This window comes from Homarus americanus, unplaced genomic scaffold (assembly GCF_018991925.1).
Source record: "Homarus americanus isolate GMGI-L3 unplaced genomic scaffold, GMGI_Hamer_2.0 scaffold48354, whole genome shotgun sequence".
Lineage (NCBI taxonomy): Eukaryota > Metazoa > Arthropoda > Malacostraca > Decapoda > Nephropidae > Homarus > Homarus americanus.
Genome location: NW_024723833.1, coordinates 1704018 through 1848196, shown reverse-complemented (window position 1 = coordinate 1848196; position 144179 = coordinate 1704018). Strand labels below are relative to the sequence as shown.

The window sequence follows — 144179 nt, the reverse complement described above, 5'->3', positions numbered from 1 at the left end:
GGGGGTGAGTGTATATAACTGTGGGGGTTGAGTGTATATAACCATGGAAGGTTGGAGTGTATATAACTGTGGGGGTTGAGTATATAACTGTGAAGGTTGAGTGTATATATAACCATGGAAGGTTGAGTGTATATATAACTGTGGGGTTGAGTATATATAACCGTGAAGGTTGAGTGTCTATATAACCATGGAAGGTTGAGTGTATATATGTGTGGGGTTGAGGTATATATAACTGTGGGGGTTGAGGTGTATATATAACTGTGGGGGTTGAGTATATATAACTGTGAAGGTTGAGTGTATATATAACCATGGAAGGTTGAGTGTATATATAACTGTGGGGTTGAGTGTATATATAACCATGGAAGGTTGAGTGTATATATAACTGTGGGGGTTATATATATAACCGTGAAGGAGTGTATATATAACCATGGAAGGTTGAGTGTATATATAACCGTGGGGGTTGAGTGTGTATATAACCGTGAAGGTTGAGTGTGTATAATCGTGAAGGTTGAGTATATATAACCGTGGAAGGTTGAGTGTATATATAACCATGGAAGGTTGAGTGTGTATATAACCGTGAAGGTTGAGTGTATATATAACCGTGGAAGGTTGAGGTATATATAACCATGGAAGGTTGAGGTGTGTATATAACCATGGAAGGTCGAGTGTGTATATAAACGTGAAGGTTGAGTATATATAACCGGGGGGTTGAGTGTGTATATAACCGTGAAGGTTGAGTGTGTATATAACCATGGAAGGTTGAGTGTGTATATAAACGTGAAGGTTGAGTGTATATATAACCGTGGGGTTGAGTGTGTATATAACCGTGAAGGTTGAGTGTGTATATAAACGTGGGTGATGAGTGTGTATAACCATGGAAGGTTGAGGTATATAACCGTGGAAGTTGAGTGTATATAACCGTGGGGTTGAGTGTATATATAACCGTGGGGGTTGGTGTATATAACTGTGGGGGTTGAGTGTGTATATAACCATGGAAGGTTGAGTGTGTATATAACCATGGAAGGTTGAGTGTGTATATAACCGTGAAGGTTGAGTGTATAACCGTGAAGGTTGAGTGTGTATAACCATGGAAGGTTGAGTGTATATATAACCGTGGGGGTTGGAGTGTGTATATAACCGTGAAGGTTGAGGTATATAACCGTGGAAGGTTGAGTGTGTATATATAAATCGTGAAGGTTGAGTGTGTATATAACCGTGGGGGTTGAGTGTGTATATAACCGTGAGGTTGAGTGTATATATAACCATGGAAGGTTGAGTGTATATATAACCATGGAAGGTTGAGTGTGTATATAACTCGTGAAGGTTGAGTGTATATAACCATGGAAGGTTGAGTGTGTATATAACCGTGGAAGGTTGAGTGTGTATATAACCGTGAAGGTTGAGTGTGTATATAACCATGGAAGGTTGAGTGTGTATATAACCATGGAAGGTTGAGTGTGTATATAACCATGGAAGGTTGAGTGTATATAACCGTGAAGGTTGAGTGTGTATATAACCGTGGAAGGTTGAGGTATATAACCGTGGAAGGTTGAGTGTGTATATAACCGTGGGTGATGAGTGTGTATATAACCGTGAAGGTTGAGTGTGTATATAACCGTGAAGGTTGAGTGTGTATATAACCGTGGGGTTGAGTGTGTATATAACCGTGAAGGTTGAGTGTATATAACCGTGGGTGATGAGGTGTATATATGATGATATATAACCGTGGGTGATGAGTGTATATAAACGTGAAGGTTGAGTATATAAACCTGTTGAGTGTATATAACCGTGAAGGTTGAGTGTATATATAACCGTGGGGGTTGAGTGTATATATAACTGTGGAAGGTTGAGGTGTATATAACCATGGAAGGTTGAGTGTATATAACCATGAAGGTTGAGTGTATATAACCGTGAAGGTTGAGTGTGTATATAACCGTGGGTGATGAGTGTATATAACCGTGGGGTTTATGTGTATATAACCGTGGGGGTTGAGTGTGTATAACCGTGGGGGTTGAGTGTATATAACCATGGAAGGAGGTATATATAACCGTGGGGGTTGAGTGTATATAACCGTGGGTGATGAGTGTATATAACCGTGGGTGATGAGTGTGTATATAACGTGAAGGTTGAGGTATATATAACCGTGGGGTTTGAGGTGTATATAACCGTGGGTGGAGTGAACGTGGGGGGTTGAGTGTATAAACCATGGAAGGTTGAGGTATATATAACCGTGGGGGTTGAGTGTATAACCGTGGGGGTTGAGTGTATATAACCATGAAGGTTGAGTGTATATAACCGTGGGGAGTTGAGTGTATATAACCATGGAAGGTTGAGTGTGTATATAAACGTGGGGGGTTGAGTGTGTATAACCGTGGGGGTTGAGTGTGTATATAACATGAAGGTTGAGTGTATATAAATCGTGAGGTTGAGTGTGTATATAACCGTGGGGTTGAGTGTATACAACCGTGGGGGTTGAGTGTGTATATAACCGTGGGGTTGGGTGTATATAACTGTGAGGGGGAGTGTGTATATAACTGTGGGGTTGAGTGTGTATATAACTGTGGGGTTGAGTGTATATAACTGTGGGGTATGTATAAACTGGGGGGTTGAGGTATATAACAGTGGAGGAGTGTGTATAACTGGGGTTGAGTGTTTATAACTGTGAAGGAGGTATATAACTGTGGGGGTTGAGTGTTTATAACTCTGGGGTTTGAGTGTGTATATAACTGTGGGGGCTTGAGTGTATATAACTGTGGGGTTGGAGTGTTTAAACTGTGGGGCTTGAGTGTTTATAACTGTGGGGACTTGAGTGTATATAACTGGGGGTTGAGTGTTATAACAGGTTGAGTGTTTAACTGTGGGGGCTTGAGTGTTTATAACTGTGGGGACTTGAGGTATATAACTGTGTGAGTGTATATAACTGTGAGTGTATATAACAGTGGGGGGTTGAGTGTTTATAACTGTGGGGGTTGAATGTATATAACTGTGGGGTTTATGTATATAACTGGTGAGTGTTTATAACTGTGGGGGGTTGAGTGTTTATGACTGTGGGGGGTTGGGAGTGTATAACTGTGGGGGTTGAGTGTATATAACTGTGGGGGAGGGTATATAACTGTGGGGGTTGAGTGTTTATAACTGTGGGGGGTTGAGTGTATATAACTGTGGGGAGTTAGTGTATATATAACTGTGGGGGTTGAGTGTATATAACTGTGGGGGGTTGAGGTTTACTGTGGGGGTTGAGTGTATATAACTGTGGGGGGTTGAGTGTATATATAACTGTGGGGGTTGATGTATATAACTGTGGGGGTTGAGTGTATATATAACTGGGGTTGGTGTGTATATAACTGTGGGGTTGGTGTTTATAACTGTGGGGGTTGAGTGTATATATAACTGTGGGGGTTGAGTGTATATAACTGTGGGGGTTGAGTGTATATAACTGTGGGGGGTTGAGTGTTTATAACTTGGGGGTTGAGTGTATATAACTGTGGGGGCTTGAGTGTATATAACTGTGGGGGCTTGAGTGTATATAACTGTGGGGGCTTGAGTGTATTAACTGTGGGGCTTGAGTGTATATGTAGGGGCTTGAGTGTATATACTCTTTAGGGACTTGAGTGTATATAAATGTATGGAGAGGAGTGTATATAACTGTAGGGCTTGAGTGTATATATAACATGGGAGGCTTGAGTGTATATATACTTATATCTCAATTTAATATATATATACTGTATATATATATATATATATATAATGTGTGTGTGTGTGTGTGTGTGTGTGTGTGTGTGTGATCAAATCACTGTAGGTGCGCGTGATCCAGGTATATGCTGATAACCACATGGAAAAAAACACAAGTTCCCAAGCGCTTTCGTGTAATTTCACATCTTCAGGGGTGAGTACTGTACAGACAATCGGTACTCACGCCTGAAGATGTAATCCTGGCTAAATGTTTTCTTCTTCATATATATATATATATATATATATATATATATATATATATATATATCCACTGATTCAATAACAAAATTACTCATTCATATCCTAAAATTAAAAATAAAATACAGATTATTAAGTAGTTGGTAGAGACACACGCACATACAGTACATACCTACTCAAACTAGTTGGTAAATATTGAGATATAACACAAGCTGTCTTTATCATCAAGGGATTTGTACCCTCTATTATTATTATACTGATTTGAACCTATATTCTTTTTCTTAAAGAATTAAAGAATAATCTACAAGCTCGGATTATACATTGATATAAATATAATCCGGATCACCTGAAGATTAGCTCCCCCGCTTCACCTTCCTGGAGGGGGTAATAATCATTTTAGGTATAACAACACAAGAGGATGATTTATATCTTGATAGAATCGTTTCTGGTGGGTGTATACTTTCTCATCATCCCGTTACTGTATGTGTTTACTATACTTTTGATCACTCATTTACACTATGTACTGTATTTTCTGATAATTCAACTATGCGTATTATACTTTCGTATCATCAGTTTGTACTATACTGTTCCTGCTTATCATCCAATTACGCTAGTGCCACACACACACACACACACACACACATACCTTCACAATGTACTGCCGTGCTTCCTTCAGGTCCACAGCCAATGACTCGACAAGTCTTGGCATCTGAGCCTATTTACTAAAAATATCTCCCAACCAGACTCGTGGCCCAATCAATCTCCCACAAACCTTTGAAGCAAATATAACGGTATTGGCTTTTTGGTTTAAGTATAAATTTTGTCATACACTTACCGACACGAATTTTCTTATTGAATGAGTTTTATTGATTACACTGAAATGTGAGAGAGAGTTATTAATGTTTTGTAAAACGAACAAGGTCACAAGATATTATAGGATCCAACGAGTCGTTGTCTCCATCTCGTCCGGTAATGCAGTAACTATCTTGTGAGTCATAAATGTTGTAAAGAAGGGGGACGGGATTTTCTTGAGACTTAACAGAGACAATTGAGCTCGGCCGAGTTGGTTAACAAACTAACTTTTATTTGCATATATTAATTTAAGTACTGATGTGATAGCGTAGTGTTATACACGGTGTTACGTAAATACCTTTCATAAATCAGAGGATTTATTCCTGAGATATAAATAAAGGTAAATGACTAAATGACCAAATTGTCAAGTCTCAATAGTCTCAGTTACAGCACATGACAGGTTTGGTAGGAATGTGATGAAACCTACGGGTGTAATAAACAGCCACTGTTGCTAGTGGCGTTTATTAACAGTAATAATGCCATATGATTTGTACTGGCATTAACAGTTAGAACAAATGTTCAAAGTTCTACCCCTCTTGGTCAATGTAAGTTCAGCCCGTCGCACGAGTGTCGTACACATACATTCAAAGCCCCCAAGAGTGCTGCGAATATTTGCCACACTTTCCTGCACACGGCACCACAATTTCTCACGGTTTGAGACTTCTGTAACATGCACCTTGCTTTATATGTGACCCCACAGGTAGAAATCAAGGGGATTTAAGTCAGGTAACCGAGGTAGCCATGAAAACTGTTATGTGCTGTAACTCCGAAACTATTGAGAATTGGCAATTTGGTCATTTAGTCATTTACCTTTTTTATGTCTCAGAAATACCCCCCTTGATTTATGAAAGGTATTTACGGACCACCATGTTATAGTTGGCAACTTTACACACTACAGTATTTATGGAGACGCCACTTTTAATATTTGATGTTAAGGCAAGACGATTTTGTTCAGTAGAGAGGGAACCCCGTACACAAGTGGTTAGGGCTTTAATAAATGTTTAGGTGCATAATATTTAAAAAAATATATATATATTTTCGTCACCAACGTAGAGCTGGATCAGACTCGTAAGTTGAAGGCCTCCCCAGATACTTCAACCATCCCGTCTTAGCTACTCAAGACGCGTCTCCATCCCTCTTGATTTCGTGTGTCCTTCTGGAAACTTTTTTCTTCTTATAAGATCTGAGCCACTATACACAGCCGATACAATATTACAAAGTAGAAGATAATAGGTATTACTGTGTATTTAGAGGATAATATAGTGCGGTGACTAATGAGTCACCGCTACACACTGTCAGTAAAATGATTACTGTAAGTGTAAAGGAATTCAATCCAACGGGCTTCATGAAATGTGGAAAAATGGGCTAAACAAACCGACTGGCTTCAATTAAATCATGTTCTAAGGATATATTTCCTATACCTTCAGTAAGAATCACTATCACAAGCATGGGACCACAAGCAATTGACCGACTACAACAAACTCTACATCACCTCTAACCTGGCATTTAGCCATAAAAAATGATAGAGGTCAGAGACAAACTGGAAGAGCTACGCAGTGACCCACAATATGAGACTGTTCAACAAAGGCTCAGCAGAGGCCAAGTGGCCAGGGTACTGGAAGACTGGGAGTCAAAGTAATGCTCCAGCCCAGAGAGAACAAAATCTTAAGCGAAACATGAGTTTGGTTCTACTAACCCCCAATGCTCACAGCCTTCAAAAATGTATCTATTAGGTAAATAAGGTGAATTTCCAAACTTAAGTTTATTTTAAATCTATTATTACACTTTACGTTACACACACGAAACATGCTTAACGAGGCACATGAAGGCTCTTATTGTTTTACTTCATTTTGTTCGTCTTACCATTTTAGGAAGGCTCAAGCTGACTCATTCCTGACCAAGCATAATAAACCTCGTGCGTCACTCAGCCTCGTAAGGCAACCATTTAGTAACCCGATAATTCTTCATCTTATTTATATTTTTATGTCGTGTTATATATAAAATACTGCTTGATTTATTTATTCTTACTTTACAAACAAAAAGCACAGACTTGTACAGTGGGCTTAATTGTTCTTTAATACTGTATATGTAACGTAAATTGATTGGGAATTATGTAAAACCTATTATATATACAGTAGATAAAGCCTTACACCAAACACAATACAATTTATGTTTACAGCCACAAGTTTAATGTTTTACTTTTACTCTTTTTTAATTTTATCCTCTTCTTGGGCGCTCGGTCACGTCTCTGTTACGCACTGTTGGCAAAGTGCTGGGCATGCAGTGGCTCCTGAAAAAATCGGAACCTGCTCCAGTGTTGGTCAAGTCTGACCTTGAATGATCTCACACTCGGTGCCGTCACAACACTCTCTGGCAGATTGTTCCACGAGATTACAATTTTCACTCCCAAAAAGTTTGCCCTGACAATTCTTTGAACTTGTGACTTCTGTCAACCTTAAGCGGGCATCCGCCAGCTCCAGATATGGACACTCGACAAAATAATGTTCTCTGAGGTGTTTATAAGCTTTTATTAAGTCACCTTTTTTTTGACTGCCTATAGTATAAGCTAGGTAGTTGCAGGCGTTCTAATTTCTGTGGGTAACTGAGGTGCCGTAGTGCAGGCACCAGCCTGGTGGCCCTCCTTTGGACATTTTCAATCAATGACAGCCTCAGCATATCTCGTAGACCAGACGGGAAAGCACCTCACTCTTCCTTATAAGATCCACTAGCTTAGTCGCCTAATTCTCACAATGGTCCGAAAACTTCAGTTAGATGTCAACATACACACCCAGGTCCTTTTCATATTTGGACCTATGGTTTCGATCATGCATACTCAAGGAAAGCAAAGCAGATCAGAGCGTGCCTGAGCAATATTCTCAGGTAATGGCGCTTTCTCAGGCATAAAAAGCCTGAATATTACGACCCGAGCTCAGGTTCTCAACTGGCTCAGCCATGTTAATATTGTTATTATTATCCACTCTGTATCTGTATTTTTCTGGCTAAATAAACTTTTACAATTCAATTCTGTTACATATATACTGTATATTGCATAAAAGTGAGCTCGGGTCGTATTATACAGGCTTTTTATGCCTGAGCAAGCGCCATTACCTGAGAAAATTGCTCAGGCACGCTCTAATCTGCTTTGCTTTCCTTGAATTATGCATGATCGAAACCATATATATATATATATACAGTATATATACTCGAATTCATACACTGTCAGTCTCTGCCTGGGTGGGTGGGACGTTTCAGACACATTCCTCGTGCTGCCAATGGTTGAACTTGTCTCCATTATTTCCCCCTTGTTTATTACTCACTGTTAGTCCTTGAGTCATTATCAGGAAATTCCTCAATTCTCCCGATTCCTCTCCCAGTTTTTCTCAGATAAATCCTCACAACTTGCTCTATTTTATTTACCATCCGGGGTCCAACTACCAGCCAGTGGCTCACCAGGTTGTTGTTCCACTACTATTAATGCCTCGATTCACTGTCACACTGAACAGAGGCAGGTATTACTTGCCTTACCCTCCAGCACTTACAGTATATCGTGTATAAACTCCACCACTGAGTGATAGAAAACTTCCTACCAAAACCAAGAACAATTTTCTCATTTGTGGACGAGGGGCACAATTATGATGTGGTATATCTCGACTTTAGCAAAGCCTTTGACAGAGTCCCCCACGAAAGACTAATTAGAAAGGTAGAAGCACATGGCATCAAAGGTAATATCCTTAAATGGATTAGGGCGTGGTTACAGGACAGGAAACAGCGAGTGAGCATTAACGGCACTAAGTCCCATTGGAGCAACGTCACTAATGGAGTTCCCCAAGGCTCAATACTTGGACCATTATTATTTATTATATACATAAACGACTTAGATATCGGCATACACAGCAACATAAGTAAATTTGCTGATGACACTAAAATAGGACGTGTTATTAAATCTGACGAGGACTCCGCAAAACTACAGGAAGATCTAAACAAATTTTTCGAATGGTCTGAAAAATGGCAGATGAAATTCAACGTGGACAAATGTAAAGTAGTCAGTATAGGAGATGTAAACAGGGAAACCAGATACCAGATGAACAACGATGCCATAGAGAAATCCGACTGTGAGAGAGATTTAGGAGTAATGATAAGTAGGAACCTTAAGCCAAGTAAACAATGTGTTTTTGCTCGTAACAAGGCTAATAAAGTACTTTGGTTCATACAAAGGAGTGTTAGTTACAAGACTAGCCAGGTCATCCTAAAACTGTATCTTGAGCTTGTGAGACCACACCTGGATTACGCAGTTCAGTTCTGGTCACCTTATGACAGAATGGATATAGAATCCTTGGAAAGAATTCAGAGGAGAATGACAAGACTAATCCCGGGCATTAGGAACCTTGAATATAGAGACAGGTTAAAGCATCTTAATTTGCACTCACTCGAGAGACGTAGAGCGAGGGGCGACGTGATAGAGGTGTATAAATGGAAGTCAGGGCTATCCAACCAGGAGTAAACTCGTAACAATGGTTTTAAATTAGACAAATTTAGATTTAGGCGTGAAATAGGTAAACACTAGTTTGGAAACAGAGTGGTGGATGAATGGAACAAGTTACCAAATATCATCATTAACTCGAATACGCTGAATAGCTTCAAACATAGGTTGGATGCTTATATAAGCAATAGGGGTTGGGTGTAAACGGGACTGCCCAGTATGGGCCAATAGGCCCTGCTACAGTTTCCTCCATTCTTATGTTCTTATGTAGATCATAAGATGATAAGTTTATGAACAAATTTGGATCACTCAATATGGTACAGTAACTCTCATCAAACCGAGCATTTAATTTGGCATTTGACTTTCTTTTTTGGGCTTTGTCACTGTGAAAGACCTACTTTCATTTTTTAAAGATAAATTACAACTGTTAGATTTACCTATTGAACATGATACTTTTCTCAAACTGATAGAGTTATGCGTAACTGACAATGTGCTTAGACCAAATGGGAAGTTTTACAAGCAAATATTTGGCATGGGTAATTGTCTTTTTGCTCCTCTAGCCTGTATTTATATGGAGTTTTTTTAGGCTAAACTACTACCCAATATAGGGGACTTTATTCCTCCATGGTATAGATATGTAGATGATGTTCTTCGTCTGTGGCTTGATGCCGGGCCAGACGACACGTAGCGAGAGGGCCAATCACAGAGGAGGAGGCCAGGCACACCCGGCACTCTGGTCCTAGCGTTGCTACGTGTGCGTCAGCACTGGAGAGTAGGTCTACCAGCATCGCTGGCTCTTGTGGTAGAAGCGGTACCGCTCTTGCCTCGCAAGCAAGATGTCACGGGTTCGATTCCCGGGCAAACAGAAGTTGTTTGGACACTCTTCCTAGCCCCCTTGGTCCCTGTTCGCCTAGCAGTAAAGTAGGTACCTGTTGTAAATCGAAAGGTTGCGAATTCGTATTCAGGGAAAGATGTTGGAGCTTCTAAACTTGAACTAACACAATCCAGAGGAGTGGTGACCCGAGGATCACAAACCCAACACGGACAAAACGAAATACGTGCGCTATGCGCTAACCAAATAATCCTCAGTCGTGTAAAGCCACGGCACTATCTCTCCTACTACAATTCCCTTCCTAACCTCCTGCTCCTTCCTCTGTCATCTTCCCCGCTCTGACTTTCGCTACCAACAACTTTTTGGAGCTTCTAAACTTGAACTGTACGCTGATTGGCTGGTAGGCGCGCGGGAGCTCAGTCGTCACTTGTAGGGGATGGGGTCCACTACAATACTCCCCTTCCCCTCCGGGCGCGGCGGGAGGCTGGAAGTTGACAGGGTTGTGTCCCACAAGTGACACATAACGGGCAGGTGTACGTACCACTCGACCACCACGGGTGACGACTCCATCTAGTGACACAAAACCTGTGGGAGAATTAGGGGGAGGAGGATTTTGGATTAGAGGAAGTTGTACAGGCAATGGTTGTTGTGGTCCTGTCACAGCAGGGGCAACGTCACTGGCTGGGCAGACTGGGTCTTGGGCAAGGGCCATGGCAGCAACAGGGTCCACGACAACAGCAGGGTGCAGGACAGGAGCAGTGGGTACCTGAGGGTGGAAAGGTGGTGCCCAGAAATGTTGTGGGCAGGGTCTGGCTGGGTTGACTGGGTCAGGAGCCGGGGCCACGTCAGGAGGGGGATCCATGACAGCAACAGGGGTCGATGACGGCAGCAGGGTCCACGTCAGGAGGAGGGTCCACGACAGGAGGAGGTCTAATGACAGGAGTGTAAAATTTTAGGTGAAACAAAGTCGGTGGAAATGTCGTAAGGTAGTCTGTTGTCAGAGGAGGGTCCATGATACAACAGGGTTCACGAGCTGGCAGTAGGGTTCACGGATGGGGCAGCAGGGTTCATATCAGGGAGGAGGGTTCACGTCAGGGAGGAGGGTCCACGACAGGGAGGGAGGGCTCTGTATTTACAGAGCAGCAGGTACCTGAGGGTGGGAAATAGGGTGTGCCCAGAAATGTCGTGGGCGGGGTCTGGCTGGGTCAGGAGGAGGGTCCATGACATCAACAGGGTCCACGACGGCAGCAGGGTCCACATCAGGAGGAGGGTCCACGTCAGGAGGAGGGTCCACGTCAGGAGGAGGGTCTACGACAGGAGGAGGGTCTACGACAGGAGCAGCAGGTACCTGAGGGTGGAAATAGGGTGCCCAAAAATGTCGTGGGCGGGGTATTGCTGCAGGTGGTAACTGCGGGTAGACTGGTGCAGGTGTAGTTCGTGCAGGTGGTAATTGCTGGTAGACTGGTGCAGGTGTAGTTCGTGTAGGTTGCTTCTGGGCTGGGGACCCAACGGGTAAGGTGGCCGGTTTGACTCGGTCTATGCTGACGGTGTCGTGTCTGCCATTCCGGATAATCGTCAGGAACTTCGCTGAACGGGTAACCACCTGGAAGGGTCCATCGTAGGGGCGTTGTAATGGGTTGCCGTGAGCATCATGCCTGACGAAAACATACTCGGCAGTGAGTAGTGCAGGAGGGATGTGTTCAGGGGGCCGAGGAGGCTGGCGTGGAGCAGTAGCTCTGAATGCAGAAACTGCTTGACGCAGTTTTTGGAGTAAGTCGTGACGAACGGCAGGAGTGGGTTGGCGGAGGTCAGGAGGGAGTGAGAAATCTCCGGGTAGGCGAAGGGGCTCGCCTAGCGTGATATCTGCTGCGCTACAGTCCATGTCCTCCTTGTGTGATGCACGGATGCCGAGGAGCACTAAGGGCAAAGCGTCCGTCCAGCTGTAAGGGTCGTGCTGTGCCTTGAGTGCGTTCTTGAGCTGCCGGTGAAACCGCGCTACCATGCCGTTGGATTGAGGGTGGTATGCGGTAGTGCGTTGTCTAGAAGTACCGAGGAACTGTAGGAGGTCCTGCCAGAGTTGTGACTCAAACTGGGCTCCTCGGTCAGTGATGACGGTTGCAGGTGGGGCCGAAACGGGAAACCCAACCGGACATGAAGGCGCGGACGGCAGACTCTGCTGTAGCAATGGGCATGGGAATAGCTTCTGTCCACCTGGTGAAACGGTCGATGCAGGTGAAGATGTAGGTGCTACCGTAGGATGATGGAAGCGGTCCCACGATGTCGAGGTGTACTACTTGAAAACGTCCATTGGGTATAGGGAAGGTTTCTAAGGGGGCCCGTATGTGACGATGTATTTTGGAGGACTGGCAGGCCAAGCACTGGGCAGCCCATTTCTTAGTATCAGACTTGATGCCGGGCCAGACGACACGTTGAGTGAGGAGGCCCGCACACCCGGGTGGCTCAAACCATGGATGCGGTCGAAAACAGCGCGGCGGTGGACGTGAGGCACGTACGGTCTAGGCTGCCCACAGGATACGTCGCACCACAATTTTATGTTCGTGCCAGGAACAGGGAGTTTATGGAGTGTGAGGCCTGAGGGGAATATCTTGTATGCTGCCAGGTTTTCATTGTTCTCTTGAGCCGCGGCGAGCTGCCCATAATCAATGGGTGGAGATGAGGGAAGAATGTTGGATATACAACGAGAGAGGGCGTCGGCGATCTCGTTGTGGCTGCCTTTAATGTGTTGGACGTCGCTGGAGAACTCCGAGGTGTAAGCCAAGTGGCGCAGGACACGAGGTGTATGCGACTGGGAAGCTGAAGCGAAGGCGTGGACGAGGGGCCTGTGATCAGTGAAGATGGTGAACTGACGGGCCTCGAGGAAGTGCTGGAAATGTTTGACAGCCAGGTATATGGCCACGAGTTCTCGATCAAAGGCGCTGTACTTGAGGTGTGGTGGTTGAAGCCGTTATGAGAAGAAAGCAACGGGCGTGAGAATTCCATTGATCTCCTGCTGTAAGACGGCGCCCACTGCAGTAGAAGAAGCGTCTGTTGTGAGAGTGGTCCGGGCGTTAGGTGCGGGGTAGGCCAGGAGGATGAGTCGTGTGATGTGCTGTTTGATAGTGGTGAATGCCGTAACAGCCTCTTGAGTCCACACGAGAGGCTTGTGAGACTTCTTTGGGAGTCCCTTGAGAAGGTCGTAGAGGGGGACTAGGACGGTGGCAGCTTTGTCAATGAAGCGGTGGTAGTAGTTGACTAAACCCAGGAATTATCGGAGTTTCTTCGCTGTTTCAGGTTTGGGGAACTCCCTAATCGCAGTTATCTTCTGTGGTAGGGGTTGTATGCCACTGGGCGAGACTCTGTGACCGAGGAAATCGATGGCGGAGGCTCCAAAGACGCACTTAGCAGGATGAACTTCCATGTTGTTGTTCTGTAGGCGTTGGAGAAGGAGTTGTAGGTAGTGGTGGTGCTCAGCAGGCGTCGCAGATGCGACGAGGATGTCGTCAATGTAGACGGTGACAAAATCGAGGTCGCGAAGCATGTGGTCCATGTACCTCTGGAAAGTCTGTGCTGCATTGCGTAGGCCAAAACTCATGAAAGTATACTCGAAGAGTCCGAACGGAGTTGTGATGGCTGTCTTCTGGGTATCTGCAGGTGCTACTGGGATCCGGTGGAAGGCACGCTCCAAGTCGATCTTCGAGAAGATAGTCTTGCCATGAAGTTTGTGGTGGAAGTCCTGGACATGCGGAATAGGGTACCTGTCAGGTTTGGTGACGAGGTTCAGGGCTCTGTAGTCGCCACACACCCTCCACTCGCCGGATGTTTGCTTAGGAACCATGTGAAGAGGCGATGCCCAGGGACTCTTTGAAGGACGAATGATGCCGTCTTGCAGTAGTTTATTGAATTCTGCTTTGGTGGGGGTAGAGAGACTCGGAGTGTGAAAAGCTCCTTGAATTCGTCGAGCAGGGAGGAGAACTCGTTGGAAGGCGCGAGACAGGTGATAGTGTCGGTGTGTTTGGCACGAGAACCCTGGATCTTGCGTGCTGTAGGCTCATGGATGAGGCATAGATGGCTTGGGTCGACGCCGAGCTTGTGGAAGGTGAGGAAGTCGAAGCCAAGGTTGGGTTGAGACACGTCTGTGATCACGAATAACCAACGCAGAGTCTTGGGCAGACCGAGGTCTAAGGCGAGGGTGCGTACGCCGTAGGAGGCGATGGGGGTACCGTTGGCAGCGAACAGGTCATAAGAAGGTTGCTTTGACGTGTCTTGTAGTGAGGGAGGGATAATGCTGACCGATGAACCTGTGTCGACGAGGAATTTCGTGCCGGAGGTGCGGTCGGTGATGTGCAGTAGTGAGACGTTTAAAGGAACGGGGGCTGAGGCGTCTACCAATCCCCGTTGTTGCCGTTTCCCAGGTAGGTGCAGTGGGGCTCACAGTGGCATTGGCTCCGAAACGTCTGTGATACCAACATAGGGTAGATCCGTTGTACTGGGTGAACAGTTGCAGGGGGGACTTCGGGACGAATACACTTTTTAGGGTGCAGGTCCTTAGGCCAGAACTAAAAAAACAAAAGAAAAATAGGAGAGTAGGCAAATGAGCTCAAACCACGTTTGGAATATCGCACAATAGTTGCTCTCCAGCTGTGATGTGGGTCACTCACACCGCCAGTGGGGAGAACAGACTAATGCGTTATAAACCTTACGGTCGTGAGATGTGGAGTAGCAGGTAGGGCGGTTGGCCCGGGCTGGCAGCAGGCAGCGATCCTCACAGCTCCGGTAGTAAGCAGCAGCAGAAGGAGTGGTGTTCACAGCTCCGGTAGTGAGGCAGCAGCAGCAGAGGGAGTGTGGTGTTCACAGCTCCGAGGGTCACCAATTGTAGCGTACTGTAATGTGGCCAGTAGTCAATTCTCTTAAGAATTTCTATTTTCTCTTTGTATGGCCACACAAACGTACGTACATGTAGATATCTCACACTCAGGAATGAGGTAGAATAGAAACTCACAATGCATTTTCTGTATATATATATATATATATATATATATATATATATATATATATATATATATATATATATATATATATATATATATATATATATATATATATATATATATATATATATATTGTTGTACAGAACAGTGCTAAGGAGTAGCTTGCTCAGAGTTCCTGTAGGGTGAGGAGCTCTCTGAGGAAGCTGGGTGGTGAGGTGCTGGAGAGAGATCTTGCTGGTCCTGTAGGTCACAGTAGAATGGTCTCCCTGATGATGATGATAATGGGGATAAAATGGCAATGGCTTGCCATGGGAAGGGAGAGAAGAGGTAAGGTAGAAGGAAAGTTATGAAACGAGAAGTAAAGTAGTAGAGAATAAGAGCAGGTGGGCTATCCACCTAGCAGAGACGATTTGATTGGCTGTGGTGAAGGCCGCACTAAGAGGTCGCCCGAGCTCTAGGGAACAGGGGGGGAGGAGGCTAAGCTAGCTAGCAAGGGGTTGTTAGTTATTGTGTAAGTTGGAGAGGTCTACTAGGTCCTTGTGTAACTAGTAGAAAACTCTCATCTTTTATCTTATTGGCGTCAAGAAGTTATTTATGCTGTGGTATATAATTGTGTAAGTTGGAGAGGTCTACTAGGTCCTTGTGTAACTAGTAGAAAACTCTCATCATTTATCTTATTGGCGTCAAGAAGTTATTTATGCTGTGGTATATAATTGTGTTAGTTGGAGAGGTCTACTAGGTCCTTGTGTAACTAGTAGAAAACTCTCATCATTTATCTTATTGGCGTCAAGAAGTTATTTATGCTGTGGTATATAATTGTGTTAAGTTGGAGAGAAGTCTGCTTGGTCCTTGTGTAACTATGCTGTAGAGTTGGAGAACTCCTAACTAGTAGAAAACTCTCATCTTTTATCTTATTGGCGTCAAGAAGTTATTTATGCTGTGGTATATAATTGTGTTAGTTGGAGAGGTCTACTAGGTCCTTGTGTAACTAGTAGAAAACTCTCATCTTTTATCTTATTGGCGTCAAGAAGTTATTTATGCTGTGGTATATAATTGTGTAAGTTGGAGAGGTCTACTAGGTCCTTGTGTAACTAGTAGAAAACTCTCATCTTTTATCTTATTGGCGTCAAGAAGTTATTTATGCTGTGGTATATAATTGTGTAAGTTGGAGAGGTCTACTAGGTCCTTGTGTAACTAGTAGAAAACTCTCATCTTTTATCTTATTGGCGTCAAGAAGTTATTTATGCTGTGGTATATAATTGTGTAAGTTGGAGAGGTCTACTAGGTCCTTGTGTAACTAGTAGAAAACTCTCATCTTTTATCTTATTGGCGTCAAGAAGTTATTTATGCTGTGGTATATAATTGTGTAGGTTGGAGAGGTCTACTAGGTCCTTGTGTAACTAGTAGAAAACTCTCATCTTTTATCTTATTGGCGTCAAGAAGTTATTTATGCTGTGGAGTATAATTGTGTAGGTTGGAGAGGTCTACTAGGTCCTTGTGTAACTAGTAGAATACTCTCATCTTTTGTTTACTGTTTAGTGTACAATAGTTCTGGCTCTTGAGGGTTATGGAGAAGGCTTTTTGGCCACCAGTTGTGTGATCTTGTGGTGTCTTCTGTTTTTAGTCGATGGGGTATATTTCGTCTTCCATGACTTCTAGTTTGTACCATACTGCCTGTGCTTGGCTGTATGTTCTTATGTTCAGTGGTAAAATATTGTATTTTTCGTGAAACTCTTTAATTTTGGTTGTGTATAGGGGACGTTGTTTGGAGGCTCTGCGGATGGCTTTGTTCTGTGTTGCCTGGAGTTTTAATTGGTGGGTAAGGCTGATCGTGTTTAATGGTATTGGCGGGTATTCAAGATGGGGGCGGACAAGTTCTTTAAATAGGTGTAGTTGTATTTTCTCTTCAATTTTGCCGAATCTTCTAAATTTGGTAAGCTGTATTTGGGCTAGTTTATTACGCTCTGTTATGTGTTTCTTTATTCCGGTTCTTGTTATTGTTAGCCCCAGTATTTTTCGTTCGTTTGAGTATTGTATTTCTTCGTTGTTTACTGTGATTGGTGTTGGGTTTATCCTTCAAATGTGTATGATTTTGAGTTTCTGTGTATTATTTTTATTTTCCATTTCTTCTCGTAGTTATTTATTTGTATTATAGCGAGCTGTTTTTAATGCCATCATCTGTTTGGCCTTGCCTGGATGACGGATGATCTGGGTGACATCATCAGCATATGCGATGTATTCACCGTGAATTGGTGGCGACATGTCTGAAGTGTAAATTGTGTAAAGAGTTGGGGATAAATTACTTCCTTGGGCCTTTGTGATTGCCTATTATAATGTGTGCCTCTCTATTGTCTAAGAAATTACACAGTAGAGAAGTGAAGTTGTTAGGGAGTTCTTGATTGGTTATTTTATATTTAAGTCCCAAGTGCCAGACCTTATCGAACGCTTTTGCCACGTCCCTCAATACTATATTGCACTGTTCTCTATTATGCATTGCGTTTGCAATACTTTCGTATATAAGGGCTATGGCTGTGTTTGTTCCTCTGTGTTTCCTAAATCCGTGTTGTCTAGGGTTGTATTTGTATTCCAGTTCCAGGTGTGTTCTTAATCGGTGGTTAATTATTTTTTCCAAAAATTTTCCCGGTGTTTCTAAGAGAGAGATTGGTCTGTAGTTTTCTACTGCTGTGGGGGCTTTTCCCGGTTTTGGTATCAGTCTGATAATTGCTGTCTTGAATTTCTTTGGGTAGTAGACTGAAGCTAAGGATGCATTGAATATATTTCTCACTAGAAGTACCATGTTGCTTGGTAATTGCTGTAAAATGAGTTTATTTATTTTACTGACTCCAGGAGCCTTGTTCTTAAAGCTATTGATTGTTCTTACTATTTCGTCCACCGTGATTGGTTTGCTTAGTGGGGACATGTCATCCAGTGTACTCAGGTCGATCGTGGGGCTCGGTTGCCAAATATGGGTTATTTGCGATATATGGTTGGATACTTCCCTCTCTGTGGTCATGCAAAAGTTTAAGTTTTCTTCGTTGGTGGTTTGAAAAATCTTACTCCAGAAAGATCTAAATTCCGGTTCTTGTTCGGTTGGTTCTGTTAATTTGACTTGATTACTATTTATTATATAGTTTGACTCGTTGCTGGAGGTTCCCATTAAGTGCTTTATTTTCTGCCAGAACTGGTTCGGTTTATGGTAGTTCCCTTCCGTTTCTGAAATCAGCTTCTGCCAGTTCCTGTTGTATGTTTCTTTTGAGATGTTTTTTAGCTGTTCGTGTATTATGTTGTATATGTTTCTGCGTTCCGGTGTCCATCCTTGTTGTGTGATTAGTTTAATTAGGTTGCTAAATTGTGTCTGTATGATTCTTGATTGGTGTGAGTATTGAGGGTGTGGTAATGTTCGGTAAGTGGTCTTGGGTATGTTGTGTTCCATGGCCTGGCTGACGTGCTCGTACCATATGTCCAGTGATTGGTCTATTAGAGAAGTATGCCCGTTGTGTAATTGTATGGGTTGCGGGTTGTTTAATTCTTGTTTGAAGTTTTCCCAGTTAGCCCGGTTATAGTTGAATCTTAGCCTGGCCGGGATCTGTATTGGGGCTGTGGAGAGTGTGGCTATGATAGGGAGATGATCACTAGTGGATATTGGGCCGGGTTCTAGTAGTATGTCTAGGTGGTGGTGTTGATATGTTAACACGAGATCTGGGTATCCTGTGTGGCCTGCTCTGATGTAAGTGGGGAATTCCGGTCCGAGATGTACTATATTGCCGTGGCTCACTAGTGTGTTCAGGACCCGGCCTACTGTGTTGTTGGTATGGTGTCCTAGTATGCGGTGTCTAGCGTTGAGATCACCCAGAAAGTATGCAGGTATGTTCCTCCTCATCAATCTGAGCATGTCTGCTATTGGAAAGATTGGTCGTCTTGGAGGGAGGTAGCAGGTGCCGATTATGATTGGACCCGTTGTGCTGTTAATTTCTATTGCCAGAAAGTTTTCTTGGAATGTATCATGGATTTTATGTTTTATGCTTCTTTTAATTGCTATGGCAATTCCATCTTGTAAAGGATTTTGGCTGTTTTTTTGGTATACTGTGTAATTGAATATCTTGATATTATTTGAATTACCCCTGCCGTGAGAATTTAGTATGATGACGTCTGGGTCTAGGGCACGATATATGTTGTATAATTCGTGAGCTCGTGTATGTGTCCAGGCCAGGACATTATGTTGTATTATTTTCAGTGATCTGGTTTGCGTAATCGTGGGTCGCGGGAACTTGGTGCGTGTTGTTTGGTTGCTCGGGTCTCTCCGGGGGAGAGTCTGTCTCTCCTCCTTCAGTCCTGTTCTTATTTTCTTAAATTTTGATAAGTCTACGTTCTCGATTTTGTTGTATTTGCTGCTTATTTTTCCTCCTCGTATTAGTGTTTCTATGAGTCCCTCTTCTACTCTGTTGTCTTCGTGTGTGTATTTGGTTTTTCCTTCTTTAATATCTTTGAACAGTCTCTCAATTGTTACTGTTGGCTGGGAGTTTACTGAGTAGAACCTGATTCCTATGCTGTCTCCGACGTCGGCTGGCCATTGACCAGTAGGGTTCTCTCGACGTGGTCTTGCTGGTGTTGACTTCGCTTGTTGGTCGGTTGTGTTCTCTAGGGTCTCGTGTTGTGTTTAGTTGGGAGTGGGTTGTATCCATTGCAGTCTCTGCTTCAATGCATTTTTCTTGTTGTGTTATTTTATCTTCCCTTTCTTTGCTGGTGATTCCTAGACTGTGTTCAGTTATTATTTTGAAAATGTCTGCTGATGGGGCATTGTCTGGGAAGTTTACCTGTGGTAAGTTGTTCGCTGCAAACATTTCTCTGATGGCTTTTCCGAATGTTCCCGGGTTAGCCACGTTGTTTATGTGGGCATGTATCAGTGTGGCTAGTATGGTGAAGGGTAGACCTTCACTTAGCTTCAAGTGTTTACTGCGTTGGTTTTGTCTTTGGTTTTTTCTAACACTTTAGAAGTAGTGTCTTGCAACTTTGTTATTGCAGCATAGGTTTTGGTTGGGTCAGTTTCTATGTCTGTTCAATTTTTCCTTTTCCTTCATGTCTTTGATGATATCCTTCCTTACTGGGCATCGTGCTGCCAAAGTGCGGTGAGGTCCTTTGCAGTTCAGACATTTTGGTTTTTCTTTGTCGTTACACTCCCTGAATGTGTGCCCTTCAGCTCCACATTCCGAGCAGTACTTTTTGTCTTTATTAGGGCACTTGGCTGATACATGGTTATATTGATAACATATCCAGCAAGGTGTTATAGGATAGAAATTTTCTTGCTCGATTTGATCTTTTGAAAGGTGGTAGTAGGAGATGCAAATTCCGTTTTCTAGTGCCTTCTGGGCCATGGCGATTTCTTTGAATCTTACTTTCATCATCGTTGGAGCCCTGGGGAGTAGTACCACCTCTTCGACTTTTGCCCATGTGTTTTTCTGTTCTAATTCTTGTGCGATGTCAGTTGGTGAATTGTTGGTAATGGTCTTATCCAATCTCTTGATAACAATTGACTTCTTAGCTCTAAGCTGTGGTGGGATGGCTATTTCGAAGTTATCTCTTTTTAGTGTGTCTATCGATTCAGTTGATAACATGAGATCGACGTCCTTTTCTTCTATGCAGAGCACTATGAAAGAGTCCTTTGCTTCTATTAGAGCGGCGAATTTAATTCCTAGGCGTGCGCTTAGAATTGTGCCTAACTCCTCTTTTCTTTTTTCGGATACTTCTCCCCGAAGGCAGCGTACCCGAATCCTGGTCATTGCTGCGTCGTTCTCGTTATCATCCGTCCAGAGAGGTGTGTTTGTACGTATGTAAGTGTATGTGTGCGTTTGTATGTGTGGTGTGTGAGTGTCTCCCGATGGCCACGTATGGCGAACCTACTGCCCTAGTATTAAAGCTGCTCGCTTATGTGAGGCGCGAGCCTAGTGTACCTAATTGGAGGGAGGGGAGGATTAGGGATAGCGAGCACTTCCCTGGGTGGACCCGCACGATCACGGTTACCCAGGAAGGCCCGGCGGTGTTACAAGCTCCGGCCCCCTTTCCTTTTCACAAACTCCTGGGAGGGAGGTGAAAACATACAGGGGGGACCTGAGGACGAATACACCTCTGAGGGTGCAGGTCCCCAGGCCAGAGCGAAAAGAGAAAGAGCTGAGTAGGAGAAAAAGACCCCAAACCACGTCAGGACCCGCAGCCGACAGCAGCCCTCCAGCAGGAGTGTGAGTCTCTCACACTACCCGTGGGGAGTACTGCTGCCTCTGGCAGTCCAGAGCGCTCGTGGGGGATATCTGGTTTCGAAGTGCCCTAGTAGGGGCGATCAGGCTTGGTTTGGTGGTCTTATGCCGTAACAGGCGTGTCGCAATCGACAGGCTTCCAATGGTGGTCGGTTACCGATTTTCAAGAAGGGGGATAGATCACTATCCTCTAACTACCGCCCAATCAGTCTAACATCAATAGTAGGCAAATTACTGGAAGCAATCATTTCAAACTCTATTCGAAATCACCTGGAGAAGGACCGATTGATCAATGATTCCCAGCATGGCTTCACAAGTGGACGTTCTTGTCTAACTAATCTATTAACATTCTTTTCATCGGTTTTCGAATCGGTGGACGAGGGGCACAATTATGATGTGGTATATCTCGACTTTAGCAAAGCCTTCGACAGAGTCCCCCACGAAAGACTAATTAGAAAGGTAGAAGCTCATGGCATCAAAGGTAACATCCTTAAATGGATTAGGGCGTGGTTACAGGACAGGAAACAGCCAATGAGCATTAACGGCACTAAGTCCCATTGGAGCAACGTCACAAGTGGAGTTCCCCAAGGCTCAGTACTTGGACCATTATTATTTATTATATACATAAACGACATAGATATCGGCATAGACAGCAACATAAGTAAATTTGCTGATGACACTAAAATAGGACGTGTTATTAAATCTGACGAGGACTCAGCAAAACTACAGGTAAGATCTAAACAAATTTTTCGAATGGTCTGAAAAATGGCAGATGAAATTCAACGTCGACAAATGTAAAGTAGTCAGTATAGGAGATGTAAACAGGGAAACCAGATACCAGATGAACAACGATGCCATAGAGAAATCCGACTGCGAGAGAGATTTAGGAGTAATGATAAGTAGGAACCTTAAGCCAAGTAAACAATGTGTTTTTGCTCGTAACAAGGCTAATAAAGTACTTGGGTTCATACAAAGGAGTGTTAGTTACAAGACTAGCGAGGTCATCCTAAAACTGTATCTTGCTCTTGTGAGACCACACCTGGATTACGCAGTTCAGTTCTGGTCACCGTATTACAGAATGGATATAGAATCCTTGGAAAGAATTCAGAGGAGAATGACAAGACTAATCCCGGGCATTAGGAACCTTGAGTATAGAGACAGGTTAAAGCATCTTAATTTGCACTCCCTCGAGAGACGTAGAGCGAGGGGCGACCTGTAGAGGTGTATAAGTGGAAGGCAGGGCTAAACAAAGGGGACATTACAAAGGTACTCAAACTATCCAACCAGGAGCGAACTCGTAACAATGGTTTTAAATTGGACAAATTTAGATTTAGGCGTGAAATAGGTAAACACTGGTTTGGAAACAGAGTAGTGGATGAATGGAACAAGTTACCAAATATCATCATTAACTCGAATACGCTGAATAGCTTCAAACATAGGTTGGATGCTTATATGAGCAATAGGGGTTGGGTGTAAACGGGACTGCCCAGTATGGGCCAATAGGCCCGCTGCAGTTTCCTCCATTCTTATGTTCTTATGTAGATCATAAGATGATAAGTTTATGAACAAATTTGGATCACTCAATATGGTACAGTAACTCGCGTCAAACCGAGCATTTAATTTGGCATTTAACTTTCTTTTTTGGGCTTTGTCACTGTGAAAGACCTACTTTCATTTTTTAAAGATAAATTACAACTGTTAGATTTACCTATTGAACATGATACTTTTGAGTTATGCGTAACTGACAATGTGTTTAGACCAAATGGGAAGTTTTACAAGCAAATATTTGGCATGGGTAATTGTCTTTCTGCTCCTCTAGCCTGTATTTATATGGAGGTTTTTGAGGCTAAACTACTACCCAATATAGGGGACTTTATTCCTCCATGGTATAGATATGTAAATGATGTTCTTTGTCTTTGGCTTGATGCCGGGCCAGACGACACGTAGCGAGAGGGCCAATCACAGAGGAGGAGGCCAGGCACACCCGGCACTCTGGTCCTATCGTTGCTACGTGTGCGTCCGCACTGGAGAGTAGGTCTACCAGCATCGCTGGCTGTACGCTGATTGGTTGGTAGGCGCGCGGGAGCTCAGTCGTCACTTGTAGGGGATGGGGTCCACTACAAGCTTAATGATATTGTCCCAAGTATCGCATTCAAAATTGAAAGAGAAATAAATGGATCCCGTCCATTCCTTTATATGCTTATCATTAGAAATGGCCAAAACTACAAATTTAAGGTGTACAGAAAGCCTACACAGGTAGACAGTTTCATACATTTTTTATCGAATCACCTGGAGTTTACCAAAATGTTAGTTTTTCTGCTATGTTCCTGAGATGTCTGCATATTTGTGACGCTGAATTTATTGATGAAGACTTGAAACACATTCGTTCCATTGCACAAAAATTTGGGTACCCTTCTGTGTTTGTTGATCGTTGTTTTAAAAGGGCTAAAAAAGCCTTTCATTCCTCTCAAACCAGACAAGTTCCTACACTTAAGAATATTTTGACTCTGCCTTATCGTTATGAATTTGTCCCGTTCGTTCGGTCCCTCAAACTACTAAATATTAATGTTGTTTTCAAGTATGACTCAACCATTACCAATATGTTAATAAAAAATAGCCCAAGTTTGAATGTAAATGGAAGTGTTTATTGTATTCCATGTAGAAAATATAATGGTAATTATGTAGGACAGACAGGAAAAACATTGCAGCTCAGAATCAGACAACATAAGTACAATATCAGAACAGCATCTGAAAGCAGTGCCTTGTTCGTTCATGTTAGGAATAATAATCATCTCATTGCTTGGGAAAAAAGCTTAGAAGTATTCAAATCATCTTGTGTCACAGAAAGACTTCTGGTTGAAGCTAGTTTGATTAAGGAATTAAAATCAATAAACCTTAGTGATGGTCAGTTCAAAACTGATAATATGTTACATAAATTTATTTGTCAGTGACCCAAGGTTAGGAATGCTTTGAAAACCTTTGATCTAGCTGTATGATAGTTATTTAGTGGGTCCCTTATTTTTGACCTAACCTGACTAGTCACGTCACCACCCTTCTGTTAAGCTCCTCTACGTGTGTGTTGGTGTGGGGATTAGTGGATGACATCATTATGACCTGACCATGTTTTTAAGGTCACCCTGTATATTTGAGCCTCTCTCTGTCCATGTAATCCAGTTGCCTCTGAAGATGTCTTGAATAAAGACGAAAGCTAAGGTGCTCCGTTGTTTCCCTTTTCCCTTAGCGTATTTTTCTCATCTGGCGAACTAAAACGATTTTGAGTCCTTTGAATATACCTGTTTGAATATACTAACCGGTACAAGTTCCTCAACTTAATAATATCTTGCATCAGTCGGGGACACTTTAGTCTCTCTTTAAAGCAACCCCTATTATCCATCCCAACATTGTCTTCGTGCTGTACGGCAATATAGAACAGTCGTCTAGCAATTGAAATTCAACACCAGCAAGTGCAGTGTACTTGATATTGGAAGAAAAATACTGTCAATGTATACAGCCTTAACAACATCAACCTAGAGAAGTCGACTTGTGAAAGAGACCTAGGGGTACTTGTAAGCCCGGACCTACGGCCTAGAAGACAGTGCGTTAATGTTCGAAATAAGGCAAACAGAGTATTGGGTTTTATATCTAGAAGTGTAAGTAACAAGAGTGTAGAGGTCTTATTGCAACTATATCTTGCGCTAGTCAGGCCGCACCTCGATTATGCGGTTCAGTTCTGGTGGCCTTATTATAGAATGGATATCAATTCACTAGAGTCGGTGCAGCGAAGAATGACGAAAATGATTCCGGGACTTAGAAACCTTCCATATCAGGATAGGTTAAAGAAACTAAACTTGCATTCCCTAGAAAGACGAAGAGTGCGGGGAGATATGATAGAAATATTTAAGTGGGTGAAAGGAATCAATAAAGGGGATATAGATAAAGTTCTTATAATATCCGAGCAGGATAGGACTCGGAACAACGGATTCAAGTTGATAAGTTTAGGTTTAGGAGGGAGATAGGAAGAAACTGGTTCACAAATAGGGTGGTGGACGAGTGGAACAAGCTTAGCAACTTTGTAGTAAGTGCGGGAACTCTGGAAAGTTTCAAAAGGAGGCTAGATAGATTCATGGATGATAGAGAGTGGTAGTAACTCTCGACAGGAGCTGCCATGCACAGGCCAACCGGCCTATTGCAGACTCCTTATGTTCTTATGTTCTTAATAAAGATGATTAGCGAAATAAATTCATGTAGGCTACGTGACAAGTTGTTGCTACGCGAGGGAGCGTCGAGACTAGTCCCTGGTTAGGTGAAGTCTAATCGTGAGAACAACACATATCGATTTTATTATGTTTGATTTTATCTCCGCGTAGCCCAGATAAACACCCTACTAGCCCCCCCCCCCTTCCCCCGCGCATATATAAGTCGCTTGCGAGGGAATCGCCATAGAAGAAAGGTGACTTAGCATTATTTAAACCAGGGGTCACCAAACTTTTTTCACAGTGGGCCGGATAACTGAAAGAATAACGAGCGCGGGCCGCATAATCATTCTGTTCAATACTTGCAAGCCAGAACGAAAGCTCTGGTAACGTCAGAGCGTAGGCGGAGCTACCACGAGCCGGGAAAGGACTTGGGATCCGGCCCGCGGGCCGTAGTTTGGTGACCCCTGATCTAAACTGTTGATTGCAACCATAACATTCCCAAAAGTCATTGGGTGGCAACCAATGAAATTTTACCGAATTTGTCGGGAAAGTAAAAACGAGAGGAAAATTAAGCAGTCGAATCCTTGACGAAGGTTGCGACCCTGCTCCCACTTGACACCTGATTATTATCTTAATGTTCCAACTGAATCTATCTTATCTGAAAACACTCTTGTAAGACTGATAACACCAGTAACAACTACAGGTGGTACGCACTGTTGTTTCTACGCAGAAAAAGATTCAGAAGGGAAACATACTGTATGTTCCTACGAAATCAAGCTCCTGCGGACTTACTGAATGACAACGTAAAATAAAAACTGTGCACATCGCCAGGAGCACGGCTAATAAATTCACTTTTTGAATTTTAGGGCGTGCTATATGAAAAAGAAACATATTAACATGTATTTTTATTTTTTGATAGGGTAGGAGGGAGCAGCGAGGGGAGGGTAGATATAGAGTAACAGTGCAGTATGATGTCAGACACTTTGTATGCCTGACCCTGGGTATTGCTTTGTTTAATGTAGGATGACTTAATGCCCAGAATAGCTCGGTTAAATCCCAGAAGTGCGATGACGTCATATATTATCTACATTTCGTCCATCAGCGGAACATACAAACATTGTTAAGACGTGACATACGAACACCTCCACCTTAGAACGACTGTTCAACATTCTGATAACAAAGTCTTGTGTCCGTTGAGTTTCGAGTGCAATTTCAATTGAATTCATTTTGGGGCTGCTATTTGTATGAGACATCTAAATCGATGACCCTCATCCTGGCCTAGTCTGTGGTGCTGTAAGGCGAGATGTTTGTGCACCCCCTGTAATAATAATAGTAATAATTGAGACAAGAGGACAACAACATTACAGCGCTTATAGAATTTCGTAATGTTTACGTTTAGTCCCCTGGGTAAGTCATACGGCCAAAACATCGGGGTACAGTATATAACTGTACTCTTCATTATGTATTGTATGCAAGCATCACGATCTGTCCATTACATTACTGATCACGTCGAAGAAATGTGCTAGAGTGTAATAGGGGCGCATATACAGTACAGAGCGCCCACTACCGTCCTCCTCACAACCTTGGAAAACCCTTTTTCACAAGACTAATAAAAATATATAATGGTCGCCCCTCGTGTAACAAGGATGGCCGGCCCAAAGGCCACCTAGGCGTGAATTTGTTTAAGGTGTAGAAGCTGTCGCCAACACAACAACCACACCCTGAGTTAACGAGCTGCATGACCCAGTGTCCAGGAATAGTCCGAGAAGACCGGACAACTCGCCAACTGCACTGGCTAACCATTACTCCGGAATACGATCCACAAATCGATTAACATCCAGGTCCCTCAATTATTGCTGGGTAGACAGAGGCAAATGGCGTAAAGAAACTTGCTGACCATTATACCACAGGCGCCTACCTTCATAATGACTCCATGATACCAGACTCATTAATTGTGGTCATAAAATTAATAAAAGTACAGTTGTTACGAACCCCTCCACCCAGCACTACGAACCACGCCATCTATTGTCTTGATCTACCTACCCAGCACCACGAGCAACGCCATCTAGGGACGAGACACGAGTATGACTCGTCTTAGTTACCACTCCGGGGTTTCTCTTCTCCATATCCTGGTTGTTGCGTCACCTCCTCAAAGTCTTCTTTGTCAGCTCCAATTCGAGGAGAGAGGACTTGGCTCTGGGAAGTGACCACAGGATCATCTATCCTCTAAACCTACGTGCAGTGACTACCTACCGTCTTCTATAATACTCAGCTTTACTCGTCAGCCATCTCAGCTCCTCACTTAAGTACTTGTATTTTGTATTAACTCCCCCACGTCCACTTGCTTCAAGATTGTTTATGTTGTATTAATATGTATATACTGTTAATGTTTAGGTTAAGTTTGGTTAAGGGTAATTTATAAGCTGAATATTTTGTTAAGGGATTTATGGTACTCTATTATATACAACGAAAACTCGCATCCTTTGTCTACCCTTTTATAGTCCGATTGTCTTTGTTTTTTTTATTGTTGTTACCTGTTGGGATCTGGGTAGACGTATAAATATATTCTAAATCCCCAACTCGTAACACAGTATATTTATTTAAAAAATAAGTTGTATTATTCACCCAGCTCTGGTTTTATAGTTACAAAGAGTATAAACAACATAATAATAATCAGTGAGACGAGTGGGGTTGTTTTGCTGCAACCAGCCACCTGGTCTAGGGCTTGGTGGTGGAGTGACATTGTGGCATCAGATGACACATGCAACCGGTTCTGGCTCTGTTTTCATGTAGAGGATGCAGGAAGAACCAGACTCGTATAATATGTTGTTTATTTATACATATTCTGTACATTCATACATTCTTGGCTGACTACCTTAGTGTCTGTGGGGCCGAAAGTCACTAGTGTTATGCTAACTGTGCACCTTTAAGGTCAGTCCTGTATGATGTGCAAAATGCCATAAGAGTCGCTTTAATGTTTTACAGTTGGCCTGGCACTTGTTATATTTAGTCCCAGAACCATACTTTAGCGCCTCCTTCACACTAATAAGCTTCGGGAGCAGTGTCATGCCAACTTAATCCATCCAATGTCTCCTTAATAAACTGCTAAACAGACCTCCAGCTGTACTTGGAAGCCCCAAATAAGCATCTCTCGAGAGCGAAAAAGAAAACAATTAATTTCAAGATAAAAAAACATTGCAGAATATCAACAATGCATTCCTTTGTCTGGAGTAGCAGGTAGTTGAAATATATATATATATATATATATATATATATATATATATATATATATATATATATATATATATATATATATATATATATATATATATATATATATATATGCGGGGAGATATGATAGAAGTATTTAAATAGGTGAAAGGAATCAATAAAGGGGATATAGATAAAGTTCTTATAATATCCGAGCAGGATAGGACTCGGAGCAACGGATTCAAGTTGGATAAGTTTAGGTTTAGGAGGGAGATAGGAAGGAACTGGTTCACAAATAGGGTGGTGGACGAGTAGAACAAGCTTAGCAACTTTGTAGTAAGTGCGGGAACTCTGGAAAGTTTCAAAAGGAGGCTAGATAGATTCATGGATGATAGAGAGTGGTAGTAACTCTCGACAGGAGCTGCCATGCACAGGCCAACCGGCCTATTGCAGACTCCTTATTTTCTTATGTTCTTATTTAACAGTATCAGAACGTTTTCATAGGATATGCTCCTGGGTGGGTAGTGTTGAGGTGGCACGTTCCGTTGCTTACCTTATTATTTGTGTCGTCACTCACCCCTACCACTCTGTTATCAATATATGTCTGTTACGTGACTGACTCGTCTCTGGTGAATAGAGCAAGTAAAATGTTTGTTTTGTGTCTTTTTATAACTTATAGAACAATTAGACATTTTAAATAATGTTTTTCGTTATTTTTATGGAATGTGAGTAATAAGCAGGTGAGCGTGTGATGTGTAGAGGGAGTGACAGTACCGTGCTTACAAAACAGTGAGTAGGGTGAGGGCGGCGTTATATCACTCTGTGGTAGGGGGTGGGGGCTTACACAAGACTGTTCACTTAATACCACACATCCGTCGGTGAAGGCTTGCGACCAATAGGTCCTAAGTAGCCCGTCCTGGGGTGGTCTCCTGTACCACCACCATTCTGCCACTCCGCGCCGCTCCATGTCACACTCAGGTAACTCACCAGCTCTCCACACATTTCTCCTCCTGTCACTCTACTCTCACCACCTTGCTGACTCCTACTTTTCTCTATTATTCTATGACACCCTGGCTACCATACGTGTCAACATTGAGCAATAATAAAAGTTGCCATTTTGCAAGACGGTGGAGAGAAGTCAAGGGCGGTGGTTTTAATTCACTCTTGCAGCAGCCGTAGCAACAACAAACCTGGACGCTGACAAAATGTGATGTTTGCAGTATTTGTGGGTGCTGCCTCGCCATGAATAATGCTCACCAATTATAGAACCTGTCTGTGGTACCTGCTCATATATAAAAGAGATAATTAGTACTCATCTAAAGGTTAGTTTTTATGATGACGATGACGTAAAGTAGCAAATAACTTTGCCATGAGAGAGGAGAGGAAAGAGAGACGGAAAGAATAGAAACGGGAAGTAAAGTAGTAGGAAGTAATAGCAGGTGGGCTGTCCACCTAGCTGAGTCCAGGTGATTGGTTGGGGTGGTGGCCGGCCATACACAGCACGCGCCCGCTCGCTCAGGGGAGGCAAGGAGAGGGAGCTAAGCTAGTTAGACATTCATTAGTGAAATGTGTGTTAATTTATGTTTGTTAAATGGTGGTGTTATTTGTTCACATATTTGTATAAAGTGAGTCTGGTTCTTCTATGTTAGCAAGGAGGCTCTTGGGCCACCAGCTGTGTTTTCTGGTGACTTCTTTTAACTAGGAGAAGATTGGGTCCTCCAATGCTTCAAGTTTGCTCCGAACTCTCTGAGCTTAGTTGTGTGTACGTGTTCAGTGGTTCGATGTTGTATAGTTCATGAAGTTATTGTCTTTTGGTGGTGTATGGGGGGAGTTGCTCTGATGCTTTACGGATAGCTTTGTTTTGTACTGATTGAAGTTTAAGTTGGCTGGTTTTGCTGATCGTGCTGAGTGGTATTGGTGGGTACTTCAGGTGGGGGCGGACAAGTGCTCTGAATAGGTGTAGTTGAATTTTGGTGTCCATTTTGCTGAATCTTCGTTGTTTTGTGAGTTGCGATTGGGCAAGTGTTATGTGTTTTGCTATGCCTGTTCTTATTATTTGTTAGCCCCAGTATTTTGCCTTCATTGGAGTATTGTATATGATCGTTGTTGACTGCGATTAGTGCTGGGAATGTGAATAATTTTTAGTTTCTGTGTATTAGTTTGGATTTGTTTTTTTTTTGATTGATGGCGTGGGCTGTTTTTCGTGTCATCATCTGTTTGGCCTTGCCTGGATGTCAGATGATTTGGGTGACGTCATCGGCATAGGTTGTATTCTCCGTGGGTAGGAGGTGGTATGCCAGACGTGTATATCGTGTAGTGTTGGCGAGAGGTTACTTCCCTGTGGTACTCTGCTGTATAGCTTGATGCTTCGGGTATGTGGTAGCCAATGATGATTTTTGTCTATTATCAAGGAAGTTGCAAAAAGAAGTGAAGTTGTTGGGGAGCTCTTGGTTGGTTATTTTGTATTTGAGCCCTCAGTGTCAGACCTTGTCGAATGCATTGATCTCTATTGTACATTGCGTTGGCTATGTTTTCGTAAGTTAGGACTATGGCTGTATGGGCTCCTCTGTTTTCTAAATCCGTGCTGCCTGGGATTTTATTTCTCTTCAAGTTCGAGGTGTGTTCTCAGTCGGTGGATCATGAGTTTTTCTAGGACTTTTCCTTGTGTGTTTCTAGAAGAGAGATTGGTCGATAATATGATACTTGTGTGGGGGATTTACCTTGTTTAGGTAAAGTTGTATGTGTTTCGTTTGTTTCTGAAATCGTGCACCGTGAGATGGTTAAGAGCAACACAACATAGGAAGATGAACCTATCCATTGAGTCTATATAAGAACCTTTATGGCTCAGGTGAGAAGAGCAGTGTCCAGCGGGCAGTAGATACTTGCGGGTTACCCAACTGCGACCTCCAGCTGATTACAGTTACTCTGAGGTGAGGACACTAGGGGAGCATATGATTTTATCTCCTTTATGTTGTACTCCTGTACTCACTTCCTATCTGTATGGTAGCGATAATTTATAATTAAGTAAGGTATAGCGGTATTTTTTTCTGAAACATTAATAATATTATCTTTGCTCTCCTCTTTTTCACTTTTCATTTATAATGATAACTATTTTGGCAAATTTAGAATGTTTGGTGGCAGTATGTGTACAGCACAAACATTACTGTACTTATCGCCCACAGGAGGTTCTCAGCACCACCAGACAAGGAACTCTGTCTTATTTCAAATTTATAAGTAAGTCACATCGGTATCAGTCTATCGTTATGACGTATTGTCAATTTTATTTTATGCAATATTTTTTCACAAGAATCAATTGCGATTTATTGCGTAATGGGGTAAGGCTGGCCGCTAGATCTGAGTCAGTTGACGATGTGGCGCCAAGAGCATATTTAACATTCTTTTTTTCTGTTTTTTTACGGGGGTTGGCCCACCCGGGCACAGGTCAATGATCCACAACGGGTCCTAGGGGGCGAAAAAATAAGAGTAAAAAGAAATTAAGAAAAAAAAAAGATTAATCTACACCACTGTAATGATTGTTTATCAGACCACAGCTTACAGCCCAGAAAATTACAACACATATAACAGTAAGTAGATGCCCACGTGGCAAATGAAATTCAACACCAGCAAGTGCAGCGTACTTAATATTGGAAGAACAAATACTGTCAATGTATACAGCCTTAACATCAACCTAGAGAAGTCGAATTGTGAAAGAGACTTAGGGATACTTGTAAGCCCGGACCTACAGCCTAGAAAACAGTCCGTTAATGTTCGAAATAAGGCAAACAGAGTATTAGGTTTTATATCTAGAAGTGTAAGTAATAAGAGTGCAGGGGTCTTATTGCAACTATATCTTGTGCTAGTCAGGCCGCACCTCCATTATGCGGTTCAGTTCTGGTGCCCTTATTATAGACCGTAGGTCCGGGCTCCCTCTTTTCCTGATCCATTGGTACAAGTGTTGCAAAGACTTGGGAGAGGGACAGTTGGAATAGACAGCAAGTAACCTAGCTTGTTGGGTTTCGCCTTAGTAGCCTGTCCATCATGCATTGGCTTCATGCACACACAGAGGAAAGTAGCAAAAAGAAGTAATGAAAATGAGGAGATCAAGCATGAGAAGTCAGCCAATGACTTCTAAATAGGTAGTTAGGTACGGTAGTTATGTATGGTAGTTAGGCTAGCGACCAGAAGGCTGCGAAAAATGGTCATTATGATCAATGTTATTATTCTTATGAGAGAGCAGGTAATAACGAGTGATAAAAGCTGATCCTATTGTTATTATTATTGTTGGTATTATTATTATGAATATTATTAATAAGAAAAGAGTAAAATATTTTGCAGTGGTCACACCTCATTCACGCGTAATTTTGAAAGATATGTTTAGTAAAGTTGGGCACCAGCGACCACCAGCGTTCTTGCTCTGTAATCTAATATACTATAGGAATAGCCGTGTGTCTCTGTCTGTCTGTCTGTTCTGGGCAGCCGAAACGGCACAATCGTTTTTCATCAAACTTGGTGGAAAAATCTCAAAAAATTCGTAGAGTGGAACATACCTGGTCCCATGTCGATGGTTTCTTTAGGAAGGCATTAATTAACCATTTTATTTACGATGGAAAACGATGCAAGTCTATGGACTTGGCGCACCCTAATTAACCATGCCAAGTCTACAGACTTGGCGCACCCTCATTCGCTGTACGCTAGCCAAGCACGAGCGTTCAACTTTCACCAGGCTCGAAGGGCCGGCGATCACTTGTAATCTCTCTACGCCGGAGAGAAGCGCTTCTCCAAGTCGGCGTTCGCCTCCTTCATGTTAATGATGGTCACCTTAACCTGGTAACCCAACCAAAACCCGACGACCAACACGCAGCTGATGATAAACAAAAGTTTTGCTGACATTTTTATTTTGTAATATTAATGTTGATATTTTAAAAGATATTTTTCTAGAAGACTTAAAACTGGTTTTGTTAAGAATGGCACAACCGAGATGTTGGCTTAAGAAAATAATGTCATACTAAACTGGAGGACTTGGGTTTTTACTATTCTACTATATATATATATATATATATATATATATGTATATGTATATGTATATGTATATGTATATGTATATGTATATGTATATATATATATATATATATATATATGTATATGTATATGTATATATATATATGTATATATATGTGAGTTTATAATCCTTCCAAATCACACAAACGTCACATAACCATTACCCAAACTGTAGGGTGTCAACCTATGTGGGTTACCACGTGGGCATCTACTTACTGTTCTATGTGTTGTATTTCTCTGGGCTGTAAGCTGTGGTCTGATAAACAACCATTACACCACGAAGATGCCGAAAAACCAGCTTTATGAAGTGAGACATTATAAGAGTATGGAAACGTAGAAGAAGGCAAAGCATTCCACAGTTTGGCTGTGTGAGGAAACAAGAATTTATTATAATGAATTATTCTTATCTTCTCTGATAAGATTCATTTGTGTATTGCAAAGTAGACGTCTTCAGTAAGTCAAGATGAATACGGAAACTTACCTCAACCCTCACTCCGTCTCCAGGGACAGGTACTCACCGGTTGTTCCCTTGTCTGTCCGAACGGTATCTCAGACACTTGTTGAGCAAGGAAGCTGAAATTTTGAGACAGTGACTAAGTTTGTCAAAAACTGTATTTTTTTTTAATTCTTGAGTCATATTGTACGGTGCATACAGTATTTTGTCCATAGCATGACATGAGGGGCGGTATACAGTGAAATTACCGCCACTTGTTTAACTTTTGTTTTATTGTGATTGAAATATCGTTTAATTTTGTGTTAATTTTATTATTTGGATTTCTTCTCAGGTGCTTCACAATGGCTCCTCAGACCACGTTACTGGAGGCCGCACCACTAGACGCTGTTAATGACGTGCAACTGGATGATGACCTAGATGCCAACCTCAGCTACACCACCCCGCCCTACCTCTCCCACACACACACTTACACCTCCAACATGTCATATACATCGTTGCCTATCATCACACATACCTCCCCACCCACCCTCACACATACCTCCCCGGCTTCACATTTACACAGTTCCACGCCCACTCATTTACACAACTCCACACTCACTCATACGCAAGTTTATTCTCCAGAATCTACAAAACTCCAAGCCAATGAATCTCAGAATGCTGGTAAAGACCTTTTCACCTCTGATTTTGTATACTGTACATGTAAATATAAGTGTGTAATAATAAATAATAATAATAATTAACGGTTTATTGAAAAAAGTTCAGCAGCCCGAATGCTGAAAATATACATTGGGCACAAATGACTCGTTACATTCAAAGACATGGGGTGGGTGGGTCGTTTGACAAATATTTTCATTACTAAAAAGAGAAGGAATATGAATTGAACATAAAAATTATAGTTTACAGTTGATGGCAGGGGCTGGTTTCTTGCCCTCCTGTGTGAGATCACGTAGGCCACGTGGTGCAGTAACTCGTCCACAGGTGTTGACATGAAGGAACTCACGTGGTCACGGAGACACCGGGTGGTGTGGTATAGGGTCACAGTACCTCACTCTCGGCTAAGTAGTGTTGTGTTATGACATAACATAAGAACATAAGAAAATAAGGAGTCTGCAATAGGCCGGTTGGCCTGTGCATGGCAGCTCCTGTCGAGAGTTACTACCACTCTCTATCATCCATGAATCTCTCTAGCCTCCTTTTGAAGCTTTCCAGAGTTCCAGCACTTACTACAAAGTTGCTAAGCTTGTTCCACTCGTCCACCACCCTATTTGTGAACCAGTTTCTTCCCATCTCCCTCCTAAACCTAAAATTATCCAACTTAAATCCGTTGCTCCGAGTCCTATCCTGCTCGGATATTATAAGAACTTTATCTATATCCCCTTTATTGATTCCTTTCACCCATTTAAATACTTCTATCATATCTCCCCGCACTCTTTGTCTTTCTAGGGAATGCAAGTTAAGTTTCTTTAACCTATCTTGATATGGAAGGTTTCTAAGTCCCGGAATCATTTTCGTCATTCTTCGCTGCACCGACTCTAGTGAATTGATATCCATTCTATAAGGGCACCAGAACTGAACCGCATAATCGAGTTGCGGCCTGACTAGCTCAAGATATAGTTGCAATAAGACCTCTGCACTCTTATGACTTACACTTCTAGATATAAAACCCAATACTCTGTTTGCATTATTTCGAACATTAACTCACTGTTTTCTAGGCCGTAGGTCCGGGCTTACAAGTACCCCTAGATCTCTTTCACAAGTCAACTTCTCTAGGTTGATGTTGTTAAGGCTGTATACATTGTCAGTATTTGTTCTTCCAATATTAAGTACGCTGCACTTTCTGGTGTTGAATTTCATTTGCCATTTTTCAGACCACCTCTGCAGTTTATTTAGATCCTCCTGTAATGCATTTGCATCCTGCCCTGAATTAATCTGCCACCCTATTTTGGTGTCATCCGCAAACTTGCTTATGTCACTGCTGATACCGGTATCTAGATCGTTCATGTAGATTATGAACAAGAGTGGGGCCTAGTACTGACCCCTGGGGAACCCCACTGGTTACACGGCCCCACCCAGATTTAACACCATCTACGCTGACCCTCTGCGTTCTATCGGTGAGCCATGATTTTATCCAATTTAAAGCTTTCCCCTTGATACCATGAGCCTTAATTTTTCTCAGAAGTCTCTGATGCGGTACTCTGTCAAATGCTTTGCTAAAGTCTAAGTAAATAATATCGTAATTTTCGTCATTATCTACTACCTCGAAGACTTTCCTAAAAAACGTCAGCAGATTTGTTAGACAACATTTTCCCTTTGTAAACCCATGTTGAGAGTCGTAGATTAATTTGCTATTCTCTAGATGCGATCGGATGCTATCTGCTATAATTGATTCAAGAAATTTCCCCACTACTGACGTCAAACTGATCGGCCGGTAATTTGATGCTGATGCTCTGTCTCCCTTTTTGAATATGGGTACTACATTTGCCTGTTCCACAAGTCTGGCACAACTCCGGTGTTGTCTAATGATTTTGTAAATAAATTTACGAGGGGTCTATTGCAGACTCCTTATGTTCTTATGTGAGGATGGGTCGAGGAGAGGGACCTGAGGAATGGGCTAGAACATTGGCCGGGGCAACTTTGCAGAAGTGGGCGCCTGATAGGTCTTGACCCTCCAGTGGTCAAGGATGTAGTGTGTGTGTGTGTGTGTGACCTCTTATAAGACGAAGAGTGCGGGAAGATATGATATAAGTATTTAAGTTGGTGAAAGGAATCAATAAAGGCGATATAGATAAAGTTCTTATAATATCCGAGCAGGATAGGACTCGTAGCAACGGATATAAGTTGGTTAAGTTTAGATTTAGGAGGGAAATAGGTAGAAACTGGTTCACAAATAGCGTGGTAGACGAGTGGAACAAGCTTAGCAATTTTGTAGTAAGTGGTGGGACGCTGGAAAGTTTTAAAAGGAGGCTAAATAGATTCATGGACGATAGAGAGTGGTTGTAACTCGACAGGAGCTGCCATGCACAGGCCAACCGGCCTATTGCAGACCCCTATTTTCTTATGTTCTTTCTTATTTTCTTATGTAAATTCATCTCGTCAGAGAGGGGCGTGCCGGACTGTTTGGAGGGATGTGTATGTTCAAGTAACGGCTCCACGTGTGAGTGTAAGAGCGACTCCCGCGCCTCCAGCAGCCCAGATGTGGACGGTGGATGGGCGTGGGTGGTGGTGGTAGCCGCCTTCTTCCAGTTCTTCGTCTCCTCCGGTAAATTGAGTGACTTTTTTCCGTCGATACAGTGCTCATAATAATGTACGGTTATATCTCTTCACCAAACATCTTTATTAATGTTACTAAACAATATGTTTTTTTTATGCTATTAAAACACTTTATTATCTTAGTGTCCTTTATCGTTGAGGGTAAATGAAATATTTTAGTCATGTCAGTATTTTTTTTTATATAATTTCCACCACTTATCAGCTTACTAGCCGTTCGGGTGGTCACTTTGTTATGCCCTTTATTGTCCAGTGTTAGTACTGAAGGAACCGCGGTACAGTACACCACCCAAAATAAACCTGCCATGCTTGGTAGTGTCGCTGGTGAATTCATTTAGTTTATTCGCCAACCTGTTAATACCATTTACTGTCCAATTTTATACTAAATATTAACTTACAAACAACACTGAAGCTCAACGAAAACACAGAACTTTTAAAATGTAAGAATAGTGAAAAAAAATCCATAACATGTGATCCCTGAGGTTCTCGAAGCGCGAATACTTCTGTTTAGTAAGTACTGTAATACTATGTTATAGTGGCACCAGTATAATGCACTACGCTAATTGAAATAAACACTTATAAAACTTACAAGATGACAGTAGCTGAGGATTTTCATGTTACAGGAAGCAGTAGAAGAGTAGCTTTTAGTTGAAAATCAATACTGCTGAATAGTTTCATGTTATGAGAACTGGGCAGAAGGTTAATCTCTAAACATGAGAACAGGATGACACGGAAGTTCAAAATGATAATTATAATAATGTTTGAGGATAGTCTCTATATGTACATATTTATTGGCAAACAACTTCCAAGTACAATAAATGTGTGTGGTGATGTGTGGACTGGTCAGCTACAGTATGGTGCTCCTTCCCCACCAGGGATGTACTACTCCTTCAGTGTATTTTTCGTGGAACTGCTGCAGAGCTTCGGGGAGACGCGAGCCAAGACGGGGTGGGTATATTCTACCAACTCGGCGGTGCACATGTTCTGTGGGCCCCTGGGGGGGTGGGTCATCTCACGCTGGGGTCCCCGCACCGCCGTCATGCTTGGGGGCGTCTTCGCTGGCCTTGGCAACATCATGACCGCCTTTGCCCCAAGTCTGGATGTTGTCTTCGTTACACACGGCTTCATTAATGGTCAGTAAACTGGCAACTCTCTCTAATCTTAACTATACTTGATTTCAACGAGGCCAGACGACCATGAGTGAAGTCATTTAACTGTTGCAAATAAATAGTCGCTGTTAAGCATTCTATACACCTCAGGGTAGCGAGCTAAAAACTTGTCTTGGTCCTTGCATGGGTTTAGTTGCCACTTGTGGCAGGAGGCCGCATCCCTTGCCTTCCAACAACACTGCAAACATAGTCTATATGTAAAGGTCAGGTGGTGTAGGTTAAGAACGGGTGGCATCTTGAAGTGTACAGAGAGCTTAGCTTGATGATAATAATAATAATAATAATAATAATTTGTGCACGGTAAACCCTTGCTGTGGTAGACGTCGGCGTTAAAAGTGTTATATTGTAATTATGTTCAATGAATGTGCATGCGAGTTTCGTTGTTACAACATGTTTTTTTATACAGATTTCTAAGTCAACGTTCTGAACTGACCTTTTGTTTTTGACCCACTTTCTAATTGCCCCATTCAATAATGATAAAAATACACTAATACTAGTGATATTTATAATAATAATAATGATAGTAATCATAATGATAGTAACAACAGTAATAGTAATAATAACAGTAATAATAATAATAATAATTACAAAGGTAATTTGATTCATACATACAAGGAGAGATTATAAAAGTACAGTAATTAAATTTGTAATCATCTAAATACTGATAGTGAGGATATGTGATGTCATTATTAAATGTATAACCAAGTGGTTTGTTTTACAGCTGTTGGGACGAGCCTCAACTTCTCTGGGTGGATTGTGGGTCTGGCCAGGTTCTGGCAGCGTGGCCACGCCTTGGCCGTGGGTGTGGCTATGTCCGGCTCCGGCTTTGGGGTGTTCGTGCTGGGCCCTCTTATGGAGACTCTCGTGCAGGAATATGGCTGGCGTGGGGCAATGCTCATCTGTGCCGGCATGTCGTTTAATTTCAGCGTCTTTGGTGCTACTATATACAAGTTGAGGCGACCGTCGTTGGCAAAGGGACTTTACCGAGAAGACCAAAGACTGATGATTGTTGTGGAAGACGTAGGTAAGCCTGAGGATGGCTATGATAATACTCATACTGAAACTAGTGAGGAGAGTTTCCACAGCAGCGACATCAGTAGATCTGAGACCAGTTTGAAGAATGACCCATTGAAGGAGACGCTGGCTATGCCCTCACTGGTGGGAGCTGGCAGTGTATGGTCACTGGCACACTATGACCACGACAAACAACATAACCCACGACTACGAGGCTGGGTATCTTCCTTGAGGCGCGGCAATACACACACCACGCCCAAGTATCAACAAGGTGGAGCAGATGAAAGTGGCACGGCACGACGGCTACTGTGCTCTCCCACATTCTGGCTGCTGGAGGCGTCGTGTTTTCTAAGCTTCATGGCGACCACCACGATGTTCGCCGTCTTCCTTGACTGGACAGTGTGGTCGGGGCTAGGAGTGGCTTTCTCAGGCGCCTTGGCCGGTAGTGGTGCTGGCGACCTGTTGGGCCGCGTACTGGCCGGGGCGCTCATGGGTCGTGGGCTGCCGCCCCTTATTTTGTTTAGTGGGATACAGATCTTATTAGCCTTTACCATTGGTTGTGCGGCGATCTCCTCAACCCCCGGGCAGTTGGTGGCATCCATGGTGGGTATGGGCGTCGCTTGTGGGCTGCAGAGTGTGTTGTACGCCCTCATGCCCTCACAGCTCAGCTCTGGCGTGGGTGTTGGCCGTGTACTTGGCTACCTCCTCTTCGTGACAGGAGCGGGAGCCCTATTGGGGCCTCCTATAGCAGGCGTTATTGTGGACCAGACGGGGTCTTACGCTCCTGTGTTGATGTTGTGTGCAACAGCTCCGGCCGCTGCAGCCGTCCTCAACTTTGCAGCACACTGCACTTCCCGCACAGCCAAATCTCCACTAAAATCACCACCTCCACAACCTTACGACACCATTTGAATAAACGCTTGTGTTACTTCACTTGTTTTTATCGTTGGTTATTAACATTGCTAAGCTACATCCTGATGACTGATTGTAATTGACAGTTGTGACAGATTATTGACGAATGATAATTAATGACAAAGTATTTGTGTGTATGTGCAGATCACTGATATCGTCAGTTTTGTTTTTTAAATGTTGGCAGTTATGAAAGATTTTATTGCAAAATTGGAGTACTTCACAGTTTTATTTTTGTAACAAAAGATTAAATAACATTTAGAGAAAGGATAAACAGTTTTGACTAACCATGAGGAAATTAAACCAAATATTTTCATGAATTCGCAAGAAATTGTTTCCAACCTATTTTCAGGCCAGTGTTAAATGTGTATACATTACTGTATTTCATTTGTTATTGTTTTCAGGTATTTGTTTTGAAGTCCAGGTCCTTTTTTCCTGCAATATATATAGCTTTAGTGACGCCCTTTTCTCACCGCCTTATTAAACTATTCTTACACATTAATATTAAGTGGTGGCAGCTCCCACTAGTGGCTCACACAACAACTACGACAACAATCTTTTCCAGAAAACGACAAACAACAAAACATATCTGGTCATAAATGCGGTGGTAACAATAACTCTCCGTATAGTGGAGTGATAAAGCTAACCTCTAACATTGTCGTTATCTCAGAGACAATAGATAATGCTCTAGACTCGATCAAATTAGTGTATTAATCAAAACAACTGTAAATTACACTAGAACAGCCCAAATAAAGTACCCTGTAACTCATTGAATATTGTATATAACTTGAGGCCATCTGTGTCTGCACTGTTTACGCTATTTGTCAAGTTGAAGTCGAGTGCTTATTACAGTTACAAAATGAAGTGAGGAATCTCAATATTTGCAAGATGAATTATGGATAAAAAGAATCTACACAAGGAGGTAGTGTAGCTGGCACTGCACTCGATCGCCTCCTTTTCCCCAACAGTAAAGTGGTAAACTGGGGGTTCGCCAAGTACGAATCAACGACACTTTGAACTTGTGGAGAATGCTTTATCCAATCTGCCACCGCACCCCTATTCCTGAGGTATACACGACTGTCATACTTGAAATCTCCACAATCTCCTGACAGGGAAAATGCTGATCCCTTTTCTGTGATCAGTCTAAAGTCCCAAAACTGTATCAGCTGATAACTTCTGTATATAAACGCCACGGTGTGTGCTGCTGACTGGAGATGAGCATGCATCCTTCAAGTGCTCCGAAGATGGAATTTGAAGTTGGTTGGTTACCCACCCCCAAAAGTGGAACCACCTCAATAAAAACCTGTCTAATGTAATTAGTGTAGTGTATGTATATATATATATATATATATATATATATATATATATATATATATATATATATATATATATATATATATATATATATATATAATTTTTTTTTTTTTTCATTTAGTCCATATAGCGTTCCCTGGTCACACGCAATAGGTCGAGGGTTCGAGTCCTGGCTGGTGAGGTCGTTGATTATATGTTGAAAGTCAGCATGCTACATGGACTAAATGAAATATATATATATATATATATATATATATGTATATGTATGTATGTGTATATATACAGTATATATATATGTATGTGTATATATACAGTATATATATACATATATATATATATATATATATATATATATATATATATATATATATATATATATATATATATATATATATATATATATATATATATATATATATATGTATGTATGTGTATATATACAGTATATATATATATACAATATATATATATATATATATATATTACACTCGGAAACCATAATCTCTAGCCCACCTGGGTCGGTGCTGGAGGTTAGTACAGTGTCCTTTCTGGACGGGGGCCCACTCTAACTATCACGAGGCAACACACGCACGAACACACAGTCATAGTACTGCTGTATAGATGACATAATGTATAAATATTGTATATGGCATTTTATACTCTGCATTATCTTCATTATATATGAACATGAAGAAAAAATACCATAGGTTGTAGTTACGAAAGTATGAATGGAAATAACACTTCAAAACCACCCAGTGCCTCCACACAGCGTTTACAGCGCTTGTGTGTGTGTGCGCCAAACCACAATACTTCCCATCATTCGCATAACTATATGAAAAATCGTGTTTAATTTAATTACATATTGCAAAAACCTTAAATTTCATGTGGATCAGTCACTCCTCATTTGACACACTTATAGTGTAATACTTTGACAATCCCACCTGGGCACATGGAGGCCCACGGTAACTCTCACCAGGCAACATACGCACGAACACACAAGTTATGATATGAACTAGTCATAGTATCAATACATGACAGTGTTATTAGTATAATATTATAACTTTTTACCTACAGTTATTGTTGTAAATCATGGACAGGATGGATACATAAATTGTAATATCAAGTGTATGGTTCGCTCAAAGCCACACCAAGTCAGACAACGCGTCACACAAAGTTACACTCTGTGTGTGTGTGTATGTGTGTGTTCTGTAACATTAAGCTTCATCCTTAGTAGGTAAGTGTAGTATCTTGTTATTTAATGGGAGAATGACAAGCACATGGTCGGTCTGGCTGGGCGTTTATTCTCTGTTCTTGGTTACAACGTGCCTAACACAATTCGAGTTTACACAAACCTAAACACTTTCTGACTTTGGTAAGAAGTAACATAATATATAATATATATATTCAATAAAGGCAGCATATAAACATACATATATATAACACTATATCTCCCTTTCAAAAGAGAGCATGGCTGCTACAAATCCTAAATAAACAAAACTTACAGAATTACATATGGCAGGGAAGAAGGGTGTAGGGTTTCGTTGATAATAATGTTGTCTAGCACTCAGGATGGATGGAAACTCTAAGGTGGTTTTCTTGTATAATATAAGTTATACGATAGACAGTCTGGTGCTGGAGGTGCCGTGTGGTGAGGAGCTGCTCAGTAGAGACGTTCGGTGAGTAGCGTGTTGAAGGAGGTAGATGTGCAGGAGCTTCGTTAGAGAAGATGTTGCCTGTTGCTGGCCTCCTGGTTGAATGAAAGCTGGACAGCGAGGAGCTTGCTGGGAGGTGGTGTTGCGTGTTCAGGAACCGAGAGCAGAATAAGAGCTGGTTGGTGAGGAAGCTCAGAGAAGGACAGCTGGTGGGTCGCCATGCTCGCCAGCCGTAGCGAGGACCGCCAGGCAGTGGCGGAGGAGGAGGTGTTGCTTGTTCAGGAAGAGAGGCCAGAATGAATCTCAATGGAGAGACAGCTTATATACCCAGCAGCCGTGAGTCAGCCGTGAGTCATGTAGGGAAAACCCGAGAAGTAACCGGTCTTTGGCTCCGTTGCTAGGATACTGCGGCATCTGGTGACGCTCCCGCTTGGGCCGCTAGTTTGGTTGCTAGGGAAGATGGTAGCAGCTGGTGGCTGCGGCTACGCAGTTGTAGGCAGTTGTAGGGGAGACGTCCACTACAATACTCCCCCTTCCCTCCAGGCGGTGTAGGAGACTTGTTGTTTGTAGAGTTGCTTAGCACATGTGAGGCAGACCGGGCAGTGCATGCCTCATGTGAGACAACGGCGATGGGCCTCATGTGAGACAACGGCGATGGCGTGAATGAGCCGATCGCTGAATACAACTGTCTAGATACACACTATCTGTGGGAGAAGGGAGAAAAAGGGTGTGTGGAGGTGATGAATGTTGTGCTTCCCTCACGACAGGTACAGGGTCGTCAGATGCACCTGCTGGGGTGTGTGTGGGCCTGGGTCAGGAGCAGGGGCTGCGTCAGCAGAAGCGGATTAGGGCTCGTGACAGCAGCTGGGTCCACGACAGCAGCAGGGTGCAGGACATTAGCAGGGCGTACCTGAGGGAGAAAAGAGGGTGTGTGGAGGCGATGAATGTTGTGCTTCCCTCACGACAGGTACAGGGTTGTCAGATGTACCTGCTGGGGTGTGTGTGGACCTGGGTCAGGAGCAGGGGCTGTGTCAGCAGAAGCGGATAAGGGCTCGTGACAGCAACTGGGTCCACGACAGCAGCAGGGTGCAGGACATTAGCAGGGAGTACCTGAGGGAGAAAAGAGGGGTGTGTGTGGGTCCGCACTCAGGAACAGAGGCCGCGTCAGGGGCGGCAGGGGTTACTGCTGGGCCGGGGTCGGCGTCTGAGACAGGACGGGTGTGCTGGGGCCGGTAGGATGTGGTGCTTGGGGCAGGAAAAGGAGCTGGTGTCTCCTCCATCCTGTGTGAGTGCTTATCTCCGGGAGTCACCATTTGTAGAATTTCGTGGATAAGCCAGTCTTCTATGCTGCTTGAAGACTGGGAGCGTGATCAGTTTCTCCTCCATCCTGTGTGAGTGCGAATCTCCGGGGGTCACCATTTGTAGGCGTTTCGTGGGATTATGTTGTCTAGCACTCAGGATGGATGGAAACTCTAAGGTGGTTTTCTTGTATAATATAAGTTATATGATAGACAGTCTGGTGCTGGAGGTGCCGTGTGGTGAGGAGCTGCTCAGTAGAGACGTTCGGTGAGTAGCGTGTTGAAGGAGGTAGATGTGCAGGAGCTTCGTTAGAGAAGATGTTGCCTGTTGCTGGCCTCCTGGTTGAATGAAAGCTGGACAGCGAGGAGCTTGCTGGGAGGAGGTGTTGCGTGTTCAGGAACCGAGAGCAGAATAAGAGCTGGTTGGTGAGGAAGCTCAGAGAAGGACAGCTGGTGCGTCGCCATGCTCGCCGGCGGTAGCGAGGACCGCCAGGCAGCGGCGGAGGAGGAGGTGTTGCTTGTTCAGGAAGAGAGGCCAGAATGAATCTCAATGGAGAGACAGAGCTTATATACCCAGCAGCCGTGAGTCATGTAGGGAAAACCCGAGAAGTAACCGGTCTTTGGCTCCGTTGCTAGGATACTGCGGCATCTGGTGACGCTCCCGCTTGGGCCGCTAGTTTGGTTGCTAGGGAAGATGGTAGCAGCTGGTGGCTGCGGCTACGCAGTTGTAGGCAGTTGTAGGGGAGACGTCCACTACAAGGGAATAGAACACAACAAATATAACTTCCTAACTAAACAGTTTTGAAAGGCCTGTTCACAATTCAGATAATTAGAGGTCTAATTTAATTACAGGTCTCCTAACTCTGTTTGATCTTCTAGGACTATTCCCTCCATCAAGTTTTACAGGGGTTTCACTTGCAATCTGTGCATTATCAGTGACAGACATATCACTACAATCAGTTGACACAGTGAGTGGATGCTGGGAAACATCATCTTTGACATCATCATCATGATGGTCATCTGAAACTGTGTCAAGTTTATCATCATGTCCTGGTGCTACATTCATCTCGTCTTGTGCCTGAATGATGTGATCCACATGAACATATCTCAGAGAGTTACCATATTTCACTAAATATGTCCTAGATCCACATACCTTGTCAATGACACCAATTATCCACTTTGCATGTACAGTACCATAACCTTTAGCCATGTTCCTAACTCTCACCCTATCATTTATCTTGAACACTCTTTCTTTGGAACTCGTATCATGATACATTTTTTGTTGAGCTTGTTTCCTCTCTACAACTTCAAACAGACTTGGCTTAACTAAACTTAATCTTGTTCTCAACTGTCTCTTCACCATTAACTCTGCAGGAGTACATCCTGTCACACTATGTGGCGTGGTTCTGTATCTGAGTAAGAAATTTGCTAGTCTGTGTTTCATGTTCCTTGAATTACCTGCTTGGAAAGTGCTTCCTTTACAATTCTAACTGATAGGGTGGGGTCAGTACATGCTTTACACCGTTGAATCTCATGAAGTTCTTAAACTCTGATGATTGGAATGGAGGACCATTGTCAGAAACTACCTCTTCTGGTATTCCATGTTCGGCAAATATTAATCTTAATTCATCAATGGTGCTACCAGCATTAGTACTGTACAAGTGCTTAACATCAATCCACTTTGAATGACTATCAATTAATACAAGAAATTTGTCTGTTCCCTTATCACAGAAGTCAATGTGTACTCTTTGGAAGGGACGGGTAGGCCATATCCAGGTTTTCAAAGGTGTGCTGGGTGGCATACTCCTAACATTCTGACAAACAGAGCACTCACGTACCATCATTTCTATTTCACCATCCAGTTTAGGCCACCACACAAAACTTCTGGCCAGTGCTTTCATAGCACATATATCTGGATGTTCAAAATGCAGTTCGTTCAAAATTTGCCCTCTAAAACACTGTGGAATTAACACTCTCATACCCCACAACACACATCCCTGTTCTACTGATAATTGACATCTCCTTAAATGATACGGTTGAAAGTCTAAGGATGGACAAATCTCTGGCCATCCATTTAGTGTATACTCCAGGACTCTTCCTAATACAACATCTTTCCTAGTTTTATGAGCAATCATTCCGGAGGTGACTGGAAAATCTTCTGCTATCATGGTTACAGCATAAGCCTTAGGCTCTACTCCATCATTTGATCCACTACATGGCAACCTTGACAAAGCATCTGCATTGGAATGATCATCTGAACGTCTGTACTGTATCTCATAGTCATATGCCGACAATATCAAAGCCCATCTCTGCATTCTTGCTGCAGTAAGTGTAGGAACAGGTGATTTAGGACCCAAAATTGCCAAGAGAGGCTTGTGATCAGTTATTAAAACAAAATTCCTCCCATATAGATACTGGTGAAATTTCTTTACTCCAAATATGATAGACAAAGCCTCTTTCTCTATTTGTGCATAATTTTTCTCGCTTTGGGTAAGAGTTCTCGAGGCATATGCAATGGGTCTTTCTTCACCGTTATCCATTATGTGACTTATGACAACACCTAATCCATAGCCCGATGCATCACAAGCAAGTTTTAGTGTTCTACTGGTATCATAGTGAACCAAAACATCAGTACTAGACAGGGCAGCTTTACAATCTTCAAATGACTTCTGAGTTGCACGTTCCATTTCCATGGTATCCCTTTCTTTAATAGTTCATGCAGAGGGGCTAAAACTGATGAAAGTCCACTCAAGAACCTTGAATAATACTGTATCATACCTAGGAAAACTTTCAATTCACTGACATTTTTTGGAGCAGGTAAATTTACTATGGCTCCTACTTTATCTTCTACAGGTCTCAGCCCTTCTGCATTCACTTTATAGCCAAGATAAGTTACTTCTTTGGCTAGGAATGAACATTTGCTCTTGTTGAGCCTGACATTGTGTGCCAACAATCTTTCGAATACTGTGGCTAGGGTTTTGACATGATTTTGGATGTCACTGTCAACAATAAGGACATCATCCTGAAAACATAACACATTGGGAAGACCCACAAGAATTTTGTCCATGATGCACTGAAATAACTTTGGTGCACTTTTAACACCATAAGGCAACCTTTTGAACTTATACAATCCTTTACGAGTGTTGATGGTAAGGTACTGTTGACTTTCAGCATCAACAGAGACCTGAGCATATGCTTGGGACAAGTCTAACTTAGTGAAAATGGTTCCACCTGTTAGTGCAGCAAACAAATCTTGAGATGTGGGTAAGGGATATTGCTCATCCTCAACAGCTTGATTAATGGTAACTTTATAATCACCACATAGTCTAACAGATTTATCAGCTTTAGGTACAATTACTATTGGAGCAGCCCAATTGCTCTTGGCGGTTTTCACAATAATTCCCTCACTCACAAGTCTGTCTTATTCCTTCTCAACCTCACCTTTCAATGCATAAGGAACAGGTCTGGACTTAGCATATATGGGTGTAACATTAGGGTGTGTCATAGGAGGGAAGATCAGCTAAAACTAATGGCCCATCACTTTTTTGGTAGATTTTAGTGTATTTAAACAGAAAATAATTTCAGTTTCAATATTTTGCAACCTTTTGCTAGATAAATTTTAGCGTGAAATTTATCGAAAATCTAACGTACAGCTGCATTAGTGCATTACAATTAAATAGTGAACATTGCTTTCTGACTTCATTCTTTAACAACCCAACTAACAATATTTTTTTTCTGTTTCAGATTCTGATGCATTTATAAGTTGATAATATTTGCGATGGCTGCTTGTGTCAGGACGAGGAACCAAAAATCCAGCCATCTCAGTCACTATCTTGGGTCTGGGAGAGAGCTCCTGAAGTCGGAGTTGCCTACATTGAGAGATGCTTTGAGATACGGTGTTTTAATCAGGCAAATCAGTGAAAAGAACCAAAGACTTACACAAACAAAGACATTGCCAGTGATATGACCAAAGCTGTCTTGGCACAGTACACTCTGGCTAACGCTCAGTTCAAGCCTCCAGTCATAACAAGTCAGAAGAAGATTAGTGAGAGACTGCTAGCCAGTTGGGAAAAGGCAAGAGATATCTCTCTTGGGAGAGGAAAACTTGCAGTTAAGGACAGCTTTGCCAAGCAACTGGACCAGTTATTTGACATAATTACTTGCAAGTGCCCAATTGTTCTCTGTCCTGAGTTTGGATGCGATCGTGACTGTAAATCCGAGGCCCACATCTCCTGTATTTGCAAGCGTGAACTGAAGATTCCTGTGATCGAACTGGCATTTGTCAAAGCACAGAGAGAAGACTGGCAGTATAGGGGCTCTCATGATTTCTAGCCAAGATATTCCGGAGTCCAAGAGACAGGAGGCTGCCACAGAGAGACAGAAGAGGAGAAGAGTTGCCGAGGAAAAGAGACTTGAGAAGGCCCAGGGTGAGGTAAAAAAGGCCGATGATTGGAGTCAAGCTGATTCAGAGTTTAATGACTTCCCCATGGCTGATCCGAGTGCTGACCAGGAGAATGGTGACTTTGTCCCTAACCCAGAAAATAATGATCCCAAACCTTCCAGGCATAAGATTCGAAATAGGAAAGATATCCCGAGCATAGCTCTGGCCAGCATGCGACACCACACTGGTCTCAGAGAAACTGCAGAGATAGCAACAGCTGCCTGGATTGACGGTGGTTTGATAACACCTGATGATGTTCACCTGGTGATAGATCATAACAAAGTAAGGAGAGCTCAGGAGAAACTTGTCAGTAACCTAGAAGAGGAGTTTGATAAGGGGATAAGAAAATGGAATCAATTGTTTGTTCTTTGATGGGAGAAGGGATGACACTAAAGTGTTCATGAAAGTTGGAGATTCTGACAAGTTGTTCCCTGCCATGGTGAAGGAGGAACACTACTCCTGCTGCAGTGAACCAGGAGGGAAGTATTTGTGGCATTTCACTCCAGAGAAAGATGACATCAGGAAACCAGCTGAGATAGTGGCAGATAACATTGTGAACTGGCTCAGAGAGAGGAACGTAGACCAGACCCTGCAGGCCATTGGAGGGGACAGCACCAACACGAACACAGGGTGGCAAGGGGGGTCATACAGTGGATAGAGCGGAAGATTGGGAGGAAGCTGGTCTGGATTGTTTGTGACCTCCACACCAACGAGTTGCCACTCAGACATCTGATCCAGGAGCTGGATGGCAAGACTCTTTCAAACAACAGATGGTCTGGTCCTCTTGGCAAGATGCTGGACTCTGCCACTGAGTTAGAAATAAATCCGAGCTTTGAAAAAATCACAGTTGGCCCTCCACTCGTTGAGCTTGCACATACTGTCATTGACGACCTGAGTACTGACCAGTACTATGGTTACATGATTTGCAGTGCCATCAAAACTGGGGTCATGCCTGATAGACTTGCTTACCTGCAGATAGGTCCAGTCTCACATTCTAGGTGGCTCACAACGGCTCCCAGGTTCTGCAGAATTTGGGTCGCTCATCATAAACTGAAAGGGAACCAGCTTCACAACCTGAGACTTATTGTCCAATTCATCGTGAGTGTCTACTTGCCAAATTGGTTCAACACCAAGGTCAAGTCATCGTTCTCCGAAGGTCCGAGGCATGTTCTCTTCCAGCTTGAGCTCCTGAGGAGTCAGCCAAGGAAGGTTGTTCAGATTGTGGAGCAAACTGTGAGGAGATCTTCCTGGTATGCTCATCCCGAGGCAGTTCTGCAGACAATGCTCTGCAGTAAGGATGAGGAGGAGAGAAGAGTGGCAGTCAAAAAGATTTTGGATATGAGACTTATGAGAGGATCTGGGCATGACGAATCAGTTGGTGACGATTCCTTCAGGGTCAGGAAGACTCCTGAAGTCAATCTAGGTGCCAAGACCCTCACTGATCTCATAGATCTGGATAACATCCAGGCTGGCAGTGAGCCCCCTCTTACCTGCAGCCTCACCAATGTTCAAGTCAGAGCTTTCCTGGACAACCCCATGCATGTCCCTGCCTGGCCCTCGCACACCCAGAGTATAGAGCGTTGTGTATAGCAAGTGAGCGAGGCCAGCAGTCACGTGTACAGCCAGGAGAGGAGGGAAGGCTACATCCGAGCTCAGGTGGTCAGCAGGGAGGTGATGAGTAGAAACAGAAGCAAGAAAGACATGTTCTCTATGGTGTGCAGCAACACCGGGTCGTAGTAGTAAAACCGGTTTTTGTATTTGATGATTTTGTTTTCTAAAGGAATATTAAATTTAATAAATGTGTCAAGATCATTCGTTTCACTATTCTGGATCATTTTCATCCTAATAGATTAACCTGATACATTTACTTTACTTTAAATAAGCTATTTAGTGGTGTTGGTAAAAGGGTGGGAATACTGAATTTTCATAAGATTTCAAGTAAAAATTTACCTAGCAAAAAATGAAAACTTTTCAAATCTGAAGATATCACATGATTCAGCACATAGAACTACATCATTAATACCATGGGCCGATTTTTCAAACTCAAAAAAAAAAAATTCGCCTCCGTATGACACACCCTAGTGTAACATCTTTGTCAATGGTGATATGAGCTTCATAACCCTTTATACCATCCTGTCCCTTTACAAATAAAATCTTATATTTTTCAAGCAATTTCTCAAGACCTGGAATACTGTTACACATTCTAACACTAAATATCTCCTTCCAGTCCATCTCAAGTTCACACAACCAGTTCTTACCTAACAAAGTTGGTCTATTCACATAACTAGCTATAATTAATGGCAACTTTAAATTCTGATTTTTGTACTTTACCTCACACTCTAATTTACCTTCTGTGTTCAAAATCTCTCCAGTATAAGTTCTCAACTTGACACCTGAGTCTTCTAAAGGCACATGCGCAAATAGTTTCTCATACATATCTTTACTCATTATGGAGAAATCAGCTGCAGTATCCATTTCCATGGTTACAGGTGTGTCATTAATACACAAGTCCACATTACACCTATGTTTAACTTTCTCTTCACGACTGGTGTAAATAGTAAACACATGGGCACTCTCATCATTATCAGATCCAAAATTACTAACACTCTCATGAGTACTGTTTTTCATTTCCTTCTCTCCACCTTCAACGGCATATACTCTACCTTTATCACTTCTACAGGCAGGAGCAATATGTTCAGTACGTTGACAATTGTAACATTTTGAATTCTTGAACTTACACTGAAAGCTTTCATGTTTCCCTCGGCACCTCTTACATTTTAAATCAGCATGTGTTCCTTGTTTTGTGGTATACTTATTCCTTTTAGCTACAGTTACTTTACACACTGAGCCACTACTGCTAACTGTTTCACTACCAGCATTGGGAACAAATTCTCTGGTGTTTTTCTCGGCCAATTCCATGCTTGTAGCTATCTGACATGCACCTTCAAAAGTTAAGTTAGTGGTGTTCATTAACTTATTCTGTATTTTTTCATAATTCAGGCCTATTATAAACCTGTCTCTCAGAGCTCGGCTCAAGAACTGTCCAAAGTTACAGTGAATGGATAACTTCTTCAAAGCTACTATATAATTACTTACTGATTCATCTTTACCTCTATCTCTGGTGCCAAATCTGTAACTTTCAGCGATCTCAAGTGGAGCAGGATCAAAATGTTGCTTCAGAATCTTGGTAATCTGAATCAGTGAGGATTCCTTGGGTTTGTCTGGAGTAAGCAGATTGACTAGAGTAGAATAAACATTAGCTCCTACCTCTGTCAAAAAGATTGCTTTCCTTTTCTCTTGAAGGGCTTTCTTCTTCTGAGCATCACCACCGTCGTCCATTAATTCATTTGCCAGAAAGAAGAAGTCCATTCTCTCACAATATGATGTGAAATCTTCCTTGTCTGCATCATACTCCCCCACTAGTCCGATGTATCCACTGACGCCAGCCATGGTTGCTCTCTTCACTTAAATTCTCCAGGTTCAAAGTAGCCTTCCCTTTAGTGGTCACTATCCTCTTTTCAAGGACTTCACCAACACTTTGTGAATCCCATCCTCGTCGCCAGTGTAGTATCTTGCGTTATTTAATGGGAGAATGACAAGCACATGGTCGGTCTGGCTGGGCGTTTATTCTCTGTTCTTGGTTACAACGTGCCTAGCACAATTCGTGTTTACACAAGCCTAAACACTTTCTGACTTTGGTAAGAAGTCACATAATATATAATATATATATTCAATAAAGGCATACATATATATAACAATAAGATGTTTCATAAAGAGGTTTCTCCCATTTGTCATTGTGAGCATCGTCCCAGAGCACATTGTTTCCATCAAAACCATGGTTCATCCTTATTTCCCTTCTTCCGTGTAACTATACCCATATGGTTAAGTGCTTGCTTTCATTTCTTTATTTACCAAAATAATGTGGATCAGTTACTCGTTATTTAACACATACATGCACTTAGAGCATCAAGATTGTTTTGTAGGCATGACTATTGGTTAATTGAAACCCCAAAAATATTTTTCCCGTTTATTATGCATAAACAGTATAAACATATCTATGTGATTATTGTAGTATATAACATATATTTAATGTCTGGACAGATTCCCAATAGTTATGCATATTAATGCATAGATTTTGTAAGCATATTTATGCGAAGTGACGTAAAACCACATAGTAAAATACCTGAACAAATTCCTGAGAGTTAGGAAACGAAGTCTATGTGGCCCCAACGAGGTTACACCAGAGAGCTAACTCCCCCGCCACCCCCTACAAGGCACCGTCGTGGGAAGAGATTTAATTCTTGACCACAGTTTAATACCTGTCCAACCTCCATCTGCTGCTATAACTCCATGCAATCTGGTGGGCATGGAATCTACCAGATTGCTGCAGATGTTCGGCCTCCTCCTTATTCCCTCCCACACAATATGTGGTGTCTCCTCACTGCCTCACTCGTTTTCTCCTCAACATCCCATTCAGCAACCATATGCGCCCATAGATTTTCTATTGGATTAATCGGCTCCTTTAGGGAGCCAGTCCAATAGAATAATCTGCGGGTGCGCCTCAAACCAACGCTTGACAACCTGACTTGTATGTATTGGACTGCGGTCTTGCACCATACATATACTGTAGGCTGTGGGTCTGGGATGGCATATGAGTTGCTGGGAGGATGGTTAGCAGTCCTGTTGAACTGGTAGGTAGACAAAATAGAAAACTCACAGCCAAACTGCAAGAAAACCCATGGACAATGAGACATTAGTAAAATATATTAGGTCATTTTAGCGCGTGCACACACATTATATACAGACCTATTGGCTCTTGCAAGGCTGTTTGGTTATGCTATGCTAACTAGTTTGCTAGGGTGAGGGAAGGAAAGTATATATATATATATATATATATATATATATATATATATATATATATATATATATATATATATATATATATATATATATATATATATATATATATTATAACATATATTTAACTCCTCTCAACAAATGCAAGGATGTTGCCTGGTGAGAGTTACCGTGGGCCTCCATGTGCCCAGGTGGGATGGTCAAAGTATTACACTATAAGTGTGTCAAATGAGGAGTGACTGATCCACATGTAATTTAAGGTTTTTGAAATATGTAGTTAAATTAAACACGATTTTTCATATAGTTATTCGAATGATGGGAAATAAAAGATATAGATGGGGTGTGGTGGAATCATCGTGGTCTGGCCACAAGCGCTTGTAGGGGTATCGAGATATAAATGTTGTCTAGCACTCAGGATGGAAGGAAACTCTAATGTGGTTTTCTTGTATAATATAAGATATATGATAGACAGTCTGGTGCTGGAGATGCCGTGTGGTGAGGGGCTGCTTGGTAGAGACGTGCGGTGAGTAGCTTGTTGAAGGAGGTAGATGTGCAGGAGCTTCGTTAGAGAAGATGTTGCCTGTTGCTGGATTCCTGGTTGAATGAAATGTTAACAGCGTGGGGCTTGCTGGAGGAGATGTTGCTTGTTCAGGAAAATGGGCAGAATGAGAGTTGGTTGGTGAGGAAGCTCAGAGGACAGCTGGTGGGTCGCCATGCTCGCTGGCGGGAGCGAGGTCCGCCAGGCAGGCGAGGAGGAGCTAAGGCAGCCAGGCAGCGGCGGAGGAGGAGGTGTTGCTTGTTCAAGAAGAATGGTCAGAATGAATCTCAATGGAGAGACAGAGCTTATATACACCCAGCAGCAGCCGCCAGTCCTCTATGAGTCATGTTGGGAAAACCCGAGAAGTAGCCGGTGACTAGTTCCGTTGCTAAGATACGGCGGGCATTGGAATGCGGATACGCTTGGTTGCTAGGGAAGACGGTAGCAGGTGGTGTGCAGCTACGCAGTTTGTAGAGACGTCCACTACAATACTCCCCCTCCCCTCCCGGCGCGGCGGGAGGCTGGATGTTGTCCGGGTTGTGTCCCACACATAACACATACCGGGCAGGTGTATGTACGACTCGACCGCTACGTGTAACAACTCCATCCAGTGACACAAAACCTGTGGGAGAATTGGGAGGAGAAAGAGGGTTTGGGATTAGAGGAGGTTGTACAAGCAATGGTTGTTGTGCTCCTGCTGCTGCAGGGGCTGCGTCAGGAGGAGGGTCCATGGCAGGAGCAGGTTCTATGATAGAAGGGAGATCTATTACAGGTTCAGGTTCTATGACAGGAGGAGGGTCTATGACAGGAGCAGGTTCTATGATAGAAGGGAGGTTTATTACAGGTGCAGGTTCTATGACAGGAGCAGGTTGTACATGAGGGTGAAAAGAGGGTGCCCAGAAATGTCGTGGGCGTGGTGTTGGTGCCGGTGTTAACTGCGGGTGGACTGGTGCAGGCGTAGTTTGTTGATGGTGCTGCTGGGCTGGGGGCCCGACGGGTAAGGCGGCCGGTTTGACTCGGTCTATGCTGACGGTGTCATGTCTGCCATTCCGGATAATTGTCAGGAACTTTGCTGAACGGGTAACCACCTGGAAGGGTCCATCGTAGGGGCGTTGTAATGGGTTGCCGTGAGCATCATGCCTGACGAAAACATACTCGGCTGTGAGTAGTGCAGGAGGGATGTGTTCAGGGCGCCGAGTAGGCTGGCGTGGAGCAGTAGCTCTGAATGCAGAAACTGCTTGTCGTAGCTTTTGGAGTAAGTCGTGACGAACGGCTGGAGTGGTTTGGTTGGGATCAGGAGGGAGTGAGAAATCCCCGGGTAGCCGAAGGGGCTCGCCAAGTGTCAGATCTGCTGGGCTACAGTCCATATCCTCCTTGTGTGACGCACGGATGCCGTGGAGCACTAAGGGAAGCGCATCAGTCCAGCTGTAAGGGTCGTGCTGTGCCTTGAGTGCGTCCTTCAGCTGCCGGTGAAACCGCTCTACCATGCCGTTGGCTTGAGGGTGGTATGCTGTAGTGCGTTGTCTAGACGTGCCGAGGAACTGTAGGAGGTGCTGCCAAAGTTGTGACTCAAACTGTACTCCTCGGTCAGTGATTATGGTTGCGGAGGGGCCAAAACGGGAACCCAACCGGACATGAAGGCGCGGACAGTAGTCTCTGCTGTAGCGTTGGGCATGGGAATTGCTTCTGTCCACCTGGTGAAACGGTCGATGCAGGTGAAGATGTAGGTGCTACCGTAGGATGATGGTAGAGGTCCCACGATGTCGAGGTGTACTACTTGAAAACGTCCTTTGGGAATAGGGAAGGCTTGTAAGGGGGCCCGTATGTGACGATGTATTTTGGAGGACTGGCAGGCCAGGCACTGGGCAGCCCATTTCTTAGTATCAGACTTGATGCCGGGCCAGACGACACGTTGCGTGAGGAGGCGCTGGGAGGCCCGCACACCCGGGTGGCTGAGACCATGGATGCGGTCGAAAACAGCGCGGCGGTGGACGTGAGGCACGAACGGTCTAGGCTGTCCACAGGATACGTCGCACCACAATTTTATCTTTGTGCCAGGAACAGGGAGTTCTTGGAGTATGAGGCCTGAGGGGGATGTCTTGTATGCTGCCAGGTCTTCGTCTTTCTCTTGAGCCGCGGCTAGCTGCCCATAATCAATGGGTGGAGATGAGGGAAGAATGGTGGATATACAACGAGAGAGGGCGTCGGCGATCTCGTTGTGGCTGCCTTTAATGTGTTGGATGTCGCTGGAGAACTCCGAGATGTAAGCCAAGTGGCGCAGGACACGAGGTGTATGTGACTGGGAAGCTGAAGCGAAGGCGTGGACGAGGGGCTTGTGATCAGTGAAGATGGTGAACTGACGGGCCTCGAGGAAGTGTTGGAAATGTCTGACAGCCAAGTATATGGCCAGGAGTTCTCGATCAAAAGCGCTGTACTTGAGGTGTGGTGGTTGAAGCCGTTGTGAGAAGAAAGCAACGGGCATGAAAATTCCGTTGATCTCCTGCTGTAAGACGGCGCCCACTGCAGTAGAAGAAGCGTCTGTTGTGATTGTGGTCCGGGCGTTAGGTGCGGGGTGGGCCAGGAGGGTGAGGCGTGTGATGTGCTGTTTGATAGTGGTGAATGCCCTAGTAGCCTCTTGAGTCCGCATGAGAGACTTGTGAGACTTCTTTGGGCGTCCCTTGAGAAGGTCGTGTAGGGGGGCTAGGACGGTGGCAGCTTTGTCAATGAAGCGGTGGTAGTAGTTGACTAAACCCAGGAACTCTCGGAGTTTCTTCGCCGTTTCAGGTTTGGGGAATTCCCTAATCGCGGTTATCTTCTGTGGTAGGGGTTGTATGCAACTAGGCGAGACTCTGTGACCGAGGAAATCGATGGCGGAGGCTCCAAAGACGCACTTAGCAGGATGAACTTTCATGTTGTTGTTCTGCAGGCGTTGGAGAAGGAGTTGTAGGTGGTGGCGGTGCTCGGCAGGCGTCGAAGATGCGACGAGGATGTCGTCAATGTAGACGGTGACAAAATCGAGGTCGCGAAGCATATGGTCCATGAACCTCTGGAAAGTCTGTGCTGCATTGCGTAAGCCAAAACTCATGAAAGTGTACTCAAAGAGTCCGAACGGAGTGGTGATGGCTGTCTTCTGGGTATCTGCCGGTGCTACTGGGATCTGGTGGAAAGCACGCTCCAAGTCGATCTTCGAGAAGATAGTCTTGCCATGAAGTTTGTGGTGAAAGTCCTGGACATGCGGAATAGGGTACCTGTCAGGTTTGGTGACGAGATTCAGGGCTCTGTAGTCGCCACACACCCTCCACTCGCCGGGTGTTCGCTTAGGAACCATGTGAAGAGGCGATGCCCAGGGACTCCTTGAAGGGCGAATGATGCCGTCTTGCAGTAGTTTGTTGAATTCTACTTTGGCTGTGTACAGGAGCTCAGGGCGCAGGCGGCGAGGGCGTGAAAAGACTGGTGGTCCTTTGGTTTCGATGTGGTGGAAAATTCCCGACGTAGGTGGTGGGGGTAGGGAGACTCAGGGTGAGAAAAGCTCCTTGAATTCGTCGAGCAGGGAGGAGAACTCGTTGGAAGGCGCAAGACAGGTGATAGTGTGGTGTGTCTGGCACGAGAACCCTGGATCTTGCGTGCTGTAGGCTCATGAATGAGGCATAGATGACTTGGTTTGACGCCGAGCTTGTGGAAGGTGAGGAAGTCGAAACCAAGGATGGGTTGAGACACGTCTGCTATCACGAATAACCAACGCAGAGTCTTGGGCAGACCGAGGTCTAAGGCGAGGGTGCGTACGCCGTAGGAGGCGATGGAGGTACCGTTGGCAGCGAACAGGTCATACGAGGGTTGCTTTGACTTGTCTCGTAGTGAGGGAGGGATGAGGCTGACCGATGAACCGGTGTCGATGAGGAACTTCTTGCCGGAGGTGCGGTCGGTGACGCGCAGTAATGAGACGCCTGGAGGGACGGAGGCTGAGGCGTCTACCAGCCTCCGGTGTTGCCGTTTCCCGAATAGGTGCAATAGGGCTCACAGTTTCGAGCATAGCGGCCGAAAGTCTGGTGATACCAGCAGAGGGTAAATTTGTTGTGCTGGGGGTTGGCTGCTGTGTGTCGGAACTTGTAGGGCGTAGTGTGTGAGTCAGGAACCGGCGCAGCAGCGGGTATGGAGGAGCAGAACTGCTCAATGGTGTCCATCCTGCGGTTCAAAATTTGCAACAGGTCCTTGATGTCTTGTGAGGTATTGCTCGGCTGAGGGGTGTTGACCCGGCTTACAAGTTCGATGGTAGGTACTGGTGTGACCGTGGCGGCTAGGGGTGCAGCAGCGCACTCGTTAAAAATTCTATCTGCCGCGGTTGCATATAGTTCCGGTGTCGTGGAGTAATCTACTGCGGACAAGATGTTGCGTACTTCTGTGGGTAGCTTTTGTGCGTGAAGCTGGCGCAGGATAGAGTCGGGGAGTCTGTCTGTGTGACGGGAGTTCAGCCGACACATCTCCTCCCAGAGACGTCCCGGGGTTGAGTTCCCGAGGGAGGTAGAGGATAGATCTTGCAGGAGATTGGGGCTGGTCTGTTAATAACACGTCTTCAAGGCAGCCCGCAGGGTAGCGAATTTGTTGTGATCTGGAGGGTTGGAAATGGTTTGTGAGACCCGCGTGGCCACTTCCGTGGGTAAGGCACAGAGCAGGGCGCAATACTTTTGCCCGTCGGTCGCTCGTGAACCGGCGAGGGCTGCTTCCACATGGTCAAGCCAGTCCTCGACGTTGTGGTTGAAAATCGGCAGAGAGATCCGTCCGTCCTCCATCCTGTGTGAGTGCTTATCTCCAGGAGTCACCATTGTAGGGGTATCGAGATGTTAATGTTGTCTAGCACTCAGGATGGAAGGAAACTCTAATGTGGTTTTCTTGTATAATATAAGATATATGATAGACAGTCTGGTGCTGGAGATGCCGTGTGGTGAGGGGCTGCTTGGTAGAGACGTGCGGTGAGTAGCTTGTTGAAGGAGGTAGATGTGCAGGAGCTTCGTTAGAGAAGATGTTGCCTGTTGCTGGCCTCCTGGTTGAATGAAATGTTAACAGCGTGGGGCTTGCTGGAGGAGATGTTGCTTGTTCAGGAAAATGGGCAGAATGAGAGTTGGTTGGTGAGGAAGCTCAGAGGACAGCTGGTGGGTCGCCATGCTCGCTGGCGGGAGCGAGGTCCGCCAGGCAGGCGAGGAGGAGCTAAGGCAGCCAGGCAGCGGCGGAGGAGGAGGTGTTGCTTGTTCAAGAAGAATGGTCAGAATGAATCTCAATGGAGAGACAGAGCTTATATACACCCAGCAGCAGCCGCCAGTCCTCTATGAGTCATGTTGGGAAAACCCGAGAAGTAGCCGGTGACTAGTTCCGTTGCTAAGATACGGCGGGCATTGGAATGCGGATACGCTTGGTTGCTAGGGAAGACGGTAGCAGGTGGTGTGCAGCTACGCAGTTTGTAGAGACGTCCACTACACGCTGTAAACGTTGTGTGGACTCACTGGGTGGTTTGGAAGTGTTTATTTCCATTCATACTTTCGTAACTACAACCCAGGGTAATTTTTCTTCGTGTTCATATATAATGAAGATAATGCAGAGTATAAAATGCCATATACATTATTTATACATTATATCATCTATACAGCCGTACTATGACTATGTGTGTTCGTGCGTGTGTTGCCTCGTGATAATTAGAGTGCGCCCCCGTCCAGAAAGGACACTGTACTAACCTCCAGCACCGACCCAGGTGCGCTAGAGAATATGGTTTCCGAGTGTACCTCGTGTTTCATACCAGCTGGATTCGGTAAAATGCTACTCCCACCACATAAGTGGCACGGCAATCCCCATTGGAGATTCAAGGCGCCATCAGCTCGATGAACAGGCTTTGTGTGAAATATAACAAAGTCTAAGAAGACTTTTAGTGCCCTTGGGGCATGGTGGTACCGTTCCCTGGTCACACGCAATAGGTAGAGGGTTCGAATCCGGTCACAGTCATGGGCTCGTGGGCCATGGGTTCGAATCCTGGCGGGTTGAGGTGTTGATTGTATGTAGAAGTCTGCGTGCTTTATTGGGCTAATGAAATATATATATATATATATATATATATATATATATATATATATATATATATATATATATATATATATATATATATATATATATATATATATATATATATATATTTTTTTTTTTTTTTTTTTTTTTTTTTGGGGATTTACGGCATAATTTTTGTAAGGGAGGATAATAATGTGCTCTTTCTTTTTAAACCAATTTTACTTTTCACTTTGTTTCTTTCACAGTCAGTTTCTTTTCTAAGGGTATTTACTTGTATTCTGATGGGCATAGTGTATCTGGGAAACCCATTTCTACTGAACACTATTGAACTCTCTCTCAGTACTCACTGAACAGTAAACAGCTGCCACCACCCAGATTTTTAATCAGATTATACTGTAATAACCTTATCCTGTTAAACACTTTGGTAGCATGGCCTGAGATGTCTAGGGCACATGGAGTCTTTTATTTTCTGGGAACAAATATATGGGAGAGAGAAAGGTAATACTGAGTGAAAGCAACAATATACTCAAAGATTACTTACTAAATTGAGTGTTGCATATAAATACTTTCAAAAAATATAAAAATACGAGAACCATTCTGTAGGGTTCAATCAATGCTTATGAAACATTACTATTACACTTACACAAAATATAAAGAAACACCAATGGGTCTTACCTTGTCATTATAATAATAAGTATTTCCAATTAACACTTGCAATACAGTACTACTTCAGCAGAAACGTAACAGCTCAATGGTAATGCTCAGTACAATAACTCAGGACAATAATGATGACTTCCAGCACCTTCAATTAACACTTCACAATTGTGCAAGTATTTATAGCACCTTGGTCACGCATCACATTGGAGACTACCAGCTACTGTACCAACAACTTGGAATCTCAGTGATACAACACTAAATACTGTACCGGTGCATCTTGGTACTACACCTTATAGCACCCTTAACAAACATGAGTCATAACGGTACTAACTTACTGAGACGGAAACAATACACACTCCCTGATTTTAATTGACCTCCCCTGAGGCTTCAGACTGGCTACCTTCTCAAGGCAGCGATAAGTCTTAAGGAGCCTGGTAAACACGGGGAACGCAGGAGTAAAAGTCAAATTTTCTCTTGTTTGCGGAGGGTACTGTACATAGGCGGAATTTCACAGATAGTTTATCCATTTCAGTCGGATACACATCGTTCTATGTCAACTAGCATTGCTAAGGGTCTACATTCATTGCTTAAGACTAACGTGTATAATGTAATCAATATCTGAGCTCTCACGGGTTCACATCAAATAATCACGAGATACATTAAGTGGACATCGTTTGGCTAACGTCTTTTCAGCTGTAAGTACCAAGGACTATGTAGTCTCTAATTCTTGGTTAGTGCGAAGTCAGGGCTTTTTGAGGGCTGTCAGTTGCAACATTTCAGAATATTTAAGGCAGCATCATTCATGACATTCTCTTATATTCACAGGCAACTTGAATTTAATTCAACTTCAACTCAAAGACATACTGTATGCATCATGGTTGCCAGATACTGTACTTGTGACCAAAAGTAGCGGAAACAGACCTTAAAAGTAGCGGAACTCAATGAAAAGTAGCCATATATATATATATATATATATATATATATATAAAGAAAGAAAGAGAGAGATATACATAAACAAATATGTAAATAGATATGGATATAGATATACTATCTGTAAATGTAAAGGTATATAACCGACAATTTATAGCTTTAACTCACCATTTATTTGTTGCTCTTCTTGTTATCTTCTTGTTCCTTTTTGTTCTAACTAAAAGAGCTTTCGTCTTGTCTCTTGTTTCAATTAAATTAACATAACTTTTCTTCTTGTTTGACCTACTTCTTTTAATTAACACAACTTTTCTTCTTGTGTTGTGTTTCAATTAAATTGAACTTTTCTTCTTGTTACGTGTTTTAATTAAAATAACATAACTTTCTTATTATTAATCTTACTTAAATTAACACTACTGTAAATCTTTTGTAAACACACATCACTTTTAGGCAGATTGAAATTTCTACGTTATAGATCTACACTGCATCTACTTCCTCATCTCTATAGATATGTCATAGTTCAGCATGGGCATTGGAGGATCAAATGACGAACAGCAAGTTCTTGTATTTTTCTCAGTTTTGATCTGCAGCAGAGATGCCAGTTAAGCTATTTTGGGTCTAGATATAGCAATATTCATTTATATTTAGCAACACATCTACAGCTATCGATAGAAAATCTAAAAATGCTTTAGACATTCTTATAAAATTTTTATTATTTCCTTATAATTTTCTGATAAAGTATTGCCATTTTTGCTGGAGAATTTTGACTGTGACATTCTAGCGACTTTTAAGAGCAAATAGGCTCATATCGGTTAGCGATATTAAAATTTAAAATTGTCAACTCTGTTATCCTTCGCCATTGACACGAGGCGAAGTTGAGGGAAGTTCTCAGTTCAGTGCCTTTTCTGAGTGCGTACAGTGATGGTGTACATAGCGGTGGTTCTTCTAAACTCTAAAGCAAAGCTATTATATCTTGTTGCTTATAGCGTACTACCCTCAAACATAATGCCAAAACGAACATGTAATTTCACTGCAGATTTAAAAAGCAAATTTCCGTATTTTAAAAGCGGTAGAGGAGAATGGGAAGCTATGCTTGGTGTATAAACAAGGAACTTATGTTTCTGTGACAAATATAGGCATTAATGATTTTACAAATGCATGTGAACTCAGACAAGCACAAGAAAGCAGTTCGAGGAGAGCGCTGATCGATAAAACTGACAGATTATATTTTAAAATTACAGATTATTTGGTAAAACCAGGTAGTAATCATAAGGTGCTGTTACTGCTGCCGAGGGTACTTAGCATTTCACTGTTAAGCATCATTATAGTTTCAAATCTATAGATTGCACATCTGTCTTGGTGAAGAAGACATTCCCTGATTCTGAGGTAGAACTAGAGTTTTCTAGTGCTCGAACGACTGAAGCAATTGTTAACTGTGCTTATACCACATTGTGGTTGAAAGCCTTTAAAGAAAATTATCTGCTACTATGGGGTTTCTACAGATGGAAGCAATCGCGATTCAGTTAAAATATTTCCAGTAATTATTCAGTATTTTGAGAGGAAGAATGGTGGTTTACAGTCTAAACTGATTAAGCTCAGAACACACCAGAAAAATTATTTGTTCGAGAAGTGTATTGCATTCACAGGTGACAACTGCTGAAGAAGAAAAGAATGTGTTTGTAAACTTAAGATGTTACAAAAGGGATTATTAATTGGAGTGGATTGCCCAGTATATATTTTGAACAACTGTGTTCATCATGCAGCAGAAGGAATGAATGTTAATAATGGGAATATTATCTTTAAAATTTATCATAATTTTCATATATACAGTACAGTGTCCGAACTAATCAGCTGAAATCATTCTTTGTCACAGGACAAACCTCTCACAGTGTTTTCATTAATGAGTGTATTCCAAACACATTTGCAAGAAATTGAAAGGGAAAGCAATTTTGTTGTAGAATTACTGAAAAGATTGGATTTGTTCGAACTATTCCTCTTGAACGCAAGAGTCGGAACTTCACGTCTTGAAAGTTAAAGGACTACTTACACAAAAGCGCATAGAAGGCAGAGATGAAGAGTAGGTAATCTGTACAACAGATTTGAAGAAATGGATTAAACCCATGGAAGACGTCTTGTTTTAAGTGGATAACCTTGAGTGAAACACCAAATTGAACTGATGTGGTGCCGTGTGTCAAATACCTAATTGATAAGGTGTTACCAATTGATGATGTCAAGAAAGGTGAAGATCTTAGTAATTTGCTAGCACATCAAATTGAACAGTTCTTTTTTGCTGTTCCTTCTCACAATGCAAATGTAGGAGAATTTTTTCATTAATGGAAAGTCAGTGGACAAAGGAAAGGAACAGTTTGACTCTTAAGTCGCTGAAAGGAATTCTGATTGTAAAGTACAGTACAATTTCAGAGAAACTTGCAATGACTTACACCTTAAAGAGCAATCAACCACTGCTGAGAAAGATGCTATCTACAGAGAAGTATGTACGGGTACACCAAGGCAGTCACAGTGGGTAAATACTAAAGGACTGTACAAAGGTAAATGAAAATTTTATGTTCCCAGTATTTTTCTTTTAGGTTATTTATCAGTTATTTTCTCTTGCATTCAAAATGAACAGTCTGTATTGCACATGTTGTACATTATATAGCACTTTAATGTAATGCGAGAAAAAAAATAGGAAGATACAGCATATATTGACACAAGTTATTTATAAATAATGTAATGCATTGGGCCCAAAATGAAGGTTGCTTCTAGGCATCGTAGTACGGGGGTCATATGTGTGTGGGCAGATATCTTTCGTACCGTGGAGTGTTCTTTTTTTTTTCCAATGATCAGATATGGTAGTCCTAGCAATAAGAGCGAAGTGCTTCCCCACCTGGAGTACTGTCACCCTGTCTGATCCCCGAGATATGCTAAGGACTGTCAGTTGATTGAAAATGCCCAAAGGAGGGCCACCAGACTGGTGCCGGAACTTCAGCACCTCAACTACCCAGAGAGATTAGAGCGCCTGCAATTGCCTAGCTTATACTACAGACGGGCAAGGAGTGACCTAATTGAGGTGTATAAGCATCTCAAGGGGCACTACTCAGTCGAGTATCCTTACTTGTAGCTGGCGGACGCTCGCCCCACAAGGGGTCACAGCTCAAGATTGAAGAAGCCGCAAGTCCAGAAAACTGTGAGGGCAAACTTTTTCGGAGTGAGGGTTGTGAACTCTTGGAACAATCTACCAGAAAGTGTTATGACGGCACCGAGTGTGAGCTCTTTCAAGACCAGACTTGACCAACACTGGAGCAGGTTCAGGTACATTCAGGAGCCGGTGCATGCCCAGTACTTGCCAACAGTGCATAACAGAGACGTGACGGATCGCCCAAGCGGCTAACGAGCCGATCAGTGGTTAAGAGGATAAAAGTAAAAAGTAAAGTTAATTTAGCCACTGACACGAGTTCGTTAAATAAAGAAGCCATCCAATGTACCTTACCTGGGTTAGGTCTAAATTCACCAAGCTGTTTGTAATTACACCTTAATATATAATACACTATAGGTGGATTTATTATACAGTTACACAGAGTGGCTTTTATACCGACGGTACATAATTTGGAGTGACTTCGAAACACAACTTTGGGGGACTGTACAGCAATATTTGCAGTCCGATACTGTACATGAAAAAAAGCTTTGTTGACGAGTTTTGACCAAAAATGTGTGGTAACCCTTAACCTACTACTGTATATATAATACACAAGGCTGACACCCACGTCCAATAACCATTTACAAAAAAAAAATCACTATTAGTACAACAGCTCGAGGTCACCACGCTTGGTAATCAATTTTTCTATCGACATCGACACAGATGGCTGAAGTGATATGTGAATGGCCACTAAGTTACACCATAACTCCCAGTGAGTGGCCAGGAAAGGTAAAGATATGAAAGTGGTTTACAAGCTAAGGGTAATACTTCTGAGTAGCCAACAAAATAGCCCATTTGGGGCAGTGCGAATTGAGCACACTGAATATTAGACCTCTGGTACACAAGGGGACCACGTGACTGGCACGAAACTATACCGCCTTCACTTCCCTGCCTGTAAAGTTCGGGGCTCTGCCAGTGTCATGGTCACAATTGCATGGCTAGTATAATCAACATTTAATTATTCATATTATGCTCTACCGTCCACAAAACATATATAAAACTAATGAGTTACCCCTAGGAAGAAACTTGTTTCCACTGCCTGAACGATAATGCTTCTGGAATCCTGAAACAACTTGTCTAGCTGTTCATCCCAATAAAATTTTACACTTAGTTTCAAAAGTTCCCTGAATGGCTCCATTGCCGGTCGCACTGTGTAGGTATAACTCGCTTGTTGTACTAGGCCAAACCATGAGTGTATTCCATTTATGTACTTGGGTGTAGGAAAACTCTTGATGTTCTCCATCAGTTGCCGGCATTGTCTGACCGACTCCGGGGTGACCTCGAACCTAGCGAATTACACAGAATCTTGTGCAAATTGAAATTTTTCTGGGTTAAATACAATGCCGTTTGTACTGCAGAGAGCGAGGTAGTGGCAGGTCCGGAAAAACACTGCTCGATGATTCGGCCCATGAGAGTGAGTTGTCAAGGCACTTTACCTTGTATGGTATGTCAAGTGTGATGAGATCGAATCTATGGGTGTATTCATCTCCAGGGTCGTGTAGCCCCCACACTGTGGTTATCCATTCCATGAATCCAGAACCGTCTTCTTGGTGTTAGTCGGCACAGTGTTCACCTGGTGTGTGGTGAGTTTGTCTCACTGACTCCTGGTTGAGAGCTTGTAAATCGACCTTCCTTCATGGTGACCCATCCTTTTTTTGCCACGATTGCCGTCCGGTGGTACCATTTGGTTGGGGTCCCTGGCAGCACTTCCTCCAGGACTTGGATCCTTACGTTCCGATCCAGTCCTAGTTTGACCATATCCTGCTATTGCAGCGGAACTGGTATCGGTGTGTGTGTACTGCTATTGGCCTTGTGTCCGGCTTGAGGAAGATCTCCAGCATCTCTCCGTGCATCATTGGCAGCTGCTGGTGCTCACATACGTTAAACGCACTGGAGGCACACCTATCCAGTATCCATTGCTGGAGCTTTTGAGGTTTTCAGGGACTAGCTTGAATAGGAGTGAACTCGGTACTGTAAGTGGTTGTGCTCTCCTTGGACACTCGGAACGTAACGTACTGTGGGGCACGTGATGTTGGTTCACACTCAGGATGGGATGGAGAAAGGAAACTCACGATGTGCTCTCTGTATACATATTATATTGGATATACAATGCAGCTTGGTGGCTGGTGCTGGGAGGAGGCAGCGTGGTTACAAGAGTGAGTAGGGAGAGCTGGTTGGTGAGGGTGCTCAGAGGAGGACCAGCTTGTGGGTCGCCATGCTCGCCGGCGGGAGCGAGGGCCGCCAGGCAGGAGGAGGAGGTGTTGCTTGCTGGTTGGTGTAGGTAGAAAGAGAGGTAGGTCACCACGAGGTCAGGTCTTATATAGCGGAGGTAGGCGTGGCTTAATAGTTGACCTCCGTCATGTAAGGCGGCGCTGGTTGACCTAGACCACGAGGCATACACTGGGAAATTCGCGGGGTCGGCTACTCAGCGACAAGCGTTTGTAGGGGAGGAATCCACTTCAGTACCTCCTCGGTGGTCTGGCCCACACTGGTGCTGTCCGTCGTTTTTATGCCGGCTGCCGCTGTCTCGTTTCCCCAGGGCTTCCGTGGAAACTCTCCAATCGCCGGAAAGTTCTCCAAAATGATGCCAAGACGTAAACAGGCCTGTCGACAAAGGAATAAGCCTGAGCAGTTCTTGGTAATGTAGCACAGCTGCTTGGTGGATCTAATGTGGCCACCCTTGACATACCCTGTAATGTTAATGGTGACCCCACCCATCAGACAAATCCAGCTGTTCTCCACTGTGCAGGTCTGGCTGACGGCCGGGCAGCAGAGTGTATATGTCTATACACTCTGAAAGATAAGAAAAATAAACATTACATAAGTAGTATAATCAAACAAGCATTACCCAAGTATTATTATCATCAATGAATAACTACCATCTTCAAGCCTCAGGTCTGATGACTTGCACGCGCTTTTTATCTGGGCATTGTAGTATTCCACCTCTGGAACTCTTTTTTCAGCCATTCTGCAAGCTGAGTGTGCTTGGTTCGTGTGTAAGGTTTTTTTTTTTTTTTTACTACTATTTCATATTTATTTTATTTATTCTTCAATACTTATATACTTGCTTTATATCTATATTGTCTATTAATCTTTTCTTGTGTATATATATTAATAATTTTATATTCTAAGTCTTTCTCTCTATAAGTATCTATCTTATATTTCTTTGCTTATATTTTCTAAGTCAATATTCTTTTCTATACTTTATTCCTTCTCTCATATATATTATTGTATTTTCTGAAATTTATGTCCTAACTTTTTTCTCAATTATATCCTGTTTTAGATATATTCTATACCATGGATTAATCTGGGAAACCATGTCATTCTTACTATAACACTTATTATACTTACCACGGTAGCCTGCCACCACCCAGACTTTTATTAGAATATAACATATCTCATTGAACTGTTAGGTAGCGTGCTAGCGAACTTCTAGGCACGTGAGTTACAATAGTTAATTTCTGAGAACCAACGGGTAGAAGGAATAGATTAGTGATACTCGTAGTTTACTAATTCAATATTTATTAACAAAGGAGTGAACAAGATGTTAACTAAGTACACCCAGACAAGACTGGACCACTTAGGTCTTACTTTTCAAGTAGCAAAATAGATCTTCACTTGTTGGTTACAACATTACACACTCATTATATTATTTCATTGCCAATGTAGATGATTATATGACACGCTTGACACTATCCCGAATTAAGATATTATTTAGAACATCATGTTATTTCGGAATGAACAACATGGCACTTTAACTAGAACTCAGTTGGTAATACATATGAAGAATGTACTCACAACCCAGAACAAACGTTATGACTGGTCATATCAATATTTATGAGTCAATACTCAACATGGGATAACTATATGTCTGCTAATTATCCCCAATCAGGTACAACAATAATAGGTAGGACTCAGTTGGTAGTACATATGAATGATGTACCCACAGCCCAGATAACTCGTTATTACTGGTAATACCAATACTTATGGGTTCGCTACTCAACATGGGATAACTAAATTTCTGCTAATTATCTCCAATCATGGATATCAACACTGCTTGGTACATATAACCAAGTTTAGTGAACGATCAAGACTAGTCCACTGGGAACGGGGGTTGTTTACTCCACAACAGCCGAAGCTCGTTCTCTAGTAGCACCTGGGGTAGACTCGCTGCAGTGCTGTTCCCTGGGTGCTCCTGTCCTCAGATTCTAATCTTGCCATATTAAAGACATCCTTCAAGGACTACCGAACCTCGGTAGTGGTGGTAACACTGGCAGTGCCTGAGATATGATGGGACAGCATCAGAGATGTGAAATAACTCGATCACAAACAATCTTTCGTCTAGCAATGACATGATATTTACGTTACATTAATTCTTTCACTGGGTAAATGACAATTTCACTGTTACAACATGAACAATGATATTCACAAAATCCACTGAGTTAAACTGACTTAATATGGCGGGCGTGAGAACATACACATACCTGAGATATGATGGAACAACGTCAGAGATGTGACACTGCTCCTCGTGCACGAGTTTATATACGGCTAATTGGCAGCCCAGGCCTGTGCGCTACACATGCCAGAAAGGCTAATCACGTAATGACAGAAATTACATTCAACTCAGTCGCTGTACATTTAACTATGAAAATCAATGCCATGGGTCGGGTGAATTTCTTACGTCTATTTTTGTAATCTAATCAGAGATTGAGCTTGCCAGGAAAAAGTGAAATGGACGTCCAATAGACACACTAACAACACTAGTTTCAAAAACTCAGCAAGACTACCAACAAGGAACTATTCACGGGGATACGGTAGATTTTGGAGATTTTAGAGGTTGACAGAATAGTTCAGGAGATTAATAACTTTCTTCAATAGACAACTGACATTAACTAAACTACAAACATCAGATTCTCTGATGTTTGGGCATCAAAATTATTTAATTTCAGAAGTACTTAGGAACTCCTGGCTAACCCCAAGGACGATATAAGGACAAGCCACTCGCACTGGCAGACTCGACACTCACTTACTTGACTAGTTTCACTAACAATAAAGACAGTTGAAGCTTTCAACATCACTCACAATGGATCCTGAATGTTCCAACTGTAATCAGACATATCTAAGTTGCCTTAACATATACCACCACAGTTGCAATTTCAAATTTTGTGTCGTTATTCTAAGGAATTACTAAATCTCGGGTGCACTCTAAGATTTAGAGAAAACGGAGGACTCAGACATCCTGAAATGATGAGAAAACGGATGCCTCAGACGGGGGACTCAATAAAGAAGGCATAGCTACATGTTTTGTGGGCTATTGAGCCTAATATGAATCGTCTGAGTTTACGTTAACTGACGTGTATGACCTTGGTCATTACACCTGGACCTGGTATACATCCTACTGTTGTGCTCATCATTTGTCCTTTTACTTTTAACCTCTTTGCCGCTGTTGGCAAGTACTGGGCATTGCACTGGCCTAACCCATGTCTCAAATTAGATTTTTTCTTATAACTTTATCAACCGCCTCATGCTTCATGTATAACGGTCTCCTTGTACTCCTGGAACCAGTGAGTTTGGTCTTGGGTATATATTTATCAATTACATAGTAAACTTTACTGGCTATGAAATTCAGCATGGTGTCTGTATTCTTGTATCTCAGAGAGTAAGGCCAGTAAATACCCCTCATCTCCTCCTCAACCTGTCATAATTGCCCTTGTAATATTTTGACCTTGGCCTGGTTTTATCATGAACCAAGTAATAGTTATATCTGAAGGACAACGTTTACATGGTGACTGGTACCAACAGGGGCTAGATGTTCCAACTTGGCCACCAGACACTCCTCATTAGTTATGATGAGGTCCAACTGTTTAGGTGTTTGTTGCCCTCTGTAGTGAGTCGGATCTTTAATAGAAAATTGTCTCAGAGTTTCTACAAAAAGAGTAACAGGATTATTAAGGTAATTTGGCATGGTTTCATTCTCCAGTCAGTGTTGCTATACAGAAGATAAAGTCCCCCATGACAAGGAGGTTACTAGGGTTGAGCGCTGTTTCATTGTCAATTAATGCTCTAAAGTTCCTTTGATTTAATACTACAGTTTGGGGATCTGTAGATACATCCAACAGCGAGTAAATCTCTCCCCTTAGGTTTAATTTTACACCCCTTCAATTTTTCAAAAAACATCCTCCCCCTGTACCCTCACCTGGCTGGCTCTAAAGTCTTGCCTAGCATAGATAACCACACCCCTCTTGCAAGTTGTCTGAGAAAGGTTCGTAAATGAGTCATATCCGTCTACATTGAACTCACAGTCCTTTGGGTCATGGAACCTGGTAAGGTCCTGCATGTACCCACGCTTTGACTTCAGATCTTACCAAATTTAAGTACAGGGTATGTTTATCTGGCTAACACTAGACATTTTATTCAGTGAAATTAAAGATGGCCACCAACCATAAATAAGAAAAAATAATGGCTTGGATATAGTCAATATGCAAATTCTTTTGAAGGTCTTGGCCAGGTGAATCCATAATACTGTCGAGGAACGGTTTAATTGGACAACAAAGTATTGGAGACAACACGGTCTTACCATTCAATTCCGAAAAGGTAAGAACCGTAACTTTATCAAGTGTCAGACTCCTGAGGTCTATGAAACACTTAATACTGTTGGATTTGACGGGGTTGTCCTCGAGCCTCCACCTGCTGACGCAGCAGGCTGTTGCCACATCCTAGTTAAACAGTTCCCCCTATACGCTGAAGTCGAAGATGCTTGTAACTTTAATACACGTATAGTCAGTATACGTCAACACTGCCGGGGGAAGACCCTCGGGGGCAATCTAAAAAAATCTAAAATAGGGCATGCAGTACTTTATTAATTTAATTACCATAAGATAGAGTTAGAATTTAGGTACAGAAGTTGATGTTCGGGTTTTAACTATGTACCAATACTCTTTGGATTTGTTGAATCACTCTTGTTTGAAATTGCCAGAATTTCTATGGTACCAGTTATAAATGAATGTTGAATATCTGGCATGATGGCCTTTCACTATTGTGTCTTGGGTTCATTTCCCTGGATCGATGTAAGAAGGATGTTATCCAGTGTGACCAGGGATGGATTAGCCCAACCACAGGCCTGAGGCTGAGCTACATATGGGATCTGTCAAAACAAACTAAAAAATAATGATGCTCACATTATTTGTCTAAATGCCTAATAAAGTAAAATTTATAAAGATTACTTAATATTCATAGATGGTAATAGAACTTTATAGAAGTTTGTTTTATAACATGGAATTTTGCTGTCTTAACCAAAAATATAATTGTTTTGAACATTATAGAGCAATTAAAGACATATTAATAACCTGAACAATGCAGTAGGCACCTGAATCTATAAAATGAAATTCTCAATTCAAATAATTGTTGAATTCTTGTTCGAACGGGCCTATAAAAAGTCATGGGCTTGAGACTTTGGCCTCTCCAGCCTGTTGGATAATCCGCCCAGTGTGACCCTATCAAACATCACATGTTTCCTTCAGGTACTCTGGTATCCTCCTGTACAATACAGTACTGTATTAACCCTGAACAGTGAACAATGGGAGATTAAACAAACCACTAACTTCTTTCCTGTCAAAGTAGTAAATTAAAAATACAGAGACCTGTACTGTATTGTATAAGTGCAAACAAATTTCTTTAAGACAGTTTATGCAGGCATTATTATTCCAAAATACTATATTTTTTCTGTTTAGGGGCATTTTAACTGAATGGCAGTATTGTCCAGTCTCTCCAACTGTTAACACTGGTTTGAATTATTCAGATACAGTAATTTTATTTTTTGTCACAAATCAACTCTATGAACGCCTTGACTGAAAGACTGAGAGAAAAATTCATTTCCAGCTCTGGCGTGCTCACACTATGGGTTTAGCACAGATGATAACCAATTCTTGGTCACCCCTGTTTTACAGTCCTTTAACTAAATTCAGAGGCACAAAGGAAATTCAGTGATGTATATAACCAATTTTTTATTCAGCAATTGTATTTGCATAATATCTTATCCAAACTTGAAATGTATGGCTCAAAGCTGAATTTATCATAAATGATATCATTATTAAAAAATACACTTGATCTTACCCATATAAATCTAGGAAGAGATGCATCATAGCAGATGATACTGGGGAAGCATCAATTTCTTAACCAATATTGTACATAGAAGAAGGAATGTTACTGAGTATTTTTATTTAATACAAGAAAGCCTTAGCTGCAAGACAGAGGTTGCGAACATTTTGTTAAGGTTGTAGTGTATGTGTAATTCTTATTATACTGTAGTTGTATAGACAACCTTAACACCACTGCTAGCAAACTCACTCCTACCAACTAGTCCTATACTGTACATATGAAAATTGTCTTCAGATTCTTATCAAACATTTGATACACTTCTTCAATACTGTGCTGACTTTAGCACATAACATAAGAAATCATATTGACTTTCTGAACCTTAGTCAAATATTCAAGATCACAAGGGTTGTTAGTTTTTAATATTTACAAATTAAACTAATTTTGTTGTGCTGTTCTTATGTCAACAAGCAGATATAACTTATCTCATAAAAATATAAAATAAATTATTTGCTTTAGTTATGCAGAAAGGGGATATTTTTTAAGTAAATAACAATACTGTACTGTAGAACTTTCTAAAAACTTTAAATTCATATTCAGTAATTACTATGATACATCTGTAACTGTTAAGGCTCACAGTAACTATTGTTGAAAAAACATTTTCACTGTACAATTTAGCTATGGAAGCTGGGAAAATAAATAAAATGTTACTTCCTATTTTTGTCATCAAAGTCACTCTCAAACAAACATCATAAGAGACATTCACAACTCTCCTGTGTTATAAACATTCTACACTGTATGTAAAATTTTGATATAGGAATTAAAAACTAACAAATGTGTAAGGTGGCAGTTAGAAAACAGCACTGTACATTATTTTTCCAAGAATAAATATAAGAAATGTGACATAAGAAAATTTTGTTAGAAATTAAATATTATACTACATTTAACATAAAATGTACAACAGGAATAATTTATGACAGAGATGCTGCAGTATGATCACAATTCATGATATTAAGGCTGGTACAGTACATGTCAAAAAATAAAATAAATAAATAAAAAATACACTGCATCAGTATTTTAATTATTTAAATACTTCTATATAATTTCACTTTAAAGTAAAATACCACACTAGTTCAGGATAATGAACTGTGTTAATACCCGATATGTTAAAGTTTGATTAGTTACACTACTCAGTTAATGACACTACTGTACAGCACTTGCTTTATGCATAGTAAGAATTATTAGATCCTAAAACAGAATACAGTACATCCTAATATTTAAATATGCCATTACATTTAACCTGTAATTAAACAAAAAAATATATACCTGTAATGTAAAAATTAGTCAGTCAAAATTTGCTTTAAATATATAATATCTGTAATAACTTCTAGCAAAATAGATATTTGTCATTTGTTTCTCTTAAATGTTTATTAATGTCAAATTTATCTAAAAACCTTCATTTAATAATTATTGCAATGATATTAATAATGCATGCAACCAAAATGGCCATCATACCACACACAAAGGGAACTATTGTAAGTAGTCAGGCAATATGCTGTACTATAAAAATAAGGTTTTTGGTGTATGCCCAGAAATACTGACTATGCAACAAATGGCAATGGAGTAAAGCACTTGTGTTTGCAACTTAAAAATTGGAGTTAAATCCCAGGAGACAGGAATTGTTCACAACATGCTATTTACTAAAGCATAATAAGACAGGCATCCAGAGACCTTGAATAACTTACTAGAACACCTAATTAAACAGAGATACAATCTCCTTAACAAAAAATATCATGAATGGATGTACACTATGAATTAAAATAACAATAAAAAATTTAGTACGTAGTCTTGAAATCACTTGCAAATGTAACTTAATAATTTGTATCTAATAAAATTCTCCTAAATCAAGTAAAAATAATATACAGTGCCCTGTATAGTGCTTTATAAACTATGATAAAATGGCATTCTATTCAAAATGTCATTGCATTGATAATCTTGGGTCTAGTAACTGCTGCCTAGAATATGCAGAGTATCATATATGACCATAATCTTAAATGTAGAGGTGATGGTATAATACATTTGACAAAAGCCCACACACAACAAATAGGATGCGAGGTTCTTGGGCAATTAAGACAATTTAATCCATTCCTGTACATATTAAACAGGATGCGAGGTTCAGTTACGTAGTATTTTAATTTCATTTACCATATACTGTACAGTATATAATTTCAGATTCATAATGGTACATTATGTCAAGTAGGATTATATATGCTGGAACTAAACCTTCATGAGCTATAATGCATCAAAAGAGAATAAAGTTCGCTGGTCTTCAACTCAATATAATACAGTAATGTGTTTTCCTCATGCACCATGGAATGATTTGTGCAAATCTTTTAACCACCTTTTTTTATAACCACCAATGGAGTGCCTTCAACAGTACAGTAATCAGCTTCTCTTCTGCCTCTCTATCAGATATCTTTATTCATGGCTTATTGTTCACATAATTAAGTCAATTAAAACATGAAATACTAATACTGTACAGTACAATCAAAATGGCTACAGTATATAATTATTGATCACTAAAGGTATTGTACTCATGTGCACAGCACAGCAGTTTTTTTAATACCATACTATTACTGTAGTAGTGTACAGTACTACTGTATGTGTTTAGATTTGAGATGAACAACTAGAAAATGAGAAAATTCAAATGTAATTCTATAAGCTTACACAAATAAATTATTTAATCAACTTTAAGGTTTGAGTTTTCAACTTTCTCAAATGCCATTATCAAATGTTCTGATAAACTCAGTCATGATAAAAGAAATTTCTAACACTACAATACGTACAAGTAAAATATTTTAACAGTAATTTTTGTCTAGTTAGTTCAGTACAGACTGACCATTTTGTTTAGCATGACTCCTGTATTCTTTGTAATCCTAAACAATGTTACATCATATACAATTTGTTTATTGTGTTTTATAGTTTCACTGGTGACATGGTTATCCATCTACCATACCAAAAATCTTGAAACACACACACGTTACTGCCCATCTTGAAACATATGTTGCTACTCCTTCCACACGCACATATATACGGTATATTTGGTATCTCCAAATTACTTAATTATACTCCCTCGTCCTTCATGTACAGTATTTCTATCACTATTATTATTTTTATGTCACTTCAACAAGGCCTAAAAGTAAATGAATTTTTTTTTTAATTTCTTAAAACATTGTCAATAAAGCACACCACTGGGGTCATTCCATGGAACAAAAGGAATTTAAATATGAATTATTTCCATCCCTGAGGCTAAATGTAGATGGTGTACAGTTAGAGACTAAAATATACAGTAATTTGCAGTTACTTTAAAAGAAATTTTTTTTTTATCACTTTAAATTTGTCACTGTTTGAAATCTGTGCTGTACTGGTTTGACTTAACATACAACCAACCAAAAATATTTGTTGCTGTACTCGACATTCAGCACCATGAAGGAATTTTCAGATGACACTGAAATTAAGCATTTCATTAACATTCACAAGTTGGTGCATTTTAAATAAATCAGTTTGACCTAAGAGATCATACTATTTTATTACATCATCACTCAGGAGAGGTTTCTCAAGTACTAATATCAAATCTTACTTTTACAATGGAATTTAAAAATAAATCAAGGAAATGGTTACTATGTACATACAGGGTACTGTAAATCCATTAACAAAAAATAATGCAAGACTGCGGTTAATTCAAGCACTCATAATTATGAAATGATATTCTTATCTGAATTATTACTATCCATTACATATAGTAGATGTAAGAAACTGGTTGTATTCACTAAAATGAACTTACTACCAACTTTGATACAACTAATGGCCAGAAACTCTGAAAGTGGTCACTTCACAGGTGTCCTTATATTAAGATATGTAAATACTGTATATGAAAAAAATAAAAAATAAATAAAAATCTTGCACATTTAATCAGTTCACTGAAAACAATTACCCAGTATGAACATAAATACTATACTCAGTTGATGTTTATATCACATCCTTTATGCAAAATATTAATCATTGTTTGAAATGACTAATTTTATAAATTAACTGTATCATTTGTATCTTAAATGTCCATTAGATATCCACTAATACATAATATTTACAGGTGGAGCTTTTTACAATTACAATAATCATAAATAATCACTTGCAACACCTTCACCTATATATGATGCTCTGACTTGTGGCTTTACACTAAGTTTACAACCTTTTTGTATACACTCTAAGGTTCCAATATAATGATAATCTGATATAGAGAAGACAATATGTTTGGAGATTCATACAACAATCTAAAATGCGTTGTAAAAAGGGATGAGCTTACATTTATGTAAATTGTGTTTCATTTCAACAAGTGAATGTGTATACTGTACTGTATTTTAATTCTCATAACCATTTTTAACAGGAGCAATGATACAGTCTCTGTGCTGTATAAGAGAAAATCTATGGTCTGAAAACTGCAATTATAAAGCTCTGGAGCTGCTAAGCTGGACCCTTCATTCTTTAATTATCCCCTAGGTTTCGTGTCACGTTATCTGATGTTCATCTGTAGAGCTTTGAGTAACTCCATATGTGTTGATCTTTTGTGGGCCTATTTAAATAAGAAGGGTGGGCCTGGCTAAATTATGTTGCCAATTAGGTAATGTATTTATCTTTCACTTACTCACACATGAGAGCCGCCCAGTCTCTACTCAGTAGCTTCTCACCTTTTGTGATGTAGGAATCTCACCCTTGGTCTTGACTCACCCCACCATGTGTTTCTACCCCCAACCCCAAGCACAAGTCTAGTATGGTGATCAATTACTGGAGCAGTAATAATTATTGTTAATAGTGTAAATAATAATAACATAATAAAACAAACTGTCATGTACCCTATACTGCCTACAAATTAAGTGTTGTTTACCTCATACTACTGCGTCACACACACGTCCTGTTTAGATCATGCATGGCCGGTTTATAAGACCAGAATTGTTTTTTAAATGTTCTCGAATATAAGGGGGTGTGACCATAGCCCAGGGGTTAAAACAGATATGAGTAATAAATACAATATATTAATATTTTGGCATTTAGTTACTCTTGATTGCAAGTCTTGGAAAAGCAATTTAGCTAGAAAATTATATGTACCCAGTATACAAAATAATAATATAACTTAATGAACATAATTGAAATTCCTTTACCTTTGTATATTTACAGTGCAATATTTTTAACCATTTAAGTCTTATATTCTGGCTAACTCCAGACAATTTTATTTCGCTGAGAGAAACCTCTGCACCTCAAAGGGTTACAACTCTTACATTGATGATTAAAACCATTCGGAGGCATTAATTCGCCAAATCTTTTTTCATGCTCAATTTCCAATTATTGTTCAGTACACTACTGTGCTTTAGGGATGAACTGGAACTTTGAAAATGTTCTGACCAAAACTGGAACTTAGGTGTTATGGCTTCTTTCTTTAAGTTGTTTTAAGTACAGTACATAATATTCAGAGATCCTAGTACAGTACAGTATGGTATGATATTATTGGTCTACAGTAAATTTTTTAAAGTCATTTGTCAAACTAAAGCTACAAATATGAAGGTTTAGGTTATTTATTGTTTACTTAATGCAGTCGTTCCCGAACAGAGGGCTACAGTGTTATTCAAAGGTGAATTACACACACTTGCTAGATAACATGCAACCTTGTATTAGTGATCCCTTCACTGCATGTGTTATTTCACAAATTATATTAAGTTTGAAATTTTAGTTCACCTTATATATAAATACTGTATACGCAGAACAAACGATTTGTAAAGAACCTTAAATAACTGCAACTGGTTCTGTGGTGTGCCCAGAGTCCTTGACGTCGTGTTCGTGTCAGGACACTTGGTCAGCTGCCTCACACTCAGTGTATTGTACTGTACATGACATGTACAGTACAATAAATATGATTTAAGATGTAATAATTTTTTTGCTACACATACATCAATATTCATTAAGCATTCACATTTTTTTTATGCTGCATTAACAGTGAATTATATTTTAATTTATGAAACAGTAACTACAATGAACCCTCGAAAATCTGGACTACAAGGGGGGACCACCAATCCAGAAAAGCCGATTGTCCGAATCTTCCGGCAAATGTACAAAATGTATAAAACCGATAAATAATGATTTTAAAAACAACAAATTACATTACGTATTATCCTGACTACTAGGGTTAGTTATACAGACTTTTCCTGTAAAAAAAGCCATAATGTTGAGCAACTTATTTCTGTACTCACTTTGTACTCAAATATACTACCCTAAAAGACTAAAGTTTTTATCTCTTGTGAAAACTATGTGATATTTATACTCACATTAATTGTTATCCTGTATGGATTCCAGCAATGCAAGTTATTAATATTATGATAAGTCAAGTCTGTGACATTTTATAAGTAAAAACTTTAAGCCTAAAACTACTTTCACCCTGGCTGGGAGGAGGAGGTGGTGAGGTGTTGACACAGCCGGGCAGGGAGGTTACCAAGTGCATAGTTATCAGTCAAATAGAGAGAGTTTAAGTTTCTCACTTATAAAATGTCACAGACATTACTTAGCAGAATATTACTTATATTGCTGGAATTCTTGCAAGATAACGATTAATTTGAGTACAAACAACCCATAGTTTGCGCTAGACATATAATCTTTAGTAATTAACTAAGTACATTTGAGTACAGTACAGGTTTGCCCTTAGGACAATTATTTCTTTTCTGTTTTTCACAATATGTATTTAGGATGGTGTGTGCATGTAAATGAGTAAAATTAAATAGAGTAAGTTACGTATACTGGAGGTCCTCGTAATAAGAGTATTCACTATCTGCGGTTTCACAGTCAAGTGGTCAACTTTTTGTGACCACCCACGTAAAAAGTCGCCGCATTTAAATCTACGGATTTAAAACTCCCAATAAAATCTATGGATTTTTATCTGAAGCATTTGAAATTTCATCCTCTTCCTGGCGTCATGCATGCACACGTGTCTCCAGCTTTGTTTCGTCCAAACCAGTGCTGTGTTGTGTCTTTTCGAGCATGTTGTGGTGAATTATTTTATCGTTTTTGTTGTCATGAGTTCGCAACCGAAACAGGGTGGTCCAGGCTCAAAAGGAAGCACACTAGCTATAGAATATATGTAAACTTAGATGTGATTAGGCAAAAGAAGAGTGGGAGTGGACAATCCACCTACACCTGTTTCTTTTTCATCCTCCGACTATTCCTCCTCTCCTAACACCCACTTCCATCAATCCAAACATCTCTACCTTTGAAGCTAAGTAAATAAAAATATTTTATTATGTTCAAATTATTTATTTTTAAAACATTATAATAAATATTTTGTCTCAATGAAGCACTGAAGTGAGGTTGCACCACCTGGCACAACCTACTTTGCCTCAACACACTGACCCCCAATGAACTTTAAGGACGTTAAATAACTTATAAAGTTAAATATATTTTTTTAAATAATGTGTTATCAAATGTTTAACAAATGTTTCTAAGGTAAATAATTGTTAAAAGATACTGTATGTATACAGTATATATTTTTTTGGGTGTCGTGTACAATGTCATGGTCCCAATTTGACCTGTTTCTATTATTTCTTATGGGATTAATTCCCCGCTTTATGTGGTTTCGTTCTCAGAGGTGTTTTTTTGGTCCCAATTAACAGCGGATAATGAGGACCCCCTGTATCGAACCAAAATACGAGTTGAAAAACAACCATAACACCTCTCAGCTTCGCCCAGTAGACTGGTGGTTGCAGTGACGAGTCCACCCTGGCTACAATGCCATGATTAATCACTATAAAGCATTACTATATCAGTAAACACTAATAATAACAGTAAATCCAGTGAAATATGGCAGGAAGGGAGGACAGTTAAGTGCAGACAACACTCAACTCACTCCCTTATCCTCACCCGTTGCCAGGCATACGATCGAAATAAGTATGGGAGAAATACATATCTTGTAGTCTAATTTGAAAACAGTGACGGGTCCAGTGATAAACATATTATATAAACCATGCATTGACCTACAATAACATAATATGAAACACTGTCTCATTACTAGAGTGAAAGAAATCTTCCCACAAATAACAATTGACAACTGTTTATGTTTCCCACCTCCTTGGGCATCTGTGTCCAGCAAGACCGACTGGTCAACCAGTGCCCCTGGGCCTGAAATGTTCTTTGCTCTGTTTTGGGAATGCTTGTTAAGGAGGCTTCTTAGCCCAGAACCCCAAAATATTTTGTCTGAATCTTCCGAAATCCAGATTTGGAGGGTCCGAATCTTCGAGGGTTCACTGTAGTACTACTATAAGGTTCCGGCCGATTATTTTAACGAAATTCCGGCCAGAACCAAAACTTCATAAAAATTAAGGTTCCAGGCGGAAGTAACTGGCTGGAACTAAGTTCCGGTGCATCCCTATTGGCTTTGTAAGTTTGTGACCTTTATCAGAAGTGCACAAGAAGAAACTCTCAGCTAGTGACCACTGTACATCCCCCAAGATGCTGGGATACATCATCATCAAATAAACCCTGGCAACACTTGTTTATTTAAATTTTTGTGAGAAATGAAGTCACCAACTTGAATGTGTAGTAACAAGGTCTCCCAGCTTCCGTGCATTTTATCACAAAACATCCAGTTTCTCTTCTAAAATGTAATTTCTCCAGATACATGAAGCTGATACTTTAGCAAGATGAATTAAGAAGCAATGGGAGAGGAATCCCTGTTTTAACAAGCAAAAGATAAAGCCAAAATTGTTGGATCACCTGGCCAAGACTAGTGATTATTTAGTATAATGGAGGCGCTCCGCATTAGAAGGGGGTGAAGCGCCAAATTTAAAAGGCTAGAGGGTTCATTTTATTTAATCATGCAGCTCAATCCCTCTCCTAGTGAACTGTGAAAACTGGAAGTAAGTACAGTGTATTATTGTGGGTTAATACTGTAAAACAAGTTAATGATCACCAAAAACAGCACTCTTCTTACACCTACCCCCCCAAAAATGAAATAATAAAAAACTCATTTGCCTATCAGTATTTATCTTTCCGTCCCTATTATTATCCAAAGATTTATAATATTGTTAAGTATAATAGTGTGTAATAATAAGGTTTACACCACTACACTCATCCCCCCCGCCATTAACCTCTCCCCTCCCCCAACGTAATTAACATACGGATACAAAGGCGAAGAAAGTTTGCATAATCTTTGGTAAAAACAGTATTATGATAATAGTACAGTAAGATCTTGTATTTCACGAGTCATATAGACTGGAAAAATTGTGCCAAATTCAAATTCGACAAATGCAAAAACATAAACTAATGGAAAAAATAACAATATAAACTGGCCACTCTACATCAACCTCTGATTTTCCCATTTATAACCTCCAAATGATAAAAATTCTGCCTTTATTGACCTGATTATGCTTTCTGGAAACTAGATTTTAGGCCTTCGTCAAGTAACTTAATCACACGCTGCTTATCCTGCATTGAGTACTTGGCAAACTTAACTCCCTTATGATAGTCCCGCTTCTCCTTTTCCTTATTTGGCCGCTTAGGTGTATCTGTCCCACCAGCACCAGTAGGACCCCTAGTAGAGGTAGAGGCCATTATCTTGACTCGACAGATGGTAACACCACCCAAAAAAGCACACAATAGCAGCCCAGGCAGTCGCTAAGACGGAGCGGGCTACAACGCGATAGTTGCGTTCTTGTAAACCTCTTTTACGTTCACCACCGGCAATTCGATCACCAGAACGCTCCTTGGAAACATTCCTCTTACCTTGTCTTTCCATATTCATCGCTGACACTACAAAATTGGAGGAAACAGCGAAAATCACTGAGCAATCGACAAAAACTACGTTATTCAACTGATCATGTGATGTAAACAGAGAGCGCTGGTGTAAACCGTTATTAGTCCTCACTGCGAAACATTCTTTTTACTTATTCTTTTCATACAGTATTTATGGGTAACTGCTAAATTTGCAGAAAAAAAAACAAAAAAAATTTACACTTCACAAACAAAAGACACGAATCAATTGAACATGTAATTTCAAACATGAACTGTAAACATTGCATAACCCTGCGCCACTCTTAAAACTTTGAGGATGGAATCGTGTTATAGCCAATATTCGTACGCAAAAGTTCGCATTTTACAAACAGCGTTCCCCTATTCATCAATCGCGTTAAAACCAAATAGCGTTGACAAATCACGCGTTGTAGCAGAAATGACTGTAACTGGTATGAGGGCCAGCATTCAGCTTGCTAGATCTCGCAAAATTCACGATATTTTACGCCAAATATAAGACTTGGTTACATGAGGTAGTGCTCGCGAAATTCAAAAATGCAAAATATGAGATCTTACTGTATTACAATCTTACTTTTAGTTCCTTCGTTTTATTATCCCTGAAGATCATATTAAGTTGAAGTTACGTAAATCCTGAGGAGTGCTTATAACTTTAATGGCCTTGTCATAATCAATTACGTACTGATCAAAGTCTTTCTCTGCCCTCTCTAAAAATTGCCACACAGATTCTTCATCAACTAAATCATTGATTATTGATGCTGGCAACAGTTCAATTTCATTATAAGACTGATTTATGGGCTCATCTTTCACTAGCATTCGTTGGGTCAGGCTCACTTTCATCATTATCAAGGTCAATGCATGTCTCGTCACTGTCCACTTCTTAACTCACAGTCTGTATGTTCTTGTTGTGATATATTAGTGTCACTGTTTGTGTTACCAATAGACTCAGTTTCATCTTCACTTTCATCGTCATTATTGCCGTCAGTGCATGCCACATTGTCTTTTAACTCATCGTAGTTGGCAAAAAGATCTTCGGATGTTTCGTAGTACGCTAAAAAGTTATTCTATTCGTTCAAAGTGTTATTGTCACCTGCACCATCGCCAGTAGCACTTGTATCACCATAATCACCACTAAATTCACCACCAAAATCACAATTACCAAGCATTCCTGGGGTGTCCACGTGAGCACTGTCGTCACTAAACACACGCTCAGGAACAATGGGCTCCTGGACCCACACCAGAAGGCCTGGCCTCACTCAAGTCTTGCTCTAATATCGAGCAGATATTGCACAGCACTTCTCACACCCGTGGAGCACGAATAACATCAATGTTACGCCGAAAAGTTATCAAAAATAGCAGTAGAAAGTATAATGAACCTCCCCTTATGCTATACAACACCCCAAAATTAAGAAGGGGGCAGCACCTGGGCACATGGATTGGCCGAGGAGCTGTGAGTGTATGGTCCGAGGGAGGCGCGCTGTCATTGGCTCGCGCTCCTCTCACTCTGAACGGGATGTAGCCACCTTCATTGACTGAGTGCATAGCCAGATACGTAGCTCTCGGCCCGAGTCGAAATCACACCTTATTTGTGAAGGACTTTCTTCCATATTTCTATTCTACCTAGGGGGTTACATCCAACGCCAACATGTAGAGGAAGAGTGAAAATAGTGATAGCCATCAAAAACATATTTTGCCAGGGGTGGCGCTTCACCCCCTTCTAATGCGGAACACTTAATGCAGACCTGAATGTTTTCTGTAAAAAGAAAGAAAATCTTGGGGGCAGGATTGACAAAACTTTATAAGCTCCTCCCTCAACCCCTTGATTTGCTAAGATATTTTTAATCCACCAAAATCAAACTAACTGAACCCCACTTTTCTTTGGTAACCTCAAGATCAATTGGGGGACCATTGTAAACTATTTCCCACACTCGGTCCTTCTTCATAGCAGTTTTTCAAAAGTTTAGTAAACTTTGCAAAAAAAATGCAGGTACATAGCATACTATATTCAGATGTCTGTACAGTACTGATGTTCATCGGAGAAGTAAAAAAAAAATTCCTAATGTTATTTAGTGTATTTACAAAAACAAACTACAGTACTGTATTGTCTTTACAAAACGTGTTTAAGATGATACTAGATACTACTGAAAATTTAAAAAAGAATTACTGATAATAATACATCATGATTATATTAAAACCCATTATATACATACTGTTATTCTTTATTAATAAATTTTTAAATTACTTGATATTAATTTTCTTATTAAATTCTTTATTTAATATGTGTAAAAATTCATAAAAAATTATACTTTGGAAACTCCATTTATATGAATACAGTACATCTTTCTATTTGAATCACCTTTCTATCAACTATACTCCATTCTCCAACTCCTGGAATGGAACAGATGCACTTGGCCTTAAAAAATCGAATCTACTGTTCAGTGAAAATCAAAGCATCTATTAAATTATTCAGATTCTGCTCACTTTCACATGATGTAGCTATACTGTATGTAGTTATCAACTGCAACCAATTGGCACATTATCACTCGGTCAGAGCACAGGTAAAGATTAAATACATTTTCAAGCTGACCACGATATACTACATAAAACAAAATTACAATTAATATCTGCCACTCGTTAAACTCACGAGAGGTTTTCCTCAGACCGAAAAACTTTCACAACCCATCTGTGTGTTGAAGCTCAAATTATTATGTTGCATATATGATTTTATACAAACTGTATATTCACTTGTAACAGTATTTTATAAGGTCTGAGAATGTGATCAGTTAAGCATATTATTCTTTCTTCTTCTGTTCATAAGACCAGTAAGATAAGAGCCTTACTTATACAGTAGATAGTATATGAAGGAAGGAGTATGTATTAAGTTTTGTGTGTGATCCAGTAGCTGCCACAGATTAAATATCATTTAAGTTATAGAAAAAATCCAATACACGACATCACACGGACATCTATGTAAGAATGTTGGGATTTTAAATACTGGGATAATATAAAAGTAGTCCTTCCATGAAGGCAAAGCAAATAATATACATTTTATGTCAACAATCTTTCGAAAGGAGAGACTAATATGACATTCAATTTAACTTTAGTTACAGTCTTCATTATGAAATTTACTGTTTCTATAAGAAACAGAAATATTGAATCCTGTTATATAAATTGTTTACTGCACTTCCATTCAGCTGCAGCACCCCACTACTATATAGACAAACTTTTTTTCTTTTACATACCATAAAATGTTAAGATATATAAAATAATTACTTTCTATCCTGCAGTATTAGAAGATATTTTATCTTCCAATGTCAAATCTAAATAATTTTCAATGCCAACTTGGCATGTCACTTGGATAAGAATGTCAATGTTATTTTTCTAATTTTTAATGGTTACTTTAATGTATTTTATGTGAAAGATCTTCCCAGATCGTTTCTTCAGTTATTCTTCAAAAAAATTCACTATTGATTCTCGTCAGCAAAACATTCAGTAACTTTCTAAAAATATGGCACCTAGGAACATGCTTGCTGGACACCACTTAAACAAATTCTGCAGTGTTCTTTACCAGATTTCAATTTAAGAATCCAAACTGAAGAAACATTACCAGTTCTTCTCAGTGGATCCTCAACAAATTGGTAGACCCAAGCATACATGAACATGTTAGTCCTACTGTCTTGATTAGTTCTGAAATTCTGAGGCAATTAATGTAGGTTCTTATTGTGCAGATCCAATATTCTATGTCCTGCCACATACACACGGGCAATGTTACGGTCGTCACCAGTATACAGGAATTTCTGAATTTTATCTTCTATTGTGTCCTGAAAAAAAATTAAATTGGTATAAGTTCAAAATTAAAAACAATGTAAGTACAGTACATATAGTGAAGCTGGAATGAGGCCCATGAGGGTTACCTACTGCATGTCACCTATGAGAACTACTTTAAAGTAAATGATTTCCAATAAATATCTTCAACTTTAAAAATCTGATATTACTCCAAATTATTGGCAATGCTTCCTGAGTATGACTAAAATTATAGATTATACTCCTTATATTTCAGGAGTAAAAGTATATAAAGGATACCTAATTATACTGTTCAGTAGACCCCCGTCAACCAAAGATTCCATGTATACATGGTTTTCACTCTACAGTTGGCACCTTAACATACGCGGGGGTTAGGTAACAGAGATACCCGTGAATGTTAAAAATCCGTGTACTATTGCTGCCCCCTAAAAAACCCCTGGCCCCCCATGTCCTTATTTTCCGTATATACCTGTGTGTAGTTCGAGTTTTTAAGACCAAATTATTTGGCAAAAAATTGGGGGTCGACCTCTTAACGGGTAATAGTTTCGTTAGGTTGAAAAATATTTACCAGTAACTACCAGTAAACAATGGAAACGATGCACCAACGCACCACCAGCTGTGAGTGTCGGTACAGTTGCCAGGGCAGATCTCTTGCGTCATCATAGCAAGCCCAAAGTAGCCAAATGCATGGTATGGTATGCACAGGACGATGTAAAACATAAAGTATTCATTTTTTAAAGTTTATTTATGGATACTGTACATAAATTTTTGTTCATTACACTTGAAACATCAATCTTTGTGAATTAAATTTGAAACAAAAGAAAACTATGATACCATATTTTCATTAAAATATTATATCACAAGTATATTTTACCTTAACTGTGACTGAATGAATATATTCTCAGAAATAAATATGGAAATGTAATATTTTGGCTGAAATGACGTACATATTACAGCGGAAAGTGGGATAAAATCATGACGAAAACAATGACTTTCGCTTTCTTTCGTTGTTCAAAAGATTTTACCGTAATCGCTTTTTGAATGGTTTTCAGTTAAAAAACTGTTGTACTGTATTACAATAATATTCTATCCTATCATTAGCCTCATAATCCCACAACTGAAACGTGATGTATTTCAATGTAAAATAGGATAAAATACATGACGAAAACAAAAGAGTTTACCTAACCTTCCGATGTTCAAGAGATATTACTCGTTTTTATAATAGTTTTCGGTTAAAATACTGTTATATTACAATGATATTCTATTCATACTGTGCTTGATATACTACATTCACGGAAATGTAATATTTTTGCTGAAATGACGTACGTATTACAGTGGAAAGTGACGAAAGCAATGACTTTCGCTTTATTTCGTTCAAAAGATGTTAACGTAATCGCTTTTCGAATGGTTTTCAGTTAAAAAACTATTGCATCACAAGTGAATTAGGATAGATTATTATTGTAATACAACAGTTTTTTAACTGAAAACCATTCGAAAAGCGATTACGTTAACATCTTTTGAACGAAATAAAGCGAAAGTCATTGCTTTCGTCACTTTCCACTGTAATACGTACGTCATTTCAGCAAAAATATTACATTTCCATATTCTCAGAAATAAATAGTAGTTTTGCTGAAACGTAATGTATTTCAGTGTAAATTAGGATAAACTACATGAAAACAAAAGACTTTACCTAACCTTCCGATGTTCAAGATATGTAACTTGTTTTTTTAATAGTTTTCGGTTAAAATACTGTTATATTAGTGATATTCTATTCATACTGTGCTTGATATAATACATTCACGGAAATGTAATATTTTTGCAACTACAATGCTGATGTCAACACAAGCGTGGTTACAGCGAGACTGACTGAGTGAGGGAGAGCTATGCGTGTGTGTGTGAGGTAGCGGGAGCGGGCGGTGTGCAGTGTTCGGTGCTGCGCGCGATTTGAATGTACTTCAATTACTTCAATGTAAAGAATATTCCTCCGGCGGGGCAATCCGCGTATTTGCGAATCCGTGAATGCTAAACCCGTGTATGTGAAGGGCAGACTGTATACAATTTTACCAACCGTGGCCTTATTTTTTGTATCCATGGATTAGCCCTCCACGGTCTAATGCATTCCTTCGTAAATGTGATGAATAAATAAAAATAATACTGTACGGTACTAATAAATAAAATAAAAATATTGCATTTCTATTTGGTAATGGTTTCACCAAGGACACGGGAGACAGGAATGCGCCCCACTCCCCCTTCCTCTCCCACGATTGTGGGTTAGCTCCCGTGGAGGTAACAAGTGTTTATTCTCTTATCTTTTTGACCTTATGATAATCATTTCTTTCAACTTTTTATACACATTCGGTATGGACGATTGTGTGTGCATATATCTTCGTGGAAATACAAGTTGAAAAATAACAGTAACAACTCACAGTTTGGCCTGCTAAGATCCCCGTCGGCGCACCCCCCTTCCCCTCCCATAATCCCGCGGATGTAGGAAATGTTTACTCTCATGTCTCTGGTATGCAATGTTGGCAAGTACTGGACTGGGCATGCACTGGCTCCTGAATGTATCTGAACCTGCTCCAGTGTTGGTCTGGTCTTGAAGGAGCTCACACTTAGTGCCCTCACAACACTCTTTGGCAGATTGTTCCAAGAGTTCACAATTCTCATTTCAATAAAGTTTACCCTCCCAGTTTTCTGGACTTGTGGTTTCTTCAACCTTGAGCTGTGACCCCTTGTGGGGTGGGCATCTGCCAGCTCCAGGTATGGACATTCAATTGAGTTGTGCCCTCGAGATGTTTATGCTGTACACCTCAATTAGGTCACCCCTTGCCCATTTGTAGTATAAGCTAGGCAGTTAGAGGCACTCTTAATCACTCAGGATAACTGAGGTGCTGTAGTGCAGGCACCAGTCTGGTGGCCCTCCTTTGGACATTTTCAATCAACTGAGAGTCTCTAGCATATCTCAGGGACCAGATGGGGTGACAGTACTCCAGATGGGCAAGCACATCACTCTTGAAGATCGTTTCGAGGGATGGACCATCTACATATCTGAACAACCTTCTTTTTAGACCAACTGGTTTAGTTGCTGGATTCACCTTCTTCTCACAATGGCCCGAGAACTTCAGTTCATTATCAGCAGACACACTCAGGTCCTTTTCACATTCGGTCTCTGTTAATGCAGTTTCTTCGTCCCATTGAAACATATGATACACTTCCTTACCGTTGGTATGACTCAGGTGCATCCTCTTATACTCAGTGACATTGAATCTTGAAGCTCAGAGAGATCTTTCTACAGCTCTTCAAAGTCTGTTTTGCTCTTAAGTTCCCTGAATAACTTGGCATCATCTGCAAACATTTGTATGAAAGAGTGTATAGTGTCAGGCATGTCATTTACGAAACAAACAAACAACACCGGGCCCAATACACTGTCCTGTGGTACCCCGCTCGTCATGGGTAAACATGATGATTTGCAATCATGCATAAAGTCTCCAATCCACGCTAGGACACTTCCACAAATCCTGTACCCTTCCAGTTTAATTCTCAGCCTTTCATGGTGTATGCTGTCTAAAGCCTTGGCAAAATCTAGGTAAATATTGTTGATATTATTACCCTGTTCCAGAATTTGGGATCAAACATCCAGTACCTAGAGTAATTGTGTTAAGCAAGAGCGTCCCGTCATATAACTGTGTTGGCAATCCTTTCCAAGATTGTTTCACAGTAGATGTTCCATCATGGCATCTCTTATAATAGTACCTTACACACTATGCTGGTCAAGCTCACTGGTCTAGAATTATCCATGGAGTGATGATTGCCCTTCTTGAATACAGGCCTCACATAAGCCATTTTCCAGTCACTGGGGAACTTTTGCTCATTCAGACATTTACAGAACAGGATCTTTAGGGACAGTCTAACCTGGGGACCTACCAAGTCCACACACATTTACTTCACATACATACACACCCATGTTCACTTCTTTTTATTGCAACATGCCATCTCCACAGAGATGAACTGTAAAAATTTGTACAGTACAGGTACTCCTCGACTTCTGACATACTCGACTTACAACGCCCCGGACATATGACCGCCTTGGTCGTATAAAATATTTTTAAAATTACTTATTTTCTAATACCGATGTTTGCGATCGCGCTGTGTACTGACAAATTTTTTTTTTGTAATTCCCTTTAAAATGGCTGGCAAGTGTAAAAGTGAGAGTTCTCGTGGTGCTGAGAAGAAAAAGAGACACCCATTTTAGAATTTTTATGTATTATTTTTGCCTTTTCGACTTACGACCTGGTTGTCGGGACGGAACCCCGTCGTAAGTCGAGGAGAGACTGTACAGTATTACTATTTAATTTATATTATGCCTTTTTTATATGTGTTCAGCTCAAATGTAATTAAATGTAAAATACAGGTAAAGCATGCCCTGACAATTAGCGGATTATTAATTTGTGGGCCTCGATTATTCGCGGAAGATACTGGATGTACCCAAGAATGGCTAAGGGTAGTTTTGAAGTTGCTGACATTTTTGCGGCCAGGACAGGGAGCCATTCGTTCTAGAGACAGTAATTTATTTTACCTGTATAGCTTATGTGTGTGTGTGTAATAATAATAATAATAATAATAATAATAATAATTAACGGTTTATTGAAAAAGTTCTGCAGCCCGAAGGCTGAAAATATACATTGGACATAAATGACTTATTACATACATGGGTGGTTTAACAAAAGCCTTCATTAGAGAAAGGTGAAGGAACATACAGATTATTGTAGGTGTTGAACAGCAAACACGTAGTGTAGTAACTCCCTCCCAGATGGTGTTAGGAGGGACCTCACGTGGTGTAGTAGTTCCCTCACAGATGGTGTTATGAGGGGCCTCACGTGGTGTAGTAATTCCTTCACAGATGGTGTTATGAGGGGCCTCACGTGGTGTAGTAATTCCCTCACAGATGGTGTTATGCAGGGCCTCACATGGTGTAGTAATTCCCTCACAGATGGTGTTATGAGGGGCCTCACGTGGTGTAGTAATTCCCTCACAGATGGTGTGGGGGCCTCACATGGTGTAGTAATTCCCTCACAGATGGTGTTATGGTGTAGCGGGGCCTCACGTGGTGTAGTAATTCCCTCACAGATGGTGTTATGAGGGGCCTCACGTGGTGTAGTAATTCCCTCACAGATGGTGTTATGAGGGGCCTCACGTGGTGTAGTAATTCCCTCACAGATGGTGTTATGCGGGGCCTCACGTGGTGTAGTAACTCCTTCACATATGGTGTTATGAGGGGCCTCACGTGGTGTAGTAGTTTCCTCACAGATGGTGTTATGAGGGGCCTCACGTGGTGTAGTAATTCCCTCATAGATGGTGTTATGCGGGGCCTCACGTGGTGTAGTAATTCCCTCACAGACGGTGTTATATGAGTGAGGTGTGGCCCCAGGCCTTCCTATCGTAGACGGATTAACACATCGCTGGTTGTTGGGTCTCACGGGCCGTTATCACTGGGTACCTGGGACCTCACTGTGTGAAGGTTAACTTGGGTACAACTGTTACTGTTGAGTTGTTTTCACTGACTTAAGCACTGTTCACCTCTGTTTAACACTGGTTCTGTTCCTTTCCTAAATGAAATTGTAACTTCTGGCGAGAACTTGTTGATATTAAGGTGGGGAGGAGGGTTCAGGGGAGGGAGTTGGTATGGGCCAACTTAACAGTTGACCTAGCTGCTCCGAGAGGAGCGCCAGGTACGTCTTGACCCTTTGGTGGTCAAGGATGTAGTGTGTGTGTGTGTGTGTGTGTGTGTATAGACATACACACACAAAATGCAAACAAATAAATTATGATGGGTAAATCCTCTCACAAATAATCAGAAACAAGACAACAAAATTTATTAAAAATGTCAGAGTCTACCCTTAAGACAACTCCATGCTTGCTTTGTATTAGTTTACTTTAATAACAAAGCATGGAGTTGACTTGACGGTAGACTATGACAGGCAGAAGAAATAATTTTCCAAAGAGCAAACACAGAGAATATACATTTCTTTGCACTCAAGAAATTATGTAACCCCCTGGTCAGCAAATGTTATTCGCGGATTTGGCTATTCACGACCATTTTGAGAACCTAACCCCCGAGAATTTTAAGGGCTTGCTGTATTGTTTAATGAAGGAACAGGTAATTTAGGCATTGACAAGTGTTATCTGCTGCCATGGAACCTAACCTCCTATTTCCTATTAGCCTTTAGTCTTGTCAATGGAAGATTTGCCAACCACAGGGTTTTTTAGTACTACTGTAGTTGCTCACAGAGAACTATGATTTTCTTACATTATGTATGTAATGTACTGTACTGTCATATTAATATACCTGTAATAAATTAAGGGACATAATCAAAGGTATAATAATACTAAAATTCACCGCTGACAGGTACAGGTATAATATTCAGGATGCCAGAAAGATATTTTGACAGGAGTAAACTTCTATGACACAGGAGACTATTTGGTACAAATAACCTTTATGTATGACAATGGTTGCTCATAAGTTTCACCAAATCAGCACACAAACCACTTCAAATCTTAAACTACTATAGCTGAATTCATTGAGCATGTGAGTGAGATCCCTATCTGTTCTCCCTTCCTTGGTGCAGGAAACCCAAATTCACAGCTGCACATAAAATTAAACGTGTACCACAACCAGTATATGACAAAAACTCAATTCTCTGACTAATCAGAGCTGTATGCAAAGTAAAGGCTCAAAATCATATCATTCCTCAGTACTGTAATGAGCTTTTCAGTTAACTGGAAAATGTATCCTTGTCATAGCTCTTGCATTCCCCACTCTAAGATTACACTACTGTGAGTTATTTAAACCATCATCTGTCATCTTACCTTGCTGAAGATATCAACTGCTGATCCAGGTGCAGACACATCAATGAGCAGAGCATCAAACTCCTTATCAATTTCAAAATTCCCTATCCGGTCCTCCATGTTTAGTACTGCACATGAAACCAAACAGAAATTAGCAAAAGGCACATCTTTATGCATAAAGGGGTATTTAAACCAGCCAGATTTTACTTCCCACTGATTTGACTTATTAAAATGACTGGCTTAGTGTCTTGTACTTGTCATTTGTTTCAACACAAACCTAAATGCAAAAAGAATATATAGATGACAACAAAGAAAAGCAGAAAGTGGTTTGCTCCCTATTGATTCTGGCCACCCTTAAAAGAATGAGAAAACAAATGCAACTACTCAGAATATGGTTGAGGTCTGAGTAATTTCATTACAATTAGAAAGGGCTAACTTTTACATTGAAACACCATACCAGTATAAATTACCAATCACTCATATTCCATACTATACATTAAATAATCAGAGTTCTAATAAGCTACTGTATACTCATTAGTACCAGCACCACATACCATCAGTGTGAGCTTTGCTATTTCTGTTGAAATTCCCATTTGCAGAACCACTGCCTACTAACACTCATTTTAACCTTAGACTAGAAATCTGTGTAACTCTTGCCACAGAGTATTTTCACTACATTTCATATCCTCCATTAATTCAAATCACCTTTCTACAACTATCTTCAGTCTATGGCAGGAGGTCGCCCCAGTGAGAAGATTTGACAATGATATCTTGTCGGATATATCCCTGCACTTTTTATTTGTTAAAAAAATATTTTCACATTTAAAAACTATGCAACTGGTATGATAAATAAACATGATTTTAAATTACCTCTATCAACCTTAATCTGTTCCCAGCTAAATGGGGTAGAATAAGTACACCAAGCCAGGGGAAAAATGAGTCTTTTAACACTTCCAAAGACTGCTTTACTCATGAAAGAGTCCCTAACCTTATTCCCTCCGTTCATTTCATCACCATTGTATTTTAATACCTGATCTTAGGCCAACATTGAATAAATACATACCTTTGGCACCGCCAAGTGTTGCCATTCGGAATGCTTCCTTGAAAGTGAGTCGCTGATAATCTTGGTCACGATCCAGAGCTAGAACATTGGACACCTGTAGTGCCTGGCGAAGGGCATCTAACATAGATGAGCTGTAGCCACCAGAACAGTCTGATGAGAAATAAGGAATTGGCATTAATCTAATATTTCATTACATTTTATCTACATTTCTTAGTACTGTAATGGCATGAACTCAGACTTGGATGGAAAATTCCTTGATTTTTGTGTATCTTCTTAGCATGATATACAACATATTTATGAAAACCTGATGGGTAGCTAAAGTCTTTTCATTTTTACAGGCCTTTTTTTTCCCTTCAATATGACATAGGATGACATAAAGCCATAAACACAGTAAATACAAACACTCCCTCCATTTGCTGTCATTCATCCTCTAACTGTTGTGACATTTGTATATTGCCGTGATGTCTCCCGTCCATATTAAGACCCTAAAATATCATCTGGTTTATCACTGTCACTTTCCACAACTTACATCATCCATCAGTCATCCATCAGCACGAAATCCATCCACTCGGTGCCAAGCTTTCTGGTCATTGACACACAATGCTGCTGCTTCCCAGATGTACACTCGGTAAAATAATTATCTTTTAGGCAGGGTCTGATGAATTTGTAACTGAACAATTGTGTTGTCTCACTAAGGTTGGTAGATATGATTGTGAGACATTTCCTACCTATCACTGTAGGCCTAATTGAGATATTTCATTCAAATTATAAATTAATTCATAGCAATGTGACTGGTGAATAACAGTATGCCTCATGGACACAAGAATTGTAAAGATAGGTTTTTTTTTCTGAGTGTACATGCCCTACTACCCGTATCTTGTGCCTTTTTCACCTCACCCTTCCTTCTATTTTTCAATTGACTTGTTTACCTTATCTAATCACTTTGAATTTTTTTCTACTAATGTATCGCTTCCAATTCTTTCAATATGTCCATACCTAAGAAACCCAGATCAACTCTTATATCAAGTTTCTCATTCTTTGAATTTACTTCAATCCACACACTGCTCTCGAACACAAAATAACAGCAAATATTCTAGGAGGTGCCACTTCACATTTGCTAATTGAAAAAAGTTCTTCTCATCTCTAAAATTACCTGTACCAAGGCCAACTTTAAGCCCATGATTCAGTAGTCGACGGATGTCACACAGGCCTGACCGGATAGAGATATTAGAATTTGGACAATGAGCAATGCCAACTCCTCGTTCACGAAGTGTGTAAATCTCTTCATCAGCCAACCATATACAGTGAGCCATGATAGACTGTTGGCAAAAAGTGAAAATTATCAATTATTTTCTAAAACTTCAGCGGTGACTGTGTGAAAGGTGTTATATTGTTACTAGTTAGGCTATGAGCTAGCAGGAGTCATGAAGGAAGAAGAGATAGTAAGAGTTAAAGGGGAAATGCTGACAATATATATATATATATATATATATATATATATATATATATATATATATATATATATATATATATATATATATATATATATATATATATATATATATATATATATATATATATATTTAATATATACAGTCAACCCTCACTTTACGTAGTCCCACATTCCGCGTTTCCACGTTTACGCGGTGCCCTGCCGGAACCCAGGATGCTCACATTCCGCGGTGCGTGTACCCCTTTACGCTGAGTGTGTCCAGCTCGACGCTATTTTTAGATTCGCTCCACCCGCCTGCTCCTGCCTCCTCCCTCCTCTGCCTCCGCCTAGCCAAGCCGCGCGGTAAGGTTGCGCAGTGCATGTCTCTGTTGCGTTATCACTGACGTCGTATGACGTATCGGACTGTGATTGGCCATGCATCCCTACCTCCCTCCGCTGCTAGCTGTAATTGGTTTAAAGTAATATGACGTGTCCACCCGGGGGAGGGAGGGAGAGAGGAAAGACGACGCTTGACCTAGCCGCGGCAGTTTCATCCCTCCAGGCCACACCGTGTAATCGTGCATCCATTGTTCTCTAAAATGGCTTCCGCCGGACCACCACCCCCAGAGAGAAACCTTTCCTTGCCTGGACCCAGCCGCCCTAAGCTCAAGAAGACACGACGTTCCTTAAGCTACGAGGTGAAGTACAAGATCATCCAAGAGTTAGAGAAAGGAACAAGACAGGTTGATTTGGCGCGCCAGCATGGTGTGAACGAATCTACGATCCGGACGATAAAGAAGGATGCAGCCAAGATAAAGGAGCACATGAAGATCACAAAGTCTACAGGTGCTTCTATGATCAAGTATTTTCACAACCAGGTGCTTCTCAAGACAGAAAAATTACTTGTGAGCTACTTGGTGCGTCAGGCGCGACAGAACATGGCGGTTCGACACGCGCTCTGTTAAGGAGTACGCACGTGAACTGTATGCTGCAGTGTCACGAAAGATGGGAATTACAGAGCCCAAACCCTTTAATGCTTCCTCTGGGTGGTTACAGAGGTTTAAGATGCAGAACAAGATCACCAATATAAACATTGGTGGTGAAGAAGCGAGTGCTGACCGTGCTGCGGCTAGGGAATTTCCTCCGTTTTTACGTGAGATTATAGAGGAAGGACAGTACACCGACGACCAGGTGTTTAACACGGACGAATCTGGTCTTTTCTGGAAAAAGCTACCTTCCAAGACCTTCGTTGTGAAGAATGCCAGCAGGATTCGGGGCCGGAAGATGCAGAAGGAGCACATCACCGTCCTGTTTACCACCAATGCCTCCGGTACCTGTAAGCTCAAGTTATCGGTGATCCACACAGCCCGCAAGCCTCACGCCTACAAGAACATGGACATGACCAAGCTAAATGTCCACTGGCTGACCGCACGTAAGGCGTGGATGTTCTCTACACTGTCCCTCTCCTGGTTTGATGACTGTTTCGTTCCCGATGTAAAGAAATTCTGTGAGCAACAGAATGTGCCATTCAAGATTTTGTTGCTGCTGGACAACGCACCAGGACACTCGCCCCTAATGTTAGATCGTCACCCCAACGTAAAAGTGGTCTTCCTTCTTCCCAACACTACATCTATATTACAGCCCATGGACCAAGAGTTAATCTGCAATGTAAAAGCTGCATTCTCAACAAAAAAATTCCAGCTCCTGAACGACTACACCAACACCAGGGAAGAGTTGCGTAACCTGAGTGACACCACCACCGATAGCAAGAGCGAAGAAAACGAGGATCAACAGTTGGCAGAGCAAAAAATACTTTTCAAACAATTCTGGAGAATATTTAACATCAAGAAAGCTGTGGGCTTCTTGGTGGAGGCATGGGATCAGCTGTCTGTAGCAACTGTTCGTCACGCATGGAGACATGTGTTGCAAGGCATTCCGGGCGTAAGGCAGAGTCAATCTGTGACTGGTGAGGTTCAGACTGTTACAGTAGCAGTGGACCTTGCCAGAGAAGCTGCGCAGAGTGTTACAGCTGCAGGCTTCTCCGAGACCACCAACGACGACATCCTGGAGGTGATAAGGGATCCTGATGTGACACCGACGAGATGGTAGATGATGACGTCAGTGAAGAGGCAGGTGGTGCGTCATCCCAAGAAGAACACCGCTTATCCCACAGTAATGTTAGGGGTGCCATCAAGTGTGTCGAGAAAATCAAGCTCCTCCTTTCCGCGAACCATGACACAAACAGGTATGAAATCTTCACTACCCAGCTGTTGCAGACTATGGAGCCCTATTTCAAGGTTATCACGATAACATAAACACCAGCCGTCAGCAAAGCATAACAGAGTTCTTCGCCCGCAACCCACCACAGCCAGCCCAAGCCAGTGATAGTGACAGAGGTAGAGACAGTGAAGATGACTTTGAGGGATTTGTCAGGGAGGCCCTGACAAGTGTGGATGACAGTGATGGTGACTCACCTGAGGGCCAGTAGCCTGCCCTCTGCCTCGGAACCAGCCTCCATCCCCGTATGCCAACCCATCTCTTCTACTAACGTAAGTGTTCAACCTAACTTTTAGTTTTCCTAACCTAACCTTTATTTTTCCTAACTTAACCTTTATTTTTCCTAACCTAACCTCTTCTATATTAATTGTGTGTGCATACCATCATAAAGTTAAGATAAAATTTTTACTACAACATAGTTGTGTGTTGTCAAAAAGTGGAGTTTGGGGGTCGGCCCGGTCTCTATTTCAATTAATCCCATATGTTATGTTGTTCACTTTACGCGTCGTGTGGTTGAGTATTATATATATATATATATATATATATATATATATATATATATATATATATATATATATATATATATATATATATATATATATATATATATATATATATATATATATATATATATATATATATATATATATACACAGTAGTACCCCACTTAACGCGGTCAATAGAACCCACAGGGTACCGTGTTAAGTGAAAACCGCGCTAACTGAACAACAGAACATATGGGATTAATTCCAATAGAAACTGGCCCGACCCCCAAACTCCACTTTTTGACGACACACAACTATGTTGTAGTAAAAATTTTATCTTAACTTTATGATGGTATGAACAAACAAGTAATATAGAAGAGGTTAGGTTAGGAAAAATAAAGGTTAAGTAAGGAAAAATAAAGGTTAGGTTAGGAAAACTAAAAGTTAGGTGTAACACTTACATTAGTAGAAGACACACACACTGCGCAACCTTACAGTACGGCTTGCCCAGGCGGAGGGAGGCGGGAGGGAGGGAGGAGGGAGAGGCGAGAGCAGGCAGGCAGGCGGGTGGCGCGAATCTAAAAATAGCGTCTCGAGCCGGACACTGCGCATATACGTGGAAAAAACCCGCGTTAAGTGAAAGTTCGGCTCTGGCGAGGCACCGCGTATACGTGAAATCGTGCTAAGCGAAACCGCGTTAAGCGGGGTATTACTGTATATATATACAGGTTGACAATCCCTTATCCGAAATCCTTGGGACCAGATGCATTTCGGTTTTTGGAATTTTTCGTTTTTCAGAATGGTTAGTTTTTTTTTTTTTACAGGGATCAGTCCACCCGGGCACAGGTCACTGACCCACATTGGGGCCTAGGGGCTAAAATATAATAATAATAATAATAATAATAATAATAATAATAATAATAATAATAATAATAATAATAATAATAATAATAATAATAATAATAATAATAATAATAATAATTCATATCTAGGTCGTGTTTCTCACTTTTGATCTTTTTTTCATTCTTGTATTTCTTTATTATTATTATTATTATTATTTTATTATTACAGTATTATTGTTATTATTATTACTGTTTCATTCTTATTTTATTTTTGTGTAGTTTTTATTAAAAATTTTATTTACTATGAATAATTATTATTTTTACTGTATTATCATTATTATTATTATTACTATTACATTTTCAACCCCCAGGCCCCGATGTGGGTCAGTGATCTGTGCCCGGGTGGGCTAATACCCCCCCCCCCAAAAAAAAATTGCTCCACAAAAATTTGTTTTCGGTTTTCAGAGCTTTTCACATCTTTGGGGGTGAGTACAAACTTAGGAGTAATACTTGACAAGGCTAATATATACAGTAGAGGAGAGTGAGATCAAGTCCCTAGGGGACAGCAGGTGTCCACAATGCTAAAAAATTTGGTATGGCAATGGGTAATTCGCTTTCAACGGTATTTATCAACTTATATATGGAATTCTTTGAGAAGAAACTATTAAGTAATATTTTACCACCTTCAGCAGTCTGGTTTAGATAAGTAGATGATGTAATATGTCTTTGGCCATGTAATGAGGACCTAAAAGCTTTACTACCACAACTTAACAACTTAGCCCCCTCGATCAAATTCACTGTGGAATTAGAGAATAACTGCAAATTACCATTCCTAGACTGTCTGATCCACAGAATAGGTAACACCTTTAAGTTCAGTATTTACAGGAAACCTACTAATGTGTGTTCATATATTCATTATTATTCTGCTCTCCATAATAGAGTCAAACAGTCAGTATTTTCATCAATGTTTTTACGAGCTCTAAGAATATGCAGTCCGGAATTCATTGATGAGGAATATAAACATATCTATAATATTGGCTTGAACCTTAAGTACCCTAGGTCTTTTATAGACAAATGCCTTAACATTACTAAGAAATCTTTTTATAGAACTGATCCTAAGCCAACCAATGACAATAAGGATCTCTTGGTATTACCATTTAACAAAAATCTCTCTCAAATTCCTATACAACTGAAAACCTGGACCGTTAATGTGACATTTAAAAACTCAAGCACTGTAAAACAAATGTTAATTAAAAACTCCCCCAACAATGCAGGCGGCTGCATTTACAAGGTTCCTTGCAAGGAATGTAATGTTCTACTTAAGCCAGATGGGTAAAGATCTTATAACTAGACTTAAACAACATAAATATAGAGTTAGGACAGGCCAGAAATCCAATGCTCTGTTCATTCATATGAGAGATAATAAGCAGTGCATTGCCAGGGATAATGCCTCCTCAATATTACCTTGTCATTCAATTGTCAGTAGGAACATTGTAGAATCCAGTCTCAATAAACATACCGAATCTGTCAACATGAATTTGAGTAATGGTATGTACAAACTGGATAATTTTGTGATTAAGAAGATTTGTAACCAGGTGAAAAGGTTGGGTCATCTTACCCTATGACCTGACTACGGACAGCTGCTGTGCTTAGAGATGGCATGGTCAATTTGTTATTTTTTTTTAAGAAGATTAGTAAGGGTCACTGCCTTATGACTGGAACATTGTGGACACCTGCTGTCCCCTAGGGACTTGATCTCACTTTCCTCTACTGTATATATTAGCCTTGTCAAGTATTATTCCTTAGTCTGTACTCACCCCTGAAGATGTGAATTACACAAAAGCGCTTGGGAACTTAGTGTTTTCTTGTGGTTATCAGCATATACTTGGATCACGCTCACCTACAGCGATATATATATATATATATATGATGAATAAGAGTCTGTGAAGAAGTCATGTGAGAGCAGAACTAATGTTAGAAGAAGAGTTAGAGGGTCAGGAAATAAGTTGTTCAGTTCTTGGAGTATAATAATAGATGATGGCTCAGGTGTTACTACACCTCATGTTCAATGTGATGGAGTGCATATGGAAATGAAGCAGGGAATGAAGCTTCATGGTTCATTAATATGAGGCATGCACAGAGTGAGTATATCCTTGAATTACTTTGTTGCACTTAACATACTGAAAACTTAATTAAATTTCATTATATGGTACAGGTAGCTTTTGTCTGATGTCTTTTTAATTTAATTATTTCTTTGTTCCCTATCTTTTTATTTAATTTTTTACCACAAAGAATTTTATTAACTGGTTGATGACTATAGACTATATATGCAATAATATAAACAGTACTTACCTTCTCACTGAGTAGTCTCATGCTGTCATAAACATCTGTGTAAGACTTAGCCCATGGAAAAAGTTCTTTAACCCAATTACACTCTGGCTGAGTTTCACACAAATGACTCTGAATATGGCAGCCATATCTAACTGCTAGTTGACCTAATGAAGCTAGCTGATCTTCAGGACAAGTAGGAGCAAATCGAGGAGTGACGATTGGTTGTACTAATGGAGACTGTAAAGAGAACCACAGAATTGTCAGTAAAACAGTTTATCATGAATATATAAAAAAAAATCCTTATTCAAATCCAATATGTACTTTCTAAATTTACATGTACAGTATATACAGTAGCTCCATATCCTTAGCTAATAATACTGGTAGCTTTATTAAAAAATCAATTCTCATGTCATACGTAAGGGACCAAAATAGTTCACATTAACATGTTGCATTTTTAATTCATTATGCATCTCAAAATAGTCAGTAACAGGTGGTTAGCTTGCTGACTACTTCAAGGAGTAGTGTCCCTGCCATATGTGAGCTCCAGGTCATCTGGTAAGGATGGTAGCACCTGGTTTGGGTCCCCTACCCAGGGGCATGGGTCAAGACCAACTATAAAGCCAAAAGTAGGGGCCTTGAACCTCAGACATTGGTTTTCCTTAATGATGGTAGGGAGGACGAGACACTCAGAGGAACCTTATGATTGAGCAAAGACCCACTTAAAACTGTGGCTGACATTAAAAGGGAATGTGGTGTAAAAATAAAAATTACGATACAGTACCCCGAAACTTGTCAAACTTGGACCTATGTTAGGATGTCCCATAAAAAGCAACATGGATACTGCAAAATCCATAGTTGCATATAGAGGCAAGTGCCGTATTTTACTGCATATAAGCAGCACTTTCTTGGGTGAAAAGTGGCTTAAAAAATCAGCCTGCGTTCTATATATGAAGTTGCAGTTTCCCGCAAGCTAATGAATCCCCCTGTTGCTGTCTCCAGTAAGCTAAATTCTACCTAACCCAACTCCAGAATTAAAAATAGGTTATTGCTTACTTAAACTTTATTATTTGTTTTAATTAATTAAAAAATAATTATTGTAAATATATAAGCTCGTTCTATAACTACTCTGTACTGTATTGATGATGATAACCCGAGATGATAAACATCCGTATGGCAGACACCCAACTCTTCAAAGATAGCAGTAACCATTTCTGAACTCTTACAAACATTACATCTTTTAATGACATAACTGCAACATTTATTTTTCAATCTACAAATACCTGATACTAATGAGGATTTACAGGCAACTTTCTTTTCACATTTGTTAACATCGCTGGCAGCATTGTACCCAGCATGACCTCTAGACTTGCTGACTATACAGAATTGTGAGACCCTGACCTGGATTATAATATAAATCATAACAATGACACTCAAACCTTCTTGCATACAACAGTTACAACTACTTGTAATTGTCCTTAAACAACCTTACCTGAATGCTTCTAATGTAACGGATGAATTCTTCTGTGTCTTTGATGGACTCTTGCACACTGAGCTCCCTATAATATTCAGGACAGTTACGCATCATGTTCACTTTACCAATGAGAGCACGCTGGCCCTTATCATGGACAACATCAGCCAGGATTTTGGAGCCCTCAAGGTGGATAGTTCCAAAGTATGCGGCAGTTGTTGTCCCATTCCTGAGCAGTCGTTCCTAAAGGAAATTATAAAAAAAAATCTACTGTGTACACTGTAACTATTTACGTACATTTAAAAAATAAAAGGTTAGTTACTAACATTTTCCAGTGAGCATACAGCAAGGTTGTCATTTTAATATTACTATAAAAACAAGTTGTTCTCAATACAAAAAAGAATTAGAAAAATTCTAACAAAAATATTCTTTAGCTACAGTCATTAGTAACCCTACATAATAATATATCACATTTACCATAATAACTATTAGTTTTAAATGTTCAATTGATAGGAGCTGCTTGCTATTTTTTTCTTGTTTCTTTATTTCTTTACTCCTTGTTCACTTCATGTACAGTACTGTACGTAAGCTCTCACTTGCTATGGCATCCTCATCCTTCTACTGATCTATAAGGTGTAAGCACAGGTAACTTGTTCGTACAATAACATGCGAAGGTCTTACAAAGATATTAATGTTTCAATAAGATTTTGTATCCCGATCTCTGTTCGTATACAGTACAAGTGTAGTATTCCAGTATATGTTAAGGGTTATACTGTATATACATTTACAGTAGTTATTCCTCTTTTAATTAAATTTCTTTTTATGTAATTCTGAAGTAATTTAATACATATTTTAAGGAAAAAAATTCCCAAGTTCAACATACATTTACTGTATATACTGTGAAATCATTAAAAAATGATGAGTACATTCTGTACCTGTAAGTGTTTTGGACTAGATTTTAATCATATCTCAGTTTTAAATATTTATCATATGTATGGCATTAAAAAAGTGTATTATTTATTTTCTTGTTTTTTTATTAGTTTTCAAAGGTGCCATGCTTCCGAGATTCCCAGATGACTACCCGGTAGTTTCTAGATTTCTGAGATTCTACTGTGATAAATGCAACACTTACCACTACTTTACTATAGACTTCTCTGGCAAAAAGCGTGTCAGAGAAATTGGCTTCAGTTGGGAATGTGTAGGTTTGCAACCACTCAAGCAGCGGCAGGTCCATAGCTACACCATTGTTAGGGAACTGTGATGCATGGATGTGTGTGTCTATCATTCCTGGCATCATAAACTGGCTGTGATGGGGAACAAACCATATTAGTTACAAATTAATAATCAAACCTGTTTTATGAAAATGAGATCACATTGAATCAGAAATGAGGGAAAATATTTTCTTTCTCCTCACAGTGAAAAAGTCACATTTTCTTATTTTAACTTGTGGTAGTGTACAGAATTAAGATTTCTGAAAATCTTTGAATATATCTTTACAAATATTAATGATTCACACAATCTTATTAAAAATTCACATTGCAAAGAAAAGATAAATATATAACTATTTTGCATAGGATTTTTTTTACCAATATTATAATAATAGTCAGCTTTGCTGTCCAACTTACAGTGGATACACATGGATAAGCTCACCTTGGTGTCATATAGTGAATGTTGGAGTCTGTGAAGCCATACTCAGCCTTGAGGTGATCCAGCTCCTCCAAACTCTCCATAAATTCAATCTGTTAAGGGAAAGATTATAATGATACAAATACTAAAAATACATTAGATTTAAAAAAAAATAGAATGAAAAAAAAAATCTCTTCTTTAATACCATAGCCTCATCTGAGCTGGATGTCATTGGTAGCATGCTTACTCCTCACCAATGTGACTCAGAGCCAATAGTTGCTTTGGTTGATTTGAGAAGGGTGCTCTCCAGAGTGGCCCTACAATTTCTCCAGGAAATCCCATTTCTTCCTGCATCTAACACTGGACCCATGTGGGATGGCCTTTGCTGGACCTCCACAGAGACCTGTTAGATATAACTGATAGAGGTATCCAGCATAAATATGTCAGCCTCCAGGATGTTTAAAGTAAATAAAAGTTTCAGCAAACTTTTGGTTTCAAAGACAGCAAAGAAGACTCTATTTAATATCAAATGAATGGGTATTAATTGAAATGAGGCATTCAGATATTTCAGGACTACAGTATTTTCCATAAGACTGGCAAATGGTTAACATTGAGAACTGACCATTGAAAAAAAGGCCGACTCCCAAGTGCCTTGCAGTTTTAGGTAAATGGAGAGTTTAAATGTTAAACCTAAGACCAACAAGCATGAGTCCTTGTTACAACCTTTTGGTATGGATCTGAAATTTCCAAAATACATATCTGACATACACAATTACTGACAGGATATTGAAGAAAGTGTCCTAATGCCTCTTTATGTTTGTGCAGAATGGATATTTAAGTTCTGAAAATGATACTTAGCAATATGCATAACCATCATACAAGTTGTAGTTTGCACCAGCAGTAAAGGTGACATTTACTGGTAATTTGAAAGAGTCCACAGCATCAGATTTTGTAGCATATGAATTCTAGCCTAGTGTTTGCCTTCTTAAATGAAACAGCCAGAGGAATGCCACGATTTCTGGAGTAATGTGGATAGAAAAGCAAGAAATGCAGCATTTTACCTCATATATTTGTCTATAAAGCAAAACTAACTGGTTAAGTTATTGTTATTGTTACTGTTACTAAATTTTGGAAAGGTTTTCAGCAACTATCACTAAATTATACCAATAAACTGGATAAGTAAAACATTATAAAGACAGTGACTTGTGACTTTATAAATATTCTTGATACATTTGGATGCATGTGTGGAGCCCATAAAGTTGGCAGGCCTGTGGAACCTTGGAAAGTGATCGCCAATGACACCATTCACAGTGTTGGGTAGCCAGGTTTCATTATACTTTGGCCAAAGCCAGGAAGATACTTCATTATCTCACTGTACATTTTCTCTTAATGTATGATGATCAAGAAATGTAATATCCAATGGTCTTTAATATATTAAAGTTATAGCCAATGATCTTTAGTACCATTACAGTAGTCAAATTTACATTATCTCTAAATATAGCAGTTCAGTGAACAATGATAAGACATGTGTGATACAAATTTGAAGTACATCAGGTGAAGTATTGCTGAGGTATTGCCCAGAAATTAGTGTGTGATAAAAGAGAGCAAGGCTATACAGTATGTTGTAGGACAAAGTTAAAGGGAATACCTTCCACTCTCAGCAGCCTACCTTGGTGTTGAGAACCCCCATCACCATGTCGGTAAGAACAACCATAGGACTGTCCTCCGTTGAGTGGACGAAAGTACCAACAAACACTTCCATATCAGATCTGGCTCTCTGCAAATGCAAAACCCAAGTCAGAAATTATTCACAACCACAGAGATTGAATTAGCTGTTGATTCTTGATCTCTTACACTTTAGATATTCTCTTTTCTTGTGTGTGGTGTGTACTGCACTGTGCATGTCTCACTAACCTGTATGCTGAAAATCACTGACATGTCCACACCTATTTTGTGATAGAGATGTCTATCTACTTACCTAATTTCTAACATGGGATTATCCATTTATTCACCTGTCATGTGTAAAGGATATAAATATCTATCCATTATCTTATGTCATAAAAATGGTTATCTATCCTGTATCACAGAGAAGTCTATCGACCTACTTAAGCCTATGTTCAGGAGATATCCAGCTATCCATCTGTAATGAATCATGAAGATTGTTCAACAAGTCCTATATTTTGTTCTGATGATTATCTATCCATGTTTTGGTTTTTTGAGTTGCAGAGATATCAATCTATTCATGCATTTCCACATCTCTAAATGCCATTTAGAGATGTGGAAATGAACACGCATCTGTGTATTTTGTGTCATACAAATACAATACTGTACTGTACTATATTCACGTGTTATAAGTTACAGAGATGATTATTAATCCATATATTTTGTAACAAAAATACCATGTATATCATTATCTTGTGCAATCCCTTTAAGCAGTTCTACATTATATAGAGTAATTATAAAAACAATATTAAAAATTCAACTTTATCACAATATATATATACAGTATTACCCCGCTTTACGCGGTTTCACTTAACGCGATTTCTCATATACGCGGTGCCTCGCCAGAACCGAACTTTCACTTAACGCGGTTCATCTACTCATATACGCAGGAAGCGGCGCGGGCACGATGCGCACAAGGTCGCCCAGTCATCAAAACATTACCGAGTTCTTCACCCGCCACCCACCACAGCCGGCCCAAGTCAGTGATAGTGATAATTATAGTGAGCATATGGACTTATATGGACTTTGAGGGGTTTGACAAAGAGGCCCTGCAAGCCTCTGTGGTGGATAGTGATACAATTGATACAAGTGATACAGGTGAGGGCCAATAATCTGCCCTCTGCCCAGCCATCTTTTCTACTAATGTAAGTGTTAAAAAACCTAATATTATTGATATTTCTCTTAATTATTAATTGTGTGTGCATACCATCATAAAGTTAAGATAACATTTTTACTACAACATAGTTGTGTGTCGTCAAAAAGTGGAGTTTGGGGGTCGGGCCAGTCTCTATTGGAATTAATCCCATATGTTCTGTTGTTCACTTAACGCGGTACCCTGTGGGTTCAATTGACCGTGTAAAGCGGGGTACAACTGTACATATAAAATATATATAAAATCAACACCTCACCCCACCAGGCTCCTCGTGTTTCGAAGCCAGATTTGGTAAAACATTACTCTGATCACCTAAGCGGCACGGGTGAAATATAAGAGAGTCTAGGACTGCTTTTAGTGTCCTGGTGGGGCCCAGAGGTAACGTTCCCCGGTCACAGTTATAAGATCGTGGGTTCGAATCCTGGTGGGGTGAGGTGTTGATTATATGTAGAAGTCCTCTTGCTTTATTGGGCTAATGATATATATATATATATATATATATATATATATATATATATATATATATATATATATATATATATATATATATATATATATATATATATATATATATATATATATATATATACACCTAGACCCCGACTTACGACTACGTGGACTTACGACCGTCGGGACTTACGACCGCCTCAGATATAGATAAAAAATTTTTTTTTAAATGACACACGCATTTTCTATACCGAAACGTTTCCAGTTAATGTAGTCTCCATGTATAATTAGAAAATTATGGGGGCCCCATGTGCATTCAGCTGACTACATTAAAGGTTAAGTGCTCAGTCACACTGTATCCATTCCTTATTATTTATTACTTTCACTGTACTGTATCAATTCATCATTATTCATTACTTTTACTGTACTGTATTTCATTGTAGATTTTTTATTAAAAAAAATTTTTTTTTTATCTATGTCGGACTTACGACCATGTCGGACTTACGACCTGGATTTGGGTCCCTAACCCCGTCGTAAGTCGGGGTCTAGGTGTATATATATATATATATATATATATATATATATATATATATATATATATATATATATATATATATATATATATATATATATATATATATATATATACAGTGACCCGTCGTTTAACAAACGCCTCGGTTAACGAAATTTCGGTTAACGAACTGCCTTCCATAAGGATCTTCAATTCGGTTAACGAACAAAAATTTGGTTAACGAATTTCTTACGAACCGACCTCAACATGTTTTCGCTTGCACTGACCGGGCAACCAGCTTTAGTATCAGTCCGCCAATACATTAATCGGTTCTAGGGCTTAAATTCCTTACTACTTTAGTAAATATCAAGTTTATACTATTCAATAATTTTAAAAGTTTAATATTCAATTTTTTAGTCATTTTAACAATTATTGAACATAATTGAAGGTAAAGTGACTAGTTTAATGCGCGGCATCCAGCCTCTTAACACAGCAAACAGGCGTTAGTCTCTCTCTGTTTTCACTGGAGGTAACATCTTGCTTGAGACTCTCTTCAACTAAACGCTTTTTTCTCTGTTTCCAAGCAAATTATTGGTCATTTTGAAATATATTTTACATATTGACAATATATAATGCAGTGCAGTGTTGATTTAAAGAAAATAATCTTGAATTTCACCAAGAGAGCTAAAATTTTATGGGTGAAATGGCACCATGGGGTGACTTCTCTTCCACCCCAATGCCTTCTCTTCTTCCTTCTCCTCCACCCCCATTCTAAATCCCATCATCATCATCATCATCATCCAGGAGCCTTCTACATACACACCTCAAAGTAAGTGAACTTTTCTACCATTTTTGTTGAATTTAGGAAATTTTCGGTGAGCTGGAACCAATTACCCAAAAACCCATTGAAACAATGGTTTCGGTTAACGAACTTTTTGGTTGACGAACGACCTTCTGGAACGGATTGAGTTCGTTAACCGAGGGGTCACTGTATTGGCCATAAGTCAAAAATGCAAAAATAATACATAGAAAATCTAAAATGGGTGTCTCTTTTTCTTCGCATCACCACGAAACTTTCACTTTTAAGCTTGACAGCCATTTTAAATGGAATTACAAACGAAAATTTTGTCAGTTGACAGCGCACTCGCTAACGTCGGGACTCGAAAATACGTAATTTGAAAACAAATTTGGTACGACTGGGGCGGTCGTATGTCTGGGTGGTCGTAAGTCGAGGAGTACCTGTACGTATATACAGAAATGTACAGGTACATGTATCGATCCATCTGTTATCTTTGTAGCTGTGTTGTTAACTATAATGCACTTTTACCTGAATGGGTCAACACGATTGCATTAATCCTTATGAGAAAATCAATTAGTCAAAAAAAATAAATTCCTAAACTAATCCAACTTAATTTAACCAAATCTAAACTACCTTAACTTAATCCAACCTAAACTAGAAATGTACAGTTGGCTTCATAGAAAGTAAGGAAACTTCCAATGATGTCAACTGTACCTCATGCAGTCTAACAGTTGATCATATGGTTCACTTTAAATGATATTCCGTATTTTTTCCTTTTTCTTCTCAAAAAAATTTTCTACCCTTTCCTTTTTACAGTAAATAATTCTAGCATCTGTCTATTGGTAAAAACTTTATTACTTACCAATTTAGACTGACAGTTTTCCATTATTCTATATATTGTACTTTTGCTGATATTAGGAACTTCAGGATTAAGTGAGAGGAATCTATTTCTTGTCTCTTCTATTGTGATATCTTCTTTGTGTGAGAGAATATCCATTATCATTTGTTCGTGTTCATCTGATAACTTTTTCTTTCGACCCGTTGAGGTTTTTCGTTGAATTCGATGTTCTTTTTTGAACACCTGTACAACTGATGATACTGTTGATTTAGCCAAGTGCATGAAGTCTGCTACTTCTCTAATTGTTCTATTTTCATTGAAGAAAAGACTGTGAGAAGAGAAAAGGCATTATACAACATTTTAATTTACAGTACAGGACTGTATTCCACTCTGTTCTATAATCTATAATTCACTGGTTTTGGGGATGAACATACTACAGTACTGTACTGATGTGTGACACTAAGTTGTATGAAGCAACATATATTAACCAGAGGGAAATCTTGGGGCCCTTATGTGGAAGGGAAACATCACTGAACACATCTGGTAATATAGTAAGAGATAATGAATGGCAGCAAACTGGAAAATGTTTTTGCACACACAATATAAATTCATGAAACCATGCACAAAAATACTCAATCCATATCCTACCTGATAATCATCTCTCTTTCAGCAATGGAGAGAGACCGTCTTTGTCTACTGATATCTTTATCTGACGTAGTGTCTATAGGTCCCGTCTCTTCCATTATACTAACACTTGGCTCAAGTAAGCTGTGATTGGCTGATGTCTCTAAACCTGTCCCTGTCTTCTGGAAGAAAGGTTTCCATAATAATACCTATACTGTATAAAACATGGCACACTTGTTACTGTAACATTTTTTGAAGACATTTTTGCTTCTAACTTAGTGTACAGTTTATACTGTACAGGGGGGTATATGCTAATACCCTACTGTACTTATATGAAAAATATTACATAGATCATCTGAAGTACACTACAGTACAGTATTATGATTATTTCAGTAATATATCACAAGCCTTATCCTCTACCTCATGTCACCATTTGAACACTAGCCAATGGCCTCCACAGGAACTGTATATTATGAGCAGGGATCACCTAATAATTCCATATTCCAAACTAAATAGGGAGAACTGACAAGGCTCTGGTTTCTTGCAGTGATTCAGACTCAAAACTTATAAGCCACCTAGACATAATTAAACTTTTAACAGTTAGTACAATATTGCAGTTACTTTACAACTGAACTATAATGGTGGTTTTCTTTATAGGGGGGAAACTTATGGTAATGTATAAAGGATTCACAAGTCTTCCTCATATCATATATCACCATTTTGTGGAAATTTTCCACATTACATGGGTTAGCCATGATTACCTAATGGTAAGGTGGCCCAGTTGCTATCAGGCAAAATTTAAGAAAGGTTTACACTAGATGCCCTTCCTACCACCAAACAAGTTTTGCACAGGCAACTGGATATTATTATACTGGTATGGAATTTCGAAGCACCCTCCGAACTGGCAATTCAGTCACAAATCCCTGAGGTAATCAAAGATTACCTGCCTATCATATGAATAATTACATTATTTTCAATAATATTTTTTTTTTATTGCACTAAGATAAGAATAGTAATTACAGTATTGTCACAATAGTTTTTGGCTGCTATAACTAATGAAGAGCATGGTAATAAGAACTGCTTTGTTACATTGTCAAAATGCACTCATAACTTCTTTGGTAACCCTTTAAGGACAGAGCCACATACTGGAAGGTAGTATCCTTTACATTGCAAATTTGGTCAATGAAAATACAACTGGTAAATGAGAGATGAATCAGTTGTTTTTTCCAAGCTAATACTCCCCCAGTAGGTAACTCATAAAGCAAAGTTACAAATGTTGGTGAGTGAGTTTGGAAGAGAGTTTATTAAGAGAAAGTAAATACTGTATTATTATTATTATTTTTTTTTTTGGAGGGGAAGTACATAGAGAAGGAATACAGGAAGACATACTGTAAATACCAGGAGGTGGAATGGAAGAAGCGAAGTGATTCAGATAACAAAATGTGGATGTGTTTAAATAATGGACCTGTAGGTGACTAACTGAATCATAGAGCAACAGAAGGAATGAAAGTATTGTACTGTAATCGGTGCATTAAGAAACATACGGAGAGCAAATGGAGTCAAAGGAAGCAAATGTAGGGGTTTACAAAGTTCAGGCAATTACTGAACTGACATTATTATTTGACAGTGATGTACGGAATCTAGATGCAAGGGGAAGAAGTACAGTACCTACACTTGGAGTGTCGGTAAAGCATGATAGGGTAAAAATAATATCTAACATTGAGGATTTTTATTTATCGCTCATGTCATTACGAAAAGTCAAATTTGCTTAGGTTACCGTAACCTAAGCAAATTTAACTGTATACCTCATAGGTATATACATTAATGTCAATAAAATGGGAGAAAACTGCCATACAGTACTTCATAAGAATCTAAGACATGAGATGTAATAAAATCTACACCATATAAAACAGAAAACTGTGACTGTAAAGCTTACATAATATTCCTTATGTCATACAAACATAATTTAATAGCACCATAAGAATTAATGGCCTCATTAAGATCACAGAACTTTATCATAATGACCTTCAATGATCTTTGTCCCAGATCCAGTAATTAATTCAGAATACTATATGAGGAAGACACCAAATCAATTTTGTAATTATGTAATTATGGATTGAAACTCCTTAATAAGTAAACCACAGAGAAACACTTACTTTGGGTCTTCCCCTTTTCTTGGGTCCCCAGTAACGCTCAATTGGTTCTAAATAACGCTCAGGAGGAGGATCCATACCTATTAACCCTTTCTGAAATTATAAATGCAAAATAAAAAATGTAAAATATAGAATGCTGCAAGACAAGTTGTTGGACTAATTACATTTACAGTGATTACAACAGTTCTTAGGTCAAGTTCATGTTTTCTTACTTATCTATTCTACTACTAAGAGAAAATGACTACTGTACTATACAGAGTTCTGTTCATAAACACGTGAAGTCCTTAAGGTATTTGATTATTATTATTATTATTATTATATTACTTATTTATATTATTATTATTATTATAATAGACATCAAAGCCGTCATATTATGACCATACAATATAAATTGTACTAACAGTATTGATCAGTGATATGAAATGGTTTTGTTCAAATTCTGAGTTCAGAGATAAGGAAAATTTAGGATGTATAATTTATCTATGACAGAGGTTATTTTGAAGAGGTGTGTATTAAGTACTTGTACTGTATACTCTTTGTGAAAAAATAACATATATAATCAAAATGATTAAAGGAAGTTCTAGTAAATAAGATATTCCACAGTAATTCATGAAAACAACAAAGTGTGGTACTATTTGACATCCTTGTGCTTCTATGAAGTCTATTTATTATGTTAACTTCCTTCCATGCTCACACAACTTCATGAGAGCATTTAAGTACCATCCAATACCCTTTACTCATCACCTCTCCTTTAAGAGACTATAAATTTCACAATCTCTGCAACATACCTTTCCTCTTTCTAATGTTCTGTAGATGGTAGTTTTTGATATATGGCCAAATTCTGGGAATAATTGTAGGAAGCGTGTACGGATTTCATCGACTGATATGTTCTCTCTTTCTTGTGACATTTCAAATAGCTGGAACTCTTGGGCAGTTGTGAGGCGACGCTTACGACCCGTAGCTGTCTTCTTGTGTATGCGATGTTCCTTCTTAAAAACTTGTACAACGGACATAACTGTTGACTGTGGCAATCCCATGTACCGTGCAACCTAAAATATTGGAAAGTAAAGTATTGTACTGTAACCACAGTATTTCAGTTACCAAGCTACATTTTCTAAATACAGTACTGTACAGTACCCATTTCCCTTCTTCTAATTTCCCCAAGAAAAATTAATAGGAGTTAGATAGTAGCGGTATGAAGAACCAAACAAAGACAGTTACAAAGTCTGTGTAAGTAAAATTTATCGATTCCATTGTAACATTATACAAATACTTTTGCAATAAAAATCAAAAGTATACAAAATAAAAACTTTCATACACATCAGACTAAACACAAAGTATGGAAATGGCATTATCATCCTTCAATTAAAGACTAAAAGCTCATTTTAAAAAATTCAAGTATTCAACCCTTTACCAACCTCTCTGGATGTTTTCTTCTCATTGAATACAAGATCAATAATCATTTCTCTATGGGATGGTGAAAGTCTTCTTCGTTGCACTTTGTTCTTCTTCTTCTGTTTTTCCAAGATACTCTCCTCTTCCTCCTCAACATTAGTGTGGAAGAACTTAGTTGGCGCACCACTAGAACATGCTTGAGTGTTGCCATCTACTGTAACTTCAGTGGGGGTAGACTGCACCTGGGCAGCTTCTAGGGTGGGTTCTGGTTGTGGTGCTGCTTCAACTAGAGTTTGAGGTTCTGGAGGCTGTGAAAATTCAATAATATGAGTAACCATATAGAAAAACCGTCCTCCTAATATTGGAGGAATGGTGGTTCATCCAAATCTTTTCTTTTGCATCACATTCATTACCCTATTTCTGTCATTCCTTTTTATGGAGTCCTTTTACATAATGGTACAGTATACCTACTCTCACTTACCCACATGAAGAATTTTTTCAGCCATTTTCTCTACATGCATTCTCTTCACATATTCCTTCATTTATCAGGTACAGTAATCCTTTCAGAGTACAGTACAATAACTTTTGCAAAGTACCTTCCTCTAGTTTCCTTAATCCTGTCTGTACACAGTACACTATTTCTATCCTTCTCTTCAACTCAGAAGAGAAGCTGTGTCACCCATTTTTACAAACCTAACCATATACAGTACATCTGATGGCTCTCTTTTAAGCTCTTCCTTGTGCTTAATTTTAGCTATCTGATATCACAATTTCCACTTCACTATACATGTGGTAAACACAGCTCTTGCAATACTGTATTCTCATGCATTATTCACCAACGAATACATACACAGTGTTCAATTTTTGTATGGGTAGCAGCAGCTAAGTAAACACAAGGTTACTATATTTGACCACCTTCAGGTCACACAGCTGTACATTGGTGCTTGACTTTACAAGTTGAAGTGATGGTTATCAAGTGCAGTGCTGGCCACTGTCTACTTAGGTAAAGAAGACTTCATATAATGTGTGTTGCATCCACTCTGTCCCTAGTGGACATTCATGCCTATGAGACCAACCCACTTTCAGCATTTTCAGCCATTGTTTATTCAACCAAAGGTTAAACTAATTACCATCTCTGAAATTTACCCAAAATGTTGAAATTGCCCCTATAATAGTTTATTTTTACTCACTCAGATTCTCTTCTCATTGAGCTAAGATCTTTTGCAAATTCCACTGCTATCTTCAAATCACTCAATATCTCCACATAAAGCATCATACCAGGACTCAAACCATTGCAACATAAAACACCGTTACTGTATTCTATCTCAATACTTGCAACAGTTACTCATTCTACTGTCAGTTCTAACACAAATTCTGCTCAACTGATGCTTTATTTTTCTATTCAATATGATGACTGATTTATACAATACAGTATTTAATTCTTACTAGAATGCCTACTAAGTTCTAAAGTTAAACAAACAGTACTATAAAGTATTTTATTTTAGAAAAGTTGATTTTGTGAGATACACTACCTATTAGAACATAAGAACATAAGAATGGAGGAAACTGCAGTGTTTACCTATTTCACGCCTAAATCTAAATTTGTCTAATTTAAAACCATTGCTACGAGTTCGCTCCTGGTTGGATAGTTTGAGTACCTTTGTAATGTCCCCTTTGTTTAGCCCTGCCTTCCACTTATACACCTCTATCAGGTCGCCCCTCGCTCTACGTCTCTCAAGGGAGTGCAAATTAAGATGCTTTAACCTGTCTCTATACTCAAGGTTCCTAATGCCGGGATTAGTCTTGTCATTCTCCTCTGAATTCTTTCCAAGGATTCTATATCCATTCTGTAATACGGTGACCAGAACTGAACTGCGTAATCCAGGTGTGGTCTCACAAGAGCAAGATACAGTTTTAGGATGACCTCGCTAGTCTTGTAACTAACACTCCTTTGTATGAACCCAAGTACTTTATTAGCCTTGTTACGAGCAAAAACACATTGTTTACTTGGCTTAAGGTTCCTACTTATCATTACTCCTAAATCTCTCTCGCAGTCGGATTTCTCTATGGCATCGTTGTTCATCTGGTATCTGGTTTCCCTGTTTACATCTCCTATACTGAGTACTTTACATTTGTCGACGTTGAATTTCATCTGCCATTTTTCAGACCATTCGAAAAATTTGTTTAGATCTTCCTGTAGTTTTGCCGAGTCCTCGTCAGATTTGATAACACGTCCTATTTTAGTGTCATCAGCAAATTTACTTATGTCGCTGTCAATGCCGATATCTATGTCGTTTATGTATATAATAAATAATAATGGTCCAAGTACTGAGCCTTGGGGAACTCCACTTGTGAAGTTGCTCCAATGGGACTTAGTGTCGTTAATGCTCACTCGCTGTTTCCTGTCCTGTAACCACGCCCTAATCCATTTAAGGATGTCACCTTTGATGCCATGAGCTTCTACCATTCTAATTAGTCTTTCGTGGGGGACTCTGTCGAAGGCTTTGCTAAAGTCGAGATATACCACATCATAATTGTGCCCCTCGTCCACCGATTCGAAAACTGATGAAAAGAATGTTAATAGATTAGTTAGACAAGAACGTCCGCTTGTGAAGCCATGCTGGGAATCATTGATCAATCGGTGCTTCTCCAGGTGATTTCGAATAGAGTTTGAAATGATTGCTTCCAGTAATTTGCCTACTATTGATGTTAGACTGATTGGGCGGTAGTTAGAGGATAGTGATCTATCCCCCTTCTTGAAAATCGGTATTACATTCGCTATCCTCCAGGATTCTGGTACTACACCTGTTTTTAATGACATGTTAAACAACTTTGCTAAGGGCATACTAAGCTCTTCCTTACATTCCTTTAATACTCTGGCAAATATCTCATCGGGACCAGGTGACTTATTAGACTTTAGTTTGTCTATTTGCTTACTAACATCGTTACTAGTCACTACTATCTCACTTAATTTGTTTTCTTCACTATCTCTGAATAGAGTCGGTGCCTCGGGTATCATGTTTAAATTTTCGGTGGTGAAAACTGTTGAAAAATAATTATTCAAATTATTGCTCATTTCTCTGTTGTTATCAGTGAGCTCGCCGAAGTCTGACCGTATTGGTCCAATCTTTTCTCGTGTTTTAGTTTGATACATTTGGTAGAATCCTTTGGGGTTTGTCTTCGCCTCCCTTGCTATCCTTACCTCATTATTCCTCTTTGCTTTCCTTATCTCGGTTTTAACCCTACTCGCCAATACCCTATAATAGTCCCGGAGGTGAATTTCGCCACGATTTATCCTTCTACCTATAGCCTTCCTTTGGCCAATGATGTTCTTTAAATAATTATTTATCCATTTAGGGTCATTGTTGTCTGATCTGAGTTTTTTGTATGGTATGTTCTGCCTTTGTGCATTAAGTAACTCACTATTTAAATTGTCGTGGAACTCGGCAATCTCAGATCTCGTTATCAGGTCGGTGTCATCTGTCAGGTTCACAGCTAAGCGCGACACCCCCTCTCTCAGCTGCCTCTTTAAACTGTCAAAGTTTGCCCTTCTGAAATCTGGTACTTTAGTGGAATTTTCCTTACGTCTGCCCTGAAAATCTAACTGGAATCGAATTTATTTGTGATCGCTGTTTGCAAGTTCGTTCCCCTACCTCGACATTGCTAATTAGGTTTTCTCTGTTCGACAGAACTAAGTCCAGTATATTATTACCCCGTGTGGGTTCGGCTATTGTGCAATAAAGGTATTATTCTTTAGTTTGATAAGCTTTTTGTCATTACAGTATACAGAAATTATTCAGTAGTGCCTTTCCTCTTTACCCGACTAAACTTGAATTTGTATACCAAGTACAGTACTGTACTGTATATTTGAATAATCTCTTAAATTCTGATGACCACAGATCATGTCTAGGGAGATACAAACCCCTGGTTGTTGAGGCTGTTGTGGTGGCTGTGTCTCTGGGAGACCATTTGTGAAGTCATCATGAGGAACAGCATTGGCCATAGTGGTGATATCTTGTGACATAGTTGGTGGCACTGTGCTAGCTACTCCTGCAGCCCCCAGTGTTCCCAAGTCACTACTGGGAACAGGATTGGCCACTGGGTTTCCGACCACAGGTGTGGATGGAGAGCCTGGCCCAGCAATCCAAAAAGGCGTAAATGCCTGGGATGTGGGTGGCTCACCACCTGAAGACATTCTGCCTCTGAAATGATAAATGCCATATATAAATACAGTATTAGTTCCCGACATTTTTGTTTACATGATTTACATACTCTAAAGTTAGCAGTTAACCAATTTCATATTAACGATCAATGTCAGCCTGTTGTCCTAAAATTAGCCACATTGGTTTACAGCAGCTGTAACACTATATGATCCATCTTTCACCAATACATCAGGATATGGACCATTGTGCTTACTTTAGCCTGGAGTTTGTTCCTTGAGTTACGGGTAAGTACAGTACTGTACAGTATTTGATTATTTAATCTGATAATTAAAACATAAAAAATTATCCATCCCAACAACGTTTCAGATTTTTTTAACCATTCTAAAGCATTCACGATCAGTTTGTCTATTTTTTCTTTTATCCGTCATTTTTGTTTTGTTTTGTCAAACCTTATGTAGTCCATCTGATGTGTCCAGTGTAAAAAAAAAAAGAAAAGATAGGCTTTGTCCTCATTTATAACATTTTGGGAGAGCACCACCAAAGAAGTACAGTATTCAGTTTTCTATTACTGTACAGTACAGGTATTTCACTCACTGTGCTCCGGGTGTCCGCTAAGTACTTGTACAGTACTTCGGCAGTTACCATTGTCGTTCACCCGTGATTTGTTTTCCAAGTTGAAATTAGAAACTTGATGCTTCTATATTTCCCATGTGTATACCTAACGCATCTCAATGTTTATAAAAAACATCAGTCTTCAAGAAATCCCGGTTGATGTGCAATTATTGTTTGTACAGTAGGATACCGGTGTCCTGCATCAACTACTGTACCTGTATTCACCAGCTCCACTAGAAGTTGTTAGTATAGTACTGTACATAACATTCTGGTTGAGGTAAGATAAAAATTAAAGGTTTTTTTTTTTCTCGCAAGAACAATGCTTTCCTCTCCCCATCAACAGCTGCTTCCCTTCCCTAGATTAAGTTCAGCATTTTTTTTAGAGTCGTAATTTTAATTAGAAATTTGATTCAGCAAATGAAGATGAGACCTATTTATTCTCTTGTTAATAATGGAGGGAATACAGATGACGTCATCGTGCTGGGAACAAACACTATATAAGAGTATTTGGCTGGGAATAAACAACCGATGCAATACGACACTAGTAGCGCGAGTTCTAGGTTACCGAGAGTTGACGAATGTGGTGAATTTTAGGTTACACGAGTTGAATACTAAGGGTGTCTGTCTCATGAAGATTTGGCACCCCTCTTATTTCACCTGCTGAACAAACAACCAATGCTGAAGGAAGAGGGGTGGGTAGGTTTGGTTACACTAAGTTCGCATTTAGTTATAAGTAGAGGTTCCTAATCTTTATGTGATCATCTACAACAGATCTGAGATCATGAATTGTTCTACATAATGGAATTAGTTTCAAGAAATGAATAAGTATATTTGTTTGATGCACGCTTGACAGTTATGAGCTGTCAACATTAAATGTGGTATCTATTTATAATGGTGTGTGTGTGTTGTTGTTGAAACTAGAGGGATGTTACAAGTCAAGGAAAGACATTTAACAAAACATCGCATAGTACAGTATTTGGTAGGTGAATTGTAAGGACCAGTGTGTGTAACGCACTGTACTTACAACGTTGCTGCTCATTGTGTATGAAAACAATGTCAGTGTCCGTCGTCCCCTAGTTAATAGTGAGTATCATTAATCTTCAGTTTACAATCTTGATAAAAACGAGGAACACTTCATATCAGGCGAACTTGGGTGTTATATTTTCGATGGAACGGTCGCTCTTTTATCACAAATTGTATGAAATTGAATTTAAATGCCAAAGTAAATGTACAGACATGTGGTGGCACTGAAAACGCTAACATACAGACAAGGTAAAACGTTAAGTAGTGACACTGACGCTATATCTTTAAGTATCACTTAAAATAAAAGATCTGAAAACTACTGTATTAGACTACGTTAATTACTGCATATTTGGATGACTGCAGTTACAAGGGCCGTAGTGTAAACATTGTTACAATATATATATATATATATATATATATATATATATATATATATATATATATATATATATATATATATATAAAATATACTCTATATATATTTTTTTTACCCTTCTTAGACGTACAACCTGAAAATCAAGTCCCAGTTTATACCTTAAGGCTTAAGATTTACCACCCAAACGCTAACCTAATTTTATCTGACCTGACCTACCCACCCAGGTAAGGTTAGTGTACTTAATCATCAGGTGAAGATCTTTGTGAGATCCTCCTATACTTCTGTACATTCATGGGATAAAAATCACAGCACAACAGGCCCTTTGTTCGTGACGACCTGCCCCAGTACTGGGACTGTCAAGACACTATAGACAAGCATATTTTCACTTGCTGCATTTCTATTCCTCCGTAGGTTTCTCTTAACCACCAGTTTCAATAATTGTGCTTGGTGACTATAACAATAACGAAATTTGCAGTTCATAACCTATATAATATGTTAACTATTTTAATTCCTTAAAAATTAACCGGTGGCAGAAGAGGCAGTATTTTGATGATTTGGTTATTAACCGCGTCCGCATATCGTCAGGCTACTTCCCCCGACCACCCGAAACTTTTAACTTTGCCCAAACGGAGTATTAATATGAATTTAATCAAAAATTTAAAATTGTCATTTCAATTTGAAGTACATTATCCATTGTTCAGTGATTGATTTGTATTTTAACATCTACAACTATTCCTTCATATGATGAGTTATCTCAAAATAGATATTGAAAAAGGAAGTGTCAAAAGAGAGAATGAGAAATCGCAAAGTTACGGTGTATTTTCATATGGTGTAGAGCAGTTTTCTTATGCTTCGTGTGTGTGTGGTAGGCAGACGGCCGCCACACTCAGCCCCAGGCTAGTATCTAATTGCTAGACGGCACTTATTACAACTTTTACCGAATTATATAGCCATTCGTATCACCCAATTTAATTTCATATTCCAGCAGAAAATGTGGAACTGTGCTGGGCTATCATATAAAATATTTATTTTAAAACAGTGTGCAATTTCTTCATAAAAATAATTAGACAATATTTAAAATATGGTCGCTACTGTCCCAGGTCGACGCGTTGCCAGTTGTCCCAAGGACTGTATGTTCAGTTCATGGCTGCGGCTTCTTCTTCATCACAAATTCGCCAAACATTTTTCATTCAAACATTCATGTTGAAATATTTTTTTTGTTAATTAGCTTCTCAATTGGACTTTGATCTGCAAACATCAATAAATTGCTACTATTAACCATCGAAGTACATATATTGAATTAGTACAAAATAATGGCCTTTAAATACATTGTGCAATATGTAAAGTTATGACATTAACTTTACATATAATGGCATTATGACACTATCAATATTAAGTGTAACATCCGTATACCTAGAATAGTATGTTTATTTTTTTTAAAGTTAGTGAATATGCCGGTTATATTTCGTTGATTATAATGTATATAAATATTCTTCAATTCGTACTATTAAGACATTAATTTCCATTACAGTCCAACTACATAAATATTTAAGTCTTGTCTAAGTCACAGTAAAGGGTCGAGATGCAGTGTCTGTCTGTATCTCGCGCCGAATATTTGGGGGGGTCCTCTAGTCCCTCCTTCCCTCCCTCTACCTCGCCCCACACCTCCCCCGCCCCTCCTTCCTCCACTCCCAACACACCACAAGGAAAACGACCAATTTCAATTTTTATAACGTAACTACAATATCTATTAAAACGCGACGAAATTCAATGACAATTTTCACAAAGTATTCGCAGGTATGAATGAAAACTTACGAGAAGAGTCGTGTGTCGGAAGTAGTGCGGGTTTTCAGTTATCACCAATACACACACACAGGTAAAATCCGTTCATTTCGTACAGAGGCAAGCAGATCGAAACAAAGGGAATGAAGATATAAGAAATAATCTAGGATAAACGCAAACCACTAAGCTATACTGCACCAGTCTATTATGGCTGTGTGTATATTTTGGTCAACATAATTGGGAGTGCTATCCGACAAAAAGACGAAAGAGAGGAAGAGAGAATAAGCGTCGACCAGCTGCCATCTTTTCAAGGCTTCGGACGGCAGCCATATTGGATCGCCCGCCGAGCCGACTGAAGCTAACAGACACTGGGACGATAGGAATTGAGAATGTCAAATGAAGAAAAACTCAAATTACACAAATTTAGCGGCATATTTTATCGTGGTTCCGACTTCTAGCAAGTCTCTGAAAGTCATATTAACTAATTTCAGCTTAACTGTGACCTACAAAAGAATAAAATTAGAAAGAGCAACAAAATAAGAGGCGGTGGAGCCGGGCTCGCGCTGATCACTACGTCCTTTTGCTTTTCACTTATTTTTCACTATAATATGTAACATTCGTATTGATACCCGGGAAAACAGCGGGAGCGTGGCGCGAGGGACACACGTGCTAGAGGTGAAGGCTACTCACGGTGGAGGGTGGTGGTGGTGTTGGTGGAGGTGATGGTGCTGTGATGGTGGTGGTGGTAGAGGCAGACAGGGCACACACACACAACCTGCACTTGCCTCCCTCCCTCCCGCCCGTGCCTCGCCGCTACGCCGTCAATCCTCCTCTACAGTCCGCCCGCCCGCCCACCCACCCAACCCGCCCATACTTTTACGCTACCGCCCGTCATGTTCTCATCACGCCCACACCCGCCCATATACACCCACAGCGCTTGCCCATCTTTTCAAAAACACCCCTACACGTCTGTATCACACGTATTCAGACCATACACATATTTATAAGGCCCACACATCACACCTCTCAAACACTTACCACACCAAACATCACACCCCTTCCCTACAGATCACATCCCTCTCCCACACAAAACCCCTACTTCACACACCCATCCTTCCCCCACAAAGAGTATCCCTCCCCAACACACAATACCCTTCGCCCCAACATACATCCCTCCCAACACAGTCGTACACATCACACCAGTCCTTTCTAAAACATAATATCCACCCCCCCCCCACAGTCCTACAGATCACATCCTTTCCTAAAACATATCGGATACCTCCCCCATACACCCTTCCTTCTGACATAACACACTGTACCTCCCTCACACACCCTTCCTTCTGACGTAACACACTGTACCTCCCTCACACTTCACCATAACCGTCACACCGAATTACAGAAGGGCTCAGGTGTGTTCAGTGTTGTATAAATACCACAAGGCAAAATATATGTAGGTATCTGTATGGGTATTATTACATGTGCATATGGGTGTGGATAAAGTTCGTAACGCCCCGAGTGCTGGTGTACAAACAAACAAAATGTGTGCACGCGCGCGCACGAACAGAATCGGGAAGGTATGAGTACTTATGGGTTGAGAATTAACCTCAAAATATTATGATTAACTGACTGCTTGATAACGGCGTGGCTATTTTGGCCTGTCTTTGATAAGATTCTGAAGTTTTTGACAGGAAAAAACATTACCGGTAAATTATAAAAATTACTTACTAAAATCTAGGGTAGTCGTGGTATATTATACAGAAGTAACTTGGAAATCCTTTAGATGTTTTTTTTTTCTTCGTCAAATATAAAATGTGCTGTCGTTTCTTTAAATAATGGACATATCATTATTCGTTATTCATGTGCAGGTTTTTTTTTCAATGTCTAATGAGTATGCAATTATGACAGATTATATATATATGTCTGTAATTACAGGTGGAGTGATTCAGCGAGAAGTTACAGGTGATTAAGATAAGGGGGAAGGAAGGTGGGTTGACGGCCAGGCAAAATGTAAAGAATAGCACATAGAATGAAATGTCAAGAAAATTCATTTAAATGAGTGATGAAAAAAAGATCTACCTGTTTAATTTTGTAATATATTTGTCTTCTTTTTTTAAGAACGAGAATTTACCGAATAATCAAAGGGAAAATATAATAACAAAATGCAGGCAAAAACACAATATTTACCCCCAAAATAAATAAAACGTTGTGTTAATCAAAGATTAGACTGAGGATCCAGCATACTGTTTTGGAAATCTTAGTACGTGTACTATAGGTGTTACTGTTATAATTTTTAATTAGAACCTCATCTGGTGAGGTTAGTTCTTAGTAAGTAGGCTACCCTTTATCCAAGCACTTCAACTGCTGTGATGGGCGCTGTTTACATCATACTTCTGGAAAAGCCAGTCTTTGGATTGTATTAAATCAACGTCATCTTCCAAAACCAAGTTTAAATAAAACTAAAAGGGGGAAAGGTTAGATTAGGTTAACGTTAGGATGTTTTATCATTAAGTGAAATAAGCTGGGGTACCTACTCTTCAGGTGTTCCACTGGCAGATTCAAAAGTATAATCATAAAAGTGTTAGCAACTAGATCAAATCTCGGCCACTTGTTCCCCAGCAGCTGCTCTGGAGATTTAACTGGCTTATTGTAGACACCGTACGGCACGAGGATATACTGACCAGAATGGCGTCAAATTTGTTTTTCTGTCTTCACTTTGGGGTAAAGAATTTAGTAGGAACCTTTGAGAAACCGGTCATTAGATCTACGTAACATAGTTATATTAGGACCTAAGCAGGTCTAAATTGCCAGTCAAGGGGGTGAGGGCAAGGGTTGGACAGGAACTCTAAAACACTGATAGTTCAGATGACACTAACCAATCAAAACAAACTAGCGATCACACGACTTTTATTATGAGCTTCGGTGGTTCTTGTTGTCTACTTTAGAAAATTAATGTTTGGCTGATCCTCCCCGTGGTACTTTTACAACATCGTACATTATGGTTTGGTGTGGTCGAAGATTCTAATTTCAGGTACTGTCCTGTACAACATAGTGGAAATAGTTTACTCTGCCGATTATCCAAAATACTTTGTTCGGGTTGTCACTTTGCTCATGAAACTAGTTTGTCAATAATACATTCAATAGATAGTTAAATCATAATAGCTTACAATGAGAGATCATGAGTCCCCTGTCTCGAGTGCGCATGCGTTGCCCACTTTCGCAGATAAATATTATTAGTCTCGGGCTCCCCGCGGGGTAGACAAAAGATTGGCGTATTATGCAGTATGTGGCAATAATGCACCTTTACCACCCTACTCTTGGAATTTTGCACATCACTTGTAATATTTTCGGAAGATGAGGATCTGTGTCGTTAAAGAGTAGAAATACTATAATAATGAAAGGTGGAAACAACACGTTTGAGATGTGTGTACCATAACCTGTGTACATACAAGCAAGTGGGGACTGGTGATATGCACAAAACTTGGATCTGTAACAGCAGTGCAACTGAATTCGAATTCAAATAAGACAGTCGATAACCTAACAAATATTCAAGAGCTTAGAAGTCGTCACTTGTTGGATAACGAATCAACTGGAGAAGCCGACCAGAATTTTTCAGTAACACTGCGGGTAGTTGACTCATTTTCCCAACATACAAGTCTCGATTTTTCGCATATTGTAGTCACTCAGGAGTCTTTAAATTAAATCCCTTTTTTCTATAGGTAGCTGTTTTCCGGTAGATAGCACCGGTCAACACAATTTTTCTGGCACAAGGTTTTTAAACGGATTCTAAGTAAATTTGGGGGGCAGAATCCAAATATGACTTTGGTTTTTGTCTATCACATCAGGTTTTTGAGATATACCATATTGCACTTTTGCTGGGAAACGTAAACTTTTGGATCAAAATTGACGGTTTAAACATGTATACATAAATTTTTTCAGCATTTTAATTTGTATTTTTCTATAACCAAAAATTGTTAATATCAAATTGGAAAGTTAATGCACATATAATATTTAAATGTAACATTGAAGGGTGAAAAGAAAACAATTAATGTACGGTAGAAATAGTGCAAGTATTAAGATCAACTTACAGTTACATAAACTTCCTCTTTTTGGCCGATCTCTTATGTACAGCTTCTGGAATGTCTCTCATCAAACTCCAGCAGTAGTCCGCCATCATGTTCGGGTCCCATCGACCTTGGTAACGTTCTTACATTACTTTAATGTCTTGATGAAAGCGCTCCCCTTGCTCCTCGCTCACTTCTCCCAGATTTTCTGGAAACTCGTCCAAGTGACTGTGTAAGTAGTGAACCTTGATACTCATTCTGCATCCAAGTGCTTGTAAACTCAAGAGCAGCTCTTCCACAATTTCTTGATAGTTGTCCGCTTTCTTGTTCCCTAAGAAGTTCCGCACCACATTAGAGAAAGCATTCCAAGTTCTTGCCTGTGCCTCAGTCATTGTTGCAAGGAAGTGTGGATCTCTGAGTCGTGTTCTTATTTGAGGTCCATCAAAAATCCCTGCCTTTTTCTTCTCGTCGCTAAGACTTGGAAAGGTTGAGCATATATATCTGAAACACTCTCCACTATGATCAAGAGCCTTGACGAATTGCTTCATGATACCAAGTTTTATGTGCAGAGGAGGAAGGACAATGTTTTTCCTGTCAACCAGAGGATCGTTAATGATATTCTTGTCACCAGGCGTCAAACTATTTCTTGGTGGCCAATTCTTTTTCACCCAATGGTCTGCTGTAGCCCTGCTGTCCCAGTAGCACAGAAAACAGGGGTATTTTGTGTACCCTCCTTGCTGGCCCAATAGAAAGTTTACCATTTTCAAGTCCACACAAATTAACTATTCATGAACATGGTATTGCAACCTCTCTAGAACAGTCTTAATGTTTTCATACTCTTCTTTAATTTGTACAGAATGTCCGATTGGAATTGAACCATACTTGTTTCCGTTATGAAGAAGAACACATTTCAAGCTCCTTTTAGAAGTGTCAATAAAAAGTCTCCAATCCTTACTATCATATGCTGGTAGTCCCATGGAGAGAAGAAGTCCTTCTACATCATTACAAAAAACAAGCTGGTCATATGAATGAAAGTACTTCCGCAGTTGCTCTTCTCTGTTGCGATAAAAGGAGACACTCGTGCCAGGTTTTAAGAGTCGTTTCTCTTGAAGCCTGGAAGCTAACAATTCAGCAGACTGTTTTGGCAAATTTAGATCTCTGACCAGATCATTCAATTCTGACTGAGTAAACAACGTTGGCTTTTCACAATCTTCACCAGATGACTTGAAAAGATCAGTCTCTTCATCTTCATCAGTAGAAACAGGTGAATTCCGGTCTATATCCTCAATCTCTGGTAGCTCAGTAAATTCTGGCACGTTACGTGATGGAGCAAATCTGAGATCAGATTTGGATTCAGCACCTTAAAGTTAGTAAAAAACAGTTAAAAGGTTTCATGCCAGAAAAAAAAAAAAAATTTTGTAGACCAGTGGCAGTTGAAGGCCACCAAACTATACTATCTTTTACAGTCAACTGCCCATATGGATAAATGGTCAATTTAGCTCCGCCAGGAGCGAACTCGTAACAATGGTTATAAACCAGACAAATTTAGATTTAGGCTAAAATAGGTAAACATTGGCTTAGATATAGAGTAGTGGATGAGTGGAACAAGTTACCAAACATCATCATTAACTCGAATATGCTGGATAGCTTCAAACATAGGTTGGATGGATATACGAGCAAAAGAGGTTGGGTGTAAATGAGACTGCCCAGTATGAGCCAATAGGCCCGCTGCAGTTTCCTCCATTCTTATGTTCTTTTTGGTTGGTTCTAGTGGCATACACGCCTTCACAGTGACTTCACGCGACTCGCGCCACTGTGTAATGATGGGGACATCAATAAATATTGAGAGACGTTACTAGCGTGGACGATTCGTTACTTTCACCATAAGTAACTCGCCCTTGGATCGCTCTGACAATGATAATCTGAATTGTGAAATAAATAAGGAAATAAAAACTGAGTCGAATACAGAAACAATTTGGATATAATTAATTGATGGTAGGGAAAAATTAATCACAGGAGTAATATATAGACCTCCTAATCTTGAGAGTTAATGAGCAACTTAATTGGGATGAAATGCACAGGGCTTCCATATATAGAAGTCTCTATAGTAGGCGACTTTAACTTTAGCCAAATAGATTAGATTGACCTCACGGGTAACTCAGAATCAGAGGATTTTCTTGAAACAATCCAGGACTGTTTCCTAAGCCAACATATAACCGAATCTACCAGGGGTAATACTATACTCGATTTAGTTCTGTCAAACAGAGAAAACCTCATTAGTAATGTCGAGGTAGGGAACGAATTTGCTAACAGAGATCACAAAGAAATAAGATTCCAATTAGAATTTCAGGGCAGCCACAAGGAAAATTCCACTAAAGTCCCAGATTTCAGAAGGGCAAACTTTGATAGTTTGAAGAGGCAGCTGAGAGAAGGGGTATCAAACTTGGGGGGTGAATTACATGACCCCACATGAGGTGACCTCACACAATGTACCCACAGAGGGCGACCTCATCACGAGATCTGAGGTTGACGAGTTCCACAACAATTTAAATAATGAGTTACTTAATGCACAAAGGCAGAACATACCATACAGAAAACTCAGATCAAACAACAATGACCCAAAATGGATAAATAATTTTTAAAGAATATTATTGGACAAAGGAAGGCTATAGGTAGGAAGAATAAATCATGGTGAAGTTTACCTCCGAGATTATTATAAGGTATTGGCTGGTATGGTTAAGACCAAGATAAGAAAGCATGGAGGAATAGTGAACTGAAGGTAGCAAGGGAGGCGAAGTCAAACCCCAAGGGGTTCTTTCAAATGCATCAACTAAAACACGAGAAAAGATTGGACTAATACAGTCAGATACTGGCGAGCTCATTAATAACGACGGAGAAATGAGCAATAATCTGAATAAATATTTTTCAACAGTTTTCACAACCGAAAATTTATACAAGATACCCGAGGCACCGACTCTATACAGAGGTAGTGAAGAAAACAAATTAAGTGAGATAGTAGTGACTAATAACGATGTTAGTAAGCAAATAGGCAAACTAAAGCCAAATAAGTCAACCAGGTCCCGATGAGATATTTGCCAGAGTATTAAAGGAGTGTAAGGAAGAGCTCAGTATGCCCTTAGCAAAGTTGTTTAACATGTCCTTAAAAACGGGTGTAGTACCAGAATCCTGAAGGATAGCGAATGTAATACCGATTTTCAAGAAGGGAGATGGATCACTATCCTCTAACTCCCGTCCAATCAGTCTCACATCAATTGTAGGCAAATTACTGGAAGCAATCATTTCAAACTCTATTCGAAATCACATGGAGAAGCACAAGTTGATCAATGATTCCCAACATGGCTTCACAAGCTGGCGTTCATGTCATAACTAATTTATTAACATTCTTTCTATCTATTTTCGAATCAGTGGACGAGGGGCACAATTATGATGTGGCATATCTCGACTTTAGCAAAGCTTTTGACAGTCTCCCCACGAAAGACAAATAAGAAAAGTGGAGGCTCATGGCATTAAATGATATACAGTATTCTAAAATGGATTAGGGCGTGGTTACAGGACAGGACACAGCGAGTGAGCATTAACAGCACTAAATCCGATTGGAGCAACGTCACTGGTGGAGTTCCCCAAGGCTCAGTACTTGGACCATTATTATTTATTATATCCATAAACGACATAGATATCGGCATAGACAGCAACATAAGTAAATTTGCTGATGACACTAAAATAGGGCGTGAAATTAAATCTGACGAGGACTCCGCAAACCTACAGGAAGATCTAAAAAAATATTTTGAATGGTCTGAAAAATGGCAGATGAAATTCAATGTGGACAAATGTAAAGTACTCAGTGTAGGAGATGTAAACAGGGAAACCAGATACCAGATGAACAATGTTGTTATTGAGAAATTCGACTGTGAGAAAGATTTAGGACCTCACTTGGATTACGCAGTTCAATTCTGGTCACCGTATTACAGAATGGATATAGAATCCTTGGAAAGAATTCAGTGGAGAATGACAAGACTAATCCCGGGCATTAGGAACCTTCAGTACAGAGACAGGTTAAACCATCTTAATTTGCACTCCCTCGAGAGACATGTATAAATGGAAGTCAGGGCTAAACAAAGGGGACATTACAAAGGTACTCAAACTATCCAACCAGGAGCAAATTCGTAACAATGGTTTTAAATTAGAAAAATTTAGATTTAGGCGCGAAATAGGTAAACATTGGTTTGGAAATAGAGTAGTGGACGAGTGGAACAAGTTACGAAACATTATCATTAACTCGAATACGCTGGATAGCTTCAATCATAGGTTGGATGAATATATGAGCAATAGGGGTTGAGTGTAAATGGGACTGCCCAGTATGGGCCAATAGGCCCGCTGCAGTTTCCTCCACTCTTATGTTCTTATAACTCACATGTGACCTGAGGGAGGCCCATCGGCTGGGGAAGCTGTCTGCAAGTGCTGCTGGACTCTGTCTCCTGTGGGAGACTCTGCTAGCTGGGGAGGGAAATCTCCCTCTGGGAGGGAGCTGTCGGCCCCTTCCCTGTTACAATAATAATCCAAATGTGAATGCCCGAGGAGGGAGCTACAGGGCCTATAATTGATGGTCACTCGTCGGAAGATGTCATCACTAATCTGGGTGTGTCTGGTCAGGTGACAGGTGTAATGGCTGGAGGGTAGCTTCTTGAGTAACATGGTCATGTCGCCAGGTTAAGCTAATCGCGTGATGGTGAGAACTCTGGAACAATGAGCCGGTGACTTCTTGGGTCAGGCCTGGACAGCTGTGTTTGCCCAGGTGTAGTTTCTTGAGTAACACGGTCATAACGTCTGGGTCAGATCTTACTGGCACTGTAGGGTGTGTCAACTATGTGGGTTACCACGTGGGCATCTACTTACTGCTATATGTGCTGTATTTCTCTGGGCTGTAAGCTGTGATCTGATAAACAATCATTACACCTTCTGCCAAGACCAAAGCTTCCATAACAGAACTGATGACACATATAGACAGTGATATCATGTGAAGTATCTAGAATAGCACCTGAGGCGATACTGCATCCTCACATTTTACAAACAATAACCTCAGAGATACTGGCATGTATGTTTTTCTACTGGCTTGGTTTGATCTGACAACCTTACTATAGCTGCCTCACATACTGTGCTTCCTGCACTGAATAATAAAGTATAATTATTATTTCTGAACATGGCTACAAATACCGTTAGATCTCTCATGACTATACTGTCGACTCTTCATCCATATCAGTTAATTCCTTTTTTTTTTTGCTAAGCAAGATTTGTCCGTAGTTTTGTTACACATCAACTAAATGACGAGTGTGTGTGTGTTGTAAAGATGTTTATAGTGGGCATATAAATTCGAGTTAAGTTGGAACCCGTGAACTAAAACGTGTAGAATACAAAAAATTTACACACCACACACACACGGACGTTGCTTGCCAACTCGAACCCACAATCAGTTCATGTTAAACAAAATTCGGATCACCTGAAGATCTGACCCATGAGCTTATTTCACTTTAAGATTAACCACCCTGTGAGATTGTTGGATAGAGTACCATCGTACAATATGTTTTCCCATGTGTTGAGGTGTGAGCTTGTCTGTGGCAGCGCCCGGTTGCCAGTCACCATCTGACGCTGTAAGAGTAAAGTGTGCAAAGAACGTGGTCTATTATTCACACCTCTCACATGGTGCAGTGAGTAGGATGCCGGGGCCCGACACGCCATAACAGCCCTGGCGAGAACGCCAACATGGCCCCTACACATCCACGATTCTCGATGCCCTCAAGGGGACGCCAGGGCATCTCTACACTGGCAGGGAACACCACCACGCGCGCCCAGCAGCAGACCATGAGTGCATTGATGGTTCGGATGGCGTCTCTAGCTACTGGCGGCCACGGTCATGCTCCTATGCCGGTCATGAAGCCCTCAGCAGCGGTCACTCCAGAGAAGTGTGAGGCAGAAATGCCAGCAGCGGTATTTAGGACATGGAGTCGTGGGTACTGTTGAACGGATGGTCACAACTGGTGGCCACACTCCACATTAGCCTGAACTGCGTCCCTGCACACCAAAGGGTGATTGACTCGAGATATCCCAGCGGTCAGTAGTAGCAGCTCTCGCCCAAGTTAGCCCTGGACGCCATCAGTGGAGTGGTTCTTCAATCGTCAAACCAAGCTGTGAAATGGAACGAGTTTTTCAACAGCAAACAAGGTGAAGAGGAGCCCATGAAAAGGTATTTTCAACGATGCTTCGCAGAGGCAGTGGAGTGTGAATTTAAATGTCCCACCTGTGATAACGATCTCTCTGAGTACATGCTATTACGTAAAGTTATGGTGGGCCTGAGTAACCCAGTGTTGAAAGTGGAAATTTTCCAGGGGTACTCGAGTTATAAGAGTGTTGAAGTGCTTAGAAACAAGTGTATGTTATTTGAGGCAGCAGTGAGAGATGCTGGTGTATTGTGTCATACGTCTAGCCAGGCAGTGGCGAGAACAGACACGGAGGCAGTAGCGGCGGTTGGTGATGACGTCCCGGGTGAGTCTGAGGGAGCTGCCGCCCGACCTGGATACCCCAGTCGCACGCACTGTGGGAACTGTGGCATAACGCATGCCTCCGGCAAAAGCAACTGCCCTGCAAGTGGGGCCACATGTCGCAATTGCTCTAAGGTTGGTCACTTCAAAAGGTGTTGTAGGAGTAAGACAGCCCTAAGTGCTTCTGTGGATGTGTCAGGTGCTGTCACAGTGGCAACAGCCCAGCTATCCCACCACCCCAGGTTACAAGTGTTCGTGACCCAGGCTGGGGGCAATTCCCCCGCCACCCCTGTGCTGGCTGTGGCTGACACAGGTGCTATGGTGTGTGTGTGGCAGGGCCATCACTGCTCCGGGACATTGGTTTGTGTCCGGGGCAACTTCGGGCCTGTAATGGCCTGAGGGACATGGCGAACAAACAGCTCAAGTGTCTGGGGTCCGCCCCTGCCGCCTCAGTGTGGGCGAGGGGTCCACCGTCCAGGAGGTCTACTCGTGCAGACAGCCAAGGCCCTCTACCTGTCATTGGAGGCCTGCAAGTACCTCAACTTGGTGCCTGTCGACTTCCCGCTCCATAGGCGTGCTGTGGCTGCCGTGGGCGATGGAGGGGGGCATCACACTGCCGACGACCTACCTCCGAACCCTGGACCTGAGAGCAGTCGTGTCCCTCCTATGCCAGTTGAGATACCCTTGCCACCTTTGGAGGAGAATGTGGCCAGGTTGGAGGAATGGCTGCTCACTCACGGTGCCACAGAGAGAAGCTCTGGAAGCAGCCATCCCCCTGGACTCCCCGCCCATCTGGCACAATGTCCTCCATAAACTTCCTGACCTCTCCTATGTCTATGGGAAAGGGTCGCGGAAAGGGGACGTGATTGCTGCCCGTATCATCATTGGGTATGACTTTGCTTGGGAGATTGGTATCCTCGCATCCCCTGAGCAACGCTCTTGTGCATTATGCAGAAGACCCGACAGCCGCACCCTTATCCACTACCCCCTAAGATGTCCCCACACACAACGCTTCCGTGACGCCTGCTGGACCACCACTCCACGACCCCCTGACGGAGACACGATGATTCTCCCCATACTGGCCAGATACTATGTAAATAACATTGATTATGTGTTAAAGGAATATCCTTCCTTCCTTCCTTAGGCCTCAGTAAGCCCCTTTATAATATTTATACTGTATATACTTGTCACATTTGCCAGATGCTTCTGGTGTTGTACAGGGGTACCTAGTGACAGCACTAGGATCCCACTTCCTCTATCAAGGAATAAACAATTGAAATTGAATTGAATTGCTCACTCACCTTTCATCCACCGCATTCAACACAAGCAGGTCCCCGAATTGGTTGGCTGACTACGTGGTGTAGTGTATGAGGTGTAAAATTAGTTTAGTTTTTTCCTGTCTCTCTTTGTTTGACTGAATTTTTCTTGCATTATTGTTTTTTATGACTGCATTGTTTTCCTTTCGTTAGTTCAAATGTGTATTGTCATTTCCTTTTAACTTGGGGGGGGGGAGATGTGAGATTGTTAGATGGAGTACCATCGTACGATATGGTTTCCCATGTGTTGAGGTGTGAGCTTGTCTGACGGCAGCGCCCGGTTGCCAGTCACCATCTGAGGCTGTAAGAGTAAAGTGTGCAAAGAACGTGGTCTATTATTCAAACCTCTCGCACACCCTAACGCTACCCCCCAGTAATATAAGGGTGGTTAAACATCAGGTAAATAAGTTAAAGGGGCTAACCTTCGGGTGATCCCAAAATTCTTTGCATAGTTTAACTGTACATGACACGACTGTTAGGTGTACAGTATATCTTTAATGTCTTCTAACCTAACCATTAACCTACACATTCTTCTGCCTTCTAACCTAACCATTGACACACATTCTTGTCTTCTAACCTAAACATTGACCTACACATTCTTCTGCCTGCTAACCTGACCTAACCTTTGACCTACACATTCTTCTGTCTACTAACCTAACCATTGACCTACACATTCTTCTGTCTACTAACCTAACCACTGACACACATTCTTGTCTTCTAACCTAAACATTGACCTACACATTCTTCTGCCTTCTAACCTGACCTTTGACCTACACATTCTTATCTTCTAACCTAATCATTAACCTACACATTCTTCTGCCTTCTAACCTAACCATTGACCTACACATTCCTCTATCTACTAACCTGACCTAACCATTGACCTACACATTTTTTGTCTTCTAACCTGACCTACACATTCTTCTCTGGGAAGTATTAAGTCTCTAATTTCCTAAATCAAGGTGATATTATACCGGTATACCGTGTGTGTGTGTGTGTGTGTGTGTACATATATATATATATATATATATATATATATATATATATATATATATATATATATATATATATATATATATATATATATATATATATATATATATATATAATAACAATAGCCAAAACCCTTATAACGAAAATAAATATAATTTGAGAAACGTCAGGCTTCGTTACCGAGAAATATGGCTTCGTTATTTCCGCAAGGGGTTCGGGCCCATAATAGGTACCGTATTAGATCCACAACTGCGGCGTCGTCCTGTAGTGGGAAACTAGCCTGGCGTCTTTCACCATTTATAATATACTCTTTCTCTTAGTTGAGCTGTAACATATATGAACCTAATTTATGAACATAAGAAAATAAGGAGTCTGCAATAGGCCGGTTGGCCTGTGCATGGCAGCTCCTGTCGAGAGTTACTACCACTCTCTATCATCCATGAATCTATCTAGCCTCCTTTTGAAACTTTCCAGAGTTCCCGCAGAATATATATAATAATGATATACGGTATATAAAAGTCGAACGCTACAATCCTCCGTTACTAATGCATTTATTATTATATTAATCTTAATCGTTCTTGCCTTTGATTTTGTAATAATTATATATAAATAATACACTGAAAATCGAGCGCACTACTACATTAATGTCTCGTGACTGAAAAAATGCGTTAACAGTGTTTACACAGTCCAGTACTAACGCACACCAAGGGCGTCTCTGCCACACAAAAAAACACCTCAGAGACCCAGTCACCGGAAATATTGGTATAATGTGACCGCTGGGTGGGTGTTGGAGGCGGCGAGTCCTTGCTGTGAAAATATCTGAAATGTTATTTGTTGAATGATCCCTTTGAGTACAAATGTAAGTCTGTTTCTTCTTGTTATCATCTTCTCGTTATAAAGACAAAACTCTGAGAAAACACGGAACAAGTTTGTCTTGGAAAATTACCATAGAACTGAGGGAAGGTACTGTGGTGATCTCAGTCGGTATTAACTTGTTCGGTTCACCTGAAAGATTTGTACCCCAGCTTATTTTACCTGAAGATTAACCATCCGAACGTTAACCTAACCTAAAATAAGAACGCAAGAATGGAGGAAACTGCAGCGGGCCTATTGGCCCATACTGGGCAGCCCCCTTTTCACCCAATCCAGCGTATTCGAGTTTGGTAACTTGTTCCACTCGTCCACTTCTCTATTTCTAAAACAATGTTTACCTATTTTGGGCCTAAATCTAAATTTGTCAAATGTATAACCATTGTTACGAGTTGGATAGTTTGAATACCTTTGTAATGTCACCTTTCTTTAGCCCTGACTTCCATTTGTATACCTCGATCATATCGCCCCTCATTCTACGTCTCTCAAAGGATTGCAAATTAAGATGATTTAACCTGTCTCTGTACTCAAGGTTCCTAATGCCCGGGATTAGTTTTGTCATTCTCTTCTGACTTCTTTCTAGGGATTCTATATCCATTCTGTAGTACGGTGACCAGAATTGAACTGCGTAATCCATGTGACGTCTCACAAGCGCAAGATAGTTTCAGGATGACCTCGCTAGTCTTGTAACTATCACTCCTTTGTAGGAACCCAAGTACTTTGTTAGCCTTGTTTCGAGCAAATACACATTGTTTACTTGGTTTAAGATTCCTACTTATCATGACCCCTAAATCTTTCCCACAGTCGGATTTCTCTATAACATCGTTGCTCATCTGGTTTCTCTGTTTACATCTCCGAGAGTTCTAGACTAAGTACTTTACATTAAATGTAAAGTACAAATTTTGTCCACATTGAATTTCATCTGCCATTTTTCAGACCATTTGAAAAATTTGTTTAAGTCTTCCTGTAGTTTTGCGGAGTCCTCGTTAGATTTAATTACTCACCCTATTTTAGTGTCACCAGCAAATTTACTTATGTTGCTGTCTACGCCGATATCTATAATCGTATATATATATATATATATATATATATATATATATATATATATATATATATATATATATATATATATATATATATATATATATATATATATATATATATATATATATATATATATATATAATGGTCCAAGTACTGAGCCTTCGGGTACTCCACTTGTGACGTTGCTCCAATGGGACTTAGTGCCATTAATGCTCACTCGCTGTTTCCTGTCCTGTAACCACGCCCTAATCCATTTAAGGATGTTACCTTTGATGCCATGAGCTTCTACCTTTCTAATTAGTCTTTCGTGGGGGACTCTGTCGAAGGCTTTGCTAAAGTCGAAATATACCACATCATAATTGTGCCCCTCGTCCACCCGAAAACTGATGAAAAGAATGTTAATAGATTAGTTAGGCAAGAACGTCCACTTGTGAAGCCATGCTGGGAATCATTGATCAATCGGTGCTTCTCCAGGTGATTTCGAATAGAGTTTGAAATGATTGCTTCCAGTAATTTGCCTACTATTGATGTTAGACTGATTGGGCGGTAGTTAGAGGATAGTGATCTATCCCCCTTCTTGAAAATCGGTATTACATTCGCTATCCTCCAGGATTCTGGTACTACACCTGTTTTTAAGGACATGTTAAACAACTTTGCTAAGGGAATACTAAGCTCTTCCTTACATTCCTTTAATACTCTGGCAAATATCTCATCGGGACCAGGTGACTTATTAGGCTTTAGTTTGTCTATTTGCTTACTAACATCGTTACTAGTCACTACTATCTCACTTAATTTGTTTTCTTCACTATCTCTGAATAGAGTCGGTGCCTCGGGTATCATGTTTAAATTTTCGGTGGTGAAAACTGTTGAAAAATATTTAATCAAATTATTGCTCATTTCTCCGTCGTTATCAGTGAGCTCGCCGGAGTCTGACCGTATTGGTCCAATCTTTTCTCGTGTTTTAGTTTGATACATTTGGTAGAATCCTATGGGATTTGTCTTCGCCTCCCTTGCTATCCTTACCTCATTATTCCTCTTTGCTTTCCTTATCTCGGTTTTAACCCTACTCGCCAATACCCTACAATAGTCCCGGAGGTGGAATTCGCCACGATTTATCCTTCTACCTATAGCCTTCCTTTGGCCAATGATGTTCTTTAAATAATTATTTATCCATTTAGGGTCATTGTTGTCTGATCTGAGTTTTTTGTATGGTATGTTCTGCCTTTGTGCATTAAGTAACTCACTATTTAAATTGTCGTGGAACTCGGCAATCTCAGATCTCGTTATCAGGTCGGTGTCATCTGTCAGGTTCACGGCCAAGCGCGACACCCCCTCTCTCAGCTGCCTCTTTAAACTGTCAAAGTTTGCCCTTCTGAAATCTGGTACTTTAGTGGAATTTTCCTTACGTCTGCCCTGAAAATCTAACTGGAATCGAATTTCTTTGTGATCGCTGTTTGCAAGTTCGTTCCCTACCTCGACATTGCTAATGAGGTTTTCTCTGTTCGACAGAACTAAATCCAGTATACTATTACCCCGTGTGGGTTCGGTTATATGTTGACTTAGGAAACAGTCCTGGATCGTCTCGAGAAAATCCTGATTCTGAGTTACCCGTAAGGTCAGTCCAATCTATTTGGCCAAGGTTAAAGTCGCCTACTGTACAGACTTTGTTGTGTGTGGAAGCCCTGCTCATTTCATCCCAGATAAGTCGCTCATTGACGCTATCAATATTGGGGGGTCTATATATTACTCCTGTGATTAATTTTTCCCGACCGTCGCTTAATTCTATCCAAATTGTTTCTGTATTCCTCTCAGTTTTTATTTCCTTATTTATTTCACACTTCAGATTATCCCTAACATAGATTGCTACTCCGCCTCCTTTCCTGGTCTGCCTATCGGTATGGAACAGTTTGTAACCCGCAATTTGGTATTCGACTGGTAATTCACGTGTGTCTAGGTTGATCCATGTTTCAGTGAATGCAATTATATCGATTTCTTCGGTACATACCAAGGCCCTAATATCATCCATTTTGTTTCTCATACTTCTACTGTTCGCATAGTATACATTTAAGTTAGTCGTGTTCTGAGTCCTCCCCTTACCGCGTTTAGTTTTGTCATCATTCCTAACACTATTTCCCTGTAATCTTTCGCCTTGTTTACCCGCTCCCACTGCAGTCTCCTCCACCCCCGTGCCCATATGTTCTCTTAGCAGTTTAAAGACTTTGATATCTTTTGAACTGCCCCCTCTAGAGCCTCTAGTTAGAGGATAGTGATCTATCTCCCTTCTGGTTCACAAATAGGGTGGTGGACGAGTGGAACAAGCTTAGCAACTTTGTAGTAAGTGCGGGAACTCTGGAAAGTTTTAAAAGGAGGCTAGATAGATTCATGGATGATAGAGAGTGGTAGTAACTCTCGACAGGAGCTGCCATGCACAGGCCAACCGGCCAATTGCAGACTCCTTATTTTCTTATGTTCTTGAAAATCGGTATTACATTGGCTATCATCCAGGATTCTGGTACTATACCCATTTTTAAGGACATGTTAAATAAATTTGCTAAGGGCATACTAAGCTCTTCCTTACATTCCTTTAATACTCTGGCAAATATCTCATCGGGACTTTAGCTTGTCTATTTGCTTACTAACATCGATACTAGTCACTACTATCGCGCTTAATTTATTTTCTTCACTATCGCCGGTATCTCACTGTATTGGTTCAATCATTTCTCGTGCTTTAGTTCGATACATTTGAAAGAATCCCTTGGGGTTTGACTTCGCCTCCCTTGCTACCTTCAGTTCACTATTCCTCCATGCTTTTCTTATCTCGGTCTTCACCACGATTTATTCTCCTACCTATAGCCTTCCTTTGTCCAATAATAATCTTTAAATAATTATTTATCCATTTGGGGTCATTGTTGTTTGATCGGAGTTTTCTGTATGGTATGCTCTGCCTTCGTGCAATAAGTATCTCATTCTTTAAATTGCTGTGGAACTCGTCAGCTTCAGATCTCGTGATCAGGTCATCCCCAACCGTCATATTTTGTGAGGTTATCGTTGTCAGGTCTCCAGGTAAAGTGAGGTCGCCCTCTGTGGGTACATTGTGTGGGGTCACCTCACGTGAGGTCATGTAATCCACCCCCAAACGTGATACCCCGTCTCTCAGCTGCCTTTTCAACCTATCAAAGTTTGCCCTTCTGAAATCTGGGACTTTAATGGAATTTTCCTTGCGACTGCCATTAAATTCTAATTTGAATTGTACTTTGTGATCGCTGTTTGCAAGTTCGTTCCCTACCTCGACATTACTAATGAGGTTTTCTCTGTTTGACAGAACTAAATCGAGTATATTCTAACCCGGATGGGTTCGGCTATATGTTGGCATAGGAAACGGTCTTGAACTGTTTCAAGAAAATCCTCTGAGTTTCCCGTAAAGTTAAAATCGCCTACTATACAGACTTTGCTATGTCTAGAAGCCCTGCGCATATCATCCCAAATAAGTAGCTCATTAACTCCATCAAGATTAGGAGGTCTATATATTACTCCTTGTGATTAATTTTTCCATACCATCGATTAATTATATCCAAATTGTTTATGTATTATGATTATCTACAGTATATCAGCGGTTCCCATATTTTTTTCACATGACGCCCCCCCTCCCCCCTTTTGGTTTTCACCAAACCCTCAAGTCCCATTTTCTAAAATAAATTTAATAAACTTTTAATCAACTTTACACCTTGTACTCACATTTATTTTACTTTCAAGATCAACTAACTCGTAATTATTTTATCCTTGTATCTCATGTACAATATATGGGGGAGATTGAAATATACTAAAATAAAAGGTTACACAATTTTATTGAAAATATCCAAATAAAGAAAAAAGATTATCAACATACAGTATAGTATGTTTTCCACGTGACCTACCCTCCCCTTGTACCAACCTCGCACCTCCCAGTTTGGGAACCACTGATCAGTTCAGTCGAAATTTTCGAGAAAAAAAATGCAGTGTTTGTGTGTGTCATGGTTAACCTGAGTAATAAATTAACCTATTTGTGGTGTAAATGTTTATTTTTGTATGTTATAAAGTAGGCAGTTCTGACATGTGTGCAATTATCGTTTGGTTCTTTCTTTCACTAGAAGGAAAGGCAGGTTAGGGGAGGGGAGGGTAGACGAGGGGGCGGGGCGGCGAAGGAGGTATATGGTTACCCAACAAATCATTTATAATACTCCACTGACACCATCTCTCATACCATCCCCAGCCATCACACCAGTATGGCATTCATCAGTATAAATGTGAAACATAACGTATTAATCTTTAAATATAATAATGATGCACAAGACGAGGTTATTCAAATTTAGTTTTAATTATACTATCAGTCTACTACGTACAAACTGATAGTACACAGCCACGAAACACACCTGTGCCATTGATTTACAAAAATCCATTCAGAATTTGTAAAGTTTCCTACACTACTAAATCTTTACAATGATGCTCTGTATTAACCTGTAAACTAACGTTATTGCATATTGAAATACACAAAAAAAATTCAATAGCATAATTTACTTTTAAATTTACCCGTCAGCTGTTTGTCCGTGATCTAGGAGCAGAGATACTAAGCATAAATTCACTGTACAGAATATACAATAATCCCATAGTCAAACACGGGTGATAGGGAGCTGAAGTGGTCACACTTCCAGTCTAAACAGTTAAAGGTGATTTTCTTGTAATTTGTACTTCATTCCAATCAATCTAACCATTGCTTTTCCACAATTGAATCAGTGTATCATAAGGTACGTGATATGGAACAACAAGGGAAAACTCACCGCAAGCACTCCAAGCCAGCCAGAGGAAAATTTTTTAGTATCCTTTCACCTCACAGTCCAGAAGCACACTAAACGCACGCTTTTGTCGACAGCTGATCAAAGGCCACGCCTACCGTTGCCTTCTCGTGCGCTGATTGGTCAAAAATCCCGCGAGGACGCGTACTACGTTTGAGTCTGTGTATGTAAATATTGATTATTTTTTTCAGAGTGTATCATCATATGTGAGTTTGTAAGGTTTTGATCAAAGAGAGAAATTGAGAATGAATGAACGTTCATTGAAGAGGAGAAAATAACTACAAAAGGTGCAATTCATGTTACTATTCAGTTTCACTCACAGTGAACGCGGCAAAATTATCCGGGGTCAACAAAGAGAAAAGAGCCAGCGAATGTTTCTCGCATTACGACATTAAGTTTTATGAACTGGCCATTAAGAAAATAATAACTGTGAAATGTGTATGTGAAATATATCAAAGAAAATTAATTTCTACACTTCAGTATTACTCAAGGGTACACACGAAACTACAAGAGTTGTGTCTGTATTTAGATTACATATTTTATGGTGTACTAAACTATCCTCCTTCAACAGTACATTATATTCAAATGATGTTGAGATTCAAATTAATTTATAATAAAATGGGGTAAATATTAGAAGAAATCTAAAAACGGAAATTATTAAATGATGACCGGTCCGCGGTGCGCTCATTCGAAAGTTAATGATTCCGCCCCACACCTGACTGTGATACTGAGACAGTACATGCCTCGTTTTGGGTCAACATACAACTATGTTAATGTCATATATACATTAATAATTGGAAAAAAGAATCGGATAACCAGAAAATTAGCCCCCCGTTCAGTTCTGTCCGTTTATATTTTTTATTTTTAAGTTTAACAAATTTATTGACAAAGCTAGGAGTACAGTTTGCCTATTCTGAGTAATTCAGTCAGGTTTTGACACTGTGGGTGGTATCACTGAACATAAGAAAATAAGGAGTCTGCAATAGGACGGTTGGCCTGTGCATGGCAGCTCCTGTCGAAAGTTACTACCACTCTCTATCATCCATGAATCTATCTAGCCTCCTTTTGAAACTTTCCAGAGTTCCAGCACTTACTGCAAAGTTGCTAAGCTTGTTCCACTCGTCCACCACCCTATTTGTGAACCAGTTTCTTCCTATCTCCCTCCTAAACCTAAACTTATCCAACTTAATCCGTTGCTCCGAGTCCTATTCTGCTCGGATATTATAAGAACTTTATGTATATCCCCTTTATTGATTCCTTTCACCCACTTAAAT

General features: G+C 40.3%; 2 protein-coding genes across 4 annotated transcripts in view; one reads left to right on the top strand and one right to left on the bottom strand.

Annotated features, from left to right (window-relative positions):
• Positions 1-40627, top strand: part of LOC121863724 (monocarboxylate transporter 13-like) — a 46344-nt gene extending 5717 nt beyond the window's left edge. Inside the window, exons 2-5 of the mRNA XM_042362473.1 lie at positions 34580-34908; positions 37346-37507; positions 38391-38648; positions 39406-40627. Of these exons, the coding sequence (XP_042218407.1) occupies positions 34590-34908; positions 37346-37507; positions 38391-38648; positions 39406-40610 (1944 nt within the window). The 5' untranslated portion in view covers positions 34580-34589 and the 3' untranslated portion in view covers positions 40611-40627. The remainder of the gene's footprint in view (positions 1-34579; positions 34909-37345; positions 37508-38390; positions 38649-39405) is intronic.
• A 43471-nt stretch (positions 40628-84098) lies between these two features.
• LOC121863723 lies at positions 84099-142951 on the bottom strand. 3 transcript variants are annotated; one of them, XM_042362471.1, is made up of 16 exons: positions 142891-142951; positions 119208-119487; positions 115309-115593; positions 114679-114939; positions 113894-113983; positions 111762-111919; positions 111138-111441; positions 107313-107420; positions 105668-105756; positions 105150-105321; positions 104039-104260; positions 102571-102786; positions 96336-96501; positions 95183-95332; positions 94141-94247; positions 84099-87290 (listed from the first exon to the last, which is right to left on the bottom strand). In XM_042362471.1, the coding sequence occupies exons 2-16, from the start codon at positions 119478-119480 to the stop codon at positions 87174-87176; spliced, it is 2718 nt and encodes a 905-aa protein (XP_042218405.1). In that variant the 5' UTR covers positions 119481-119487; positions 142891-142951; the 3' UTR covers positions 84099-87173. The 3 variants fall into 3 exon arrangements, with proteins under 3 accessions (XP_042218405.1, XP_042218404.1, XP_042218406.1); XM_042362470.1 differs by lacking the exon at positions 142891-142951 and adding an exon at positions 123932-123984; XM_042362472.1 differs by lacking the exon at positions 142891-142951 and adding an exon at positions 123932-123984 and having other exon boundaries at positions 111762-111916.
• Between the last annotated feature and the right edge of the window lie 1228 nt (positions 142952-144179).

What these genes read in the sequence shown, in the direction of transcription:
- LOC121863723 (XM_042362471.1), bottom strand. Translation starts at nt 119,480, where the DNA reads ATGTCTTCAGGTGGTGAGCCACCCACATCCCAGGCATTTACGCCTTTT. An exon ending in AACAGCCTCAACAACCAGGG is followed by an intron (nt 115,594 to 119,207) that starts GTTTGTATCTCC and finishes GAATTTTCACAG; the next exon opens with CCTCCAGAACCTCAAACTCT. An exon ending in CAGTTGATATCTTCAGCAAG is followed by an intron (nt 87,291 to 94,140) that starts GTAAGATGACAG and finishes ATTTTTTTTCAG; the next exon opens with GACACAATAGAAGATAAAAT.